The sequence below is a fragment of the Manis javanica genome, chromosome 4 (genome assembly GCF_040802235.1).
Source record: "Manis javanica isolate MJ-LG chromosome 4, MJ_LKY, whole genome shotgun sequence".
In the NCBI taxonomy this organism is placed as follows: Eukaryota; Metazoa; Chordata; class Mammalia; order Pholidota; family Manidae; genus Manis; species Manis javanica.
The window spans coordinates 97,908,516-98,045,270 of NC_133159.1; the positions used below are offsets into that span (position 1 = coordinate 97,908,516).

At 42.4% G+C, this 136,755-nt stretch overlaps 3 protein-coding genes across 13 annotated transcripts; 2 read left to right on the top strand and 1 right to left on the bottom strand.

Moving 5' to 3' along the window:
• The first annotated feature begins 22,698 nt into the window (after positions 1-22,698).
• Positions 22,699-110,627, top strand: LOC108392185 (transmembrane domain-containing protein TMIGD3-like). The gene is given in 3 exon segments (XM_037005382.2): positions 22,699-22,757; positions 23,755-23,880; positions 110,321-110,627. Coding segments are annotated over 3 exon segments (492 nt in total).
• On the top strand, positions 72,331-97,044 carry ADORA3 (adenosine A3 receptor). 11 transcript variants are annotated; one of them, XM_037005410.2, is made up of 5 exons: positions 72,331-72,569; positions 73,314-73,429; positions 94,181-94,285; positions 94,566-94,658; positions 95,927-96,951. In XM_037005410.2, the coding sequence occupies exon 5, from the start codon at positions 96,012-96,014 to the stop codon at positions 96,531-96,533; it is 522 nt and encodes a 173-aa protein (XP_036861305.2). In that variant the 5' UTR covers positions 72,331-72,569; positions 73,314-73,429; positions 94,181-94,285; positions 94,566-94,658; positions 95,927-96,011; the 3' UTR covers positions 96,534-96,951. The 11 variants fall into 11 exon arrangements, 9 of the variants coding, with proteins under 9 accessions (XP_036861305.2, XP_073090523.1, XP_073090522.1 ...); XM_073234422.1 differs by lacking the exon at positions 94,566-94,658 and having other exon boundaries at positions 73,291-73,429; XM_073234421.1 differs by lacking the exon at positions 94,566-94,658.
• A 7,486-nt stretch (positions 110,628-118,113) lies between the features above and the next one.
• On the bottom strand, positions 118,114-122,666 carry C4H1orf162 (chromosome 4 C1orf162 homolog). The gene is made up of 6 exons (XM_017652270.3): positions 122,521-122,666; positions 120,544-120,591; positions 119,691-119,751; positions 119,128-119,222; positions 118,802-118,851; positions 118,114-118,539 (listed from the first exon to the last, which is right to left on the bottom strand). The coding sequence occupies exons 2-6, from the start codon at positions 120,578-120,580 to the stop codon at positions 118,378-118,380; spliced, it is 405 nt and encodes a 134-aa protein (XP_017507759.1). The 5' UTR covers positions 120,581-120,591; positions 122,521-122,666; the 3' UTR covers positions 118,114-118,377.
• Between the last annotated feature and the right edge of the window lie 14,089 nt (positions 122,667-136,755).

The window sequence follows — 136,755 nt, forward strand, 5'->3', positions numbered from 1 at the left end:
TTTAGCATTATTCTAAAGTGAAACTTACACATGATTACAAATGATTAGCAAATAAAAACATGTGCTACTTTTCTTTATCTGGGGAATATTAACTGATCTCACTGAAGAATGACTCTAGAGCTTAATGTTTAACACAGAGTTTTGGTAGGGGGTTTCCTAGCACGTAGTTCCATTGCTCTGACTGTAATTATCCTGCCTTGCTTTTTCCAGAGGCCCTCACCCTACTCTGTCTAAGCTTGTGGTCCCTGTCTCAGAATTAGTCTTCCACATGGACGCTGGAGTGTCGGTTTGATAGAAGCATAAGGTGGGGTTAGGAGGGTGGGGGAAGGAATGTGAACCAGATGCCAAGTTCTAGGTGAAGATTGGGAGGCTGATGATTCCAGCCAGCTCTGGTGATGCAAAACTGCAAGGTAGTTTGCCATCAAATAGTAAGAAACAATCTGAAAGAAGGCAGTGAGGTGTCTTTTCAGCATTCCCAATTTGCTACTTGTTTGTTCATTCACCCTTTCATTCCAGTCCTTCAGAAACCTGAATGTTTACTGAGCATGCACTATGTGCCAGATCCCCATCAGTGGAGGTGAACAAGACAGCTCAGTTAATCAATTCTGAAATATACACATCCCCTCACTCCACCCCCAATTTTTAAAATCTCTTTGAAATCAGTTGGAATACTTCTTACACAGAACAAAAAATTACACTATCATTTGGCACTGAAATGAAAAGTTACTGCATTACAGAGGCAGGGATACAGTGGAACATGAATCTGATATTAGTGAAACTTATATTTGTTAATGGAGAAATTACCACAACTCCAAATGTCATTGCAAACAACAAGAACCAAGTGTTTTATTGGACTCACAAAAGAAAAAAATACTCACAAACAAATAAAATTGTGTTATGGTCTGTTACTGGTAAACACACAAAAGAATGACCTAAGATAAGTCAAGAATACAATTGAAAACAGGGAGAATTGTCCCACATTTCAAAGCCATGAGAGTGCTGTGACTAATTCCTGGGTCACAGAGTTATGGTTAAGGTGTTGTGTCATAGTTCAGTTGGCAGGATTTTTTTTTCTTAAATAGAAAATAATGATGTACCTTACAATTAAATGTCTTCAAATGGGTGGTATATGATAATCCATGTCCTAGAACTAGCTTAACGTTTTGAGAGAAACACAGAATGAGAGACCTTTAAGAACCAACTCCTTCCTTTCCAAATGAGGAAACTGAGTCCTAAGAGGAAGGTGGCTGGCCCAGGATTGCACCCCACAGCTTGTCAGAGACAGAGGAAATTGACTAACTGCAGAGGATATTGTCATGTCTTCTGGCAAAAGGAGCAAGAAAAGATAAAAATTACATAATGACTTTAATGGCCCAGACATCCATTAAAACCATCATTGCTTTTTTTTCCTGTTTGAAGGATGATGAAGAGGTTTAGAAACTACTAATCTCTGACAGCACACTTCTGCTTTATGCCGGTCACCTGTATCTATTTAATCTCCTTAATCACCCGCCTTGCTGGCTTTCTAGTTTAGATATTTCACAGAGCACACACTCTCAGTGTCCTTTTTTTCTCGAGAAATTTTAAAGGCAGTTTTAAATATATACAGATGGCAATCTATTATTTGCTGTGATGAGGGTTTTTTATTTCTTTGATACATAAAAACTGAGTTGCGTCACTGTTAGTCCTCCTCTGGAGCTGGATTAATTATGAAAAGCAGGTGTTCAAACTTGAAAGGGAAGAGTTAACCAAGAACAGCAGTGGCGTCCATCCTGGCCAACTTATGAAGATACCACATAGTTCATGTGAAACCTTCATAAGAGTATATATCAATACCTTAATATAAAAAAAGATACCACAGAGTAACTGGAGTTCACTCTTCCTACCTTTTTCCTTCAGCCATGCCCTCACAGAAGCAACCTCTGTGTTAACTGCCCACAGCAACTAATATTTGTAAGAAAATACAGTAGAGCATGTGAAAGTAAAGGTGAAAGATGCCTAATTTTCTAGTTGTGCAGCGGAAAGCTACAGAGTCTTATGATAATTTTATGGCCAGCAGTTGGAGTTCATCCCATGAGGTCCAGTGTCTTCACTGAATAAGACTCTGATTTGTTGTTCATTTATTTGTTTTGGTTATAATAGCTGCTACCATCTCTCTACTCTTACTAAATAATGGCATTCTGGTCACCAGCCATACTGGCCAGTTTTAAGGTATTACCTATTTATAAGTGAATCGCTTTTAAAGGCATTGGAAGTATGTAAAATACGCTTTTGAGAGACCTCTTCTCCCTTCCATGAGGCTCCTTTTAAGTGTTTCCAATATAGAAGAGGTTTGTCTATATTCCTCCCTAGTATGTCTTGTACATCGTTCAGATCTTTCCTTTTTGCAAATAAAGAAATCACAAGTTTTGAAGAGCCGATGGCTGGTTCTGTTTTCAGAAAACATGATTCAATTAATTACTTAATGCTGGCTTTTCTTATTAGCTCCAGAAAATTCACCTTTTCAAGAAACTGAAAGGTTGACATGCATTTGACTTCCCACTCTGAAGCAACATCCTGACAGCCATCCATATCCACTTCAACTTCAAGGCACATGGCGCTGCAGTACTTTTCAGAGAGGAAATGAACAGAGGCTTGATCTGTTTGCAAGGCCCATACCACGTGGCTGGGAAGTCAACTACTGTGAGTTTATCTCCTGCACTGTTCAAAACGTCCAAAAAAGCATATTTTCTCTCCATCTGCTTCATTGTGTTGGCTGCTGGGGTCTCACAGGTGAGGGTAAGAAGTGATGAAAATGCATCTGAAGCATCAGACCACGCTTCCTGATCCTTTTTCTATGCGTGCTTCTCACAGTTAAATGATCAGTTGTTTATACAGCTGTGTATCTAGTTTTGCTTAGCTAGCATTATTATGTAAGCATTCTCTTATGTTACTAACACGCTGATGTATAATTATTAGTAGTTGCATAAAGCTCACTGTGAATGGGTCATGCTTTCTCTTTTTCTTTTAATCCATTCTCCTATAATTATAGATTTAAGGTGTTTTCAGGTTTTTGCTATTACAAATAATGCTGTGATAAACATCTTTATGGATTAATCTTTTTCTGTGTGAAACGAGATTCAATTCTTTCAGTCTGGCTGGGTATTTAAAAAATATACTGAAATGATAAATAGTGAATTAGTGGTCTAAAAGTAGTAAGTTATGTTTAAATGGACTGTATTTAAAACAAGAGATTTTTTTTGTAAGCACATACATTTACCTATCGCCATCAAGGATGCATTTCCTTGCCTCAGAAAATGAGTGGGCATGTGTCCAGCAGCCTGGAATGTATCCTGCCCTTTTGCACTTTTTCAGAGCAGGGAAAGAAATTGGAATGGGTGAGAACTGGCAAGTGTAGAGCACCAGTGGTGATCCATGCCTGGCGACCTCTGCTCTGTGACTAGGAAATACAGGAATCTCTGCAAAAATCTTCGGGAAAATTAATAAAGTGATATATTCCATGAAGATAGAGTGGACTCCAGACCTCTGTGCACCCTTCATCCTCTTCATTCACTACAGGGCTGTATGGTTGTAGGAGACAGGAACCCAGAACAGCCATGATTAGGGCCAGGAGGCCCAGCCCTGGCCTGGGTGGGAGTAATTCCCTAGCTTGGCACCTGGCAGCTTCAAAGGACAATTCGATCTGAAAGCCCTTAGGTTACACTTCTAACACAGCTGTTAGGACACACACCCTGTAAACAGGAAATGCCTTAGGAAGTACAACTGAGTACTTCTTATTTTTATTTTTTAAGAAACTATTAAATAGCCTGAGCAGAGGATGACATTTATCTGGCATTACAGTTAACAAGCTAGAGCTGCTGTCTGACAAGTCCTGGTTTAATATTCTGGGCAATTGTGTGCCCACTGCTGTTTAACAGGTGCTCAAATATTCCCAAATTAATCTATAACTTATTTTGCCTTGTAATGAGGGTCTCAGTCAAGAGAGTTGTAAGTTACATAGTTCGTTTTTGATGTCATGGAAAAGGAAGAGATTTACTAAACCCTAAACCAATATTTAAACACCTCTGTGCTTGGACAATATGGAAAATTTAGCACTGGGCAAAAGGAAAACAATGTAAAACAGAGCACGGGGAGGCTATAGTTGGTTGCATAGCATCAGGAAAGGCTAAAATTAAGAGCTACTGACTTCTAGAAAAGACTTAGCTATGTGGCAGACACACTACTCATCTACCCCTTGTGTCAGGTCCCCTCCCACCCCTGCCCTGTGGCCAGCCAGGTACTGTGAGTTTCAGTCACACAGACTCACCAACTGGGTTGTTTCACATCACAGGGCCCTTACGTGGGCTCCACAATGGCCCCTGTTCCACTCCTTTCCCCTCTCTGGTGAATTCCTGCTCATCCTTCAAGGCTAAGATATCATTTGATGTGATTATGCGAGGAAAGCCAGCATCATACAGTAGAGAGCACTTGGACTTTAGAGTAAAACACACTGGGTTTAAGTCTTAGTATCATTTTTTACTACATGAGTGATCCTGGACAAGTTGACTTGACCTTTATGAGTCTGTTTCCACCTCAGTTAATGGAGCATATGCCTTGCTCACAGTTTAGTGAACATTAAGTCACATGACTATATAAAGTGTTTGGCATATGGTAGATATTCAATAAATGTTAATCTCCTTTGGTCATGCCATCTTCCAAGCCTTCCTTTATTCTCTAGGCAGCATCATTGTACTCCCAACTCAGCATGAGCCTGTGTCTTGCCCTTAAGTCTGTATTATCTACAAAGTATTCAAATTCTTTATGCCATGCTTAAATGATAGGGTTTCCACCTAGAATTTTTAATTAATTAATTAAACAAATATTTAATGACAGATGGTAGCTAATCCTATCACTTGTGTTTCTGACATTTTTTTCTTCCTTTAGAATAGTGTTTCTCAACTTTGACACTATTGCTTTTTGGGCCAGATAATTCTCTCGTTGTGGGGGTCTATCCTGTGAATTATAGGGTGTTGAACAGCATCCCTGGCCTCCGTCAATAGCAACTAGTAACAACTCCCCCAACAAGATGTGACAGACCCAAATGTCCAGACATTGACTGTCCTTGGTTGAGAAAAACTGCTTTAGGACTTTGCTGCCTTGGTTATTACCCTTCTCTAGGCTCAATATTCAGCCTCTATTGGCACCTTTGTCTCATAAAAATATGCTAGTTCCTCCAGTCTCTCAAAACAAAACAAATGAATCAAACACAAAAATTTCTCCCTTCACAGGCAAGATTTCCAAAAGGAGAGCCTGCATTCATGGTCCCAGCATCTGTCCTGGTACCTGCTGCAGTCAGGCTCCCCTCCCTGCCCTTTGTGAAATGCCCTGGTAAAGTTCCTACTGATAAGTGGCGAGACCCTGTGTCCTCTTTGTACAGCTCATCTTGCTTGGTTTCTGTGACATTTGACACTTGGTAAGTTCCGGGATGTCTTTCTTTCCTGGTTCTTCTTTGACCCTCTTTCACAAGCCCTGGTGAGGTCTCCGTCACTCCGCCTCAAATTCTGTCATTCCCCGGGGCTCTGTTTTCAGTCCTCTCTCTTCTCTTTCCCTGGCGCATGTTCACCTCCTCACAAGGCTTTAATTCTAATTAAGCATCAACTCCAAAATATTTAGTGCCAGCTCAGATTTCTCTCCTGAGTACTAAACCTGTATATTTACTTGTATGTCTCACAAACATCTCAAAGAGAACTTATCATCCTTAAATCTTCTTCCCAAAGTTGCTTTCTTCTCACCTTCCTCTGCCCCACCTTATCTGCCCAGTGGAGCACAGTGTGAGCATGAGGCCCTTGTGAGGCAGAAGTTAGGCACTTTAGTAAAATCTTCACCTTAGGTTACCCAGTCATGCAGGCTGAGTCAGTCTTGCCCTGCCTGAATCCTCTTCATAGCCCCCTGGCTGTAGCCCGCATGGAGCAGTGAACCTCAGTATTCACTAATCCTATAGTGAGATAACCTCCACAAAACACCTCGCATCTAGTCGGTACTCAGTACACGTTAGCTCCCTTTCTCTGATATTCTCTCTTGGAAGACACATTCTAGAACACTGAGTTGTGTATGTGTAGTGAAACTATAAGTGATTTTTTTTGTTGTTTTCTAAATCTCTTTGCTTTGGAAAAAACTTGTTTTTCAGCTGAAGAGAAAGTTTTGCTAAAACACTCTAACACACTCATCTAATCATTACACTTCCCTCCATTGGCTGTTTATTGCCCTCCTGGTCAAGTCCAAACCTCTAAGCATGGGTCATAAGATCCTCTGTTGTTTGGCCTTGACCACGTTGGGTCACCTTATGCTCTACTACCTCCCCACCACATTACATATTCTGGCAACTCCAGACCTCTTCCAGATCCCTGACAGAGTTAGGCTGTTGCCTGTGTCTGTGTAAGATTCTCTATCTGCTTGGTGACCGACCCCTGCCCTCCGCCCCTTCCTTCCCATCCCATGCCTACACACAAGTACACACTCAGACACACGGTCTGGAACACCTGACCAAGTTTCATTTCTCAAAACTCAATTCAAATATATCCTCTCTAAACTCCCCCTCCCTTTTTTTTGAAGCATGTGTCCTTCTCAGGTTTATTTTATCTGTGTGCCAGTGTCACTTTTTGCCTGTTAGATGGAATTTCTTAATTTCCCACTCAGAACTTTCATTTCTTAATTTTTAATAGTGGTTCAGTGCCTTTTTGCCATGATAGTTGTTCAAATTCATGTATGTAGAGCTCCACTCAGCTGACCTCTCCAGTTCTGACGTGGCCGGTTGGATGCTCCAATGCCCTCCCTTATTGCTGTTCATGAGGAGACTTGACTTCTGACCCTCCTGTCCACAGGGTGCAGCAGGTCCAGGTGCACAGGTTTGTCCTTGAGAGTGCAAGCCAGTGTCATTCTCATTCTTGATCAATGCAGGGTGATGATAACAAGTGTAACGGATCCATGAATAGTTGTGGTTGTGGTGGTTTGTACCATGAGCATAACTCCTTATGTTGCTGGGTCACTTAGTCCTGGATCACTTGGCCTCGCTGTGACGTTTGCAGGAGCTCAGCCATAAGCAAGGCCAAGACTTTGGCGCTGATCAGGCGCTTGTAAAGGAGAGAGAGCCATTGGTCTAAATCACTGGTTTATTAACAGCCAGATGGAAGGGTGAGGAGCTTCTGTGTCCTCTCTGAGGGAGCAGCTCTCTCCAGAACTCATGTTCACCAACCCAGGAGCTCCTAAAGCCTTTTCTTATCTCTTAGTCTCCAAATTAAAAGTAAAGATGCTCTGTTTTGTCCCTCTTTGCCCATTTGGATATTTGTTAGGACACGTAGGATTTTCAATTATACTTTTTTGTTGACTCAATTGTCTCCCTCTGAGAAACTGTGTGTTTCTTAAGGTGAAGGGCTGTGTCTTTTATTTGGCATATATAGGAGATGCTTATTTAAATTTTATCTAACTGACAAGCACTGTAGTGGACTTTAGGACCAGAGAAGGGCAGGGAAGTAAGTCAAAGCCTTTACTGCCTTTATGGGATTTGCAATTGTATCATGGAAGTGATGCGATTAAGTAGGGTAAAGAAAAGAGAAATTATAATAAAAGCTAAACATTTTGTAGGCTTTACCTCTCATTTAATCCATGACTTAGTTGGAAATAAGTACTATTATTTTGTAAACATGAGAAATTGAGACTTAAATGAGGTTAAGTGACTTGACTTAGTAGCTATTAAGCTTCCAAAATCTAAGCTTATTATCTAAACATAATAATGCATCTGATCCAGTTTGAATGAAGCCCTCAAAGATCTATTCAGGAAGAAATTACCATCAGGGTTATCTTGACCACTTACCTTAGAAGAAACCTGGATCCCTTAAAAAGAATATGCAGATGTCTGTTGATAAATCCAAATTTTCAGGAGCTGAAATTTTTGCTACTCTTCAACCCATCTTCATACTTCCAACTCTAGAAAAACACTAAAAGCATAAGCTTCCCCAAGTGGCTGGACCCACATCTGCTTGCCCTATGGAAACTCCTGGGTCTCAGAGACAAGGAAAATCTGATCTGCATGTGGTCAGGTGCCTGGAAGGGACTATTTCTGGGGGCAGGGTGAGCAACAGGCCCTGGTGATGCCCATCTGCGGGCTCTGTTAACAACATTTGTCTTAAGTTACCTAGTAACCCAAGGCCGAGACTGTTCTTTCTCCAGTATAGGCCCTCTTCCCAAAGCCCTGGCTGCAGGCTCACATGGAGGCCTACTTCCTGGCAGCTTTGTTAATGACTTTAGGGTCTGACTGAGATCAGGTGGCCGCTAAGCTGGCACCAATACCCATTACAACTCTCCAAAGATAAGGAAACCAAACATTAGCTAGTTGGTAGCAAACAGTACCATAAATACACCCACGCCTTCCTTCCCTCACCCCTTCAAAGAAGCAGCAAAATGCCACTCCTGTCCTTATTTGGATAGGGAAATAAAAGACTGAAACCAACTTCACTTGGATTACTTAAGGCTGCTTTAGCCCAGAGAGGTTCTCCCACAAAGAGTATTTTCATTTCCCTGCTGAGTCAAGTGCTGTCCTTCCTTCCTCCCGGATTCGAGTAACTTCACCTGTCTGAGCACCTTAACTCTATGGCCCTGAAATATACGGACACTTAAAATGGCACTGTGAACTCTAACCGCTGCAGGTAGACATGGGATGCATTTTCGCAAATATTTTTTAGCTACTTGATATATTTTGTTTTGTGTCCTGTGTATCCAAATAGTTTACAGCTCCCTTTAGGACGAAGCAGCCCAGTTCTTCACTGTTGCTTGGTGTGGTCCTGGGGCCCTGGGAGTGGGAGAATCACCTCAGAGCTTAGAAAAGTGGATTTATAGGCTCTGCCCAGACCCACTGAATCAGAAGCTGCACTTAACAAGATCCTTAGGTGATTCATATGCATCTTCTAGTTGGAGAAGCTCTGGGCTAATACTCTGTGATTCCAGCATGGTGGCACGTGTGCAGGACAGGCTCAGTTTTCTCTGTCCCCCAAGTTCCTCCAGTGTGCACAATAACTCTCCTTATCCTTTCTGTATGTTTTTGTACATATTATGTATATTTTTGGTGCCCTGCATAGATATTTCTATTAGTTGTAAATAGTAATATGAACAAGAAATAGTGTTGCGCTAGGTGATTTGTGTTAATTCTTTTAATTGTTATTGTATTAGTTGATCAGGCCACCATAACAAAATATCACAGACCAAGTGGCTTAAATAATGGAAACTTATTTTCCCACAGTTCCGGAGTCAAAGATCAAGGAGTCAGCAAGTTTGCTTCCTCTGAGGCCTCTCTCCTTGGCTTGCAGGTGGCCATCTTCCTTCTGGGTCCTCACATGGCCTTTCTTCTGTGTGTGCATGTGTTTGATGTCTTTGGGTGTTTTTAGGTTTCCTCTCTTACAGATCAGATTAGATTGGGGCCCATCCTAATGGCTTCATTTTAACCTAATTATCTCTTTAAAGACTTTATCTCCAAACATGGTGACATTCTGAGGTCCCAGTACTTCAACATAGACATTTTGGTGGGACACAATTCGGCCCAGAACAACTACAGAGTGGCTAATTATTTACCCCCATTTTACAGATGATGAAACAGAGACTTCAAAATGTTCATTAACTTTATTAATGTCAAACAGCTTAGTAATGATAGAGCCAGAGCTGGCATTTTTTGTTTACTCATGAGTTTGTTTACTCATTTGTTTAGCAATTATTTACTGGATATCTATTATGTGGAATGCACTGTAATATGTTATAGGAATACAGAAACATGGTTCCTGCTCTCATAAACTTTATAATTTTGTGGATTATTTTTTATTCTGGAATGTATATTACTTACCTTTTCTATTGCTATTGAGGTTCATTTTTGTGTAGCCTCACACCATTATTTATTGCCAAACCCAAGAGAATAGTATAGCAACCTTCCAAACAAAACCAGGCTCTGAATCTAGCATGTAAACACCTATCTGGGACAGTATTTGGTTCAGGTCAGCCCTGGCCATTTCCTAGAGTGACCAACTCATCTCAGTTTGTCTGCACCTCTTCAGTCCCATGAAAACTGTCATAGTTACCTGCTATTTCCTGACTTGCCCCTTTCTGGGACAGAGGGTGAGGAAGGAATAGACATCACATAAATAGAGCCTGATTTCAGAATCAAGATGGAGTAATGGGGCAGGAAAATTTCAGCTTCACTCAGGCCTCTCTCTACTGCTGAACAAGAAATAATCTGGGTCTGTCTATTGCCTCCACATATGGGAATTGAATCAGGGATAAATGGAACATCTCAACTATCAGTTATTCTTGATGAAAGTGTGAATACTATGAACAAACAAGATAATCTCTTGGGGATCCTCAGTTGAGGATTCAGGTATCCCTGGTTCCTATACCCAACCATCCTTCCTTAGATAATCTCAGTTTCAGTTAACAACATCTGAGCAATTCTAACAGCAGAGAGCTGTAGTGGCCCAGGAAGTCCTCTCTGAGTTGACTTTCTTGGGGTGAACAGAGACTGCTGTACTCTAATGCTAGGGACCTTGGGATGTAGTGAAAGGACCTTCTGAAAAGCAGCCAAATCCTCTGGCACAATTGGTCACCACAGCAGAACCCTACTGACCCACCCTGATACTTCCCTGGTGCTGATACATCTTCTAATGTTCACTGTCTGTTTGCGACTCATTTGGATGCAGCTTCTGGCAAGCTCTGCATATGGAAATGGCAGTCTTCTCAGCTGCAGAGGAGTCAAGGGCACTGTACCACCAGCCTCTGCTTTTTGTCATTGTGTTAAAACTCTAGGCTTCAATGAAGGGGTCAGGGACTAAGAAATAGTCAGAAAGCCTCATAATTTGTTAAGTCTATGGAAACTTCTAAATAAGAAATTTAGCTTTTTTTTTTTGAGAGGGCATCTCTCATATTTATTGATCAAATGGTTGTTAATAACAATGAAATTCTGTATAGGGGAGTCAATGCTCAATGCACAATCATTAATCCACCCCAAGCCTAATTCTCGTCAGTCTCCAATCTTCTGAAGCATAACGACAAGTTCTTACATGGTGAACAAATTCTTACATAGTGAATAAGTTCTTACATGGTGAACAGTACAAGGGCATTCATCACAGAAACTTTTGGTTTTGATCACGCCGTTATGAACTATAAACAATCAGGTCAAATATGAATATTCGTTTGATTTTTATACTTGATTTATATGTGGATCCCACATTTCTCCCTTTATTATTATTATTATTTTTATTTTTAATAAAATGCTGAAGTGGTAGGTAGATGCAAGATAAAGGTAGAAAACATAGTTTAGTGTTGTAAGAGAGCAAATGTAGATGATCAGGTGTGTGCCTGTAGACTATGTGTTAATCCAAGCTAGACAAGGGCATTAAAACATCCACAGATGCAGAAGATTTCTCTCAAAACAGGGGGGTGAGGTTCTAAACTTTACCACTGTTGATCCCCAATTTCTCACCTGATGGCCCCCCTGTGACTGTGCCTGTCTTAGGTTGTTCCTCCCTTGAGGAATCTTACCCGTCTCTGGCTAACCAGTCATCTTCCGGGGCCATACAGGGAGATGTAAAGTTGGTAAGTGAGAGAGAAGCCATATTGTTTGAAAAGGTTAGCTTTTTGCTTCTTTGCAGATTTATGCCCTGTGGCTTCTATGCCCAGCATTTGTCTTGAGGTATCTTTACCACTTGGAGGAATTATGATACTCGGTAAATTCGATATGAGGCACGAATTCTATTTAAGGGTTTTAATTAGAAAGGAAGAAGAAAAGCTATAGAGGTAGCAGACAGAAGAAAACATGGGAGGATTGATTATTTCTTTGACATATCTTCTTGTAGAGTAACTTAAGCATGTATAGGTTTTAAACTACTAATAAAATTGTGCACACACATTAACATAATAGGAATACAGTTACATAACCAAAGCAGATCTATAATTACCAGCCATCTCCAGTGAAGCCATGAAAACCATTTAGGCACCCTAGGCATTTGTGAAAATTTGTCTATGATATGATGGATATTGTCCAACTGTACTTGAACAGTCTGAGAGAAATCAGACAAATTAAAACAACCCATTCCTGGGAACTGTTCACATCCCATATGTTCTTTTAACAGTAGATAGGCTGTAGTTGTAAGATTTTGGAGCACTACAACTTGCACTTCTCCTAATTCTTGGTTGAGTTCCAACAGTATAGCTCCAGTCAAATTTGTTGTTTTACTGAAAGGACAGGCCAGCTTAGATATCTCCTTCATTCCAATGGCAAGTTCAGAAACCAGTGGGATGGATGCAGCTACAACTGCAGCATTGCCTGTATCTTTGTTGAGGTTTTTTGATGATCATCTTCTGGTATGACTCTTCCAGAGAGTGCTGATGTTGGAAGTTCTTCTTCATATCGTATCTTAGTTCATTTTCTGGGTAGCCAAATTAGGCTTTGATCCTCTGTATAAACACAAACAGACCCTTTGCTCACACTTAGATATGCCCTTTATACCATTGTGTAGAACTCATTGGAGGTCACTACACAGGAACTGCTTTTTTTTTTTTAAGAGAAAGGAATATTATCAGAAAAGTGTACCTCCATAGCCGATCATCTGACATCCTTTAAGTGATCAAAATTAAGGATATTTAAAGCATGCATTAATCGTTGATTTACAGTTAGTTTTATCCTATAAGGAGTAATCCCCCTTTTCTTTCTTTCTTTTTTTTTATCTTTAATCTACACTTACATGAAGAATATTATGTTTACTAGGCTCTCCCCTATACCAGGTCCCCCCTATAAACCACTTTACAGTCACTGTCCATCAGCATAGCAAAATGTTGTAGAATCACTACTTGTCTTCTCTGTGTTGTACAGCCCTCCCCTTTCTCCCTCCCTCCCCATGCATGCTAATCTTAATACCCCCTTTCTTCTTCCCCCCCTTATCCCTCCCTACCCATCCATCCTCCCCAGTCCCTTTCCCTTTGGTACCTGTTAGTCCATTTTTGGGTTCTGTAATTCCGCTGCTGTTTTGTTCCTTCAGTTTTTCCTTTGTTCTTATACTCCACAGATGAGTGAAATCATTTGGTATTTCTCTTTCTCTGCTTGGCTTATTTCACTGAGCATAATACTCTCCAGCTCCATCCATGTTGCTGCAAATGGTAGGATTTGCCCTCTTCTTATGGCTGAGTAGTATTCCATTGTGTATATGTACCACATCTTCTTTATCCATTCATCTACTGATGGACATTTAGGTTGCTTCCAATTCTTGGCTATTGTAAATAGTGCTGCGATAAACATAGGGGTGCATCTGTATTTCTCAAACTTGATTGCTGTGTTCTTAGGGTAAATTCCTAGGAGTGGAATTCCTGGGTCAAATGGAAGGTCTGTTTTGAGCATTTTGATGAACCTCCATACTGCTTTCCACAATGGTTGAACTAATTTACATTCCCACCAGCAGTGTAGGAGGGTTCCCCTTTCTCCACAGCCTCGCCAACATTTCTTGTTGTTTGTCTTTTGGATGCAGCCATCCTTACTGGTGTGAGGTGATATCTCATTGTAGTTTTAATTTGCGTTTCTCTGATAATTAGCGATGTGGAGCATCTTTTCATGTGTCTGTTGGTCATCTGTATTTCTTTTTTTGAGAACTGTCTGTTCAGTTCCTCTGCCCATTTTTTAATTGGATTATTTGTTTTTTGTTTGTTTAGGCGTGTGAGCTCTTCATATATTTTGGACATCAAGCCTTTATAGGATCTGTTATTTACAAATATATTCTCCCATACTGTAGGGTTCCTTTTTGTTCTATTGATGGTGTCTTTTGCTGTACAGAAGCTTTTCAGCTTAATATAGTCCCACTTGTTCATTTTTGCTGTTGTTTTCCTTGCCCGGGGAGATATGTTGAAGAAGAGGTCACTCATGTTTATGTCTAAAAGGTTTTTGCCTATGTTTTTTTTTAAGAGTTTTAAGGTTTCATGACTTACATTCAGGTCTTTGATCCATTTTGAATTTACTTTTGTATATGGGGTTAGACAATGTTCCAGTTTCATTCTCCTACATGTAGCTGTCCAGTTTTGCCAGCACCATCTGTTGAAGAGACTGTCATTTTGCCATTGTATGTCCATGGCTCCTTTATCAAATATTAATTGACCATATATGTTTGGGTTAATGTCTGGAGTCTCTAATCTGTTCCACTGGTCTGTGGCTCTGTTCTTGTGCCAGTACCAAATTGTCTTGATTACTATGGCTTCGAAGTAGAGCTTGAAGTTGGGGAGTGAGATCCCCCCTACTGTATTCTTCTTTCTCAGGATTTCTTTGTCTATTTGGGGTCTTTGGTGTTTCCATATGAATTTTTGAATTACTTGTTCCAGTTCATTGAAGAATGTTGCTGGTAATTTGAGAGGGATTGCATCAAATCTGTATATTGCTTTGGCAGGATGGTCATTTTGATGATATTAATTCTTCCTAGCCATGAGTATGGGATGAGTTTCCATTTGTTAGTGTCCCCTTTCATTTCTCTTAAGAGTGACTTGTAGTTTTCAGGGTATAGGTCTTTCACTTCTTTGGTTAGGTTTATTCCTAGGTATTTTATTCTTTTTGATACAATTGTGAATGGAATTGTTTTCCTGATTTCTCTTTCTACTGGTTCACTGTTAGTGTATAGGAAAGCTACAGATTTCTGTGTGTTAATTTTGTATCCTGCAGCTTTGCTGTATTCCAATATCAGTTCTAGTACTTTTGGAGTGGAGTCTTTAGGGTTTTTTATGTACAATATCATATCATCTGCAGATAGTGACAGTTTAACTTCTTCTTTACCAATCTGGATTCCTTGTATTTCTTTGTTTTGTCTGATTGCCATGGCTAGGACCTCTAGTACTATGTTAAATAACAGTGGGGAGAGTGGGCATCCCTGTCTAGTTCCCGATCTCAGAGGAAAAGCTTTCAGTTTCTCGCTGTTCAGTATAATGTTGGCTGTGGGTTTATCAGATATGGCCTTTATTATGTTGAGGTACTTGCCCTCTATTCCTATTTTGCTGAGAGTTTTTATCATGAATGGATGTTGAATTTTGTCAAATGCTTTTTCAGCATCTATGTCTTTCTTTTTGTTGATGTGGTGGATGATGTTGATGGATTTTCGAATGTTGTACCATCCTTGCATCCCTGGGATGAATCCGACTTGGTCATGGTGTATGATCCTTTTGATATGCTGTTGAATTCTGTTTGCTAATATTTTATTGAGTATTTTTGCATCTACATTCATCAGGGATATTGGTCTGTAATTTTCTTTTTTAGGGGGTTCTTTGCCTGGTTTTGGTATTAGGGTGATGTTGGCTTCATAGAATGAGTTTGGGAGTATTCCCTCCTCTTCTATTTTTTGGAAAACTTTAAGGAGAATGGGTATTATGTCTTCTCTGTGTGTCTGATAAAATTCCAAGGTAAATTCGTCTGGCCCCGGGGTTTTCTTCTTGGGTAGTTTTTTGATTACGGTTTCAATTTCTTTGCTCGTAATTGGTTTGTTTAACTTTTGTGTTTCTTCCTTGGTCAGTCTTGGGAGGTTGTATTTTTCTAGGAAGTTGTCCATTTCTTCTAGGTTTTCCAGCTTGTTGGCATATAGGTTTTCATAGTAGTCTTTAATAATTATTTGTATTTCTGTGGAGTCTGTCGTGATTTTTCCATTCTCATTTCTGATTCTGTTGATTTGTGTTGATTCTCTTTTTCTCTTAATAAGTTTGGCTAGAGGCTTATCTATTTTATTTTCTCAAAGAACCAGCTCTTGGTTTCATTGATTTTTGCTATTGTTTTATTCTTCTCAATTTTGTTTATTTCTTCTCTGATCTTTATTATGTCCCTCTTTCTGCTGAGGGCCTCCTTTAGGCCTCATTTGTTCTTCTTTTTCCAGTTTCAATAATTGTGATGTTAGACTATTTATTTGGGATTGTTCTTCCTTCTTCAAGTGTGCCTGGATTGTTGTATACTTTCCTTTTAAGACTGCTTTTGCTGCGTCCCACAGAAGTTGGGGCTTTGTGTTGTTGTTGTCATTTGTTTCTATATATTCCTTGATCTCTATTTTGATTTGTTCATTGATCCATTAATTATTTAGAAGCATGTTGTTAAGCCTCCATGTGTTTGTGAGCCTTTTTGTTTTCTTTGTAGAATTTATTTCTAGTTTTATACCTTTGTTGTCTGAAAAATTGTTTGGTAGAATTTCAATATTTTGGATTTTGCTGAGGCTCTTTTTGTGGGCTAGTATATGGTCTATTCTGGAGAATGTTCCACGTGCACTTGAGAAGAATGTATATCCTGTTGCTTTTGGATGTAGAGTCCTATAGATGTCTATTAGGTCCATCTGTTCTAGTGTGTTGTTCAGTGCCTGTGTGTCCTTACTTATTTTCTGCCCGGTGGATCTATCCTTTGGGGTGAGTGGTGTGTTGAAGTCTCCTACAATGAATGCATTGCAGTCTATTTCCCTCTTTAGTTCTGTTAGTATTTGTTTCACATATGCTGGTGCTCCTGTGTTGGGTGCATATATATTTAGAATGGTTATATCCTCTTGTTGGACGGAGCCCTTTATCATTATGTAGTGTCCTTCTTTATCTCTTGTTACTTTCTTTGTTTTGAAGTCTATTTTGTCTGATATTAGTACTGCATCCCCTGCTTTCTTCTCGCTGTTGTTTGCCTGAAATATGTTTTTCCATCCCTTGACTTTTAGTCTGTGCATGTCTTTGGGTTTGAGGTGAGTTTCTTGTAAGCAGCGTATAGATGCGTCTAGCTTTTTTATCCATTCTATTACTCTGTGTCTTTTGATTGGTGCATTAAGTCCATTTACGTTTAGGGTGACTTTTGAGAGATATGTACTTATTGCCATTGCAGGCTTTAAATTCATGGTTACCAAAGGTTCAAGGTTAGCTTCTTTACTACCTTACTGTCTAGCTTAACTTGCTTATTGAGCTATTATAAACACAGTCTGATGATTATTTCTTTCCCTTCTTACTCCTCCTCCTCCATTCTTCATATGTTGGGTGTTTTGTTCTGTGCTCTTCTTAAGAGTGCTGCCATCTAGAGCAGTCCCTGTAAGATGCCCTGTAGAGGTGGTTTCTGGGAGGTAATTTCCCTCAACTTTTGCTTGTCTGGGAATTGTTTAATCTCTCCTTCATATTTAAATGATAATCGTGCTGGATACAGTATCCTTGGTTCAAGGCCCCTCTGTTTCATTGCATTAAATATATCATGCCATTCTCTTCTGGCCTATAGGGTTTCTGTCGAGAAATCTGATGATAGCCTGATGGGTTTTCCTTTATAGGTGACCTTTTTCTCTCTAGCTGCCTTTAAAACTCTTTCCTTGTCTTTGATCCCTGCCTTTTCAATTATTATGTGTCTTGGTGTTGTCCTCCTTGGATCCTTACTGTTGGGGGTTCTGTGTATTTCCGTGGTCTGTTCAATTATTTCCTCCCCCAGTTTGGGGAAGTTTTCAGCAATTATTTCTTCAAAGACACTTTCTATCCCTTTTCCTCTCTCTTCTTCTTCTGGTACCCCTATAATACAGATATTATTTCTTTTGGATTGGTCACATAGTTCTCTTAGTGTTGTTTCGTTCCTGGCGATCCTTTTATCTGTCTCTATGTCAGCTTCTATACGTTCCTGTTCTCTGGTTTCTAGTCCTTCAATGGCCTCTTGCATCTTATCCATTCTGCTTATAAATCCTTCCAGGGATTGTTTGACTTCTGTGATCTCCTTCCTGACATCTGTGATCTCCCTCCGGACTTTATCCCATTGCTCTTGCATTTTTCTCTGCATCTCCATCAGCATGTTCATGATTTTTATTTTGAATTCTTTTTCAGGAAGACTGGTTAGGTCTGTCTCCTTCTCAGGTGTTGACTCTGTAATCTTTGTCTGCCTGTAGTTTTGCCTTTTCATGGTGATAGATATAGTTTGCAGAGCTGATACGAGTGACGGCTGGAAGAGCTTTCCTTCTTGTTGGTTTGTGGCTTTCCTCTCCCCCTTTGTGAGGTGCTGGGTTCTCACAGGTGTGGATGTGGTCTGGATGTCGTCCTGTGTCCTCTGGTCTCTATTTTAGGAAGAGTTGTCTTTGTTATATTTTCATAGATATATGTAGTTTTGGGAGGAGATTTCTGCTGCTCTACTCATGCCGCCATCTTGGCTCTGCCCCCCCAAGAAATTTAGCTTTTTAACAACAAAAATGGTCCCGTGTGTGCTATTTTATCTATTCTCACATGAAATTCAAGGTCCTCATCTTGAATGGAATTTGGGCCATGAAATCTCCTAGCATAATGACCTGTCACAAAAACAAGTGTCTCCCCTAATCTTTCTGATTGCAAAAGAAGGGATTCCTTAGCCATAGTTAGTCCCTATGTATGCTTCTTGTGTTCCAAGTTAGTCAAAGAACTAACTGGTACATATTTAACTGAGAACCTACTACATACAACTGTGGTATGACAAAAAAAATTCAGTTTTTGTTTTAGGTTCTTGGCATAGAGCTCCTAAATCTCTTGAAATTTGCTTGGTGATAGGAGCATCTTTTATTTTTCAAAAAGAGCCCCCTTTTCAGCCACATATGGGTTTTGCTAGTGAAGCAAGTCAGGGTGGACCCCTAGCTTCAGGATGGAAGTTGGTGATCAGAAACACCAAACTTTCAGCCCCATTTTCTGACCTCCAGGGAGGGGATGAGGGTGGAAATGTATTATAAAAACTCTTGAACAATGGGACCCAGAGAGTTTCCAGGTGGGTGAACACATGGATGTGCTGAGAGGGTGATGCACCTGGAGAGGACATAGAATGCCTTACACTTCCTACCCCCAGGCCCTATCCCTTGCCTGTGCATCTCTTCCACGTGGCCATTCCTGAGTTACATCTGTTATAATAAGCTGGTAAAAGTAAGCCAAGTGCTTCTTGAATTTTATGAGTCTTTCTATTTAATTATACAACTTGAGGGGTGTTGTGGGGACCCTCAAATTTGTCATTAGCTAAGCAGAAGTGTGGGTGGCCTGGGCACCCTATTTATGGCTGATGTCTGAATTGGAGGCAGACTTGTGGGACTATACCCTTAACCTGGGGGTTCTGACACTAGCTCAGAGTTAGTGTCAGAACTGAACTGAATTGCTGAATATCCAGTTGGCATCAGAGAATTGTAACATTGGTGTAGAAAACTCCCACATTTTGGTGTCAGAAGTGGTATCAGAAAACATCAGTTAGCAACAAACAAACTAAGCACCAAGGAGGAAACACAAAAGTAACAGTAATTCATTCAGAGTTTACAATCAGGGATTCAGATGCACAGGAAAAAATTCACAATTCAAAGTCATTTTGGTAAGTGTCCAACAAGTGAACTACCTCATTAGGCCTTGATTTGACCTTGAAGTGCCTTTTGATTTCAATATAGTTTCAATGTATATATAATCTATGGTGCACAGACTGTAGGGCTCTAAGTGAAGAACAAGAGGCTCCTACCTCAGTGTGGCTTCAGAGGCCCTTGGCTTCAGAGCCTGCTCTGGGAGGGGGTGCCACATTGACTAGCTGGAATGCTGGCATGGCAGTGAGATCTGGGTTCTGGCCATTGTTGGTCACAGAGCATTTGAGCTCTCTTGCCAAAATGAAGTTCAGGTGCAAATGTTTTCATGTCCTCTTGTAAATTAAGCAGCTTCCCTGTACCATACACTCACAACACAGCACTAAGCAGTTTCCTCCCTGACATTTTATGCTATCTTTTTTCTTTCTTTGTGGAAGGAATACCACAGAGCCTCCTCCTCTAACTGGGCAAGACTTTTTAATATTTCTTGTTAATTAGAACCTTCCAGGGAGATCTCTGAATCCCCACTTTCCACAAATGCATTTGTGTCTTCAAAAGTGCTAAACAGCAGTGGACTCTGAGGCTTCTGAGAAGGTAGTTCAGTCACCTGTGCACCCAAAGGTGATACGAAGACTGCTGGGAAGGCCTCCTGGCCAGAAGTTCCTGCCCATCTTAGAGAATGATTCCTTCCTGGGGGACCTGGAGACATTTAAGTCTTCAGAGGCCCTTGAAAGTGAACTCCAGAAAGATAACAGCTTAGAATCTTAGAAACACTAAAGCAGAAGGGAACTTAGGGATGATTTAGCCCATTCCCCTCATTTTACAGTTCAGGAAGAGGACTTAACTTGCCTGGGGCCTTGAACCTAGGACAGTGGCCAACCTGGGCTATTTCTAAGTATTACCAGGACTCGTTCAGCAATACTAGGTTCCCTCCTTAATTCATGAGCAGGACTCTTGTATTAGTTGTGAACATGTCCCTTAGGGGATGACTCAGAGTAGTCTAGAGGAGCTAAGGTGTCAGGAAGAAGGAGTAGGGCCCAAGAGGATGAGGGAGCACCAACCATCGTTCTTGCATTTCCCCTGGAAATACAGATGGAGGCATAGCAAACCCCACAGCTCCTGGCTCTTCTGCCCAGGGTCCAGGCTAGGAAACGATTGCATTTCTCTAGGTCTTTGTCCTGTCTGCTCAGGCTGCCATAACTAAGTACCACAGACTGGGCAACTTAACCAACGGAAACTAATTTTCTCCTAGTTCTGGAGGCTATATGGCCAAGAACAAGTGCTGGGAAGTTTGGTTTCTGCTGAGGCCTCTCTTCCTGGCTTGCCAGGCATGGAGGGAGGGAGAGAGGGACAGAGATCTATCTCTACCTCTGTTGTTTCTTCTTCTCCTTACAAGGACGTCCGTCCTATAGGATGAGAGCCCCACCCTTATGACCTCATTTAACCTTAATTACTTTCTTAAAGAACCTGTCTCTAAATACAGTCACAGTGGTGAGGAAAGGGGGAGGTTAGGGATTCAACATAGGAATTTTGAGAGGTCATTTTTCAGTCCAGGGCAGAGTTGAGTTTTTACCCTGGGGAGGATCTCAAGTCATTAGTAAGTCATTCATCTTGGCAGTGATGAGACTTTCAGGAAGTGGATTGCTATTCAAGGCAATCTTCTACTTTCAGTTATAACAAATTTTGCAGCTTTCTGTGACACAAAATACTACCCACAAGCCCCAGGGAGGCACCCAAACCAGCCTTCCCTCAGGCAAGTCAGCTGCCCCTCTTCTTGCATCCTAGTGCCCTGCAGATAGAGCCCTTATCCTCGCATTCCTGACATAGTTCTAGATGACCTGTTTACCTATCACCTCACTAAATGGTGGTTTTCTTGAGGGTAGGGCTGAGTTTCAACTCACTTCATATAGTTTTAACTCATTTCAGCTCATGTTTGTATCATTTGCACCCTGCTCAGTGCTCATAACCTATTAGATATTTGATGAATGAACCAAATGACCTCCTAAAGCTGCTGGTACTTAAGCAGCTGCACCAAGAAGCAAAGGAAATTAAGCATAGGGACCCTTATTTACATGAGGACCTACCTAGCAATTTCGAAGTCACTTTTTAATATTCTTTTTCCTAAAGAGACCACTCCAACTCCTAAAAACACTATATAAATTTTGGGCCCCATAAAACCTGTGTATGCCCCTGGGCTGCTGAAGTAGGGTGTGGCTCTCTGCTATATTTAATATTACTTCCTTTCCCTGTTTGCCACTGGAGGGGAGGGAGCACCTCGTATACACTTCTCTTTCCCTGAGACTATTTTGAGAGGTATAATCTTGTCACTCAGCCATCTTTTGATCAAGCAAAATGAAAATACTGGAGCTGTGTGCCTGGCAGCCTGGAGTACAATGACTTCCATAAATCATATTAATTAAAGACAAAATAAGATGCCCCAAGTGTGATCCCAGTAGACTTTTCTTCCCACCAAGTATTACTCATAATCTTAACTGAGAGGGGAAGCACCGTCGGGTGGGTAAGCCTCCCACCCTGTGTCCTCTTGGGAGCTCAGTCATTTGCCTGGATGTTCTTTGGAGTGAAGTAGCCATTTGCTCCTTGTAGCTGCTCAACTGAAATTCTAGCCAATCTTGACCTCTCTTGTGTCTCACATTAGCCCACTTCTCTCATCACCTCCACTGTCTGTGCCTTGGTCACCCACCTGATTATTTCAACCAGCACTGACTGGTCTTCCTCCTTCTGTTCTTGACCCTTTCAATTCATCCTTCACACAATAGCTGAAGTGACCTTTCCAACAGTTCCAAGCTGATCGTGCAGCTCTCGGGCTTGAATCCCTCAGTAGCTCCCCATTATACTCAAGATAAAGCTCAGATTCTGTGGTATATAAAGTCCTCAGGATCTGCTGCTGTTTACCTTTCCTGTCTCCCCACTCCTCACAGCATTTCAGGCCTCATCATATTAAGTTACCTGTAATCCCTCAAAGGTGCCAAGTTACGTGTACCATATGGGCTTTGGCACGCGTAGGTTCCTCTGCCCGAGGCATCTCCTTCTACTTGGCCCTGATTCAGCTTTTCCACTTTCAGTTTAGATTAGTGCTACCCAACAGAAATACTAGATGAGCCACATGTTTATTTAATTATAAATTTCCTGGTAGACACATCTTCAGTGGTGAGAAGTACATAAGCCCTATGGCACAACAGTATCTTATGTGATGCAATGGCAAACGTGGAAGGCAGTCTTACCAAAACAATAAAGTTATTTTTAATGAAAAGTATTTCATACTTTAAAATTCATTTAAATAAGTTAAATTAAAATTCAGTTTCTCAGTCATTCTAATGACGTTTCAAGTGCTATGGAACCCACGTGGCTGGTGGCCACCCTATTGGACAGCATGGTTTCGGACTGCACTTTCTCTGGCATCCCCAGTCTGCACGGGGTGCCCTCCCATACGTGACCACAGTATTTTGTGTTTATCCCGATCATATGACTTACTGCACTGTGGTATTTGCCTGCTTACTTGTCTCTATTTTTCATCAGGCTCTAAGCTTCTTGACAATTAGGGCTTTGTCTTATTCACCTTTGTATTTCAGCATCCAGCCATCCTGGCCCAGCTTATTTGTTTGAATAAGGTTGCATGCCTGAACAGCGACAATCTCCTCGGGCCGTCAGAGAACTACAGAACCTGGTCCCTGCCTTGCTCTTGGACCTTACTTCTACTACCACCTTCCGCTTGTTCACACTGGCTCCTTGAAGGCCCTATGTTCACATTAACCTCAGGCTCCTCAGTACTATGTTCTCTGTGCCTGGAAGGCTTTTCCCCTGGAGAGCCAATGAACTTTTGCTAATTCCCTCATTGTATTCAGCATCTCATTAAAGTGCTTTTCCTGGCCAACCTTTTGAAAATGGGCCCCATTCTGTCAGTCATTTTCTAACCCCTTAACTTTTTCATTACAATGTCCATTACCATCTGGCATGCTATTTACTTAAGTAATCTGACTCTCCCTACTAGAATGCAAGTTTCACGAGAGTAGGCACGAGAGTGTTTTTCAAAGCTATTTTTCCAGAGCTAGAACAATCCTTGGCACCTAAAAGGAGCTCAGTAAATATTTATTAACTGCAAGATTAGACTATCTGTCACGAAGGAACTTAGGGAAAGAGAAAAGATAGCAAGGCATTCAGAAGCAAAGGTCCAGAAATCTCAATATTTCTCCCACTTGAAATTTCAAAACATCATTAGAAAGTTATACCCAATGACCAGCTTTCCTTGGTGTAGGGTGCAAAAGTTGCTGCAAGAGACAAAGGATAATCATGAAATTTAGGAGGTTGAGGCTCCATGAGTATGTCCAGTTCTTTGTCCCCAGAACCAGGGAACCCCTGATTTTATAAAGGCAGAAGGGTTGAATGGATGGAATGTGGCTGTTAGAAGTTTCCATGGCAGTTGGTAAAGGAGACCACCAGTTAGACTGATAAAAGGCACTCCATCAGGGTACATGGAACACAAAGGGGCCAGGTAGGAAAGCTCCTGGGAAAAGCAGTCAGACTGGACTCTGGGCTGCTTGAGTCATGAGTGGCAGTGAGGCATAGCAGAAAATGTGAGAGCTGGAGGCGACGATCTAGGTCTGAGTTGGCACACTGACAACTTTGCAACATGACTCCTGGCTGTGGGGCAAACTAGGCTTTGTCCTCACTTGTGAAATAGAGATAATCTGTATTTCACAGGGTTGTTGTGAAGATGATGTGACATGTTTATGTGAAAGTGCTCTGCAAACTGTAAGGTATTTGAGAGATATTCAGATATACTTACTAGCACTGTAGGCTTTTCCCCATGAGTTCTCTTGTCTGCCCCTCTACACATTCAAGCTTTGAATTTATTGATTATATACAACTCAGAGCTCTTGTAAGCTTTTATTTTGTTATAGAGCTCAAGCCCTTTCTTTTTGAATGTTTCTCAAGGTTCAGAAAAAGGAGTCTTGGTCAGGTCTCAGAGAAACACCATAATTTGTGACCTAAGGAGCTGCATTTTGGTATTTTAACAACAGTGTTTTCTAATGATTTCATGTGTGAATTTTTTATCTCCCAGATAGACTGTAAGCAGCTTACTGCTAAGAGCACAGACTTTGGAGTCATTCAGTACTGGATTTAAATCTTGGCATTTCTACTTGCTGCTGTGTAGGACTTTGAGTAGGTTACTTAATCTCTTTAAGAATTAGTCTTCTCATCCACGATATTGACATCATTGTAATATCATTGTTAAAGTGTTGTGAGAATTAAAATAGATAATACATGTTCATAATACCAGTTCATAACCCAGTACCTAGTACATAGTAAAAATCTGATCAGTTGTATCTTCTGGGCCATAGCTGCTAGTATAGTTACTGGCTGAGAACACTGCTGTTTTTCCCAGGATAGTGTAGTGTCTTGGAGGCAAGGAAGAATGAAGCCAGCAGACAAGAGTATGGAGCAACAGGCAAAGCTCTTTTAATGAGGGAGAAGAGAAAGATCCTGCTACTCAGGAGGGGCTCCAAGGGTGGATGCCATCAGGGCTTTTGGGGTGGGGCGGGGGCTGTTGTTTATATTGCCTCTTAGGAAGTCCCGCCCTCCCCAGGCCAAATAGAGAACTGAACTGGTGCCATCACAACCCGCTCCTGACTGGCTAAAAGTACAATGCCTCATTTACATAGGGCATGAACAATCAGAGCTGAGGTCTAACTGTTCTTTTGAATCGCTTAGTTGGATTGGAGTTTTTTTTTTTTGGAATTTACAAGGGCCTTGAAACTTCCAAGGACCCTGAAGCTTCTTGAAATCTACAAAGGCCCTGAAGCTCCTTGAAACCTACAAGGGCATTGAAATTTATAGGGGCTCTGAACTCTGCCTGCCTCCCTCTATTGTCTGCCTCAGTATTACACTAGGCACTAGTATTGGGTTGTCCCAAAATACTTAATTGAGAACGGGAAGTAAAGCAAAGAAGGAAAACACAAATTCAAGGCCAGTTTTTATTTTAATCTGCCAGCCTGTCAATAGGAACTGAAAGGGTTGTGCCATCCCAACCCAGGCAGAGACTTAAACAGTTATATAAACACCACTGATTTTCCCGCGTTCACAATGAATCTCACTTGAATATGGCACTGGGTTTGGGTAGGGAAAGGGAATATTGGTAATATTAGTCCTGAAATGTTGGTGGGATATAGGTATGAGGCAGCATATATATATTTTGGTATCATTAATCTACAATTACATGAAGAACATTATGTTTACCCCCCACATACCCCATTACAGTCACTGTCCATCAGTGTAGTAAGATGCTGTAGAATCACTACTTGTCTTCTCTGTGTTGCACATCCCTCCCTGTGCCCCCCTCCCACATTATACATGCTAATCATAATGCCCCCTTTCCTCCCCCCATCCCTCCCTTCCCACCCATCCTCCCCAGTCCCTTTCCCTTTGGTAATTGTCAGTCCATTCTTGGGTTCTGTGAATCTGCTGCTGTTTTGCTCCTTCAGTTTTTTTCTTTGTTCTTATACTCCACAGATGAGTGAAATCACTTGATACTTGTCTTTCTCTGCCTGGCTTATTTCACTGAGCATAATACCCTCTAGCTCCATCCATGTTGCTGCAAATGGTAGGATTTGTTTTCTTCTTATGGCTGAATAATATTCCATTGTGTATATGTACCACATCTTCTTTATCCATTCATCTACTGATGGACACTTAGGTTGCTTCCATTTCTTGGCTATTGTAAATAGTGGACGCAGGGTATTTTTGAGGATATTTTTCCATTTCAAATCATCTCCCCATTTTCAGACCATGTGTCTTGATTTTTATTCAGAAAATTTGATGGGCACATATGGACATGTGTTATTGTACATCACTAAACATGATTAGATTTATGTTTATTTATTCAGTAGTTTAATTTGTCCATACAGTCAACAGTCTTTAAACTAATGAGTTTTGTGCTAAGGTTTAGGCATCAAAGTTAAGGCACTGTTCTTGACCTCATGTTCTTGGTGCAGGAGACAGACTCAAAACCAACTATGTTGAAATGCTGAGTGTGCTATTTTAATGGTTATGTATGGATGACGTGGGGTATAATTTCCTCTTATTCTGTAAGATTTTTTAAATAAGGTATACATTTTTAGGTAGAATTATTTTTCATCTCAGTCTTTTGAAGATATTATACTTCTCTATTCTGGCTTCCATTATGGTTTTGAGAAATCAGTTGTCAGTCTAAGTAGCATTCCTCTGTAAGTGATATGTTTTCACTTTGGCTATCCTAACATTTTCTTTTTGTGAACCTATGGTTTTACTCTTAAGTGTTTATATGTATATATGTTTGTTTTCTAGGATTTACTTGTGATTCCTTCAGTTGAACATTGCTATCTTTTATCAGCTGTGGATTATCAACCATTACAATTTTTTTCAAATTTTCAAGAATTTGTCTCATAGTATACATAACAAGATTTATCATTTAACCATTTCCAAGTGTTCAATTCAGCAGCATTAAGTACATTCACCTTGTTGTGCAACCATCACCACCATCATCTCCAGAACACTTTTTATTTTCTAAGACTGAAATTCTGTCCACATTAAACACTAACTCCTTTCCACAGGCCCAGGAAATCACCATTTTATTTTCTGTCTCTATGTTTTTAACTACTCTAGGTACCTCAAGTAAGTGGAATCATATAATATTTGTCATTGTATAACTGTGTTATTTCACTTAGCATGATTTCTCAAGGTTCATTCATATCATAACATGTGTCAGAATTTCCTTACTTTTTAAGGCTGAATAATATATTATTCCATATATGTATATATATTAAGTTTTGTTTATCCATTCATCCATTGATAAACATTTGGTTGTATTTCCATCTTTGGGTACTGTGAATAATGCTGCTATGAACATCGGTATATAAATATCTGTTTGAATGCCTGTTTTCAATTCTTTTGGTATATACCCAGAAGTGGAATTGCTGGATCATATGGTAATTCTATTTTTAATTTTTTGAAGAACCACTATATTGCTTTCCAGGGAAGCTGCATCATATTACATTCCTACCAATAATGCACAAAGGCGCCAATTTCTCCACATTCTCAGTATTTGATTTTCTGCTTTGTTTGGTTTTGTTTCAGTTTTTTTTTTTTTGGTATCATTAATGTACAATTACATGAGCAACAGTATGGTTACCAGATTCCCACCATTATCAAGTTCCCACCATATACCCCATTACAGTCCCTGTCCATCAACATAGTAAGATGCTATAGAATCACTACTTGTCTTCTCTGTGTTATACTGCCTTCCCCATGCTCCCTCCTACATTATGTGTGCTAATCATAATGCCCTCTTTTCCCCCTTATCCCTCCCTTCCCACTGGTCCTCCCCAGTCCCTTTCCCTTTGGTAACTGTTAGTGCATTCTTGGGTTCTGTGAGTCTGCTGCTGTTTTGCTCCTTCAGTTTTTTTCTTTGTTCTTATACTCCACAGATGAGTGAAATCATTTGATACTTGTCTTTCTCCACCTGGCTTATTTCACTGAGCATAATACCCTCCAGCTCCATCCATGTTGTTGCAAATGGTAGGATTTGTTTTCTTCTTATGGCTAAATAATATTCCATTGTGTATACATACCATATCTTTATCCATTCATCTACTGATGAACACTTAGGTTGCTTCCATTTCTTGGCTATTGTAAATAGTGTTGTGATAAACATAGGGGTGCAGATGTCTTTTTCAAACTGGGCTCCTGCATTCTTAGGGTAAATTCCCAGGAGTGGAATTCCTGGGTCAAATGGTATTTCTATTTTTAGTCTTTTGAGGACCTTGTACTGGTTTCCACAATGGTTGAAGCAATTTACATTCCCACCAGCAGTGTAGGAGGGTTCCCCTTTCTCCACAACCTTGCCAGCATTTGTTGTTGTTTGTCTTTTGGATGGTGGCCATCCTAACTGGTGTGAGGTGGTATCTCATTGTGGTTTTAATTTGCATTTCTCTGCTGGTTAATGATGTGAAGCATATTTTCATGTGTCTGTTGGACATCTGAATTTCTTCTTTGGAGAAGTATCTGTTCAGATCCTCTGCCCATTTTTTAATTGGATTATTTGTTTTTTGTTTGTTGAGGTGCATGAACTCTTTATGTATTTTGGATGTCAGCCCCTTATTGGATATGTCATTTATGAATATATTCTCCCATACTGTAGGATGTCTTTTTGTTCTACTGATGGTGTCCTTTGCTGTACAGAAGCTTTTTAGCTTGATATAGTCCCACTTGTTCATTTTTGCTTTGTTTCCCTTGCCCAGGGAGAAATGTTCATGAAGAAGTTGCTCATGTTTATGTCCAAGAGATTTTTGCCTGTGTTTTTTTCTAAGAGTTTCATGGTTTCATGATTATATTCAGGTCTTTGATCCATTTTTAGTTTACTTTTGTTTATGGCGTTAGACAATAATCCAGTTTCATTCTCTTACATGTAGAAAGGAAAGGAGCGACACACAGCAGCAATTCACTGGAGAATTCCGCTTTATTAGGGAAAGGTGCTGGGTTATATAGGAAGGGGCATGAGCTGATTGAGGTGACACTTCTACAGGGCTGGTGGCTATTGGCTAGGTGCTGGGATTAGGGGGGGTGAGGAGTGAGTTCACTATCTTATGGGTGGGGGCCCTTCATTCCCCCCTTTCTCCTCTATGGGGTTGTGGACATTGCTTTTTCTCTGACTGCTTCCTGCTGAATGGGGGCGGAGAAGGGAGTGAGGGCTTGAGGACTGGGAGGAAAGGGTTGATAGGACTCCCCACAGTAAGGACGAGTAGGTGTGGACTTCTTCAGGTTGGAAATCAATGAAGGTTCCCTGTAACTATAGGTTGAGGACTTGTTGATTCTAATGGTGCCAAGAGGATACGGGTGCCAGAAGCCATGCGTCTGTGGCCATTGTTTCTAGGAACAGTTTCCAGCAGAGAGAGGGGTCCATCTCAGCGTGTGGTGAGGAGGTTACGTGAGGTGAGGAGGTTACGTGAGGGTGAGGGATCTTCTGTGGCCAGAAGCTGATAGTTCCTGAGTAAAAGCTGGTTGAAAGTTTGATTAGAGATTTTTCTGACTTGGGATTTAATGAACTTTATTATACAGGGTAAGAAGAGACAGGCGAGAAGAATGATTATTATGGGGCCTGCAATGGGCCAGAGCCAGGTGAGGAAGGGGTTTGTTAGTATTGAAGAGAATGGGTTGGAATTGGAAGCAGAGTGGAGGCTGGAGGCAAGGTCAGTGAGTTTGGTGATGTCAGTTTCTACAATGCCGGATTCGTTGATGTAATAACAGCACTCTTCCCAGAGGAAGACGCAGGTGCCACCCTTCTCAGCTGTAAGCAGATCTAGGGCCCACCGGTTTTGAAGGGTGACTTTAGCTAGCGAAGTGACCTGTCTTTGGAGAGAGGCCAGGGAATCGGCAGTGGATGTCAGGGCTCCCTCAAGTTTGGCGTTGAGATCTTTAATTGCCCACAGAGAGTGACCCAAGGCTCCTCCCAAAAACCCTGCCCCAATGACTGAGGTGGTCAAAGAGATAATGACCATGATGGGAAGGAAAGCAGCCCTTTTTGTGCACGAGGGCAAGGGAGGTTGGAGCTCAAGAAATTCTGCCAAGTTGTAAAGTGTAAGCTGTGGGATTAGGGTGACGAGAATGCAGGGTGTGCTGGAGTTGGGAGGCAGTGAAGTGCACTGGAGGGGGGTGGAGTTGGGCCTACACAGTGGTGGATGGTGAGATTATCTACGTATTTTGGTTCCCATAGGGGTATGTCTGCCAGGGGGCGGAGGGGTTGTCCTTCTGCATGGAAGGAGTAGTTGGAAATATTAAGGGGCACGGTGGCCAGCAGTGGGCACTGTAGTGATGCGCACAAGAAACAATTGGCGGTGTTGAGGGTGTGGTTGAGAAAGATGGTGGTGTCTTGAATGAGCTGTAACCAATAGTAGGAGGAATAAGAAGATGAAGAGGCACCGTCAAGAGTTTGGATAATGACTTTTTTGGAATGTCTGATATTTGATGCAACTTGAGAGATCTGGGAGTGAGAGGGAACATACTCTTGAGAGATATGAAGGGTACCGTGGGGGGTCGAGGATCCCCCATAGTAAACTGAGGCTGTGACCCCAGTGGCCCATCGAGAGTCCCAGGGATCTGGGATTGATAAGGAGAATGAGCTGTTGGGATATTTTATGAAACAGTTGGAGGAGTAATACTGTGGGTACCAGGAGTTACTCATGTAGTGAATGACGCAAGACCAGTAGGGACATCCCCCGTAGGTGTCTGGCCATCGCCTGCAATAGGCTTGTTTTTGGTCATAGAAGAAGCAGAGGTAGGGAGAATAAAGGTATCTGCTAGTGAACACTTCGGGGAGGGAGGAAAGTGGAGGTATAAAGTCTCAGAGCAGCCTTTCAGAGGGCAGCCTGATGTGGCAATGAGGGCAGTAACTTTTGTTTGATACTGTGTGTAAGTCTGTCTGACTTTGAATCGCTATACAAAGGAGGCTGGGGTGGCGGGGAAGACAATAGGAATGAGGGGAAAAAAGCGAGAGAGCAGTAAAGGAGGAAAAAGTCATGATTCGGGTATGGATGGCAAAGGGGGTGAACGGGATTTTGGAGGAAAGAGGACAGTAAGGTCAGGAGTCTGGAGGGAGAGAGAGTCTGTAAACTTTTGTAGGTTAAGAGATCTTTTAGGTGATGTGGGGACAGAATGGTAAGGGGCACCCTGAATGTCAGTTTGTGAGCTTCTTTCTGCAAGAGCTGTCCAGCGGCTAATGCCCGTAGGCAGGGGGCCCATCCCCGAACTGTGGGGTCTAATTGCTTGGAGAGATAAGCTACTGGGGCAAAGGATGGGCCATAATATTGGCCTAGGACTCCTAGAGCTTGACTGGACCTCTCATGAATGTATAATGAGAAGGGTTTTGACAAATGAGGGAGATGGAAAGCTGGAGCTTCTACAAGGGCTTGATGGAGCCTAATGAAGGAGTGTTGGGGTGAGGATGATAATGGTTCTTCAGGGGGGCCCTTGCTGAGGTCATATAGGGGTCTTGCCAACAGGGAGAAGTTAGGGATCCATGCTCTAAAATACCCAGCCAGGCCTAGAAAGGAAAGGATTTCTGTCTTGGTTTTGGGAATGGGCAGGTCAGAGAGGAGCCATTTTCTGTCTAAGGTAATGCACTTTCTTTGTTGAGACAGGAGGAATCCAAGGTAAGTGACAGAAGGGGAAGAGTTTTGAGCTTTGACGGGGGATACCTGGTAACCTCTGGAAGCTAGAAGGTTAAGTAGGGAGGCAGTGTCAAGTTGAGACTGTTCCCACGAGGGACTGCAGAGTAGAAGATCGCCCACGTATTGTAATAAGGTGGACTCGGAGTGATCATGATTAAACTGTTTGAGGTCCTGAGCTAGGACCTGTCCAAAAATATGGGGACTATCTCAGAAGCCTTGTGGCAAAACTGTCCAAGTGAGTTGTTCAGAATGTCTTGTGTATGGGTCCGTCCAGGTGAAGGCGAAAAAATCTTGGGAGGAGGGGTCCAGAGGGATAGAAAAAATGCGTCATTGAGACCTAGGACTGAGAAGTGGGATGCCGAGGCAGGGATCTGCGATAAAAGGGTGTATGGATTTGGAACTAAGGGATGGATAGGGAGAATGGCCTTGTTGATGAGGCGAAGGTCTTGGACAAGTTGGAAAGATCCGTTGGTTTTTTTTTACAGCTAATATGGGGGTATTAAATGGGGAGTGAGTGGGTTTGAGGTAATTTTTGTTTAAGAGATCTTGAATGATGGATTGGAGGCCTATGAGGGCTGAAGTGGTTAGGGGGTATTGGGCCTGACGGATATACTGAGAGGGGTGATGTAATTTGATAGAAGCAGGAAGACATAGAGCCATGGAGGGGCTTGTAATGTATCAAACTTTGGGATTTACAGGGTGTATGAGGGCGGAACCGGAGCTTTCATTGGGTAGTGGGGGGTCGTCGGCTATGAGGGCCATCAGAAAGGGAGTATTGGGGTCTGTGAGAGTGGATATAGTTATGGATATGTGGAGGAGAGAAAGGATGTCTCGTCCTAGTAAAGGGATGGGACACTGGGGCATAACCAGGAAAGAGTGGAAGAAAGGTATGGGATTGTCTTGGATTGTGCATAAAAGGGGGGGGGTTTAATGGGAACTTCTGTTTACTTCCTACCCCGACTGTAGGAGTAATGGCAGGCGTGGTAGGGCCCCGGTATTCTCGCAAGACTGAGAAGGTGGCTCCTGTATCTAGGAGGAAGGAGATGGGGTGACCGTCTACTGTTAAAATTACCCTGGGCTCCTATTTGGTGATGGAAATGGTCAGGCGAGAAGCCCCCGGGCCCCATCAATCTTCTTCTGCCAGCCCCACTATGGCGGGCTTAGGATGGGGGTTGTTCGTCCAGCCTCCCCTTCAGGTGGCTGGGCAATCAGACCCCCAGTGGCCCTTTTTGTGGCATCTGGGGCATGGGGTGGTAGGAGATCTGGGGAGGGGCACACCCTTGACCAATGTCATTCTTGTCTGCACTTGAAACAAGCTCCTGTGGGGGGCTTGTTTGTAGATCGGCGCCAAGGTTGTGGTTTTATCAGCTGGGCCAACATTTGGAAATTGGCCTGATCAGCCTTTTGTTTACGGCATTCTTTCTCCTCCTCCCGGTTATGGAAGACTTTAAAGGCCACTGTTAGGATCTTAGTCTGTGGGGTAGCAGGGCCCTGTTCTAACTTTTTGAGTTTAGCTTTAATGTTGGGGTAGCTTTGAGCTAGGAAGTATGTCATAAGGACATGTCTTCCGTCAGGCGTTTCTGGGTCCAGGCTGGTATACTGTAATAGGGCTTGAGTGAGTCTGTCTAAGAACTCGGAGGGACTTTCCTCCCTCCTTTGAATTATGTCTTGGAGCTTTTGAAAATTGACTACTTTACGAGCTGCCTTTTTCAGACCTGCTATTAGGCAGGAGGTGAAAATATGTCGAGAGCAGAGATGCACGACGGTGTTATAATCGCAGTGTGGGCCTTGTTCGGGGACAGCGGTGGGGCCAGGGGGGTAGGTGGGGTCAGTCCTGTGGGTTTCGGTAGCGTGCGTTTGGGCGAAGTCCTAAACTCGTCTACGCTCTTCAGGAAGGAGGGTATTGGCCAGGAGCATGAAAATGTCATGATGTGTGAGGCTGTATGACTGGAGGGTCAATTGAAACTCCCTGATGTATGTCGTGGGATCAGTGGAAAAGGAACGTAGGCATTTCTCAAGTTGGGCTAAATCTCCTAAGGAGAAAGGGACGTGAACATGCACGATGCATTCAGATCCTGCTACCTCCCCAGGGGGGCGATAATTTTGGGAAGCCCTTGGGATCAAGTCTGAGGGGGACTGAAGGGTTCTGGCTCAGTCTGTGGGGGAGAAACAGTTGATGAGGGCAAAGATGGAGGAGCCCCCGGGGACGTAATTAAAGGGGGGCTGAAAGGCTCCTCAGGCTCAATCCATGGGGGAGGGGCAGGTGAGGGGACTGAAGGTGGAGTGGGTGAGATGGGGGAGGAGATGGTGGGGGAGTAAAGGAGAAGGGCTGTTGTAGGAGAAGAAGGGGAAGGGAGTGAACGGGAGGCTTCTGCAGGGGTGGTGGTGGTGGAGGAAGGGGGAGGGGCTGTTGTAGGAGAGGAGGGGGATGGGGTAGGCGGGAGGCTTCTGTGTGAGAGACAGCTTGTAGGCTAGAATAACTTGGGGGGAGGCGGTGGGGAGGAGGAGGCGGAGCAGCGAGGGAGGTGGGAGGAGGAGGGGGAAGGGAGTGAATGGGAGGCTTCTGCGGGGGAGATGACTTGCAGGCTAGGAGAACTTGGGGTAAGGTGGGGGGAGGCGGGGGAGGAGGGGAAGGAGGAGGCGGAAAGCTTCGATATAGGGAATCTCCTATTTTTTCAGGCGCTGGCAGTAGTTAAAGAGATCGCGAGTGGTGTTAGGATCAAGAGTTCCCCCTGCGGGCCATTGGTTGTTGTTGTCTAGGGGGTATGTCGGCCAATCTTGGGAGCAGTATTTACGGAGAAGTTTTGGTTTTATATCAGGCGTCAGGGAGAGGGTAGCCAGATGCTTAAGCAGGCATTCAAGAGGTGAACTTTCAGGGAGGGATGAGGAGGCTCCCATGGCTAAAGGACAGAGACGGAGACAAACAGGGGAAGACGAACGGAGATCCTCGGACTGGGAGCAGACCGCAAGGAGACAAAGGGCGTCCCCGATGATCCTTGGTGGTCTGCGGAAACTCGTATATGAGTCAGAATTTCTTAGGAAGTGTGGGTCGTCACCCAGACTTCTCTAAGAAGGCAGAGTGCCGGAGTCACGAGGTACCTAGTACTAGGAATTTTCGGCGGACGGAACAGATTTCGGCAGATGGAATGGAAGGAGGAGGGGGGAAAAAGGGAGCGTTCTCATCTGCAAAGGAGTCACCTCGTTTATGGCTGTTGGAGGTGGGCCTGAGGGTCTGCCGCAGCTGTGAAGGCCTGAGGCGGGGAGAGTTCCCTCCTCGTCCCTGAGTGTCAGGGCCTTGCTGGACGATCACGGTCAATGGCACTGCGATAGCTCGGGGAAGAGCGGCCCACTCCGGGGGAAAACTTACCCAAAGGCCAAAGAGGAGTGGTGAGTGTGAGGAGCCAGCATCAGAAAAAGAGGACTAGGGCAAGCTGCTGCTGGTGTCGGGGGAAGACGGGGCCCAGCTGGGGTGTCCTGTCTCCCAGGTTTTGGCACCAATGAAAGGAAAGGAGCAACACACAGCAGCAATTCACCGGAGAATTCCGCTTTATTAGGGAAAGGTACTGGGTTAAATAGGAAGGGGCATGAGCTCATTGAGGTGTCACTTCTACGGGGCTGGTGGCTATTGGCTAGGTGCTGGGATTAGGGGGGGTGAGGGGTGAGTTCGCCATCTTATGGGTGGGGGCCCTTCACATGTAACTGTCCAGTTTTGCCAGCACCAGCTGTTGAAGAGGCTGTCATTTTCCCATTGTATATCCATGGCTCCTTCATTGTGTATTAATTGACCATATATGCTTGGGTTAATATCTGGAATCTCTATTCTATTCCACTGGTCTGTGGGTCTGTTCTTGTGCCAGTACCAAATTGTCTTTATTACTGTGGCTTTGTAGTAGTGCTTGAAGTTGGGAGGTGAGATTCCCCCCTGCTTTATTTTTCCTTCTCAGCACTCAGTTTTCTTTTTTGATAACAGCCATCCTAATGGATATGAGGTGGTATCTCATTGAAGTTTTGATTTGTAGTTCCCTAATGAATAGTAATATTGAACATCTCATATGCTTATTGGCCATTTGTATATCTTCTCTGGAGAAATGTCTATTCAAGTCCTTTGCCCATTGTTAATCACATGTTATTTTTATGTTGTTGAGTTGTAAGAGTTTCTTATCTATTCTAGATGTTAATTCCTTGTTAAATATGTAATTTGAAGTATTTTCTCCTATTCCATGGGTTGCCTTTTTACTCTGCTGAAAAGATCCTTTGAGATATAAAGGTTTAAAATTTTGATATAGTCCAAATTATTATTTTTTTCTTTTGTTACCTAAGCTTTTGGTGTCATATACAAGAAATCATTGCCAAATCAAATGCCATGAAGGTTTAAAAGGTTTATACTTTTAGCTCTTTTATTTAGGTTTTTGATCTATTTTGAGTTAATTTTTGTATATGATATAGGTAAGGGTCCAGCTTATATTTTTGCATTTGAATATCCAGTTTTCCTAATACCATTTGTTGAAAAGACCATTACTTCTTTAAATACTGCCTCTCCCTTTACTTTCTAGTCTCTCTTTTGGAAAGTTGAATAGACCCCAATTTAGCTTTCTCACTTCATTCTCCATGTTTCTTAATCTCTCCTTCTTAGTTTCCATTATCTTTGTAATATAAATTCTATATTACTTCTTCAGCTTTGTTTTTTAATTTACTAATTCTTCTTCTGAGTCAGCTTACTATTTAGCCTCTCCACTGAGTTTTAAATTCATTACATTTGTTTTATTTCTAGAAGGCCTACTTAGTTCTGTTCCAAATATGTCTGGTATTTTTCTATAGTCTCTTAATCTTTAGTTACTCTTAATACTTTCAACTAATTCTCTTTTAAAACATGTTACACATACTTATTTAATATTCTGTAACCATTAATACCTATATTTAAAGCCTTGGCGATGATATTTCTCCCTTATGTATTGTTTATGCTGTTTCTCAGAGAATTGTGTGTCCTTATGTATTTTGCAATATTTGATTGTGAATTATTTGGAATTTTTGTGGGAATTCTTAGAGGACAGACTGGAGAGAATTTAGGTTTTCTTTTGCCAGAAGCTTGGGTACTACCACTCTGGGACCACTTTAACTTTTTGATTTGAGTTTTTTTGGAGCATGAAATGTGAGGGCCGGGCCCCTGGCCAGGGCTCGGTCCCGGGGCTGATCCACCGCAGCTCCCTTGCCCAGTGGTAGTTCTAAGACCTGGTATTTTAGCCTCATCACCAGCTGGAGAAAATGGCGCCCATTTCCTGCTCACCACCCTTTCCCCTCTTCCCTGTTGGGGATTGGCCCAGCAGACTTCCGTACCCGTGCACAGCTTGTGCTGCCCGCTTAGAGTGGCGCGTGACACCTGTCCACTTAAAGGTCATGCATGATACTGTCCCGGATTGGTTGGGTGACTGAATATAAGGGAGCCCGCCGGGAGGGAGAGGAGCTGCCCGACAACTGCTGTAACCGCCGCGAGAGATTAGACAATAAAGCCTAGAGAAGAATCAAGACCTTGGGTGTGTTGCTTTGGTCCCTGAAGGGTCGTGACAAGTGGTGCCGAACCCCGGGAATCACTAAACCTCGTCGTGACCTGATCTGCTGACCCTGGCGCCTGCCAATGAAGTAGAGCTTGTAACTCTTCAGGAATGTCGCTGGACGCCATTCGGTCAGCTGGCCAGACTGGGAGAGGGAACTGAGGAGGGTGAGTGGATCGGCAAGCAAACCGAAAGTATACGTGGCAGGGCAGACAGCAGGCAGTTGCCGTGGGTGTTTATGTGTAGTGTGTGTGTCCTGTTACTGTTTGTGACATTGTTTATTATAATATATGGAATGAGGAGGCGCCAGTGAAGTTTCGCAGAGCGGCAACGAAATCAAAAGGTTCGCAGAGTGGCGACTAAATCAAAAGGTTCGTGGAATTAGTGACGTAGTCCATCTAAATCATAACTAGGATACTTGCCCCTTTAGAGAGAGGATGGGGACGGAGGCCTCTAGGCTTAGGGTCAAGGAACCTCTGAAAGTGCTCCTTAGAGCTAATGGAACCCCTTTGAAAACGAAGACTGCCAGGGCATTCCTGAACACTATAGAGAATCATGCCCCATGGTTCTTATTAGATGAAGGAAAAATCACCAGCCCTTTATGGGACAGGCTGGGGGATGACCTACGCCGGGCAGACAAGAGGGAGCCCCTTCCACCAGGGACAATCCCTATTTGGGGTCCAGTAAAAAATTGCCTGAAGGGACAGAAGCCAAGCTGCCGAGAGGCCATCCAAGAGGGGGAGGAAATATTAGAGGAAGTACGAGAAGAGCGTGCCTCTGCAAAGGCATCGGAAGGGGAATCTGAACAGGGACTGCCATCTGATGAGGATGAAGACGGGGAACTTTCGGGGGACGAGCTAGAGAACAGGTTTAATAGCAGAGCATCACGCCCGTCATATCCCTCCCATGAACCGTTGAGACTCCAGCCAAGGGAGGAGGGGGAGGCTCACCACACCCCCCTAAAGGCAGATAATGCCAAAGCAGGGCTAGTAACTCCCTCAGCCCCCATCGAACCCTCACGATTAAAACCAGGACCATTCACTTCATGGCCCGAGTTGCCACCTTATCAGCACTGTCACTGTAAAGATGGCTGGGTGAGGTGGGTATGCAGAGAAGGGCAGGCAGCATTCCCTGTAATAGAAGACCCAAACACTCAGCAAAGATATCATCAACCCGTAGACTTCAAAATAATCAAAAGCCTGAAGGAGGCCGCCACCACCTATGGGCCTCAGGCCGCCTTTACAGTGTCTCTGGTATAATCAGTGGCCTCCTTGAACCTAACCCCAGATGACTGGGCCAATGTCGCCAGGGCATCTCTCTCCGGAGGCCAGTATCTGACTTTTAAAACTGTGTGGCAGGAGTTTTCCCAGGATACTGCATGGCGTAATATTGCAGCAGGGAACCATCAATGGAACCTAAACATGTTAATGGGCTCTGGACCCTACTTAGGGCAGCACAATCAGGTCAACTACCCTCCTGCGGTTTACTTACAGATTTCCACAGCCGCGGTCAGAGCTTGGAAGACCTTACAAGGCACAGGGGATCTACAGGGGCAGCTTTCTAAGGTGTTGCAGGGGCCTAATGAGCCCTATGCAGAGGGGCCAACCTCTCGCGAGGTTGATGCAAACTGCCGGTAGGATCTTTGGAGATGCAGAAACAGCCATGCCCTTAGTCAAACAGTTAGCGTATGAGCAAGCAAACAAATGGTGTAAGGAAGCCATTCGGCCATGGAAAAATAAAGACTTAAACACCTATATTAAGGTATGTAGAGACATAAACGATAGTGTAGTTGAAGGGCAAGATGGCTGCTGCAATAACTCAAGGCTGCGCAATGTGCACGGCGGAGCCACCCCTCTAGAGGCATGCTTCTATTGTAAGCAGCCAGGTCACTTGAAGAGGGACTGCCCCAAGCTAGGGGGACCAGGAGGTAATGCCGCACCCATCAGGCAACCTCGACTGTGCCCTAGGTGCAGAAAAGGGAACCATTGGGCAAATGAGTGTAGATCAGTGGCCGATGTAGAAAGATGCCCACTGCCTCCACAGCAGCCAAAAAACGGGAGGCGGGGCCCCACACCTCAGGGCCCGCAAATGTATGGGGTGATTCAGCAAATCCCCCGAACACATTATCACCTGACCGATCAGAGCACTCACAAGGAGGCGGAGAACCAAGGAGAGCCACAACAGGGAGTGCCGGACTGGACTTCCGTGCCACCACCCGCCTCGTACTGACCCCAGAAATGGGAGTTCAAGTAGTGGAGTCCGATTACAGGGGGCCCTTAAAGAGGGGGGTGGTGGGACTCCTTTTAGGCCACAGTTCCACCACTAGAGCAGGCTTGATAGTCCATCCTGGAGTGATAGATCCAGATTTTGAGGGAATAGTAAAGGTGATGGTCTCCTCCCCGCGAGGCATTACCGCCATAAATCCAGGAGACCGCATTGCTCAAATTCTCATGCTTCCCAGTAACCATGACAATTTTGACAGTAAGAAGGTCATAAGGGGGACCTCCGGCTTTGGGTCATCTGGGGCTCCACTAGCTTGTGTCACGCTAGAATTAGGGGACCGGCCTATGTATGTAATCCAAATTAGAGGCAGGGAGTTTGTGGGGCTGTTAGATACTGGGGCAGATCGCAGCATCATCAGGGAAGAAGAGTGGCCTAAAGACTGGCCTCTAAATCTAGCTGCACAAACACTGAGAGGTCTGGGGATAGCCCAGGCACTAATGTACAGTGCAGCCATGCTGCCATGGAAGGACTTAGAGGGGCATCACGGTGTTATTCAACCATACATCCTAAAAATGCCTATGTTCCTATGGGGAAGAGATGTGTTAACACAAATGAATTTTAAACTAACTACAGAGACTTTTTACAGTGAGCAGTCTAATGCCATAATGAAAAAACAGGGGTATGCGGGCACTAGAGGACTAGGGAAGGATCTCCAAGGGAAAGAACAACTAATCCTTTTAGCAGGGAGACCGCCCAAAGGGCCCGGAGGACCAGGATTGGGTTTTTCTTCGGGCCACTGAGGGAAAACAGCCTATAGAAATAACATGGCAGTCAAAAAGGCCCATGTGGGTACCTCAGTGGCCCCTCACCAAAGAAAAGAAGGAAGCAGCCCACACTTTAGTACAAGAACAGATAGCAGCTGATCACCTCCAGCCCTCTACCTCGCCATGGAACACACCTTTTTTTGTAATTAGGAAAAAGTCTGGCAAGTGGAGATTACTCCATGATCTCAGGGCAGTGAACAGACAGATGGAGCTTATGGGACCTGTACAATTAGGCCTTCCTCTCCCTGTGGCCCTGCCCAGAGGATGGAATTCAATAGTGATAGATATCAAAGACTGTTTCTTCTCCATCCCGCTTCACCCCAGAGACTGTCAAAGGTTTGCCTTTACCGTGCCAGCAGTGAATCATAGTTGTCCCGATGAGCCATATGAGTGGATAGTATTGCCACAGGGCATGGCTAATAGCCCCACCATGTGTCAGATGTATGTAAAGAAGGCCTTACAAACCGTCAGGAAACAGTTTCCCCTGATAATCATCTATCACTATATGGATGACATTTTGCTGTGCAGTGAAGAGAAGAGACAACTGGAGTTGGCTCTCTGTTTCCTGCAGGAACATTTTGAGGAGTGGAACTTTAAAATAGCCCCTGAAAAGACCCAAACATCCAAAGTAAAGGAATATTTAGGAATGAGATTGGGAAACACAATGGCCAGGCCATTAAAGGTAACCATAAGGACGGATCACCTGAAAACTCTAAATGATTTTCAAAAACTACTGGGAGACATTAATTGGGTTCGTCCATATTTGAAACTCACCAATGAAGAGCTAAGTCCGTTATACGACCTCCTGAGGGGAGAACCTGATCTGGCCTCCCCTTGATCACTCACTGAAGAGGCGAGAAAAGCTATAACATTGGTTCAGTCACGCTTGCAGTTAGCGCAAGTCGAGCGGATTGATTACTCCAAACCAATTGCCTTCATAGTGCTCCCTAGCAATCATAGCCCCACAGGCGTACTATGGCAAGAGGGCCCTATACTATGGGTCTACTTGGCACATTCGCCCGGGAAGATCCTGGATTGGTATCCCCAGAGTGTGGCCGAGCTGATCTTGAAAGGTGTCAGGGTATCCACAGAGATGTTCAGTGCCCCTCCAAATACCATCATTACCCCATATACTGCAAAACAAATTGAATGTCTTACCACCTGCTGTGATGCATGGGCTATCGCCTGCACCATATCTAGTGCCACTTTCGATAATCATTATCCAAAATCCCCCTGGCTCCAGTTTTGCCTAGCTAACCCGATCATTTTCCCTAAAACTACCAGGAGGGAACCCATTCCTAGGGCTAAGGTAATCTTTACCGACGGCTCTAAGGATGGCACCGCCGCAATAGTTACCAATGAACAATCATGGACCCTCACATTCCCGGCGACATCCGCCCAGCAGGTAGAGCTGCTGGCAGTGGTGCAGGCCTTTAAATTATTTCCCCATGAGCCATTTAACCTCCTGTCAGACAGTCGATATGTAGTTAACTCAGTTACCATTATAGAAAATGCAGGGCACGTTAGAAAGACATCGCCGGTCACCGGAACACTTAGAAGCTTGCAGCACTTTATCTGGGATCAGGTCCATCCTTTCTTTATTGGGCATATCAGGGCTCATACTCCACTCCCAGGCCCGCTTGCCGAAGGAAATAGGAGAGCGGACAAACTAACCCGCAGCCCGTACATCCTAGCGTTAGCCAACCCAGTAGAACAGGCCACTAATTACCACAAGCTCTTTCATGTTAATTCCACCACCTTACAGATGAAATATCCTATTACAAGGGAGCAAGCGAGAGCCATAGTCCTCGGCTGTAAATGGTGTGTTGCTCTCCTACCCCTACCATCTCAAGGCATAAACCCAAAAGGACTACTACCAAACCACCTGTGGCAAATGGACGTCACACACATCCCCGAATTTGGGAACATGAAGTATGTTCATGTGTCCGTTGACACATGCTCAGGAGTAATCTTTGCCTCCTGCCACATGGGCGAAAAAGTCCGAGATGTTATTTCCCACTGCCTACAGGCATTCTCTGCCTGGGGCATGCCTAAACACCTGAAGACTGACAATGGACCAACATATACATCCCGACCGTTTCTGACATTTACTCAGACTCTAAACATTGCTCATACAACGGGTATTCCATACAACCCTCAAGGACAGGGTGTAGTAGAGCGCACACACAGAACACTCAAGGCCACTCTAATAAAACAAAAAGGGGGAATAGGGGCAGACTACAAATCCCCTAAAGATAAACTTAATATCATCCTATTTATATTAAATTTTTTGACATTGGACATAAACGGCCAGAGTGCGGCTGAAAGACACAGTCAGTCTGCCGACCCTGACAGGAAACCCAAAGTACTGTGGAAAGACGTGCTGGAAGGTAACTGGAAAGGCCCGGACCCAGTACTTATCTGGACCCGAGGCTCTGTTTGTGTTTTCCCGTAGGGCCAACACCAACCTATCTGGGTACCAGAGCGATACGTGAGGCGAGTGGAAAACTCGAGGACGGAAGAACAGAATGCTGATGCTGATAGCGCTCACGATCCTAGGGTGGACCCTGCCGCCAGTGAGACCTGAGCAGAGACAGCTATGGGGAGTAGTAAAGGCATGGCCACTGCCACTGCCCCCTGAGTAACCTATCAGCAGAGACTTTGAACACCCTGTCGCAAGCTACCGCTTCTGCGCTGACGCAGCAAAACCTTATTAATACACACTTGAAGAACGGTATAGTCTTGGTGAACCAGCGCATGGACCTTCTCCAGGAACAACTGGATTTGCTCGGTCAGACATGGCATTTGGGCTGTGTCAGTTCCTACACTGGACTGTGTGTTTCTAGCATTCCGTTCAACAACTTCTCTCGGGCTGCAAACCTATCCCGACAGCTGGGACACTTGCTGAACACAAACTGGTCTAGCGAACTCGAGGAGCTTACCGCGCAGCTAAGATTAGAAATCATGAATGTTAGCTCTAACACTGTTAATGTTATCTCCATGTCTCAATCAGCTATGACAGTGTTTGATGCTGTAAAGGCTTGGTCCGGGGTGGTAGTTATGGGTGTGATTGTGATCGCTGGACTGCTGCTCCTTGGCAGGGCAATTTGCTCTGTGCGGCGGCAGCAATTACAGGATAGACAAGTGCTGTTGCAAGCGATGGCTGCCCTGGAAGAAGGCGTCTCCCCAAATATATGGCTTCAGATGTTGGATCAGTAGCCAGAGACGGGTAAGATCTGGAGCTGCGCATATCAACCTAAGACAGGGCACAGACCAGAGCTGTCTGCCGCCTGAGGACGGGTAAGAATGCTGCAGACTCTGGGCGACCTAAGACAGGCATGATCCAAAGGCCACGCATTATATCAAACAAAGAAGGGGGAGATGTGAGGGCCGGGCCCCTGGCCAGGGCTCGGTCCCGGGGCTGATCCACCGCAGCTCGCTTGCCCAGTGGTAGTTCTAAGACCTGGTATTTTAGCCTCGTCACCAGCTGGAGAAGATGGCGCCCATTTCCTGCTCACCACCCTTTCCCCTCTTCCCTGTTGGGGATTGGCCCAGCAGACTTCCGTACCCGTGCACAGCTCATGCTGCCCGCTTAGAGTGGCGCGTGACACCTGTCCGCTTAAAGGTCATGCATGATACTGTCCCGGATTGGTTGGGTGACTGAATATAAGGGAGCCCGCCGGGAGGGAGAGGAGCTGCCCGACAACTGCTGTAACCGCCGCGAGAGATTAGACAATAAAGCCTAGAGAAGAATCAAGACCTTGGGCGTGTTGCTTCGGTCCCTGAAGGGTCGCGACATGAAAGAAATTTGAATTCAGGCCTCAAAGTTATTTGAAGCCTCATATGTGGTTAAAAATTAGCAAAGGAGACTTTTGGTCCCTGTATCAAATACCATGGCTGATATGTTGTTTTTCATTATATTCTTTTGAGGGTATGGATCTGTCTCTTTTAATTGTTCAGTCAGGGTATAATCCTGGATAGATGTTTGGGTCTCTATCTTACTGTTGAATTTATGTGGATTTGATACTTCTTATGCTGCCTCTGGGTGGTCATTAAAACAAATACTCTAGCACAGCCCCCAGCTTCAGTATTCACCCTCCTCTTTAGGTTCGAGATATGGCTTCATCTTTGACCCTTGAATATTTCTTTTATTTTCTTGCCAAGCAGGAGATATTTGTTCATTTTTACTTGGTGATTTTGAGAGGGATATAGCCAATGTGAAACCCTCTTGATACTACACACCTCCCATGGGCTCTCATACCTCTAAATTCTGTAATGTTCCTGACTTGATCTTTCATGTAAGTTTTATGTCTATTATTTTAATTCTCACAAGTATGTGAGACAAGCATTTTCATTATCATTGGTTCCATTTTAAGGACAAAGAAACTGAGGCATAGAAAAGTTAAAATACCTAAGGTCACACAGCCAACAAATAGTGGGTGTTTGAATCTGGAAACTGGCTCCAGAGCACATGCACTTAACTATTCTGATCAATCATATTAAGTTTCTGCTTTGTGCCAAGCACTCTTCTTTCCTGCTTACAATCGGAATGAAGAGGCAATCCGTACCCATGTGGGTCTATTCGAAAATAATATGATATATACACAAATTCTATATTATGTGTACAGATGTTTATAGAAAGAGTGGATCAATGGGGAAGTTTCCTGCTCATTTTGGACTAGAAATAGGTTTGGAGAAATGGATTTGAATTGACTAAACAGGAGAAAGGGGAACGGGGAAGAAATTCCAAAGGTGGGAGATGTGAGACCAATATCAGAAGCAGAAATGAGCATGATAATATATGTTTGAATATCCTGCCAAGAAACAGAAGATGGTATTCAGGAAAAATAAGCAACTAAGTTGGATAGGTATGGAGGAACCTGAATGCCAGATAAAGAAATTTAGATGTAATGGGTAGAAATTAGGTTTAAGGAAGATACTGGATGGAAGATATCAAAAATTGTGAAGGGTGTGAGATTTTACCTTACCTGCAAGCAAAAGGCTTGCCTGTTGTTGCATGGATGCTGGGAGAGTACATAGACTCCCAAGTCAGAGACAAAGGACTTTATTATTCAGGGCTCAGCAGGCAGCATGAGTTTCAGTTTCATATCCACTCTCCCTGCTCCTTGAGTCCCACAGAGGTGATGCCTAGTGAGTGCTATATTCACTGTGGCTTTGTGGCACAGCTGAAGAACCTCAAGCCTAAGGAATTCAGATCTTTTAGAGTGGGCTGCAAGAACACTGCCTGACTTTTGCATGGAGGGAGATAGTAACTTCATTACCCTAAACTGACAAACCTGTTCTCTGCTCTAGAGGGAGACAGTCCGAAAAAAAGACCATCTGTGCCTCTGCTTGCAAGATGGGAAGCAATGTGCGAAACCCATGAAAAACTGTTTCCTCAGGGAAGTATAACAATCTGAGTATGAAGAGTTTGGAACATTTCATGTGAGATCCAGGAGAGCAGGAATTTTATCTATTGCTATGGACTGAATGTTTGTGTACCCTTCAAATCATATGTTGAATAATCCCCAAGGTGATGGTATTTGGAGGTGGGACCTTTGGGAGGTAATTAGGTTGCAAGGGTAGAGCCCTTATGAATGAAATTAGTGCCCTTATAAGAAGAGGGACAGACAGATGGTCTCTTCCTGCTGCATGAGGACACAGCAAGAAGGAGGCCATCTGCCTACCAGGAAAAGGGCCTTCAACAGACACCACATTTGCTGGCACCTTGATCTCTATTTCACAAACTCCAGAACAGTGAGAAATAAATGTCTGTTGCTTAAGCCACCTAGTCAATGATGATTTGTTTTAGCAAACCAAGCTAAGACACCTGTTGTCAGTCATGGTCACTGTAACAGTCCTACAGATATGTGCATAATAGCCCTTCAATAAATATGCATGTAGTATCATGTAGCTGAATGCATGTAGTATCAAGCAATTTTTTAATATTTCCTAAATGCCAGGCCCAGTACTTATAACTTGACAAGTATACCTCATTTAATCCTCTTAACAATTGGTCTTTTTATTATCCCATTTTGCAGATGGTAAACCTGAGGCATAGAAAGTTTTAATTAATGCTCCAGATCATACATTTAGGAAGTGGTGAGATGGGATTCATACTCCAACATATAATTTTGTGCTTTTAACAAGAATGATAAAACTGCTTTTCAATGTTAGCCTGGTAGTGATAAAAACAGGAAAAGGGGGCTTTTGAGGGAATAATTGGATGGACTGTGTGATTTTCTGGATGTAGGAGATTTTTAAAAAGGTATGAATACTGATCTTAGTGAAAATGGCAGGATGAGGTACTACCTCCCTAAGTCTATCCTCCATATAAAGTAACTAAAAATCTGGTAAAAACAGTCAGAATCAATTTTTTCAGGAACCTGGAAACTAAATTTATGTTTGCAGCAATTCAGGCAGTACATATTCCAGAAAAACAGCTGAATCGTGAAAAGAATAGCAAGATTTGCAGTGTTAACTTGCCCTGGACTAATCTCTAGCTCCCCAGTTCACTGGTAGCCTTGAAGATAACAGCATCATTTCAGTACCAGAAGGAGTAGAATGAGTGTCATTTGGAAATATTTGTCTTTGGTTGATCTGTTTGATCATTCCTTAGAAGACCAGCTCAAAAGGCATATTTTATCTCATTTAACTTGGAATTTGCCTGGCCCTAAAGCCACTACCCATGATCATTTGTTGAAAATTTATAGACAAATGTTATAGCCTTTGCCGCTAAGGCAATGGATAACGCTGGGGCAAACAATAGATTAACCAAATACAATGGGAAGAAAAGCTGGGGAATGAGATGCCTTTAGAAATAAACATTTTGAAAAGCTGACATATTTCTAGGACTCTAGAAGGCCCAGGGCTGCTCTCAGGTTCAAGGAAGACCAGAAAATGTCCTAAGCTCTGATTTCTAATTGACCTGCACAAGCAGGAAGCAAGAACCAAGGCAGACTTTTAAATCTGGCTGAGTGTTGAAGGATGTATCCCGAAACCACCGAATCCCTCTGCAAGGACTGGAAGATTCTTTTTAGTTCCAGGTGTTTAAGGAAATCTCTGTCATTTACTAGCTGACCACTAAGTTAGAGAAGAGACTTACATTTCAGGGGCCATACATAACAAAGAATACAGTCTTTACAAAATTAGTTCCGGGAAGCCACTCAACAAACAATAGCTATAGCAAGCAGCAAAACAAAGCCTATGGAAGGAGTAGAATCTGATGTCAGAGTTTCCAAGTTATAATATTCAAAATGTCCAGTTTTCAATAAAAAAATTATGAGGCATGCATAGAAATAAGAAAGTATGTCCATTCACAGAAAACAAAACAATCAACAGGAAATATTCCTGCGGAAGCCCAGATATTAGACTTCCTAAACAAAGATTTTTAATGAGCTGTATTAACATGCTCAAAGACCTAAAGGAAACCTTACCTAAAGAACTAGAGAAAAGCATAAAAAGATGCCTCATCAAATAGAGAATACCAATAAGGAGATAGAAATAATAAAAAATAAACAAAATGTAAATTCTGGACTTGAAATGTACAATAACTTAAATGAAATTTCTTTAGATGTGCTCAATAGCAGGTCTGAAGAAGCAGAAGAAGAATCAGCTACTTGATGATAGGTCAGTTGAGATTATCTAATCTGAGGAACAGAAAGAAAAGAGAATGAAAAAAATGACAGAGCCTAAGAGACTTCTGTGATACTATTAAGCAAACTAACGTGTATGTATAATGAGAGTTCCAGAAATAAAGGGGAGAGAGAGAAAGGGGCAGAAAGAATGCTTGAGGAAATAATGTCCCCAAATATCTCAAATTTTATGAAAAATATTAATCGACACCTCCAAGAAGTTCAATGAACTCCAAGAAGGAGAAACTTAAAGAGAACCATACCAAAGACACAACATAAACTGTTGAAATCTCAAGACAAAGAGAGACTCTTGAAAGCAATGAGAAGCATTCATCATATACAGCTAACTTCTCATCAGAAGCTATAGAGGTCAGAGGCAGTGAGAAGACATTTAAGTGCTAAATGAAAAAAAACCTGTCAATCAAAAATTCTATAGTCAGCAAAAAAATCCCTCAGAAATGAAGGAGATATTAAGATATTCCCAGATAAACACAAACTGGGTTTGTTATTAGCAAACCTGCCCTACAAGAAATACTAAAGGGAGTCATTTAGGCTGAAATGAGAAGACACTAGACTATAAATCAAATCCACAAAAAGAAATAATGAACACTGGTAATGATAACTACACAGATAAAAGATAGCATTAATGTGCCTTTGTTTATAACTCTTTTTCCCTATCTGATTTAAAAGACAACCAAAGCAATAACTTAAATCTGTGTTGATGGGAAAACAACATATGTAATTTGTTACAATAATAGCATTAAAGAAGGGAGAAACTGGTCTATATAAGAGCAAAATTTCATATACTATTAAAATTAAGTGGTATTAATGTGAACTGGGTTGTTATAAATTGTTAATTGTAATTCCCAGGGAAATTTCCAAGGAAATTGAAATGCCCTGGAAATTCACTAATAAAATTATTCAAAATATGTGGTAACAGAAATGATTGGGAATTGAAATGATAACCTAGAAAGTGTGTCTATTTAATACAAAAGAAAATAATATTGGAGGAATTGAACAACAAAAAAGAAATAGGACATATAAACAATGAATAACAAATGGCAGAAGTGTTTCCCCATCAGTAATTATATCAAATGTAATTAATTAATTGATGGATTAAACTCTTAATTGAAAGATAGAGATTGGCAGAATGGATTTTTAAAAAGTTTCCAGCTATGTGCTCTTTATAAGGGACTAACTTTAGATTTAAAAACACAAATAAGTTAAGAAGCTATAGAGGTCAAAAGGCATAAAGATATTCAATGCAAGCAGTAATGAAAAGTGAGCTGGAGTAGCTACCCTAATGTCAGACAAATACATCAGACTTTAAGACAAAAACAGTCACAAGATGTACATTTTATTCCATGTACCTCAATATAAAAAGATTGTCATGAGAAACAAAGAAAGGCATTTTATAATGATAAAGGGGTCAGCCCATCAATAAGATGTAACAGTTATAAACATATACATCTAACAACAGAACCGAATAAAATTGACAGAATGGAAGGGAAAAATTGAAGGGAGAAAAACAGTTCTATAGTGTGTGTGTATATATATATATATACACACACACATAGTTGAATAAAGTAAATACATACAGTTGGAAACTTTAATACCCCAATTTCAATAATGCACAAAATGAATAGACTGAAGACCATCAAGTATGTAAAAGACTTCACACACTGTAAACCAATTAGACCTAATAGACATTATAAAACATTTCATCTAATGACAACAGAATAAACATTCTTAAGTGCACATGGAACATTCTCTAGGTTAGACAATTAGCTAGGCCACAAAACAAATTCTAATAAATTTAAAAAGATTGAAATCATGCAAAATATGTTCCCTTAGTACAATAAAATTAAGATTGGAAATCAGTAACAGAAGTAAGTCTGGAAGTTAAAACAATATACTCTTAAGCAACCAGTGGGTGAAAAAGAAATCACAAGGGAAATTGAAAATATTTTGAGAAGAATGAAAATGAAAACACATCATTGTAAAACTTAAAGGATACGGAGACTTTTGGAGGAATGCTAAGAGGGAAATCTGTAGTTGTGAACACTTTAATTAATTAAGAAAAAAGAAAGAACTCATCAATAACATAACGTTTCATCTTAAGAAGTAGAAAGCAGCAAGAAAACAAACTAAGCCCAAATAAAGAAGAAGGATGAAATAATAATCTGAGTGGAAATAGACAAAATAGAGTAGAAGAACAATAGAAAAAAATGACTGAACCCAAAAGTTGGTTCTTTTAAAAGGTCGACAAAGTTGGGAAACCTTTATCTAGATTGACCTTTATCTAGATTTATCTAGATTGACCAGAAAAAATAGGGAGAAGGCTCAAATTACTAAAATTAGAAATGAAAGCAGGCACCTTACTATTGACCTTAAAGAAATGGAAAGAATTATAAGAGAATATTATGAACAATTGTGTGTCAAAAAATTAGATAACCTAGATGAAATGGACAAATTTCTAGAGACACTCAAATTGTCAAAACTGGCTCAAAGGAAATGGAAAATATGAACAACCCTATAAAATGTAAAGAGATTGAGTCAGTAATCAAAAACTTCTAACAAAGAAAAACCCAGGACCAGACGGCTTCTCCAGAGAATTCTTCGAAGTGCTTGAAGAATTAATACCAGTCCTACACAAAAAATCCCAAAACATAAAGAGCAGTGAACACTTCTTACTTATTCTATTAGGACAGAATTACCCTGATATCAAAGCCAGACAAAGACATCAGAAGAAAAGAAAACTATGAATCAAAATCTCTTAGATGTAAAAATACTCAATAAAATACTAGTAAGCTGAACCTGACAGCATATAAAAAGCACTGTATGTCGTGACTGTATGGGATTTATCTCAGATATGAAAGATTGGTTCAGTATACAAAATTAATCAATGTAATATGCCTTATTAACAGAATAAAGGGAAAAAAAACACCTGATCATTTTTTTAATAAACCCAAAAAGCCTTGACAAAATCCAACACTCAATGATAAAAACATTCAACTAACCCAAAAATAGAAGGGAAATTCCTCAATCTGATAAAGAATGTTTATGAGAAATCCACAGTTAGCATCATACTTACTGGTGAAAGACTGAAATCTTTCCCCATAAAATCAGGAACAAGACAAAAATGACCACTCTCACTAATTCTACTCAACGTTCTATTGGAAGGCCTAGCCAGGGCAATTAGGCAAAAAAAGAAATAAAAGGCATCCAGTTTGGAAATTAAGAAGTAAAACTATCTTTATGCATGGATGATATGATCTGTGTGCAATTTAAATATAGAAAACTCTCTCTCTCTCTCTCTCTCTCTCTCTCTCTCTCTCTCTCTCTCTCTCTCTCACACACACACACACACACACACACACACACACACACACACACACTATTAGAGCTAATAAAAGAGTTCAACAGAATTAAAGGATACAAGATCAATATATAAAATCAATTGTATTTCTATATACTAACAATGAACAATCTGAAAATGAAATTAAGGAAATAATTATTTTTATAATGCCATCAAAAAGAATAAAATACTTAGGAATAAATTACTGTTAAGATGGCATTATCCCACTTCAAACCCATTACTATGGCTATTATCAAAACAGAAAACCAAAAATAAAAATACAGAAAATAACAAGTATTGGTGAGGATGGGGAGGAAACTGGGTCCCTTGTGCACTGCTGGTGGGAATGTACAATGGTGCAGCAGCTATGGAAAACAGTGTGGTGGTTCCTAAAAAAGAATTACCATATTATCCAGCAATTTCACTTCTGGGTATATATCCAAAAGAATCTAATTTAGGGACCCCAATAGATATTTGTATACCCATGTTCAAAACAGCATTATTCACAGTATTCCAAATGTAGAAGCAACCCAAATGTCCATCGATAGATGAATGGTTAACAAAATGTATATACACGCAATGGAATATTTTTTCAGCCTTAAAAAGGAAGGACATTCTGACACATCCTATAACATGTATGAACTTTGAGGACATTGTGCTGAGTGAAATAAGCCAGTCACAAAAGGATAATACTCTATGATTCCACTTTCATGAATTACCTAAAGTAGTTAAGTTCATGGACGTAAAGTAGAATGGTAGTTGCTGGGGGCTGAGGAGAGAGAGGAATGCGGAGTTATTGTTTAATGGGTATGAAGTTTCAGTTTTAGAAGATGGAAAGTGTTCTGGAGATAGATAGTGGTGATGGTTATACATCAATGTGAATAACTGAATGTGGTATATCCTATAACAGAAAGCTATTCAGCTATAAAAAGAAATGAGGAACAGACACATGCTACAACATGGATGGATCTTGAAAACATTATGCTAAGTGAAAAAATTCAGACACAAAAAGTCACATATTCTATTATTCCATTTATAGGAATGTCCAGAATAGTCAAGTCCATAGAGAGAATGTAGATTAGTACTTGCCAGGGGATGTGGGGAGGAAGGAATTGAGAAGTACAGGGTTTCTGTTTAGGAAGATGGAAATATTCTGGGATTAGATAGTGATGACAGCTATATAACATTGTGAATATACTGAAAATTACCGAAATGTGCACTTTAAAATCAGTAAGTGGAGAATTTTATGTTATGTGGATTTGACTTCAATTTTTAAAAAGGAATGAATAAAAAACAAGTGAATCTTCATATTTCAAGTCTGGGTCATAAAGAGAATAATTTCATTGACAGAAATGAGTGACATAGAAGGGGAGCCTTTCTATTTGATGTTTGGTGACAAACGGCAAATTTGACCTTAAACATGTTGACTTTAAATTGAAGGCTCTCTACATTTGGCTGGAAATTTTGACCTCTGATAGATGTCTAGTAAGAGTTCAGGGTTAGAAATAAGATTCAGGAAACTTCGGCACAGAATATAGAGAGACTGGGAGAATGAAGCACTCCCTTAGGAAAGGACCCCTTTGCACATCATAGACTATTCTCTCTGAGAAGGCCCAATGCCTTGAAATAAGCAAAACCCCACCACTTTCAAAAATGGCCCTGTCTGGCTTAGCAAGATGAATGTTAATGTAAGAATAGGGGTAATTCTATTTTTATGTGAAGCTTTCCAATCTGCACTAGAACGTTTTCCCCATTCTTTTCAAGACAGGGACCAGTCTTTCAATGAAGAAAATCTACTTTTCATTTCTTCAAAGCCCTGAGACACCAAGAAATAATTGTATTAACATTTTGGTGGACATTTGTGAACACTCTTCATTGGGGAGTTTTAAGCAGAATAGTGATGCTATCCAATTATGTTTTTAAGACATTGTTCTGGTTTCTGTGTGGAGAATGGGTGGGAGAAGGTATTCAGGGACACCAGACAATACAGTTTTTCCCTTTTGGCAGTGAATTGCCTCAGAAATGAAATTCGTCAGTTTTTTCCAAATTCAAGTTCTTCTCTGATGTTAAGGATCTATTTACCTATCTATGTCTATCTATCTATCTATACATACATACCTGAGTTCACAGAAAATTATTTTAGTTTCATTTATTTTTTAATTAATCATTAAAAACTACATTTAATAGTTGGGTTACCAAAGAACTCATAGTTTTGTTGTGTGTATGTGTTTCTCAGAAAGAATATCCTTAGAAATGTCCTGGGTATTTTAACCCAGTGTGGAAATCTACAAATAGGTTTTTGATTTCAGTTTCCCATCAAATTCCAAATTATGATTTTCATGTTTCCTTTTATCAGGAGGAAACTGAGTTTGTGAAGGAAAAGGCATACATAGTTATACAGTTACTCACCTTGCCTTTCAGCAGAGCTGGTTGAGGTTCTCCTAGAACAAAGCCCAGGAATTTTCACAGTGAAACTGATTTTAGTAAGATGCTGTGGGAGTCAGTACTGTTGTACCTATGCAGGTCTGGTTAGCATGAGTGTTCACAGAATTTCCTTAGTAAATTAGGAATTTAAAGGATGACCTCAGAGCTTCTAGAAAACAGGAAGATTTTTATTTGTTCTTTCATTATCCATGGTTACTGAAAGAAATATATAAGAAAAATTTGAATCTAAGAACTGGAATGGATGTAGGCAATCTGTCTGATATATGGTCAGTTTGTGCATAAGAGGAATGCTCCCTTCACTCTGTAAGTCACAGACAAAAGGGCATTCATATGGCTGTGCTGCATGAACTGCTTTAAATATAATTTTTCCACCCTCAGGTGACTGTTCCAAAACTTCACTGCTCTCTTCAAGCCTTCTACACAACCCTCAACTTCTCTCGACAATTGAGCCTGTAACTTCATCAAATAAATGGAGGCCATCAGTCAGCTTCCTGCTGCCCCCGCCTCTCATCCAGCACAGTCCTTTCATCCATGTGGAAAGGAGTCACAGAGCCACTTTTACTTTTCTAACTTCTATGCATTGTCCCCAAAGTCAATGGCCATTTGGAGCAGAGAATGCTTGTAGAATGACTATGCTCCTAGTGACGCAGCTCTCATAAAAATTCACGTCTTGTTGTGTGTATGTGTTTCTTTTTGAAGGCAGATCCATTTCCCTGCTTCTTTCAGTTTTGACTTACTGAATTTCTCAACCTCAGTCAGACCCAGTTTTGTTGCAGTCACTCCCAGCTGCTTGAGACTTCACCTCTGCAGCTTCTGTGAAGCTGCTCTCTGATAGAATCTGGACCTGAGTACCACCTTTCAAATAAGCCCACACCCACCATCACAGAGAGACCTAGGTGTCATCTTACCTCGGCTACAAGCATCCTCCAAAAGACACGTCAGCAAGCCACAAGCTCACCTTTCCCCTGACCCCTCCACTCAAAGAGCCTGCCAAAGCCCTTGCCATAAAAAGCCTCTTGACCCATTAGAGACCCTGTCATTTGTTCTGCTGGCCAGGACAGAGGGGTCCCTCTCAGGTTTAGCAATAAACCTGCTTGGACTGTCAAGTTCACATCCCTTTCACTCTCTTCAGGTCTTAGATGTCTTAGGCTCTTTTATAGGTCCCTCTTCCCCTGTCCATTCACTGAATGTTGGGTTCCTTAGGCTTCTGCCTTAGTCCACTGCTTTTCTCTCTTTTTCCTGGTTATCTCATTTATTCTTGTGATCACAACCATTGCACAGATGTGTATGTGGCTAAGCAGCTCCACTTGCATATTTCACAGGCTTCTCAAACTTGGCATGTCTCAAGTTGCCTCCCCTACAAGTTTATTCCCCCTGTTTAGTTTGCCTGAAAATTGTCCACCGATTTTAGTTCTCTCATCACTACATCAGTCAGGATTCTTTTAAGGTGCTCATAGGATTTATCAGTTCCACTATTTGGACCTTGAGTTTGTAAACTCATCATTTCCAAGTTCCCCAGCACACTTAGAGGTGAGCAATCAACCCCATTATAGTTTGTATTGTCATGAAAATATCCTATGGCAGCAAATGCTGGTTCATCCAAAGTTTTTCCTTTTATGGCAGAAGTTGGCAAATAATGCCTTCTGGGCCAAATTGGCTTGCTGTCTTTTTTGTAAATAAAGTTTTATTAGAATATGGCCACACTCATTCCTATACTTACTGTCTATGGCCTTTTTTGAGCTACAACAGAGTTGAGCAGTTGCAGCTCACAAAGCCTAAAATATATACTGTCTGCCCCTTCCGGTATGGCATTTGCTGGCACAGGAGCAGGAGGCACTGATGGAGCAGGGGAAGAAAGACCTATAAAGGTGTCAACATGTGGTAATTTATGTAATTGTTTTGCCCTTACCTGTGGTATAATACTACTGTCCCCTTGAACATGGAAACAGGGCCATTAATACCTTTAAATCTAAAAAAATCAGGGCACAAATTCCAGAAAACCCAGAGCCTGTTCAGAGAGCTCAGCTTCCAGGTCCTAGACCTCTGGAATCGTGTGGAGCACCAAATTCCCTGTCAGGCATGGTTTGATCACAGATCAAAACCACTAGAGATTTGACCTTGCACAATCGTGAGATGTGGTTAAACGGTCTCTGTGAGGCTGTGGTCTTTGTGCCTGATGCTGAAGCATGAAGTTCACAAGGCAGGCAGTCAGGAGGGAGATGGATGTTAAGCAGAGAACAGGAGGAGGAATAGCTGGAATCTGTCCACTTTTCATCCCCTCCAACTTCTACACGAGGAGAAGCTGGCACACTTGGTCATAGAACTTAAGAGTCACCTGGTCCAGGAGCCAGAAAAGCTGAAGATCCAGGAAGAGGTGGAGCGACTGCAGGACTGGCAGCTGCTCCCCTCCAGGGAGATGAGCCTGCAGATAAGCGACAGCATGTGAGCTCCATCAGTGCCTCCTGTGCCTGCACTCACCTTTCATGGGTCATAACCTTATGGTTGTTGCTTCCCTTACACTTTCCAAAGCTCACACAAAATGTCTCATGTGGTCCATCTTAACTGGAAATATACGGGAAAGAGAGTTCTGTGAAACAGTCATTTTAATCAAGTTAACAAATGACAAACCACCACAATCGCATTCCCAATTATTAAATTTCTAATTTAATTATTCTAGAGTTTAATTAAATTATGTAAAATGTCTAATTAAATTATATTTTCTGTTTCTCTATATTGCTTGTCTCAGTAATGGTGTACCTTCACTAATTTTCTAAATCTAGTTACCTGGATTCATTCCTTTCCATCCTCATCATTGGTCACTCACCAAATCTTGCTCATTTTGTCACTGGGTAACGTAGCCCGGGGAGGTCTCCCTGAACACTAGGTGAGACTTCAACCCGGGAAAGGATTCTTGACTCTGATCAAGGAAAAATGCAAAGTACACACTTAAGGAGGGAGTACAGGCCTGCTCAGAGGTGAGCAGCACATGGCTGGGTTTGGGTTGGGTGGTCTTATAGTTAGAGTTTAAGCAGACGGTGGGATATTCTTTGGGGTAGGTGAGGTTTTCTTGGAATAGGAAGGGCATTTCTGGGAAATAAGGTGATACCCTCTTTTTGTCCTTAGATGGTCTGCTTCAGAACTGTCATGGCTCCAAGGGGTGTGATTTTTAGCTAATAGGCGGATGATGTACTTTAAAGTGAAGTCAGGGTCGACTTCTCCATGTTGGAACCAGTCGGTTTTGGTAGGTTATCTATACCCTCCCTCCCCACATCCTGCAAGAACAGTTTACACAGAATGTTTAGAATATAAACAAGCATCTAATCGAATATAAACACCAGCTGAAGTACCCAACCATTCCCTGCTCCTGTCTGGCCATCTACCCACTACAACAGTTTTAGGTCCTAAATATATTTCTAATATATCTATCTGTTCTTTAGGGGTGAACTAGCACTTCTCTAGTTCAGGCTTTCCTTCTGTTTTGCCTTCTTGCTGTCACTGCCTAACCAGCCTCCTATCTTTCATCTTGTCCTGCTTAAATCCACCCTCCTTTCTACAGCTGGACTAAACTACCTCAAACGCAAATTGAATTACATCGTGTTTACTCAGTTACTACTCCAGAGTGTAATCACCGGCGGTGGAGATTGGGAATGGGGAGGTGAGGGAGTGGTCTGTGGGGTACAGATGCTGTGTAAGGTGTGGGTAACTCTTGCTTTTCTGTGTTCCTAGTGGTCTTTTATTGGTGATAAATTTAAATAACATAACTATACTCTTTTAATCATTTCTAAGTGCACAGTTCAGTCACATTAAGTACAGATACATGGTGGTGAAACTGTTACTATCATCCATCTCCAGAATTATTTTTATCTTCCCAAACTGACTGTACCTGTTAAATACTAACTCCCTGCCCGCCCTCCCCCCAGCCCCTGGCAGCCACCATTCCACTTTCTCTCTGTGAATTTGCCTATTGACTACTCCAGGTACTTTGTGTAAGTGGAATTGTACAGTATTTGTCCTTTTGTCACTGGCTTATTTCACTTAGCATAATATCCTCAAGGCTCATCCATGTTGTAGCATATATCAGAGTTTCCTTCCTTTTAAAAGCTGAATAATATTTCATTATATGTACTGACAAGGCAAAAAATTCTGAAATGTCCTAAATTAAGTGACATAAGGGCCAGAGAATGAGGGAGAGACAAGGAAAGGTCATAAGTCAATAGCCACAGGCCATAGCTAACCAGAAACTCCATGTTCCTAGATGAAGTCATGTCAACAATCATCTAGAAGGCCCCCAGGACCACCATGTCCCCCTTGAGCGTGACCAGTGTCTGACCATCCTTGACACCAATCCACAAGTCTTCTCTGTGGACTAACCATCCGTTCCCAGACTTTCTCTGTTTCACATTAGCCTGCCTGCCATATCTGTAGCCAATGTGAATTTTATATTTAAAACTTTCTTTCCTGAACACCCCTCACAAATACACCCTGTTTCTTGGATCTGGCAGACAAGTTGTTTCTGTTAACTGGCCTTGCTGCTGGGGAAGCAGAAATGTCCTGCCCCAGGACTCAGTCCTTATCTGGCTAGCATCTGTAAAGGTGCAATAAACCCTTTTATTTCAGAGATCTCCTGGTCTCTAGAGTTTTTGGTTTATCAATATACACCACATTGTGCTTATTCATTTTTCTGTAAATGGACATTTGGCATCTTCTGACTATTGTGAGTAATGCTGCTCTGCATATGGGTGTATCTGTTTCTCTGTTTTCAAGTATTTTGGTTATATCCACAAGTGGAATTGATAGATCACATGGTGATTCTGTTTTGACCTTTTTGAGGAACTACCATACAGTTTTCCAGGTTCCCACTGGCACTGGTTCTGGTTTCTCCCCATCCTCACCAACACTCGTTATTTTCTGGTTTCTTCAAGTGCCTGTTTTGTTTTGTTTTGTTTTAGTAAGAGCCATCTTAATGGATGTGGAGTGGTATCTCATTGTGGTTTTTGATTTGTAATTAGTGACACTTGAGCATCTTTTCTTGTGCTTATTGGCCATTTGTATATCTTCTTTGGAAAAATATCTGTTCAACTCCGTTTACCCAGTTTAATTTTGCTCAACTCAGTTTAATTTGGTTGTTTCTTTTTTTGTTGTTGAGATGTATAATTTCTTTGTTTATATATAAAAATGTCATATATTGGCCTCAGATATATGATTTACAAATATTTTCTCCAGTTCTGTGGGGTGCCTTTTTACTCTGAGATATATGATTTACAAATATTTTCTCCAGTTCTGTGGGGTGCCTTTTTACTCTGTTGATAGTGTCCTTTGATACAAAAAAGTTTTTCATTGTGATGTAGTCCAACTTAGCAATTTTTTCTTTTGTTGCTTTTGCTTTTGTGTCATATTCAAGAAATCATCACTGAATCCAATGTCTTGAAGCTTTCCCTTATGTTTAGCTCTTTGATCCATTTTGACTTAATTTTTATATACAGTGTAAGGTGAAGGTCCAACTTTATTCTTTTGTATGTGAATATCCAGTTCTCCCAGCACTGTTTGTTGAAAAGACTGTCCTTTCTTCATTGAACGGTCTTCAAATCCATGTTGAAAACCGTATATGTAAAAGTTTATTCCTGGGCTCCCTATCCTAACCCATTGATCTACATGACTGCCTTTATGCCAGTACCACACTGTTTTGATTACTTTGTCTTTGTAAAAAGTTTTGCAACCAGGAAGTATGAAACCTCCAACACTTTTCTTTTTTTTTTCAAGATTGTTTTGGTTATTTGGGGTTGTAGTTCCCAGTTGTTGTTTTTTTTAAATAAAATGAACACTAATTTCATTGATAATAAAACATTAAAAGTCAAATTTACTAAAATACTATCCACCCAAACAACTCCCAACATAAACAAAGCAAAACTCATTAATGGCTCCCCATTGTGTACTGAATGAAGTCCAAACTCTTTAATAAGTCATTCAAGGTTTTCCATGTTCAGTCTTCCATAGATTTACTCTCCCTTGTCTCACTTCTGTCCCCACCTCCCACCTTATATTTCTTTCAAAACTTTTTAACCAATGCCTAACTGCTTGTACTTCTTATCACAGCCCATTCTCTTTATACCGCTCATTGGGGTATAGACCATATGAAATCTTACAGAGGAATATAAGTATCAGATGACTTTCATATCACGAAGTGGGAAAATTCTGTTGGCAGGTCACTAGGCAGAGCATCTAGTTGAAAAAACATATAAAGTTCAGGTCATTCCAAAGGCCACTAGGCAAAGATCCAATTCAGCTCTGGTGTAGCAGTCCTTTCCTGGAGGAACGCCAGAGGTTCTGGGAATCTTTTTATTCTTCAGTGTGTTTAAGTGGAAACATGTTTTATGCAACCTGAATTGTTTAATTCTTAAGAATGTTTCTCCAAATGCATTCCAATAACTGGAGATGTTGCAATTATTTTAGTAGACAATATGGTTCTAAACCCCAAGGAGACCCAGCGGGCATGGTTCCGGGATATCAAAGATGAACAAATGTATTTAGGGCAAAATGTGAAGTAGGTCTTACCTGCTGTGCAGGTCCAGCTGCTGGGAGCAGGCCAATTCAGCAGCCCCTACCAAAGGGAGATGACCTCATCAGGGGCTTCCTCCTCAGGCTCTGCTCAGAGCCATTAGTCACACACTGACAATGCACGTCTAAACAAGGAACTTGATAATGGAAAGACCTTATAATTTCTGTAGTCATGTGAAGGGTGTGGGTGATGAACTTCCAATTCAAATCCTCCTTTCTGAATTTGGTAAATTCGAGAGCAAGGAGTCTCTCTGGTACAACTTGGTTTTCTGCACAGTATCTTGTCCATAATATGTACTTGATAGATGTTTGATACAAGATCTAATTCCAGAAGCACAAGTTGTGTTTTTCAGTGAAATTGCTGTAGTTTTCTGCATATCATAGGAAGTGTATTTTAAGGGCTGTTATTCATAATATCATCCTGATATGCTCAATTTTTGCTGATGCAAACATTCTTTTAAAAATTGCAAAAATGCCGTATGAACTGACAAATAGCAAACATGTTGTCTTTAATAGTAAATGCTTAGGTATTTAAGGAAGCATTTAAAGAAAATAGTAAGAGGTCCCCTTCTGGTAGTAAGGGCACAGGGAGAAAAAATCACCTTGAATAAATTAATAGTAACTAAAATGATCACCATTATTTTAAAATGATCACCTCTGTCATCATGGCTACCATGTGTCTTATGTTGCTAATTATATTGTTTCAACTTTCCTTAAAGTGTATTAATTTCAGATTAGATATGTCTTCCTTAAGCTTGGTAAAGTACAGTTGTTTCCCTAGGAAACTTTTTATTTCTTAGTACTTTTTATTTCTTAGCATTTGAGTGAGTTCAGACTACCGTCTTTCTAATTCTTAAAAATCCTGGGTCAGCAGCAGCAGGTCCTCCTTAGAGGAGAACTCGGGTATCCCAGCACAGCTGGTCCCAGGGGCACCTTCAAAGTGCTGCTTGGGCTTTGTGAGCCTCTTTGGCTTTGGTTACCCAAAAAGGGAAGTTTCCCTTTAGACAACAATGCACTTATGAACATATTTTTTTGTGTCATAATTGCTGTTTATATCCCTGCTGGCATCCCCTGATGATGAGCATTCATGTCAGATTACTTTCAGGGGCTCAGCATGTCTTCACTAGGCACCTGAGGAAGACTCAGCCTGTTTTAGGAGCAATTCATTCACTCCAGAACAAGACATTTTTTGAGCAACTACGCTCTGCTGAATATTGGGATACAAAATAAAAAGAATGGTTTCTGTGTTCAGAAAGCTCAGAGTCCAGGTGAGGGAGAGCTGAGAAGCAAATAACCATCAGCCATCTGAGCAGCATTGTACTAGAGATGAGTGCCCATGGAGGTCTAAGAGGGAGCTCTTACTCTGGCGTTGGGGAAGAGGAACTTTGCAGAGCAGATGGTACCTGAGCCCAGGCCTTGAAGGATCAGTGAAATTTTGCCAGTTAAAGAAGAGTTAGGTGAGACTTGTGGGGACACAAGTTTGGGTAGATACGGTGGTTGCAGGAAAACTTACAAACAGGCATGAATTTGGACCTGAATTGGTAGGTAACAGGAAGCAATCAACTGTAGGCTAAAGGGTAGGATGGCATGACCAGGGAGTTGTTCAAGGAAAATTCATCAGACATGACCTTGGAAACAGGCTGGCTTGGAGGCAGCCAGGCAGTTCTTGCAAATACCTGTCAATTACAAGATGATGAAGCCTGGGATTGGGGTGATGACAGAGGAGTGGAGAGGAAAGGAAGGTGTCCCAGTGGCAAGGGACAGTGCATGGCACCTAGTAGGAGATGACTAAACATCTGTTGAGAGAATGATGGAATATTTAAATGCATAACTAACAGCATTTGATGTATCGCAAAGGAGTGACCGTGAAACATGACTGTGACTAAGGATTTGAACCAAGCTGCCAAAAAGAATGGTTTATTATTTCATTGACATGGATGAGGAGTGTGAGAGATGAAGTGGATTCAAAGAAAAAGAAATTTAACTAGTTACTACAAACTCCTGCACGGTAGAGTTTTTCTTTCTTCTCCAGAGCACTGGCCTTTGTAGATGGCAATTTATGAGTAAGGGCTCTTAGGAAGTTAATAATGCAAGTAAGTAGGGGAAGTGAGGGCATGGCATTCAGTCCCTGGTGCCCTATGATGGCTTGTCCTGGGGGCACCTCTCAAAGTGCTGTTCAGATCATTTGCCTCTCCAGCCTCAGTTTTCTCATCTGAATAATGGAGTAGTTGATTGGTAGCTAGCTAACATCCTTCCAGCATTAATAATCAGTAGCTTTGTTCTTCTTGCTGATATTGGTGTTTTCTTGTCCTAAAAAATAACTTAAATAGTTAACCCCAACCCTTCAGGCGCATTGCTTCCTCTGAAATGAGCAGAGGAAAAACTAATGCATGAGGTACAGAGAGAGTATCAAGGACTTGTGAGCTGAAGGACTATTTCTCACTGTTTGAAGGATCCCATTGCCAAAAATGGAAGTGGTGTTTGGAGTGTTGTTTTTGCCATGTCCCCTGGACTTAAATGGAACTAAATTCTCTTGCAAGGATGGAGAAGAGAGGAGGGGGTGCCTTGGCTGGGAGCTGGCTGCTAATCTATGCACTGGAAGTCCAAGTTCAAATACGCTTTCAGGAAAGCTTCAGCTGATTTTTTCTGCATACACAATGAAGTTGTTGTGTGTCCAGAAACCAGGAGAAAAGCAGCTGGATTTTTTAAGCTCAGTGGCCAGCATCGTTTTTACTCCTTTTTGATTCTCCTCTTTTGAAGACACATCCCTCAGGACACATTAGTCTGGAGAATAAAATAGTAGTCAGTCATTGTTGTAAATTCTAGAAACTAGAAGCACATCCTGAACAGGAATGATCAGCCCTCATCAGCACATGACCTCTCTGAATCACTCAGCAATATGTGAATAATGACTTACAGTAAAACAAAGCACGTTAAGCACTTTTTCCTTACCTTAACATTTGCTCTGCCTGTGATGACCATTTTAGGAGGGTAAGTTCCTGGACTGCTGGCTCCTTTTTCTGTGTTAGTTTAATTGTGTAAACTACCCTCCACAAGAATGTGTTGAATAAATGCCCATCTGATTTCAAAAGTTCAGACGGATTTCTGTGCCTACTGTAGAGGATCTAATCAGATGGTCCCTGAAATGGCTCTGATCCATTTCTAAATGATAAAAATTTCTAAAATAATAAATTATTTTTTTCTGCCAAACCTCTGTGTGATAGCTTTTCTGGATTTCTTTTTAAACAGATGAGTCTTAAAGAGTTGGAACCAAAAGAAACAGGTTTAGAGATGGGGCAGATGGATACATTTAGCACATTTTGGGTGCAATGATAGTAAGAGTCCACCATTTATTCAGTGTTTACTCTGTGCCAGGCACTGGTAGAGGTACTTTATGAATTTAATTAATTTAATCCTCAGCATGACTCTTTAAAATAAATATTATCTTTATCACCTTAAAGATCAGGAAACTGTGGCACAGAGAGGTTAATAATGAAGCTGATGCATAGCTGAGCCAGGCTCCCAGTGGGAGCCAGATACTATACTGATTTCCTGTGAGCAGGGCACTTCCCTAACTTTTATGCCTCTTGGTTTGTGGACGGCTATGTTGTGCTTTAGTTCTGGATATAGATCTGGATAATTCATTGTCTTTATACTCTGGTTCCCAACATAAGATGAGCAAACAGTAACTGAAGAGTAAATAAGGGTGGAAAGTGAGGGAAGAAATAAGTCATAGCATCGAGTCCATACACATGTGCACAAGCACACATACATCACATGTGCACACACACAAACACACACACTCACAAGCTGGCCATTTATTTATTTTATACTCACATCACTCATGTACTCTCAGAGGCTCCTTTCCTGCCAGGTTATACATAGTCCTCCCCTGAGGGCTCAGCCCTTTCCAAAGCTCCAGGTCATGGGAAGGGGCAGGAAGGAGATGACTTCCTTTCCAAGGGCCTGCCGGAAAACCATGTTTGGAAAGGGACATTTATAAGAATTGATCAATAAGAATAGCAACTGTAAAGGCCAAACCTCCTGGGTGAGATAGGCAATCACCAGCTCTCAGAACATAGAAGAAAATCAGTCTCGTTCTTTAAGAGCTCAGCACTGACAAAATCAAATGCCAGTGCTAATGTGTCACACCTCACAGGTGCCCACAACCCAGGACCCCAACACTGTCATCCTGGGACATGCTCTGTGATGTGCTGTCACGTCCTCTACAATTTCTTGTACTTTGGATTTAAAAACCACTCCAACTCTTACAACCATGAGAATGCTGTGCTTAATTATGAATGAAGTTGATTTAATATTTGAAGTACCCATGGCACATTTATTAAGTGAAATTAGCTTGCAGAACAATATGCATGGTATGATCCCATTTGTGTAACAAAGATAAAAATTCAGGTATAATAACAATAATAAAAATGCACAATTGTAATATCTGTATAGTGTTTGTTATACACCAGGCATTACTCAAATTACTTTACATTTATTAACTTATTAATCTGCAAAACAATCCTATGAAATAGACACTAATATTATCTCAATTTTATGGGAAGAAATCAAAGTACTGAGAAGTTAAATAACTGGTCAAAGTCACTCAACTAAGTGGTAAAGTCAGAATTCAAGCTCAGGTGTCCCGGCTCCAGGCTAGTATTAACCAGTATGCTGTACTAAAATGCCATGTAAGCTTAGAACAGTTCTAGACAAACGCAGTGTTAACAATGGTTAGCTGAGCAGTGTGGAAATAACGGGTAAGATGAAGGACAGGAGAGGAAATTTCATTTATATAACATACTTTGCTTTTTGACATTGTTCTTTCTCTTATTTGTCCATGGCTTGAAAAATCCTTTGCCGGCTGCAGGTAATTATTGAATCGAAGGTAGTCAAGGGAAGAAATTAATAGATTCTGTTTCTAGGAGGACAGAATGAAAATTGGGTTGGTTTTATATGTAGAAAGGGCAGAGAGTAGGATACCACTTAAAGAGGAGAGGGTTTGCAAATCACAGAGACACAAAGTGTGATGGTGGTGGCCAGGGGCTGAGGAGGCAGAGAGGGGGAGTTAGTATTTAATGGGTGGAGAACTTCAGTTTCACAAGATGAAAAGAGTTACGGGGATGGATGGTAGTGATGGTTGCACAACAATGTGGATGTGTTTAATATTTGTGCACACAAAATGGTTAAGATGGTAAATTTTGTGTTAAGTGTATTTAATTTGATTTCAAAAATTGAAAAGAAAAAAGAGAGAAGAGGGAGACGGGACTGAGGAGCCAGTAGAGGCAACAAAAAAGGGAGAAGAGTTGAAATCGGTGTCTCCAAGAGTGATGAGTTGGATATCTAAGACTTCCAGCCTTAATGGTCAGCACCTAAAGTCAAGTCTCAGTGGAAGGAAAAACTTTTATTCTCCATGTACAGAAATGAAATATTTTGCACACTTTGTAAGTTAACCAGTAATTGTCCTTTTGGGGGATGGCCAGAGGGTCACCAGGAGAATTCCAATCATAACATGCTTGTATCCATTCTGAGACCAGTATTCTGGTTTGGAGGAAAGGTTACTGTTTTATAGCAGTAGTGTGCTCCATGTCTCTGGAAAAAAAAGCAAATACAGTTTGGTCCTCTGCTCTACAGAGCAGTATGAATAAACAAGGCTCACCACAACCACACAAACATGAGAGCTCAGGGACCAGCTATTTGCAGCTGGGACATCTTGCTGGCTTGGTGACAGGCCTCTGTGAACTGGCCTTATTCCAGTGGTAACCAGCAACTCCTTTGCCAGGTCTGCTATCAGCTCATCCACCTTTACCCTTGAACTAAAACCAAGGTCTCTGGAGGAAGGACCATGCTCTAGCCTTTCATATCAGGGCCTTCCTAGTACACACAGTGGCCAGGCAGTGTTCAGCTCAGTAGGATCTCATGTGTGGGGTGCCGTCATAGGAAAGACTGAGTCTCTGGAAAATGTAACCTATAAAGGACTGTCAGGACCAAGAACAGCCTGCTTGCTCGAGATATTGCTGACAATTTAGAGTTTTGGAGTACAACTGAGATTTTCTTAGGTTTTCCTAGGCTTGGAAGGACTTCATTTAGAGCATGGCATGTTTTCATTTTGACACCTTCATATCTCCTTCCTCTGGTCACTGTTTCATCTCCACATAGCTGCGATGATAGTAATTATAGCTCTATTTACTGAACAAATCTTATGTGCCAGGAATCACATTTGAACTCTTCCCACAACAAAATGCTGAAATAGGAAACATCATCACAATTTTATAAAATGGATGAAACTGATAATCAAAGAAGTTAAGAGTCTTATCCAGGCCATTCATTTGTGGTAGAGGTAGGATTTGAACTCAGGTCTGTTCAACTGCAAAGCTGATCAATTTATACAATAAATTTGTGCATTGTACATTATGCTAGATTGCCCTTTCAAGGGGAAAGAAGAATATATTTTATATGTTCAAGAAGGCAAAGATTAAGCATGTTAAATAGAGATATGGAAAACATAAAAGAGGCCAAAAAGGAATTTTAGAGGTAAACAGATACCTCACCAAAGAAAATATGAAGATTTTCAAAAAAGTATATCAAAAGATGATCTACCTCATGTCATCCCGGAATTTCAAATTAAAACAACAATAAGCTACCGCTACAAACCTAATGGAATGGTCAAAGTTCAAAATACTGACAGCACCAAAGGCTGGCAAGGATGTAGAGCAGCAGGAACTCTCATTTATTGCTGGTAGGAGTGCAAAATGATACAGCTATTTTGGAAGACAGCTTGGCAGTTTCTTATAAAACTGAATATACTCTCACCATATGATCCAGCTATTGTGCTTGTTGGTATTTGCCCAAATGAGCTGAAAAACTTATGTCTACACAAAACCCTTTACATGGATTTTTAGAAGTTTTATTCTTAATTGCCAAAACTTGGCAGCAACCAAGATGTCCTTCAGTAGATGAATGGATAAATAAACTTGTACATCCAGACAATGGAATATTATTCAGCACTAAAAAGAAATGAGCTATCAAGTGATGAAAAGACATGGAGCAACCTAAATGCATATTACTAAGTGAAAGAAGACAATCTGAAAGTCTTCATCCTGTATGATTCCAACCATATGATATTCCAGGAAAGGCAACACTATAGAAATAGCCAAAGGGTCAGTGGTTGACAAGGGTGGAGAGAGAGATTAATAGGAGGAACATAAAGGATTTTTAGGGCAGTGAAACCATTTTATATGATATTATAATAGTAGATACATATCAGTTTACATTTGTCTAAATGCATTGAATGTATACAACACCGAGAGTGAAACCTAATACAAAGTACGGACTGTGGGTGATAATGATGTGTCAATATGGGTTCTGTGATTGTAGCGGATGTACTGCTCTGGTGTGTGCAGTTGATAGCGGTGGAAGCTATGCATATGTGGGACAAAACGTATATAGAAACTCTGTACTTCTTTCTCAGTTTTTCTATTTTTCTATAAAATAAAATCTATTTAAAAAATTCTACCAAATTCTCAATGCAAAAGAAAGCATAGAAAGAGGAAAAAAGGAGCAAGAATAGATGGGACAAATAGAAAACAAAGACAGTAGATTTAAAACCAACTCTCTCAATAATTACATTAAATGTTTAGGTTGTCAGATTATATGTATTATATATAAAAGAACTCACTATATGTTGCCTCCAAAGAAATCCACTTTAAACAAAGACACGAAGAGGATAAAAGTAACAGGATAGAAAATAATACACCACAGTAATACTAATCAAAAGAAAGCTAGAGAGGCTCTATTAATATTAAACAAAGTCGATTTCAGGGCAAGGAATATTACTAGTGATAAAGAGGGTTGTTTCATAGTGATAAGAGGGTCAATTTATCAAGAAGACACAGTAATCCAAAACATTTATGCATATAATAATAGAGCTTCAAAATACATGAAACAAAAAAATGAAAGAACTGCAAGAGGAAACAAATAAATCCACAATTATAGTTGGAACTTTAACACCCCTGACTCGACAATTATTAGAACAAGTAGACAGAAGTCAGCAAGTATACAGACACACTGAATAACAACCATCAATTAGCTGGGTCTAATTGGCATTTATAGAACTATCCATGAACAACAGCAGATGCATATTCTTTTCAAGTAGTAGAACATAAAATAAGTCCCAATAAACTCAAAAGGATTTAAATAATACAAACTATTCTTTGACCACATAGAGCTAAACTAGAAATAAATAATAGAAATATATTAGGAAAATCCCTAGATATTTAGAAACTAACACACTTCTAAATAATCTGTAAGTCACAGAAGAAATCAAAAAGTAAGTTAGAAAGTATTTTGAAAAAAATACAAATAAAAATATATCAAAATCTGTGGATGAAGCTAAAGCAGTGTTTACAGGGGAATTTATACTACTGAACATCTCTGTTAGAAAAGAATAGGTCTCAAATCAATGGCCTCATCTTCTATCTTAAGAAACTAGGAAAAGAATAGTAAATTTAACCCAAAGCAAGCAGAAGAAAAAGAAGATAATAAAGATAATAGCAGAAATCAGTGAAGTAGAAAATAGAAAATAGAGAAATGCAGTGAGACAAAAGCTGGCTCCTATTAATAAAGCTGACAAACCTCTAGTTTGACTGATCAAGACAAGAAAGGTAAAATTACCAAAGGAAGGGTATCACTACAGCTTCCCCATCACACTAAAAGAATAATAAATGAATATTATTTATAAGTTTGTTGATAAAATTCAACAATTTAGATGAAATAGAAAAATTTTTTTTTGTAAGACATAAACTACCAAAGCTAAATAAATTGAATTTCTAGGTTAAAAAAAGAAAATCTTCCCATGAAGAAAACTCCAGGGTCAAAAGGCTTCACAATGAATTTTTTCTTTTTGTTATAAACACTGGGTTTATTCACTTCTTAAAACATTGAGGACATTCTTTCAAGTATGTACCTATAAATTCACCTTACCTTTTTCAGTAGCTTGGTCATATTCCATTGCCACTGTACCATATTATTGCCTCATTTCCCTGTTGATAGATCTCAAAGGCACTTCAACTACATGGAAATAAATACCTTAGTCAAGTCTCTTTCATAGAGATAACTTATTTCTTCAGGTAAATTCACCAGAATGAGACTCAAAGGGGATGTGAGTTTATAGTTTCAGAATTCACAATGAATTTTATCAAACATTTGGGATGAAATATCAGTTCCACCAAAAACTCTCCTAGCAAATTGAGGACAATAGTTCTCAACTCAGGCTATGACACCAGTGTTGATTTGATATGGAAATCATACAGACACTACAAGAAAAGAAAACTATAGACCAATATCCTTCATGAAATAAATGCAAAAAAACCTTAAAAATTTTAGTAAATTTAATCTAACAATTTGTGAAAAGGATAACACATATGTCCAAACTGGATTTATTCCAGAAATGGAAGGTTGATTTACTATTCAAAACCCGATCTATAATTCATATATTAACAGACTAAAAAAATAAACTGTATCATTACAATGTAATAGATGTATAAAAAACATGACAAAATCCAACATCCCTGATAGAAGTTCTTAGTAAACTAGGAATAGAAAAGAACTTCCTCAATCTGATCTAAGCATCTGTAAAAAACCTAAAGTAAATATCATATTGAAGGACTAAAAGCTTTCCCGTAAGATGAGAAACAAAGCAAGGAAGGGATTGCTATCTCTACTCAACATTGTACTGGAGGCTGAGGCCAGTGGAATATAGCAAGAAAAAGAAATAAGAGACATTCTGATCAGAAAAGGAAAAGTAAAATTGTCTTTATTTGAAGATGACATGATTGCCTAAATAGAGAATTGTACATAAGTTCAAAGTATAAAATTAATTGTGTTCTTTATTCTGATAATGAACTATCAGAAACTGGAATTTAAAAACCATACTGTTTGCAATAGCAGTAGCCACAAACAAATTTAACAAAAGTAGCCATAAATTTAACAAAAGATGCATAAAATCTGAACACTGAAAACTATAAAACATTGCTGAAAGATGTTTTAAAAAGCCTAATGTAATGGAGAGAGATACTGTGTTCATAGATTGTAAGATTCTGTCTTGTTGAGATGGCAGTTATCTCCCAAACTGAGCTATCACTTTAACACAATTCCAATTAAATTCTCTGATGAAATTTTTGAATAAGTTGAAAGGCTGATTTTAGAATGTGTATGAAAATATAAAAGACATAGAATAGTCAAAACAACTTTAAAAAAGGAAAACAAAGTTGTAGTATTAACACTATTTGATTTCAATACTGACTATGAAACCACAGCAATCAAGATGGTGGTATTGGTGTGAAGATAGGCAAATAGATGATAGAACAGATTACAGAATACAGAAATAGACCTAAACATATATGGCCAATTGATTTTCAAAAAAGATGCCAAGGCAACTAAATGGGGAAAGGAAAATCTTTTCAACAAATGGTGATGGAACAATTGCAGCCATATGTAATAAAATGAACTTCAACCCTTATCTAGCACCAGACACAAAAATTAACTTGAAATGGATCATGACTTGAAAATAAGGCTAAAATAATATTTTTAGGAGAAAGTCTTAGTGGTTGGGCTTGGCAAATATCTCTTAAATATGACACAAAGACCACAAGTATACAAGCATAAATAAATAATTATCAAAATTAAACTTTTGTCCCTCAAAAGGCACTGTTAAGGAGGTGAAAAGGTTGACAGACTGGGAGAAAATATTTGCAGAACATATATCTGACAAAGGACTTAAAGCTAAACTATATACAGAACACTAACAACTCCATAAGAAGATGAATAAGCCAATTAAAAGATGGACAAAAGATTCAACAGCCACTTCACCAAAGAGACATATAAATGTCAAATAAGATTATGAAGAGATGCTCATCCTCAATGGTTATTAGGAAAATGCAAATTAAAACAATGAGATACCACTATATAACCACTGAAATGGCTAAAATTAAAGCAACTGAACATTCCAAGCATTGACAAGGATCCATGCAGAGAAAGTGGAGCTCTCATTCATTACTGTTGAGAATGTAAAAGGGTGCAGTCATTTTACAATATGGTTTGCCAGCTTCTGAAGAAGCTACTTATACATGTACCATATGATTTAGTCATTCCATAACCAGGTATTTATCCAGGAAAACATTATGTCCACATAAAGACATCTATGAGAATATTTATGGCACTTTTATTTGTAATAGTCCTAAACTGAAAACAGCCTAGATGCCCATCAACAGGTGAATGCACCAGCAAATTTGAGAGATCTATACAATGGAACCCAGTCAGCAACAACAATGAATGAATGAGCTATTGACACACATGGCAGCATGGATGAATCTCAAAATTATCATCCTGACTGAAAGAAGCCAGATAAAAAACAGTACATACTTACTGCATGACACCATTTATATAATTTTCCAGAGCGCACAAACTAATCCATAATGTTTCTTTTGTGAGAGTAGATCAGTAGTTATTGGGTGGGAGTGGGGAGAGGAGGAAGGAGGAAATACAAAGAGGCATGAGGAAGCTGGGGAGCAATGGATATGTTCTCTTGATTGTGGTGGTGTTTGGAAGGGGCGTACATATGTAAAAAATGTATAAAATAGTGCAATTTAAGAATGTGATATTTATTGCATATTAATCATACTTGCAATAAGGGTGTAAAACCAAAGAAACCCATTTTAGATTGCTACCTTCTATACATTCAAATATATAACTGAAACAAAATTACTCTATGTGTAATGTGATCTGATATATCCATGCTATTCCATTTCATTTAATTATAAATATACTCTGATGATGATCTACTAAGTTGATTTCCTGATTCACCAATAAGTTGATGCCTGTTGTTTGAAAATCACTGCCTTAAGATATGTTTGAAAAATGATGGCTTGAGTCCAAAACAGTGACATGCTCAGTTACATTGACAAACCCATTTGATTCAGTTTCTGTGTCTTTACCACTGACTTTCATCTCTCCTTTTGTTAATTGGTTGAGGAAATATAGGGCCTTAGAGCAGAAGTCCTAGTCTTTCAAATTCTTCCACTGAAGAATGAGATTTACTCTTACCCGCTTCTACTCACTTGTGTGGAAGATTGTTGATTTTATGATCTCATAATGAACATCCTTCTGTGATGAGCCGAGTCAGGAGGAACACTAGGGAGGGGGCCTTTGGGGGACATTGGCCAGCTACTGACCACACAGTTACTTTGGTTGCCAAGACACTGGAATCTCACTACCATGGGTAGCAGAAGCTATTAGCTGGCACTTCCCTCATTAAGGAAAGCAAGCAGGCTCTGGCAGTGACCATACTCTTTGTGATGACCTCCTTAGTTTCCTGAAGAATTTACTTTTAGTTGTTGCATTTGCCCACCCATGAGGAAGGCCGTGCAGGAAGTGGTTCCTGTTTCCTCATGTACAGTAAGTACATCAGCAGTGGTGAGTGACTGTGTCTGTGCACAACGGGTCCAGCAAAGAGGGGAAAAGGCTAGAGGAGGGAAGCAGAGAGTAAAAAGTGCTGAAGCAAGTCTAGGTTTGGGGTAGTTTCAATTCTGCTATAAATTAGTGTTCCAGTATGCAACTTTATATTTATGTGCTTGGCAAGTCTCTCTTCAATTACACATCTTTCTGTATTGCAGGAAGTGGTGTAATTTGCATTTTATGGCCATAAAGATTTTAATAAATGAACTTAGAACCAAAAGGAGATGAAACTCAGGCAGGAGTTTGAATTGTGATTCTGGCCTCAGCATTTTCTAGATGGTGGCTGAAGATAAGCAGCTGGAAGAGCTGCCATTATTTCCCAAGACTTCATCTTTCCCATGGCTCAAGAACCAGTGGAGTGTGTGCCCAGACCAAGCTTCATGGCACATTTAAGGGGCACAGGATTGTAAAGGGGAGCTTAAATTCCTAGGCTTGGCAGAATGGCCTAGATCTCAGTTGCTTCAGCTCCAGAGATCTAAGATCTAGATAAGTAGCAGCCAGAGATTATAAGTTTAGAATTGGAACAGTCCTGGGGACTGGAAATCTGTATCTTGATACTATTGATTTTGGGAAAATAGATTCCAGTAGCAAGTTCACACCTTCCTCTTTTAGAGCTGGAAGAGAGCATGATATAGCGACAAATACTTGGTCTTGTTCTCAGATTCTGTCTCTGTTGCCTACCAGCCTCGTGACCTTGGAAAAACTGCTTCACCTCTCTGAACTTCAGGCTTCTCCTTTAGAGCAACAGTCCTCGACTTGGAGTGATTTTGCCACCCTCTCCCTGCCCCCAGGGAACATTGGTAATGTCTGGAGACATTTTTAATAGTCATGACTTGGGGGTGGAGGGCATTTAGTGGGCAGAGACCATGGATGCAGATCAACATCTCACAATACACAGACAACCCCTCACAGAAAAGAATTATCTGGTCCAAAATGTCATCAATAGAGCTGAGGTTTAGAGATAATGCATACAAAGTGTCCAGCATAAAATAGGTAGGTGCTGAACCAATGGTAGTTATCATTACCAAATGATCAGTTCAGTGTGGTTTTCAATGATATTGAAAACCATATTCTGGGGAAGTAAGGACCATAAAAGTCTGTCTTAGGTTCAGGAAAAGTCCCCAACAGTAGGACCTGCAGTGCACTGAACAGTTAGCACACGTGACCACCTTCCAGGGGCCAAACCCTGGCTCTGCTGTTACTACCTGTGTACTCTTGGGCAAGTCACTTAACCTCAGTCTACTTATCTCTAAAATGGGACCAACAATGATACCTACCCCACAGAGATGTGTTGAGATGCCCAAAGCAGGGGTCTGCATAGCATAGCAACTGCTCACCTAATATTTTCTGTTATCACAAAGGGAGTAGGTGCATAGCCAGCGCTGAGAGGGGCACTTATTTTAGTAAGAAGTTTTGTACACTTGGATATGAAGTAAAAGAGGGAACACAAACCAAATCGAAATGGATAATTCACACAGCAATAGAAAGTTTCATCAGCCCACTAAGAACCCACTGTGAGTTGTGGGCAAGGTGCCAGGTATTTATAAATGTTCTGTTATTGGATCCCCTTGATAACTCTATGAAATGGCTTTTATTAAACTATTTCAGTCTTATTTTACAGATATGGAAACAGGCTCCAAACAAGTACAGGGGCTTGCCTAAACTCACACAGCCTGCCAAGGGGTAGAGCAGCAGTTTTGAATCCAGGGATGACTCCAGACTGTGCTTGTCAGGCTGAGATTGAGGAAAGCTCAACTCAGGGCAAGTTCCAGGATGTAAAACGTTCAACCAGTTAGAGTTCTCCACATTTAAGCAAGAGAAGAAGAACTTAAAGCCAAGCCTCTGTGTGGCTGGGACAAATGGCCTGGGATACGTGGGGATGAGGAAGGGGAAGCGGGACACAAATGACAGAGAAGTCTTTGTTTTACCCAGTGTCAGCTGCTAAGTCCAGGAAAGCCACCTTGCATTGCCACAGCACCATAAGCCACTCACAGAGAACATCTCTTGGTTATTGTGACTGCCTGGCAGCCTGAGAGGTGGATATGGACTGTGAAGTTACTCAGTGTTGGTACTTCCTGCCATGAGGAGATATTTTCTAGATGATTCCTGAGATGCCCCCTCCTCTCACTAAATGTTCCATGAAGTTAGTGCTGTGGTGGTGGTGGTGGGGTGTTTGTGCAGTGGGATGAGACCACAATAGCTTGGGACTGAGGAGCCAGCCAAACCAGGAAAATGTTCCTGGAAAAAGCTGTGTCCTCCTAAACAAGCAGCTCTGTTCAGATAAGGGTTGAAATGTTGCCTAAAAAAAGCCAAGAGGCTTGAATATATCCCAAGGCTAACAGTGTTAAGGGGTCACACACTGGTACTCCTGCCTAGGGCTGTGAAATAGGTGTTTTTTCATGAATCTCTGGCTTTCCCAGGGGGCCCTTCCCCATCTGGTACTGGAAGACATCATGTGCTGCACCCAGAAAACCACCTGGGCGGACTACCTGCCTCACTGCATGGATGGTGGGTTTTGAGGCCTTCTCTGCAACTCGGGGCCTCACTCACCCACCAGAGGCTCAAGACGAGCACAGCAGAGGCCACAAGGTGTCCAAATTATCCTACACCCTGTGTGTTCTGGGGGAGCCTGTTTTCTTCCCCAGGCAGAAACACTCTCCAGTTCACTAACCTGCTTGTACACATTCAGGAGAGGAAACAGATGCTGGCTGGGCGGAAGTCTCTGAGAAGACAGTGTTTCAGTGGTGTCTTGCTAAGGCTGATAAGGAACCAGGGTGTGCTCCCACCTGGGCTTCTGCCAATACACATTTAGACCTCTGACGTTGCCCTGAGCCACTGCCATCAGAACTTGGCCCCCTTACAAGCTCCTCCTCAGGACTGACACGGAGACGAGGGTTATTTTTAAGCTGATCTTTGTGACTTCCTCTTGGCCTTCATCTTGCTCTCCTCTCTCAGAGGCCATAGAGCAGCTTCCTGCTCAGGCCAACTGGAGCTCGGGTGATGTATGCTGGGCCTGGGAGGTGAGGGCTGGCTGTGCACCTACAGGGACATGGCTGAGGCCAGTGTCAAGGGCACTGTCCTGGCAGGCAGAATTCCAACCCATCTGATCTTATGACAAGATCGTCAGAGGACTCCTAATTTCAGACTCAGGAACTGAGCAGAGTAGGGGGAAACACCCAGATCAGTCACCCAGCAGGAGTCACATGCAAGCTGCAGTTCTGGGATCCCAGGGGCCATGTAAAATGGGTATGAACATCACTGGGCAGATCCTGATGGGGGTGGGGGCAGCCCGTTTCTGGGCCAGTCTGTGCTGATTAGACTGGCTCACATTTGAGGTCTGTGGGGAAACACCCCTCCAATGTCCCTTGGCTCACAGTTTTGGAGGAGCATGTCCGGGTGAGTGTACCACTGACATCCTCAAATTGTGTCTCAGATGAATCACACCAGTCCCCTACCCCGCCTCTCTCAGCAGAGGAGCTGAGCTGACAGCACTGTGACTTCTAGGGGAAGCCCAGGAGTCAGTTCCTGTGCAAAGGCTTAGGAGCACCCTGCCTCTGCTCCTCTGGCTTCTGCCAGTGGCCAGACCCACAGCCGGGGCCTCTCAAATACAGATGCAGGGTCCGACGCTGCTCTTGTGAGCTGAGACCTCAAAGGGAAGTTAGTTCCTTGCAGGAACGTCTTTTTTTGTCATCTGCCTGGAGGGGACTGGCAGCATTCCCCAGGTCCTGTCCTCTCCTCATGTCTTAGTTTGGCCCAACAGACTGGCCTGAGAACGCTTCTGCTGGTGATTCCTTCAGCCCATATGCAGGGCTGAGGATTGGCATGTGACAGTTTAGGAAACTGGTGCTTCCTTTCCAAGGCACAGGGCTAACTGAGGCTCCATTGTTACCAGGTGGAAGTCCTGGTTCTGCAACCCCTGAGAAATCAAGCAGGAAGAGCCAGTCTGTGTCCCATGGGCCAGGAACTAGCCCATGCAATGCTCAGAAAGGCCTTTCCAGGTTAGAGTCTGGGGTAGGAACTAGGCCTTCACTCTAGAGATTACCTCTTTGGATGGATAGTGGACCATGAGGCCTTCTTTTGGTTGAGTTTGGGATTCTAGACTCTCAACATGTGTCACACATTTGTAGAGACTGCCAAACCCTCAAGTTTGCAGTGGGACTGAATAAACTGCTCCTGGCAGGTCAGAACATGGTTGGGCTGTGGCTGCTGGGACCAGGCTCCCTCTATCATTTGCAAGCAGTGCAACCTTGGGCAAGTTACTTAAACTTTCTAAATGTCAGCTCCTTACCTGCAAAAAGCAGAAGTGAAGAGAATAATAGGCTCTGTGATAGGGCTGTGCTGAAGATCAAGGGAGAGGCCATGACAGAGTGCTTAGCATTGTGCCAGGCCCAGAAAAGGCCCACAGGGGGCCAGTTTGTTATCACTGTGTCTCTGTGGGGCATGGTCCTGAGCATGGCTCCTGGCATACGGTAGACGATTGATACCTGTTCTTTCTTCCCTTCCTTCTTCATCAACCTGACTTGAAGGAGCAGTGTTGCAGCACACGGTGTGTGTGTGTGTGTGTGTGTGTGTGTGTGTGTGTGTGTGTGTGTGTGCGCGCGCGCAGTGTTGCAGCACGGTGTGTGTGTGTGTGTGTGTGTGTATCCATGTTGCATGCACTCCCAGTAGGGTGCTGGTGGTGATGCCAGGCAGCTGTGTTGGGGGAGGTCTCCCTGCATACCAGGCAAAACCTCAACCTGTTTGGGAGAGAGCTCTTGACTCTAATCCAGAAAGAATTTGCAATCAAACTCAACAAGTGCCAGCAAGGAAGGAATTCATTAAAGCAAGAGTAAAAGTGAATGACAGCAGAAGTGTGGCAGTAGAGAGCAAGAAAGAACAGAGGGAGAAAAGGGAAGTTCATTAAACTACTACTTGGCATAGGGCAAGCCCCTTGTCAACTCCTAAAGGTCACTAGGCATCCAATATCTGAAGATGCTGGAATTATATTGCTACCTCCCAAGAATTTGGGAGAGCCATGGAGCAGTGGATGGAGTGAGTTTATGTTCTGAGAACTTCCACTTTCCTACTGGTTGGAAATAAATCAGGGAGAGAGAAAAAGGATTGTGTTAAGACTAGAAAGCTAAATTAAATAGCAAAGTGACAAAGACACTCTCCATTGGAGGTGGAAGTTGGTGAGTTCCTTATCATGAAATACAATTCAGAGACAAGTGCAATAGGCTTATGCAGCAAGAAAGTTTATTTGATAAGACAGTACACACTCAGATGGGAATGCAGGCACCTTCAGAGAGGAGACATGATTAAGGTTTAGGGTTTGGGGTTTTACAGGGCCTTTTGGGTAGGGATTGGCATAAAGCATGATGTATACAGGTGATTAATAACTCCTTTGAGGGGGGAAAAATGATGGAAGAGTAGGAAGGCAAGGCAGAAACCTTCTCCTACACACACCAAGGAAGCAACTACAGCAAATGCAACTAACCCTGAAAACAACCTGAAGACTAGAACAGACCACCTACATCCAGTGAAGAACAGAAATCCACACAGAGAAGGGTAATGTGGCAGAGCCACGATCAGTCAGGACCCCATCCCTTCCCCCATCCCAGTCCACAAAAGGAGGAAGAGGACTAGAACAGGGAGGAGATAAACATTTAGGATCTCTGTGCACCTGGCCCTGGAAATCTTCTTTGGGAACATAAGTCCACATTGCACTGGGCCTTGGTGATTAATAGAGCTGGACACCAAGGAGAGTTGGAGCCCTCTGGGAGGATGAGACTCCTCTGCTTGTAGAGGACAGGCACATGCCACCAGTCCTGCTGAGACCCAAAACAAAGGCAGCAGTTTGAAAGAATTACTAGCAGTGGGGAGGGTGCCAGAGGGGCACGGGTTGGGAGGAGTTCTCTTTTCAGAAGAAAGAGCAGGTGGATGACACTTCCCCAGCCCTCCCTCAGCCCAACAGTTTGGACATTTATGGGAACCCCAAACACTCCATCCCTCTTGTTGATGGCTCAGCCTGCAGATGCCTCCTTGCATACACACTTGCCTTGCCTACTCAGCCCAACAGCATCAGACTTTGCTGCCTGGCAGGCACAAGGAGGCTTTCATAGCTTTCTTGGCCATATCTCAGACCAATTGGGGAGGTGCCTGCTCCAAGTGCTCCTTCCTCCTCGTGGCAGTGTGCACCTGCCCCAGAGCCTCCTGATTGCCCCACCCCATTAGCCCAGCAGCACTGCCATCATTGTAGGGTAGGCAGAGGGCAGCCCTGCCCACAATGATCCTAGCAGAAGCACTGCTACTTGGCTTACAAAGGGTGAGCTGTGGTGAACTGCCACCCTTGGCAAACTGCCATCCACAGTGGACTGAGATAGACCACTGCCAGTATAAAGAAAGGCAGCCCTACCTATAACGCCACCAGTAACTTGGGCTTCACCACAAAGGAGAACCAGGTAGAAAGTAGAGTCTTGAGCTTCTGGGCACCACAGAATCTCTTCTTCATAAAGCCTTTACTCTCCAGACCAGGAGGCATAGCAGATCTAATACAAAGGAAGAAACACAGAAACCCTGACAAAATGAGGAGGCAGAGGAATATGTTCCAAACAAAGCCACAGGATAAGATACCAGGAAAAATGTTAAATGAAATGGAAATCATCTATATTCTTGATAAAGATTTCAAAGTAACAGTCATAAATACGCTCACTGATCTGTGGGAAAGTATTGATGAATCTTATCCTAACCCTAACCCAACTTCAGCAAAGAAATAAAAAAGTTGAAAAAGAGCCACTCAGACCTTAAGAATACAGTAACTGAAATGAAATATACAATGGAGGGAATGAATAATGGATTGCTGCAAGTAAAGGAGATAATGAGATGGAAATTAGAGAACAGGAAAATGAAGCTGAGGAACAGAGAGAAGAAAAGAATCTCTAAAAATCAGAGGATGCTAAAAGACAACTCCAAATGAACCAATATTTGTATATTAAGGGTACCAGAAGGAGAAGAGAGAGACAAGGGGATAGAAAATCTCTTTAAGGAAATAATTGTTGAAAACTTCCCCAATATGAAGAAGGAAATAGACACCCAAATCACGGAAGCTCAGAGAACCCCTAACAAAAGGAAGCCCAGAAAGACAACATAAAAACATAATAATTAAAATGACAAAGATTAAAGATAAGGTGAGGGTATTGAAAGCAGCCAGAGAAAAAAATTACCTATAGGGAAACTCCATCAGGCTATCATCAGACCTCTCAGCAGAAACTTTACAGGCCAGAAGGGAGTGGCATGAAATATTTAAGGTATTGAAACAGAAGGACCTTCAACCAATAATCCTCTACCGAGCAAGATTATCATTGAAATTTGGCATTTTTCAATTAACTAGAGCAAATAACCCTAAAATTCATATGGAACAACAAAAGACCCTGAATAGTCAAAGCAATCTTGAGAAAGAAGAACAAAGCTGGGGGATTATGCTCCCAGACTTCAAGCTATACTACAAAGCTACAGTATTCCAAACAGTATGGTACTGGCACAAGAATAGATCCATAGACAATGGAACAGAATAGAGAGTCCAGATATAAACCCATGCATATATGGCCAATTAATACATGATGAAGGAACCATGAATATACAATGGGGAAAAGACAATGTCTTCAACAACCAGTGTTGGGAAAACTGGACAGTTACATGCAAGAGAATGAAAATGGATTACTCTTTAACCCCATAAACAAAGTAAACTCTAAATGGATTAAAGGCCTGAGTGTAAAACATGAAACCATAAAACTCTTAGAAGAAACCACAGGTAAAAATCTCTTCAACATAAGCATGATCAATTTTTTCCTGTATATACCTCCTCAGGCAAGGGAAACAAAATTAAAAATGAACAAGTGGGGATGCATCAAACTAAAAAGCTTCTGTACAGCAAAGGACACCATCAGCAGAACAAAAAGGCATCTTACAGTATGGGATAACATATTTATAAACTATTTATCTGATAAGCGCTTAATATCCAAAATATATAAAGAATTCATATGTCTGAAAACCAAAAAAACTCCAAATAACCCAATTAATAAATGGGCAGAGGGCCTAAACAGACATTTATCCAAAGAAGAAATACAGATGGCACATGAAATGATGCTCCGCATCGGTAATCATCAGGGAAATGCAAATCAAAACCACAATGAGTATCACCTCACACCATCTTGAATGTCCATATCCAAAAGACAAGAAATAACAAGTGTTGGCAAGAATGTGGAAAAAAGGGAACCCTCCTACACTGTTGGTAAGAATGTCAATTGGTGCAGCCACTGTGGAAAGAAGTATGGAAATTCCTCAAGAAATTAAAAATAGAAATACCATTTGACCCAGTAATTCCACCTTTAGGGATTTACTCAAAGAAAACAAAATGCCTGATTCAAAAAGATATATGCACCCCTTTCCTTATTGCTGCATTATTTACAATAACCAAGACATGGAATCAACCAAACTGCCCATCAATAGATGAATGGATAAAGAAGAGATAGTGCATATACATAATGGAATACTATTCAGCCATAAAAAAGAAAGAAATCCTGTCATTTGCAACAACATGAGATTTGCAAAAACATGCCATTTGCAATACCAGAGAGTATTATGGTATGTGAAATAAGCCAGGCGGAGAAAGACAAATAGCACAGGATTTCACTTATATGTGGAATCTGAAAACAAAACAAAACAAAACAAATGAACAAAATAGCAGTAGACTCAGACACTGAGAAGTGACTGGTGGTTACCATAGGGGAGGGGTTGGGGTGCAGAGGGTGAGGGGGATAGAGGGGCACAAAAATTCTCAATCATAACATAGGTTGGTCACAGGGATGGTAGTACAGCGTGGCGAATACAGCCAATGATTCTGTAACATCTTCCTATGTTGACAGATAGTAACTGCACTTATTGGGGTGAGGATTTAATAATATGGGTATCTGTTGAACCACTGTGTTGTAAACTTGAAAGCAATATAAGATTCTACATCAATGATACTTCAGTAAAAAAAAAAAAATACCTGTAGAATACTTAAGGAATTAAAGAAAAATTTAAAGGGAAAAACTTAAGTCCCTCAATGTAAAAAAAAAAGCCTTTGAAGTTTTGCCTTAAGAATAGGATTTTTTTAGGTGACTGTGTTGATCTGAATTTGGGCATTCTTTACCCATGTAGGTTCATTTATAATCTGGAGGTCTGTCTCTCATCCTGTTTACAGTTGCTTAATTGATTAAGGGGCTGGAAGAGGAGGAAGAACAGCATAAAAAATATTAAGTTAAAGAATAAGCTGAGTCTTTTTCATAGGCTAAATAGATTTTACAGTGGCATGAGCCTTGTCCTATTACCTTGCTCTACCTCAGTGGTGCCAGATACCAGTTTAGACTTTGCTTCTAACTTACTGTATCTATTCTCTCTTTGGGCCTTTGCCAACATCTGTGAAATGGTGTGGCAGTTGGATCTATTACTTTCTAAGAATCATTTCATCTTTAACATATAATTTAACACTTAAAATGGTATTTGTAAAAGGGTATGCATATACTCCCTTTGTTAGCTAAAAACACAGCAGAGTTAATCTTGGGCAAGTAAAAGGGCGAGGAGTTGTGAGACTGCAGCTGTCTCGGCCTTATTCCCATCGGCCTGTTCGCGGTGCGTTGATGAGGCCGTGTTCTGTCTCCTTGCCACTGAGGTTCTTGCATGTTCCTCCCACCCTCTCCACTACAACCCCCCCAGCCAATGGCTGCCCTGGGCTCCCTGCAGATGTTTCCAGTTTTCAGATTGCATGGAGTTCACGTTGATCATTTGTTCCATTTGCTCAGGAACAACAGCCAGCATTATTGGCAGGAAATGGAGAGGGTGCCAACTCCAGAATAACACAAAAAGCCCTAGTCATGGGCACTGGGCCGGGGTGGGAGTGGGGGAGGGAAGAAGCACAGCTGGATGGTCTTGCTGTGACCTAGAGTTCTTTTGCCCCAGCTGAAGTCTTGGTCACTGAAGCAAGGTCTAGCCTCCTCTGGGAATGGCCAAGGCAGGCCCATTGACCCCTAGGAGAGACGAGGACCAGCACGAAGACGGACTGAGATGCTATCTTGGAGGGATAGGAGCCTGGCTTCTCAGCCCAGCCCTGTGGCTAGACCTTGACCTAGAACAAATTCTATTTTTTTGTTCTTTTAAAATCAGGAAATATACCAGGGCTAATGAAAGATTAGATGTGTTTGGTGTTTAGGGTTGAGAGCAAGTACAAATAAATGTAATGCAAATTAAATTATGGGCTTCATGTGCCTGCGGATGTTTGCTAAGCAGCTGTTTTGTCAGGAGTTGGCTGTAAAATTCAGCAACCTTCACACCCTGCACAGGAGGGGACCACTTCTTAGTAGTGAATAGTGCCTAGTGATCTGCCAGGCCCTCCAGAATGAATGACACACAAGACATGGAAACTGTGATTACTGCTCAGGATAATCTGGCTCTGGATGGCTGTGCTGGAAGTGCTTCATCTGCAACAAGCTGGGGGGCTCAGCGGCTCCTAGGGGCTAGTGACTGGGTAGGCTGTGAGTCTGGAGCTGAGCCCCATCATGCCTGAGGCTGCCTTTGCCGAGCCTCACAGAGAAGTCATGGGTGGCACCGCCAGGGAGCCCACCCAGTGGGCCTGCTTATGCTTCCCTGGGTGGTGGCTGTTATCCCCAGAGCGACAAACCACTCAGGACGGAGTAAGCAAGATGCTTCTTGGCAAATGTGGAGAAGGGAGAGGAAATGGCTCCTGGAAATCTCCTTTGGGCCTTTCCCATTTCTGCAGCAAGGAGCACTGTCAGGGATTTGGAGCAGGCACAGAATCCCCAGAGGAGACACTGAGCCAATGAGCCGTGAAGAAACAGGACCTGGGTGTGCCTCCTTATGGATTCCCAAACATGGATTCCTAACCATTTCAGGGAAGAAACTGGCTGCTTCTCCAGATTTGACCTTGAACTGGCCCTCTGGGCATCAGTTTCCCCGGCACTCCACCCTAGGACACCGCAGGCACTGGTGTCCTACAAACCCCATAGTGAACACAGTGATCTGACTCAGTGAGTCCCGTTACATTGCATGCAGACGGCCAGAGGTGGCTCTCGGTCCTGCAGACAGAGCAGTGACAAAACATGTAAGTAAATGAATAACTAGCTCTGACGAGTTCTGAAAGGGCTGACACAGGAAGTAGAGTGAGAGGATGGAGGTGCATCTGCGAGTGTGCATGAGTGTGCGTGTATAAGAGGGCACCACTTTAGACGTACCACAGATGTTGATGCCGGGGTTCTTGTTTGTAGAGTCAAAGAATAAACTTAGCAAACACTCAAGGTAGGAGAGCCAGGGAGAAGCTTTTATTTAGAGATAAAGTGAGAGGACAAAGCCCCTGGCTCACACCAGGAGGGGACAAGAGAGCCCCCAAATGTGTGTTGTTTAGGGGTTTTATAGGCAGTTGAGGATTTTCGGGAATGTAATAGAGGGCTTAGGGGTGTGGACTTGTTAAGTGGTCTTAGAATGTTCATCCTTGATAAGACGGTAAGTCGCTTTTCTTATCAGCCCTCCAGGTAATTCTGCAAAATTAACATTTTAAAAGGCAACCTAAAATGGAACCTTTCTTGCTTTTACTATGTTGTTTATGGCTGGGCTTGCTTGCCATTATTAATTGCCCAGGTTGCAAATCACCTGATCAGGCCTGAAGGAGGAAAAACAGCATATAGGCCTGGGCCTTTTAGCATGCTAAAGTGAATCTTACACATGATTACAAATGATTAGCATAATAAAAACATAAACTATGCTGAGATACTTCCCTTTATCTGGGCAATATTAACTGATCTCACTGAAGTATAATTCTAGAGTTTAATGTTTAGCATGGAGTTTTGGTAGGGGGTTTCCTTGCAGATAGTTACATTGCTCTGACTGTGGTTATCCTGCCTTGCTTTTTCCAGAGGCCTTCATCCTCTGCCTAAGCCCATGATTCCTGTCTCAGTGTGAGTGATGAGACAGGCTATTGCCTGTAAAAATGCTGAGATGACAAATGCTAATATAACTACTGGACATTCCTTCTGAGATTCCCTTTGTCTAGACTCAAATTAGCCACATGCTGTTTTCTACCTATACTGACCTGAAATTGAAGTTAGATGTGAAAAACTATTTTTGTTGAGGAAGAGTTCTTACTATATTCCTCCTGACTCCTCACTGGATATAGTGAGGGTGGTCAGCATTCTTGCCAGGGGAGAGGGCAGACCTGAGAGGAATACATGAGAATGAGAATTCATTGCAGAGGCCAGGAGGAGGTGAATCTAGGTCCCCTAGGGGCCAAGTACTATTTTAGGCTTTTGTAACTTTTGGGAGAAGGGGAATGGGAATAGCTGTAAAGATGAATAAGGCATAATTTCTTGTGCAGTGTACTTAAAGGGTTTGCTAGCTAGTGGGAGTTTACTAACTAGCGGGAAAAGCAGTCTTGTAAATAACTACACAATAATATAGTAAGTACTCAAATAGAGGAATATGTAAGCTGATGTGGGAGTACAGAGGAAGAAGCTATTAACTCAGCCTGGTACTAACTTCAATCCTTTGTGGAAGTATGTGGGATGTACATAAATAAAAATAAATTCTCCCTGGGGGAACCATAATATTATGCCCTGTATAGCACCATTCCCAAGGGAACATTTACTAGCTATTGCTGGATATTGATGCTTCAAGTGTGGCATTGAGAGCTTTCCTTTAAGGGCTCACTTAACCCCAGAGGGCATTTTCAGTCTCATAATTTTTCTCTTTTGCCCAAACTGATAATCTGAAATACAACTGTGGGCCACTTGTGGAGGAAAAAATCCTTACCCCCAAAGTCATGGAGGACCTAACAAGAATCTTTGTATAACAGTCTGGAATAACCAACCTGCAGCTATGCCTCCAAAAGAAATGTGAATGTTCCTTCTAATATTAGTTCTATATACTTACTATTTATACCTTGCCTCTTTCCCCAAAGGATGGGAAGCCACTCGTAGTAAAAGAGTGCAGGGCATAGTAGAGTCACTAACACACCAGGAGTCAGGGGATGACTTGGGGCCTTTGGATGCCCTGCACAACCTAAAAAAAGCATGATTACTGGGACAGAACACCAGTTCCTAGGCTCTAGGCTGCCCAGGCAACATTGAATTATACAAAGCTCTCTCACTAAGCAGTTTAACAGACTAGTTTAGTAAGAAAAGCAACGTCTTTTCTAGCACTAGATTCCCCAGAGAAATTTGCCCTAAGAAACATTCTATAAGAAACATAGCAACAGTCTCTTCTGTCATGATGAAATGACTGACACATGCTTGATATGACAGCTTTCTATATTTGCCTTTAATAGAGAGCAGGGAGAATAAGGTTATTTGGGAAGGCATTTCAGTAGGAAAGTAAAGTATGGTTTCACGATGTTTTCTGATCAGGAACTAGATGCAGGAGCAGCACACAGAGAATGTAGAGAGAAGGCTGGACGGTCCACGAGTCCCGAATAATGATCTTCTTAGCTGAGTCTGGCAAGAGGTGGAAAGCAGACAATTGCCATGATAACACACGGCCCCCAGTAGTTGGCCCAGCCTATGAAACGAGCTTTACCCGTTGGGATACTGAGGATGTTCTGTCCGAGATGGCCATTTGGGTTTTGGCATAATTGATATTGTTCTCATATGGTTCCCTGGGAAGAGATCGGGCTTTGAAGCCAAGCTAGACTTGGGTTTGGGCCCCAGCTCTGCCATTTACTGGCTGTGTTGACCAGAGTGAGTCACTCAATAATCACCAAGCCCTAGTTTCCTCATATGTGAAATGGATCTAATAATGCTTACTTGCAAGGTTGTTGTAGAATTGAAAATGCTGTGTGTAAAACACCTGGCAAAGTCCCTGACATCCTCTCAATGGCAGCACTCCTGATAACAAAGATGAAAGGCCTTGCGCAGGAGAGAAAGACACCTGTCATCAAAACAGGGAGGTTGCTTACCTCTCGCCACGGTGGGACAGTTTGCCCCAAAATGTTCAGCAGTGCCATCACGTTAGGCAGAAGGTAAAAGGAAAGAGGCAAGGAGGTGGCCCTGCTGTAAACATCCAGGATCAGCCTTCAGGTGTTGAGATAAAGGGCATGGAGGAGGACATCTGGATCTACAATCAGGGCCTGAGGCCTGACCCCTGGGGTCTGGGGAGACACACCAGGTATGGGTGGTTAGCAGCCTGGGGCTGTGGTGAAGAGAAGCAGGCTTGTCTTCATGGGATCCTAAAGACAGGACGCTCTCCAGCAAAGGCCAGTTGACCAGAGATGGGAGAGGATGGGTCAGAGACTGGCGGTGCCGGGGAGACACTGGTGACACAGGCATGGTAGGGAGCTAAACATCGTAGTGGGGCATCACCCCGGCCAGCCCTCTGCTCCTCCGTCCTCCCCTAAGGCGAGGAGGCTCCCCTCCGCACACCGCCTCTTCCCAACTGTACAACCTTCAGCAGATTTCTGCCTCAGTTTCTTCTGCTGAGACAATACCTGCCTTGAGGGGTTGATGTGCTCAAATTTAGTGAGGTGGGGGTGTGAGGAGCTTTTAGCACTATAAAGAAAAACACGAACATTGTTTTATTGGAACATTGACAGGTTCTAAAGGAGATGCTGCTTCTCCTCAACCTTGTTGAGTCAAGATATTTGAACCTGGTACTGCCCACGAATATTCTTTTTCTTTTTTTTTAATTTTTATTAAGGTATGATTGATATACACTCTTATGAAGGTTTCACGTGAAAAAACAATGTGGTTACTACATTTACCCATATTGTCAAGTCCCCCCCCATACCCCAATGCAGTCACTGGCCATCAGTGCAGCAAGATGCCACAGATCCACTATGTGCCTTCTCTGTGATACACTGTTCTCCCCGTGATCCCCCACACCATGTGTACTCTACATAGTACCCCTCAATCCCCTTCTCTCTCCCTTCCCACCCGCCCTCCCACACCCCTCCCCTTTGGTAACCACTAGCTCATTCTTGGAGTCTCTGAGTCTGCTGCTATTTTGTTCCTTCAGTCCTGCTTCATTGTTATACTCCACAAATGAGGGAAATCATTTGGCATTTGTCTGTCTCCGCCTGGCTTATTTCACTGAGCATAATGTCCTCCAGCTCCATCCATGTTGTTGCAAATGGTAGGATTTGTTTCTTTCTTATGGCCGAATAGTATTCCATTGTGTATATGTACCACCTCTTCTTTATCCATTCATCTACAGATGGACACTTACGTTGCTTCCATATCTTGGCTATTGTGAAAAGTGCTGCGATAAACATAAGGGTGCATGTCTTTTTGAATCTGAGAACTTATATTCTTTGGGTAAATTCCAAGGAGTGGGATTCCCTGGTCAAATGGTATTTCTAGTTTTAGTTTTTTGAGGAACCTCCATATTGCTTTCCACATGGTTGAACTAGCTTACATTCCCACCAGCAGTGTAGGAGGGTTCCCCTTTCTCTGCATCCTCACCAGCATTTGTTGTTCTTAGTCTTTTCGATGCTGGCCATCCTTACTGGTGTGAGGTGATATCTCATTATGGTTTTAATTTGCATTTCCCTGATGATTAGTGATGTGGAGCATCTTTTCATGTGTCTGTTGGCCATCTGAATTTCTTCTTTGGAGAACTGTCTGTTCATATCCTCTGCCCATTTGTTAATCGGGTTATTTGCTTTTTGGGTGTTGAGTCATGTGAGTTCTTTATATATTTTGGATGTTAACCCCTTGCGGGATATGTCATTGACAAATATATTCTCCCATACCGTAGGATGCCTTTTTGTTCTGTTGATGGTGTCCCTTGCCGTACAGAAACTTTTTAGTTTGATGTAGTCCCATGAGTTCATTTTTGCGTTTGTTTCCCTTGCTTGAGGAGATACTGCCCATGAATATTCTATGAGACTAGGATGCATTTAGGCAGTTGGCAATCTACCCTTGCCTTCCTTACCCTTAACTCTCGTTTCTCTCCTCTGGGTGATCTGAGGTCGCTGGCAAAGCAGTTCTTGAAGCGGGTGCCATTAAGTTCTGAACATTGCTTTTTCTACCTCAGCTTGTGTCCTGAGCTGCAGTGAGTATGTGCTGCCACCTGGTGGTCACTGCTGAGCAGTCCAGCAGCAGACAGTTGAAGCAGACGCTGGGCAGCTGGTGCCCTCTGAGACTCAAGAAGTTCCAGCATCTCCTAACTTTTAGAGTTAGCTCGACCCTTCTCTGGATTCCCCACTAGGTACTGGAGGTCTCACATACTCTGCGTGAGTGGGGTCTGGTGGGTGGCGTGTGAGTGCCTCAAGCAGTTCCCATTTGCTGGGCAGTATTTCCTTTTGCTCATAGTGAAGGAAACTTGATGTCTTCTTTCCGCGTAGCACTTGCTCTGAGTGTCCTGAACTCACGCTACAGACTTAGGGAGTCCCTGGCTCCCTGGGCACAGCTGGAGTGTTCAAGCCACCTGGGCCCTAGTAAAAAGCCCTCTAGAGACAGATCAGCCCCTGGAGGAAACCTTCTGAATGGCCCAGACTCCTCCCTCCAGGTTGACAGAGAGGCAGAAAAAGAGGAATGCGGGGAGAGGGGGAGTAAAAGCAGACCATCTTCCTGGAGTGACTCTGAGATCTTTCTTTCTAAACCTCTGCTAGTGGCTAGCAAGCATAAAGCTCTGTAAAAATATAAGACTTTGGGGAAGTGGCAATGGGGCCAAGAGGAAGTGACAAACTTCTGTGCAACTATGCAGGCTGCATCGAGTCAGTGGGAGCCAGCCGCAGGCAGAAGCCGCCACCTGCTGCCTCACCGACATCCTGTCTTAGCAGCTACCTACACCAGTTCTAAAGCTCTGCAGGTGCTATCCCTCTGTCCCTGCGCACACTGCACGTTGCTGTTTTTGCAAGCTGGTTGCTGGAGTTTCCTAGGCTTTTCTGAGGAACTGCGAAGAAGCAGATGAACCATGTCTCTGGTCAGCCTCTCACAATGTTAAGCAGAATACTAAAGACAAGGTTGCAGCTTGAGATTGAGCCGTGTTCAGCAGCATCAGCCCAAGGAGGCTCCAGGCCAGGGTTTGGGATAGGTTAGTTCTTTCCCCAGGACTCATTGTTTTCCTGTGACTCAAAGTGATGGTTCTTCCCAGATCCTTGCTTCCTCCATGGAGTTCAGATTCTTTTAGTAGAACTGAAACAGACATGGCCTTTCTTTTAATGGGGAAATTCCTTGAGCCATATCTCAACTATAATTTATTTTCTTATTAAAAACTTTTTTTGGTACCCTAGTCCAACAAAAGGCTTTCTTTCTGGCCCAGAACTCCCCTTGGGACCCTAGCTCCACCAGGGCACCTGGTTCCTCCATGTCCTCCTAACTCAGAGAAGGTGCTAGACTTATATTGTACCCGTGTTCTCTTCCCACAGTCTTGGTTGTCACTCTTTTCTAGCTTGAAGTTAGAACCTCCTATTGATAATATGGCAACATCAGATCCAGGGATGCCTTAGACTTGTGAAAGCTTCATGTGGCTGTTCACTTGCTCATTTATTTAGCAAACACTGTGGTGTGGAACCTGGGCTCTGAAGCCAGGAGCCTGGGTTAGAATGCCAGCTCTGCCACGTCCTAGCTGTACAATCCTGAGCAAGTTACTTGATCCTTCTGAGCCTTGGTTTGCTCTGTAGTAATGGTAGCATCTATTTCACCAGAGAGCATTAAATGAGACCGTGTAAGTAAAAATGCTCAACACGGTAGCTGATATAACAGAAAGTCTCTTAGCAGGTCCTAGTTGATTGATTGGTATTATATACCCAGTTCCAAGTTTATGCCCCCTGGTTTACTTATTCATTTATCAAAAATATACCTAGTACCTACTATCTGCCAGTCATTGTGACTGGAGCTGGAAATGCAGAAATAAAAAGTGGAGGTCCCTGTCTTTCAGGAGCTTACAGAGTATCAGGGGAGGGGTGGTATATAAACACAGGGTGGAGGGGGCTGTATGGGAAGTTTTCCTCAAGATCCCCTTTGGGAACAGTCTTGAAGGAAAAGCACTTGTGTTCTAGGCAGAAACAGTAGAGAAGGGCCTTCCAAACTGGGAGAGAGCATGTGCACCAGGGAGAGGAATTGAAAGAGCAGGGGTGCTCTGCATGTTTTGGAGGGGGGGAACAGCCTCCAGGAGGCTGCTGAGCTGGGAGACCCCTTTGCGGAAGGTCTCACTTCTGTGTTATTTCAAGGAGTCTGGACTCGATCCTGAGGGCAACAGGGAGGCTGTGGGGGAGCTCACATCTGGGGATGGGTTAGCAGGCTGAAGTGGTCAAGTTCCTTGACCAAGAGTGGCTGTGCTGTGGTAGGGTAATGGGCTAATGAAGTGGCTGTCTGCACAGGCCTCTCGGGCCTCTTTCCACACTGCGTTTTGGTGTTCAGTCTGGAGTGAGAAGGACACTCAGGGCCTAATCCTAGGTCAACATGCTCAGTAACTGGGAAAGCCATTTCCGTCACCACTCAAAATGCAACCCCCACCCTGAGCAGTGATAGACTGTCTACTCAGAAAATGTGAAGGAAGGGCTTCCCTTATTTAGGGAGAGTAGATTCTCAAGGTATGAACAGAGAATTCTGGAAACAGAATTCCCAGGTGGGAAGAGGTGGCTTGATCCATGGCCCCAAGCATGTCCCTGCCTCTCCTTTTCCCTGTGGATTTTTCTCTCACAGGCTGTCTTGTCCTCACCACACTGCTCTTATCATGGTGCCTGGACACAAACCCCTCTCCCCGGCTTCTCCAACCCAGCTGAGATGGTCCGCTTCCAAAAGGACTGACTTGGTCCTAAAGGAGAAGGAAAGCATAAAGGTCTAAGAACACACCGGTCAGGTTTCCAGCTCCAGCTGTCACATCCATTCCTAAGGATGAGGCTCACTTCCAGTGGGCTGGACCCTTCATGCACGCACTTTCTCTGGCCTTCTTGCCTTTTCCCTTCCCCACCTTTGGCCCATAATCCCGTAAGGGCAGCTGTTTCTAAGTGTGGGAGCTGTCCATTGTCTGTCTGACCAGCTGCCAAGTATAGAGCAAACGTCTGTGCTCCTCTCTGCCGAGGACCCATACCCTCTATCCTCAGCCACCCCAGGTTGAGCTGTGACAGCCCCAGGACTGCCAGACCTTCCAGGAAATGGCTCCGTAGATGTGCAAGCCCCACAACCAGGCAACATGGCTCATCCCTACACTGCAGGGTCTTTTTCTCTCATGAGGTAATTTGGTGCTACTGGGTGGCCGGAAGTCAGTGGCGAGAGGACAGATTCAATGGTTGGTTTAGAGTGAGGACAATGTGTTTTGATAGCATGCAGCCTCCTAGAAATCGCTCTCTGTGACTTTATCTCTCGGAAGCGGAGATAAAGAAAAACAGTTTCAGTAGAAACATTTATAAGAGGCCTCATTGGAGGCTGGTGAAGCTTCTTAAATTCCCATAGTGCGGGGCCATGGACATAGCTAACACTGGAAACTGCTAGCATGATGGAAATGCAGTCAGAGAGGGCTGCCCCTTAATGTCTGGGGAGTTTGCTCAAGGAAAAATGGCAAGTCGAGCAGGGATGTGCAAGGGATTCAGACAGACTGGGGCCAGCTTGGGATGTCATGAAGGATCAGTGGGTGATGTAGAAGCAGACCAACTACAGAAGAACCTGACAGGTGCGTGCCAGGCTTCTTGCCAGTGTCCCCATAAAGAGTGTATTAGTAAACATCAGAACAATACTATCATTATCACTGAATTTTATTTTTGGCTGTACATAGATTGTTGTTTAAGGTAAATAGCTTAAACACTTCAGTCCACTGCTTACGTCCAACTATTCTTTCTTGCTGTCTTTCTAAATAATCCCCTTGGAGGGCATTGAGAAGCACCTGAACTCGGTGGACCTCAAATAACAATTGCTTTTGAGTGTCTGGTTCCTAGAAGTTGCAGACCATGTGAGGAACTTCAGGGAAAAGGGTCTGATTGCCAGACAGTTACCTGTCCCTGGGGGTGGGGGTGGGAGGGTCTGCTACCTGACTACATGCAGGTTGCCCTTCCCCTCCTTTTGCATGGCTGGTCATCCTGTTGTCCTGTTGTTCCTCAGATGGGTTGGACACAGGCTGGCTGCTGCCCTGAGAGCAAGTGAGACTTTGGTGGGTGTGTGGGCTGAGAAGGGGAGCTGGGGGGTCAGCAGCTGTGACGCTTATGGGAAGTGCTAAGTATTCTGCTCTTCTAAGCAGGGGATCTTAGCTTGTCCCTTTGGTAAAGGCCCTTTGGTGCTAAAGCTGGGTTCCAGTTATGCCCAGCTGCCCAATTTTCCATGCTTGCCGTTATGCACTGTTTTAGTCTGTCCAAGCTGCTATAATGGAATACCAAACACTAGGCGACTTATAAACAACACTGATTTCTCAGTCCTGGAGGCTAGGAAATCCAAGATCAATACACTGGCCAAGTCCCTGCCTGGTGAGAGCGAGCTTCTGGCAGAAGGGACAAGGGAGCTCTGTGGGGTCTCTCTTACAAGACTACTCCCATTTATGAGGGCTCTACCCTCAGAACCTGATAACCTGCTAAAGACCCCACCTCCAAATATCATCACTTTGAGGATCAGACCTCAACATACGAATTTGGAGGGCACACAAACATTCAGTCTACAGCATTCACCAGAAAAGAATAATCCTAGCCAAGGTTAGGGGCTGCCAGTAGCCTATTCCTAGCTCTTCCACATCTTTCACTTGCCTCCTTATTATGGGATCTTCCTGCTAAGCTCGCAGGAAGCCAAGGTGTTACATGGTCGGTGTTTTCAGCTCCTTTCCCGCACAGCACTGCAGGCCCATCAGGCCTATGTGAATGGATGCTGAGCCTTCTCAGTGCCCCTCACACTCCCTCCTCTGCTCTTTCTAAACTCTTGCTGAGCGTTCCTGGTTCTGCACTTCCTCTTGGGCCATCTCACTTCCTGAAACACCCCTGAAAAGGGTTGCTTATCTCGATGGAGTCTGAGTAGCCCTCCAGGGGCAGGGGAGAGCAGAGGCTTTGAGCTCTCTGCGTGGGGAACTAGGAGCGGCAGGACTTTCAGATTCAGCCCACAGAGAGCTATCCTCCACGCTTCCCGGAACCCAGGGACGTCGGCCCGAAAGGCACTGGAAGAGCCTTCCGACAGGCTCTTGCTAAGGAGAGGGGGTCTCCAAGAGGGCACCCCCCAGAGAAGAGAGGAATGGGCCTCCTGTGAGTTGGAAGCTGTTACTGCCGCACCAGGACCCTCTGGCAAGATGTCCGGCAAGAGCTAGGCTTACTGGCCCACACCGATCTTGTCGGCACACTTGCCACCTAGAAGGCACCTGTGGGAAAGTGAGATGACTGCCAACAGCACTGCCCTGTCATTGGCCAGCATTGCCTACATCACCGTGGAGGTGCTCATCGGGCTCTGCGCCATAGTGGGCAACGTGCTGGTCATCTGGGTGGTCAAGCTGAACCCCAGCCTGCAGACCACCACCTTCTATTTCATCGTCTCGCTGGCCCTGGCTGACATCGCCGTGGGGGTGCTGGTCATGCCTTTGGCCGTTGTCGTCAGCCTTGGTATCACAATCCACTTTTATAGCTGCCTTTTCATGACCTGCCTGCTGCTGATCTTCACCCACGCCTCCATCATGTCCTTGCTAGCCATCGCTGTGGACCGATACCTGCGGGTGAAGCTCACGGTCAGGTAACCTGCTTGCGGTGGGTAGCGGGGAGTGGTACAGGTGGCTGGGAAATGGGGCTACAAAGTTCAGATCCCAGAGTGAAAACAAATCCAGATTGGCTTCTGAACTTGCAAGAAGGCTCTGCATTTCTTTTGTGTGTGACGGGTTTAACAATGATGAGCTGACTCAGAGGACTGCTCCGGTCCCTCCCCACTGACTAGGGGAGGGCACGCGCCATCCCCCAGGGGAGCTGGCCGTGATGAGAGCGTGACGGGTCATCAATTAATCGGAAATGATCTTCAGTTTTTAGAAATGACAAGAAACCTACAAGATAAGATAAGGAGCAGGCAGAAAAGAATAAGAGGAGATAAACAGATGGTTCTGCCCTTCGCAAATGTAGGTTATTTTCAAGTTATTTTAACTTCACTTCCTCTCCCACGTTGAGAAAGAGTCCACAAAAGTTCTCCATCACACATGGTAGTAACAGCCTTTTGGGGGACCATGTGAACAGAACGGATTGCCAGGTGGGGAAATCTGATTCCCCAGGTGTCCTGCATAGCGATCATCTCATGTTTCTCCTCTTTCCTCTTGATAAGTGAGCATGAGGGAGCCACAGAAGAGCTTTGATAACATGTAAGTCCGGGTTCAAGTCCCAGATGATGGATCTGATCTTGGGCAAGTTAGTTAACTTTCTCTGCTTCAATTCCTCATCTTACCATGGTGGTTAAGATACTCTGAACTCAGACTTACCTCATTTCCATTTTAGTTTGTAGACATTCTATTTTAGTCTGTACATGTTACTGCTTCATTTTTTTCACCCATGAATTGGGGATAATAATTGCATCTTTCTCATATGATTAAATGAGTCAACACATGTAAAGCTCTTAGAAAAATGCCTGGCATACAATCTCTCCTCAAAGAGTGGTAGCCATAACTACTACTCTCTTCACCGTTGCCATCAATGTTATGGAGATTCTCATAAAAATCTCTCCCATTCATTGCGATATTTAATTGAGATAATATCTCTGGAGTAACTTAATAAAATCAGTTTCCTCCCTGTGGTCTCTGTAGGGGAAGGGATGGTTAGAGGAGAAAATGGCAACTTTGGTTAGATGAGGCTTTTAAGGTCCTGGCAGCACTTTAACACAACCTTCCCCACTCCATGAACTCATTTAATGCAAACACCACGTGTGGGCGCCTGTGCAGATAGAGAAGTGGGGGTTGGCACAGGTGGAGGGGAAGGGTGGAGAAGGTGGTATAATTTATGGGCATTAGCGTACCAGCCACATGAATCAGTGCAGAGCATAGCAGGCAAACACACCCGGAGGAGGTCACTACCTGGAGAGAAGTACTTGGAGGTCACTACCCAGAGACTTAGATAAATCTGACCTCCTTGGAACTGAAGAATTCTTGGTCAGGAAATGGAGCTGCGAGAGGGGTGTGCAAGCACCTGACCCCAGGCAGCACATTCCCAATCTATTCTAGATTGTGTATCTTTAGAGAAGTCTCCAGAGACTTCTGCTGGATTTTTCTCTAATTACTGTCTGCTCATCTTATCTTCGTGTGGAAACTGCCATTGCATACCAACGCCCTCCAGCTCCATTTCCCTCTCCCTTTTAGCAATTCTTGCCATGAACTTAACCCACCCTCTTCCATTCACACAGATACAGGAGCGTCACCACTCAAAGAAGAATATGGTTGGCCCTGGGCCTTTGCTGGCTGGTGTCATTCTTGGTGGGACTGACCCCCATGTTTGGCTGGAACATGAAACTGACCTCAGAGTCCCACAGAAATGTCACCTTCCTTTCATGCCAATTCCGTTCTGTCATGAGGATGGACTACATGGTCTACTTCAGCTTCTTCACTTGGATTTTTATCCCCCTGCTTGTCATGTGTGGCATTTATCTTGACATCTTCTATGTTATTCGGAACAAACTCAATCAGAATTTCTCAAGCTCCAAAGAGACAGGTGCATTTTATGGACGGGAATTCAAAACAGCGAAGTCTCTGTTTCTGGTTCTCTTCCTGTTTGCTTTGTCCTGGCTGCCTTTATCCATCACCAACTGTATTTTCTACTTTAATGGTGAGGTCCCACAAGTGATACTGTATTTGGGCATCCTGCTGTCCCATGCTAACTCCATGATGAACCCTATCGTCTATGCTTATAAAATAAAGAAGTTCAAGGAAACCTATCTTTTGATCCTCAAAGCTTGTATGTTCTGCCAGCCTTCTGATTCTTTGGACCCAAGCATTGAAAAGACTTCTGAGTAGTTATTATCCATGGAAGATGACTCTTCATCCCACTGGCCTTCAGTTTCAGCATCAATAAACACTTGAGGGCCTATCCACCCAGGCCAAGGGCTTTCACATCAAGAGATTCCTTCCACTGATGTAGGGAGCATTTGGCTGCCTGCCTCCAACTGTACCTCCTCTACTATCCTTTTCCCCCAATTTGACTTCTTTTTCTTGTATTTCTTCTCAAATTCAATTTTCTGGAAGCCTGTTGAGGACAATGCTCTATTGTTATAACTACCTGTGTTCCTCCTTCCCAAACAGGAGAAGTCATGCAGTCTGAGGGATGCCTCATTGACTTACTGACAAAAGGCCTCCATTGGGCTGGACGTGCATGTGATGGATTCCACTCCCTTGTGGAACTAAGGAAAGAGCCCAGCTCTTCAGCCCTGCTTGGGAGTTGGTGGAAACAAAAGGAAGGAACTGAGTTTAATGGGAACTTAAACTGCTGAATTCACCTGTAAATGTATTTGAGTAAATAAAATATGACAGCTAATTGTTGTTTAGCTCTTTGCTGAGGGCCAGGTTCACTCGGGGCTTGAGGATCCAGCTGGCTGCTCTTGGCACTCAGCCTGCTTGCTACCTGGAGCATGTTTACTGTGCAAATTCTGGGCCCCTCATCCCATGTCCCAGAACACCCGGCTCGTTTTTCCTGGGCTGATCAGAGCATTTGTCAATTTCCTGAAACAATCATCGGCTGTTAGAGAAGGGATGATTCTCTCTCTAGAGCTGAGTCCTAATCAGCTCCTGTGGTTTTCATTTTAATTGGAGTAGTTGGGGTGAGGCAAAAAAGAGACACTGTATAGCTATTATTTGGTGAGCACTTTTCTATGCACTAGGCACTTTGCATACTTTACCTCTTTTGGTCCTAACCATCTCTGAGGTAGGTACCACAGCATTATCATCATCTCCGTTTTGCAGAAGAAAAAAAATGAGGCGCAGAGAGGCTAAGTAACCTGTCTACAGTCAAACAATTGACAGGTAGTGGAGCCAGGATTTAAACCCAGCCCTGCCTTATGGGAGAACCCAAACTTCTCACCACATAGCCTCAGACATGAAGAGAGAATTGTTACTGCTCCAAAGTCCAAACTCTCAAGTTGACTTAACGTACAATTAGCAGATATGTGAGTGCCAACTACTATATGTATACCTGAGGACTGCTGGGATATTTTTGTTTTGTTTTTTGTCTTAGTTTCAATTTTTGATGTCTCATTCATCAGGCCACTAGGCAGGGATAGAGGTCTAGTCACATTATTCAAGCACTGAGTGTGGCTCTGGGGATTCAAGGTGCATTTCTGGCTTGGTCTGTCCAAATGTGTAGCTGTGCACTCTCATGCCCAGGATGATAAATATATGAACTTAACAAGAGCAGCAAGATAAGGATTTCAACTAAACCATGTCAAAGAGGGTAAGTGTACTGAAAATATTTTTTCTTAATTCTTAGCCAGCCCTAAAAGTTTATCCTGACCCCAGTCTTAAGCCAGAGCCTAATAACCATATTTATCATGTGAACATTTCATTTCAGCAAAGGTCCTTGTTTCTTCTGCTGTCATCCCAGGAAGAATCAACACTATCTGGGAAGTTTAAAAACTTGCATGTACTTTCCTACTAATGCCAACCTGAGCTGGTCACCCTGCCCACTCACACTCACATCATAAAGGCAGATGACTGCCGTACAACTCCACCATGACTGCAGGCGCTCAGCTTGGTCCTGACAATCTTCCCTTCAACATTTTAGGAGCTCTTTTATCTTTAAAAATCTAAGCCCCTGATTAATTTTGGGGTTTAGTTACAATGCCCCTCCAAAACTAGGCCCTGGGTTTACTCTGGGGTTTCTGGTGATCCTGGTGCATTGTTCGGCCCATGAACCTCCTTCACCCAGCTGGGGACTTGAGGGATGTGCTGGTTAGTTGTCGGTCCTGTGGTAATCCACTCAGATTGCTTGATTTACAAATGATCTCTAAGATAGTTGCTATAGCAACACTTACTGGAAACTTGATTTAAAGTTCCTTCAAAACAAAACCGGGAAACTTGATTTAAACTTCCTTTTTGGAAACCTTATTTAAATTTCCCTCAAGACAAAACAGCAGTGTGTCCCTCATCATGTCATTAAACACGCTGTAGCTCCTGAGTTCCAGAAAAACTTTTTTTTCTTTTCTCTCTTTTTCCTCCTCTTTGCCCTTCTCTTCCTTTTTCTATCTGGCCACTGCTTAGAAAATCCACTGAGACTTCACAGGGAGTTGTATATATGTATCTTTTTTGTCAAATGGGAATCTCCTGAGCCAGGGTGTTCCACAAGCCAAGAAGAAGCCCTTAATGTGAACATATCTTTTGGAGTGGCCTCAAAAAAATGAGCCAAGAATTACTGACAAGGAGTTTGAGTAGAAGTGGTAAGTTCCCCCTGGTTTCTGGTTTAGAGATGAATGCCACGAGAGTCTCCCCAAGTTTATCTCCTGGCTGACTCCCTTCAGCTAAACAGTAAAGGGTAGCTTTTATTCTAAAGAAATAATGTAAAAAGACCACCCAGCCAAGACTGAGGTTTCTTCCTCCTCCACATGAATTATCTGAAACAAAGGTAGATGTTGAACAGCTGGTGTTTTTTTTTTTACCCAATTTTTATCAAGTCAGCTCTGGAAATAAGTAAAGACCACATGAGGAGAGCAAGGGCTATTTATTCTGCACTTAAAATAGCAAGGGAATCAACCACTGTCACTTGCATTTTGGCAGAGACTCAAAAGCAGGCAGAGGAGTGGGAAAGCCTTATAACAGAAAAAGAGAGGCTTCCTGATTGTGCCCTGCTTGGAGGCTGCTGGACTGGGGAAGTTGTCGGCAGGTCACTACACGTGGACATCCTGTGTTGCTGGTTACAGGAGCATATTTGGCTTTCTCTAGCTGGTCCCAAGCTGCAATCAGGACAAAAATTAGGGAAACTGTCAATTAGTAATCAAGTTCTGGCCATTTGGGGCCAGTTGATACAGGGAGCATTGTTTGGTGCTCTGGACTTGCTAGAGATGATGATCTGCCTTGCTATGAGTCTGACTCTAACAGCCTGGCTTCCTGGGCTGGTTGGGGGCCAGAATTCTACTTTTATATATGGTCTGGCCACTATCCATTTGCATATTCAGTTTCTTGCAACCAGATGCACATTTCATAGCATCTCTGCCCTGAGATGCTATGATGGGTATGATGAGAATAAAACAGCCAAGTTGTATCTTGCCCCAACAGCTCAGATAACATAGTGAATGTAAAGTCTCTCTGTAAAATCTAAAATGTGGAGGATTAAATATGGTGGCATGAGAGGTGAGACAGAGATCTCCTCCTAAAACCACATATAATACGAAAATATAATTAATATAACTAATCCTAAACGAGTAACAGGAAAGAAGGCTGCGCCAGACTGCATAAACCTGGAGGAAAGAACAGGTAAAGTACCAAAGCCATGACCTGGCAGGACCCAAGCCCTTCCCCCACCCCAGCTCTCCAGCAGGAGGAAGAGAAACAGGGTGGGGAGAAGGTGGAGATCTGGCACTGCTGAACACCTAGCCCTGGAGATCTGTTCTGGGATCACAAACCTATATTTCATGGTGCTCTGGTGATTAGCGGAGTTGGAAAGCTAAAACAGGCAGAATACCTGTAGAGACTGAAATTCCAGCTGCTTATGGAAAATGAATTCATATTTGGCTGATCTGGGCAGGCAATCTGAGAGACTTCCTAAAAGTGAGGGGGCTGCTAAAGGGGAAAGGATTGCAGAGAGCTTACTGCTCAGGAGAAAGGACAGGTAGACAAAATAGCCCAAGTGCACTCTGCCCAGCAGGTTGGGAACTTTCATGATCTTCAGGTGCTCCATCCCCCTGGCTGGCTACACAGCTTAAAGGCCCCCCACTGTGATATGCAGCCTGCTGGGCCTTCCTCCCAGCCAGCCTGCACCTGGCTTCCAAACCGCCAAACCCTGCCCTGGTGTCAGGCCAGCCAGAGGGATGCCCCACCTACAGTAGCTACAAACGCAAAGCATAGAGGCTTACACCTGTGTGTTCGTCCCACTGCTTCTGGCAGTGGAGACAGGCATAGCAGCCAGGAAGGAGAAAACAGCTCTTTCCTCCCCACAGGCACCAGCACCACTACCATGTAACCCCCAGACATAGCTCCAGGGGTTGAGCAGCTCCAGAGAGTAGAGCTTCTGGGCACTAGAGGGCACCACAAACAAACAGGAAACGTCAAAGGAACCTGGTTCAAAGCAGAATTATAAATACACAAGAGAGTCAAATGAAATCAACCTCATGAATCTTCCTGAAAGAGATTTCAAAATAAAAATAATAAACATGCTCCTAGAAGTACAGAAAAATATTCAAGAACTGAGGAATGAATTTAGAATGGAGATCCAATCATTGAGGATCACAATGGAGGGTATTAAAAGCAGATTGAATTCCGTGGAGGAGACAATAAATGAAATAGAAATTACAGAAGAGGAATACAAAGAAGCTGAGGCACAGAGAGAAAAAAAGGATCTCTAAGAATGAAAGAATATTGAGAGAACAGTGTGACCAATTGAAATGGAACAATATTTGTAGTATAGGGGTACCGGAAGAAGAAGAAGAGACAGAACAAGGGATAAAAACTGTCTTTGAGGAGATAATTGCTGAAAACTTCTCCAGTCTGGGGAAGGAGATAATCTCTCAGGCTATGGAGGTGCACAGATCTCCCAACACAAGGGTCCCAATGAAGACAACACCAAAGATCAAGGATAAGGACAGACTATTAAAAGCAGCCAGAGAGAGAAATAGGATCACATACAAAGGAAAACCCATCAGGCTACCATCAGATTTCTTAGCAGAATCTTTACAGGCCAGAAGGAAGTGGTAAGATATATTTAATGCAATGAAGCACAGTACCTCAAACCAAGAATACTCTATCCAACAAGATTATCATTTAATTCTGAAGGAGAGAGTAAGCAATTTCCAGATAAGCAAAAGCTGAGAGAATTTACCTCCCACAAACCACCTCTGCAGTGTATTTTGGAGGAACTGCTATAGAAGGAAGTGTTCCTAAGGTTAAATAGCTGTCACCAGCGGTAATAAAAAGGGATAGACAAAGAGTACAGAATATGATACCTAATATATAAAGGATGGAGGAGGAAGAAAAGGAGGGGGAAAAAAAGAATCCTTAGATTGTGTTTGTAATGGCATACTAAGTGAGTTAAGTTAGGCTCTTAGATAGTAAGGAGTTACCCTTGAACCTTTGGTAACCATGAATCTAAAGCCTGCACTGGCAATAAGTACATACCTATCGATAATCACCCTAAATGCAAATGGTCTGAATGCACCAATCAAAAGACATAGAATCAATGAATGGATAAAAAAACAAGACTCAGTTATATGCTGCCTACAAGAGACTCACTTCAAATTCAAAGACTTACACAGATTAAAAGTGAAGGGATGGAAAAAGATATTTCATGCAAATAATAGGGAGAAAAAAGCAGGTGTTGCAGTACTTATATCAGACAAAATAGACTACAAAACAAAGAATGTCACAAGAGACAAAGAAGGACATTACATAATAATAAAGGGGTCAATCCAACAAGAGGATGTCCATTATAAACATCTATGCACCCAATACAGAAGAACCTACAGATGTGAAACAAATACTAAAATAATTAAAAGGGGAAATAGAATGCAATGCACTCATTCTAGGAGACTACAACACTCCACTGACTCCAATGGACAGATCAACCAGACAGAAAATAAGTAAGGAGACAGAGGCATTGAACAACACATTAGAATAGACAGACCTAACAGACTTCTACAGAATTCACCACCCAAAAGCAGCAGGAGACACATTCTTCTCAAGTGCACATGGAACATTTTCAAGAATAGATCATATACTAGGTCACAAAAAGATCGTCAGTAAATACAAAAAGATTGAAATTGTACCAACCAGCTTCTCAGACCACAAAGGTATGAAACTAGAAATAAATTATGCAAAGAAAATGAAAAAGCACACAAACCCATGGAGGCTTCACAACATACTCCTAAATAACCAATGGATCCGTGACAAAATAAAAACAGAGATCAAGCAATATATGGAGACAAATGACAATAATAATTCAACACTGCAAAAATCTGTGGGACGCAGTGAAGGCCATGCTAAGAGGAAAGTATATTGCAATACAGGCCTACCTCAGGAAAGAAGAACAATCCCATATGAGTAGTCTAAACTCACAATTAATGAAACTAGAAAATGAAGAACAAATGAGGCCCAAAGTCAGTAGAAGGAGGGACACAATAAGATTAGAGCATAAATAAATAAAATTTAGAAGAATAAAACAATAGAAAGAATCAATGAAAGCAAGAGCTGGTTCTTCGAGAAAATAAATGAAATAGATAAACCTCTAGCCAGACTTATCAAGAAAAAACGGGCATCTACACACATACAGAATCAAAAATGAGAAAGGAAAAATCACTACAGACACCACAGAAATACAAAGAATTATTAGAGAATACTATGAAAAATTATATGCTAACAAACTGGATAACCTAGAAGAAATGGACAACTTTCTAGAAAAATACAACCTTCCAAGGCTGATAGAGAAAGAAACAGAAAATCTGAATAGACCAATTACCAGCAATGAAGTTGATTTGGTAATCAAAAAACTATCTAAGAACAAAACACCTGGACCAGACAGCTTCACCACTGAATTTTATCAAACATTTAGTGAAGACCTAATACCCATTCTCCTTAAAGTTTTCCAAAAAGTAGAAGAGGAGGAAATACTTCCAAACTCATTCTAGGAGGCCAGCATCACTCTAACACCAAAAGCAGGCAAAGACACCACAAAAAAAAGAAAATTACAGACCAATATCCCTGATGAACATAGATGCAAAAATACTCAACAAAATATTAGCAAACTGAATTGAAAAATACATCAAAAAGATCATCCATCATGATTAAGTAGGATTTATTCCAGGGATGCAAGGATGGTACAAGGATGGTACAACATTCGAAAAATCCATCAACATCATCCAACACGTCAACAAAAAGAAGGGCAAAATCCACATGATTATCTCCATAGATGCTGAGAAAGCTTTCAACAAAATTCAACATCCATTCAAGGTAAAAACTCTCAACAAAATAGGTATAAGTTCAAGTACCGCAACAAACCCACAGCCAACATCATATATGACAAACCCACAGCCAGCATTATACTTAACAGTGAGAAGCTGAAAGGTTTTTCTTTAACATTGGGAACAAGACAAGGATGCCCACTCTCCCCACTTTCATTCAACATAGTACTGGAGTTCCTCGCCATGGCAATCAGACAATATGAAGAAATAAAAGGCATCTAGATTGGTAAGGAAGAAGTTAAACTGTCTCTGTTTGAAGATAACATGATATTGTACATAAGAAACCCTAAAGAATCCACTCCAAAACTATTAGATCTAATATCTGAATTCAGCAAAGTTGCAGGATACAAAATACACAGCAATCTGTTCATTCCTATACACTAACAATGAACTAGCAGGAAGAGAAATCAGGAAAACAATTCCCTTCACAATTTTTATCAGAAAGAATAAAATACCTAGGAATAAACCTAACCAAGGAAGTGAAAGACCTATACTCTGAACACTACAAGATGCTCATGAGAGAAATTAAAGAACATACCAATAAATGGAAACACATCCCATGCTCATGGATAGGAAGAATTAACATTGTCAAAATGGCTCTCCTGCCTAAAGCAATCTACAGATTCAGTGCAAACCCTATCAAAATACCAACAGCATTCTTCAACAAACTAGAGCAAATTGTTCTAAAATTCATATGGAACCACAAAAGACCCTGAAAAGTCAAAACAATTCTGGAAAGGAAGAATAAAGCTGGGGCGATTACCCTCCCTGACTTCAAGCTCTACTACAAAGCCACAGTAATCAAGACAATTTGGTACTGGCACAAGAACAGACCCATACACCAATGGAAAGGACTACAGAGCCCAGATATAAACCCAAGCATATATGGTCAATTAATATATGATACAGGTGCCATGGACATACAATGGGGAAAGGATAGCCTCTTCAACAGCTGGTGCTGGCAAAACTGGACAGCTACATGCCAGAGAATGAAACTGGATTATTGTCTATCCCTACACACAAAAGTAAACTTAAAATGGATCAAAGACCTGAATGTAAGTCATGAAACCATAAATCTCTGAAAAGACAACATAGGCAAAAATCTCCTGACTATAAAAATGAGTAATTTTTTTTCTGAATGCATCTCTTTGAGCAATGGAAACAAAAGCAAAAATGAACACATGGGACTACATCAAACTAAAAAGCTTCTGTACAGCAAAGGACACCATCAACAGAACAAAAAGGCATCCTACAGTATGGGAGAATATTTTTGTAAATGACATATCTGACAAGGGGTTAACATCCAAAGATATAATATATCTTTATTATATAAATATATAAAGAACTTTATATATTTAATATATAAAGTTTAATATATAAAGAACTTTAATGCCTGAACTTTAATATATAAATATATAAAGAACTTTAATATATAAAGAACTCACATGCCTGAACACCAAAAAAGAAAATAACCTAATTAAAAAATGGGCAGGGGATATGAACAGACAATTCTCCAAGGAAGAAATTCAGATGGCCAACAGGCACATGAAAAGATGCTCCACATCACTAATCATCAGGGAAATGCAAATAAAAACCACAATGAGATATCACCTTACACCAGTTAGAATGTCCAGTATCAAAAAGACTAAGAACAGCAAATGCTGGCGAGGATGTGGAGAAAGGGGAACCCTCCTACACTGCTGGTGGGAATGTAAGCTAGTTCAACCATTGTGGAAAGCAATATGGAGGTTCCTCAAAAAGCCAAAAATAGAAATACCATTTGACCAGGGAATTCCTGGCCTAGGAATTTACCCAAAGAATATATTTTCTCATATTCAAAACACATATGCACCCCTATGTTTATTGCAGCACTATTTAAAATAGCCAAGATATGGAAGCAGCCTAAGTGCCCATCAGTAGATGAATGGATAAAGAAGAGGTGGTACATATACACAATGGAATACTATTCAGCCATAAGAAAGAGACAAATCCTACCATTTGCAACAACATGGATGGAGCTGGAGGATATTATGCTCAGTGAAATAAGCCAGGCGGAGAAAGACAAGTACAAGATGATTTCCTTCATTTGTGGAGTATAACAACAGCAAAACTGAAGGAACAAAACAGCAGCAGACTCACAGACTCCAAGAAGGGGGAGGGATGGGGGAGGGCTGGTGCGGAGGGAGAGAGAAGAGGTTTGAGGGGGTATTATGATTGGCACACACATGGTGTGCAGGGGATCATGAGGGAGACAGTGTAGCACAGAGAAGGCAAACAGTGACTCTGTGGCATCTTGCTATATTGTTGGGCAGTGACTGCGATGGGGTATGGGGGGACACAATAACATGGGTGAATGTAGTAACCACATTGTTTTTTCATGTGAACCCTTCATAAGAGTGTATATCAATAATACCTTAATTTAAAAAATCTGAAATGTGCTAGAACTTTGCAGTGTTATTACTACTGAGGAAGAACAGCATGATAGAAAGAACTTTTTTATTTTTCGTGTTTAGCCTCATATCATAGTAGCTCTACCAGCTCCGTGATCTTGGGCAAGTTACTTAAACTAAGCTTCAAGTTTCCTCATTTGTAAAATGGCACTATCAATGTCTGTGTCAAAGTTTTTTTGTTTTTGGGTTTTTTTACTTATTTTTATGGAAATTTTCAAACAAACAGAAGTGGAGAGACTAGCACAACAAACCCTCATATATTTATTAATCCTGCTATAATAATGATCAGCTTATAGCCAATCTTGTGTCATTTATCCCCTCACCCTGATTATCATGAAAATTTGGACATCAAATTATTTGTAAACATTTCAGTTTATATTTCAAAAAGATATTTTTAAATGATCAATTCATTTATCTTACTACCCATTTGCCTTCTTATTTACACATTGAAAGAGTGAAAATCTGTTCTACAATAACACCAAGTAATACTCAGAATGCTAATAAACACATTTGTTTATTCTCTGTAACTCTGGGCCTTTCATTGGCTTTAATAATGTTACTTTTTCAAGTCGTAGGCATTTTATTGATATTTGTCTGTGTACATTTCTTTGATTCATGGTGCTATCTCTGAGCAATCCTGTTTGCTTTGCATGCAGCTTTCTCAGAGACAAGGACAGCTTTAAAAGAATATAACTACAATATCTGTATTAATTATTGATTGCTAGGTGATGAACTACCCCAATACTTAGAGGTTTAAAACAATAATCCTTTATTACCTCTTGTGGTTTCCATGGTCAGGAATTCAGTAGCCTTTTGTCTGGGAGGTGCATGTGTGGGGTCTGTCATGAGGCTGCTGGATCTGCAGTCATCTGAAGGCTTGAGTGTGGCTGGAGGATTCACTCCCAAGGTGAGTCGCACATATTTGGCAAGTTGATGCTGGCAGGTTGGTTCCTTTCTGTGTGGATCTCTTCATGGGTGTGCTTGAGGTTCCTTATGACATGGCGTCTCCTTGCCCAAGAAGGAGCAATGCAAAGGACTAAGGTGGAAGTTGCATATCTTTTGTGACCTAGCCTTGCAAGTCATACACCATCACTTCTACCATATTTTATTAATCTCACAGGCCAGCCCTGTTGTGGACTACACAATGACTTGTAGGTCAGAAACCATCTTAGAGGCTGACAATAGCCCAACAATACCATTATCACATCTGAAAAAAATTTAACAATTTCTTTAATACCTTCAACTATCTAGTCACTGTCTAGTTTGCTTCAATCAGGATCCAAATAAGTTCCATATATTGTAATTTGTCATGAAGTCTCCCAAGCCCCTTTTAATCTATAGATTCCTCCTTCCTGCCTTCGTTTTTTTTCCCACTTGCTGTTTATTTGTTGAACACTCAGATGTTTGATGAGGAGTAAATGAAGTGATATAGATAAAACACCAGGCGATATAGATAAACAACAGCCTTGCTGTTGGCCCATGTGCTGACTACATGTGAATTAGCAGAAGGCTCCCCTTCCTTAAGAGAGGATGTCATTGAGCAACCAGTACTCTCATCCACATCTGGCCCTTGACCGGAAGTGCTAGCCTTGGGATGTTATAAGTAGCATTCAACTTAAATTCTCTTGAGAGGTGGTTCCATAATTTAAATTTTAAAAACCAGTGGTCAGGCCATAGGAGTCCCATTAGGATTCAGGGGAAGCTTCTGCTACTACCACACGGACAGATGTCCTTGATTTGTTCCAGTTCTAACCAAGAAAGCTTTCAAGAAGTCCGGAGGCTGCATCCTTGGCTGCTGACACGCACACACTTACACTTTCACCTGTTCCTGGGCTCCAGATGCCAGGTACATCAGCTATGAATAGCTTCAGGCCCCACTCCCAAGCCCACTCCCTGGGTGAGGCTTGGAGTCAAGGAAGTCCATTCTGGAATCAAGGAAATTAGGAATCTCCTTACTAGTCTTCCTCAAAACTAAATAGGAATTGGGCCTCCAAGAATGGTGGAAAGATAAGGGGAGTGGCCGTGGTGGTGCCTGGACCATTGGCAGGACAGGGCACAGTTGCATATATGAATGAGTGCCAGTGATGGTGTGTATGTATGTGCTCTTCTGAGTGTGAACAAGGCTTTGTTGTGCCTTTGTTGTATGGGGGCAGATTTATCCAGGAGAGGGATCCCCATGCTGTTTTGGGCTCTGCCAGGAAGCCCATAATTTTCTCAGTTGCCCATATTATTGTAAAAGTAAATTTATGTCCATGAATGGCATTCCTCTAATGAGGTACCCTTGTGCAGTGCCCAACTAGGACACCTACACACAACAGCACTGTTGGGATTAACTGGCTGTGCCCTTTTCCCTGGTCTCTCCAACTAGGATAAAACCACCTTAAGCCTTAAGATATCTGTTTCCCTTAAACAGATCCTCCTGAGATCCCTGGGTACATCTTGTCATTCCAGTTGAAGGTTCATTTCTTTCTGCTCACGGGACTCTTCATTCTGCTCCTCTTGACTGTCTTCTCAGGTAAGCTATGGAAGAGGAACAGGTCCAGCCTTCCAGTCTTCCCAGAGACCTTGCATTTCCTCCTCCTCCCCTACGTGGAGTTTCTGCTTATTAGTGAACCACCTAAGGAGTGGGATGGAAAAATTAAAGGAGGTGAAAATAGATCCTGTCTAATTAGTCCTTGTTCTTCACTCTTATGAGAGGATTATGGGGAGTTTGAAACCCTCAGCTGCAGTGTGAGCTCTGTGGTCTCCCTCTCAGTGTGAGTTCCCCTTTCCTTCCCCCTTCTCCCCTTAAGAATGTTTATGCAGTTACATGAAGCTGGGACTTTCCACTTTCTGCCCGTGCCAGAGCCCAAGGATGAGACTAAGAGGCATGGGTTGGCCCTGCTCTGTGGCTGTCCAGCCCAGTGACCTTTGAGAGTTGCTGTCCCTTGCCCTAGGTCAGCACCCGGGCCTATAAACTAAGCATCATACTATCTTCCTCGTGGGTTGATATGAGAACAAAATATCAAATCATATCAAATGATGTCAAGGATGTGAGCCTGCTGTGTAGGCAGGTCCCACCCACCATGAGCTACATTTGATGTGCATTTGAGATTCACCAACACACATCTGGAAGGCTGAGAGAGGGATGGGCTCTGCTGCCCCCTCCTCTTCTCTTGGTCAGACACTTCCCTAGCCACAGTCAAACTGGATGTGGTGTGCACTACTTCCTCTTTACGCAATACCCTGGGAGGGCAGAGCTCCTAGCTGGTCTTCTACAGAGGAAATAGGAAGTGTTTTACCCCTAAGGAAAAACCCCTTGTTTTCAGCTCTGTACAGCCAGCAGAAGCCTCTAAACCTTCTCGCTTTCTTTTTTGGAGGGTACTAAGGTAGAGTGGGGGTGAAGGACAGAGGCTCTACCAACAGTAAGCCTCAGTCTCTTCAAGCTTCCTGCTCAGCAATGGTGAGAGGCCTCTTAAGTTCTTACAGAGGGGAATCCATATTTTACCCACCCTGAGGCCAGGGAGAAAGACTTCACCAGGGTTGCTGTATTAGTTTGCTAGGCCTGCTGTAACAAGCACCACAGGCTGGCTTCCTGGGGCTCAAACAACAGAAGTTATTTCCTCACATTTTGGAGGCTGGAAGTTGAAGATCAAGGTGTCAGCAGGTTTGATTTCTCCTTTTTCACAGGCTTGCGAGGGCCACCTTCTCCATGTGCCCTCTCATGGTCATCCTCTGTCCTTTGTCTGTGTCATAAAATCTCCTTTTTTTATAAGGACATAAGTCAAAATGGATTAAGGCCCATTCTAACAACCTCATTTTAACTTAATTATCTCTTTATAGGCTCTGTCTCCAAATAGAGTCACATTCTGAGGTACTGGGGGTTAGCATGTCAACATATGAATTTTAGAGGGGGACACTATTCAGCCCATTAGTTGCTGACCCAAAACAGGCAGAAATCAGCCTCCAATGCTTTAATTAGTTTTCCTACAGGAGGGAAGGAGCTACAATGTACTTAAAATAACAAATGTGTGTGTGGGTGCTGGTGGGGGGTTGTTGCAGATGCCATGGTCATGGATGAAAAGGTCCAGGAAAGCTTTGTGCTGGACACAGCGTCTGTCCTCTGTAACTACAATGCCCGCTCTGAAGAGCACCCCCAATACCGGGGCCGCAACTATTCCCTGAACTACTGCAACATCATTGCCTTCACACCCAGCAGTACTGACCATGTGGCCCTGAGGGATTCAGGAAACCAGCTCGCTGTCACTGTGTCCCGCCTGCCCAAGGAGGATGCGGGCCGGTGCTGGTGTGGCATCTAGTAGAACATTGCCAGAGACGTCATGGATTTTGCAGAGCTGGCTGTGACTGACAGCAGAGGAGCCCTCAGCAGTGATTTTGGTCTGGGAAAGGTGGGCATCTGCAGGGGTCTAGCTGGGGGTCCCCCGCTGCTGTGGGTGTTCACTGATGTGGAATTACTGAAACCAGTGGAGCAGCAGCTCAGGCTCCCCCTGGGTTCTTTGGGGTAACCCGATTTCTCCTACCCTCCGAAGTAGAGTTGTTGAAGGTGCTTGAAATTAACTTGGAATTTGGGGAAGAGGAGGCTGTCTGAGCCTTGGGATGCTCCTGGGACCTCCCCTCCCCAACAGCGATCTGGCTCACAGGGCTTGGGAGAGGCGTGCACAAGCGAACAGGTGCGAGCGCTTTGCACTGTTGCTCAGGAAAGGCCTTGAGGTTGTTATTAAACCTCTGTGTTCTATGGCCAGCCTTGCAGGTCTAGAATCCTGAAGATTAGTTCCTTGAGAGGTGACCAAGGCTGCAAAAAGTGACCCAGGTGCCTGGATGAACACCCTCAAAGCTGCCCACTTACGTAATTCCACAACTGGCAGGGATAAGGCCGGTCAACTGCTCCTTTGGGTCAGGGCTAGGACATAGGTTCTCTAGACGCCCACCAAAATTCTTCCGTCAAATGCTGAAAACCTCTTTTTAGCTCAGAAAGCCTCTGTCTCTCAGGCAGAGAGCTTTGGAAAGCACTAGAGTTTGTATTTTTCCTCCTGGGGCTGGCTTCTCAGTGTTTCCATTTCTAGAAGGGATGTCTTTTCCTATCATAATCCAGAGCACAAGGCCAGTAGGAATACACATCAGAGGATTTAAGGAAAGCTGTGGGAAGCCTCTTCCTGGTGCTAGAGTCTTGCTTATACTTGAACAACTGGACATTTGTTCAGCAAGCCTCTTACTGAATACGTGACATCCATTGCCCCACAGTGTTTCCACTTTGTGTGGTTCTGCTTTTCCTTGACTGTGTAATTTTAGGCTCAGGGTGAGAGGTGCCACCTAATGTGCACCTTAGTTTAAATAAAATGCAGACCCCCCAACTCCAGAGCTTGATGGAGGAGGCAATGTGGGTGGCTGTGTTGGGATTTCTGTTGGGTTTTGGTGGCCCTCAGAAGCATGATGTGACATTTATGTCATCTATTGATTAGTTCTTAAAAGATAGACTGGCTCTCTAGTGTCTCTGGTATCCTCCCCAATAGCCTTTAGCCTGGGACTCTCTAACCATGGGCCACCTCTAGTCCACACAGGGCTTTTTACCTCTGGGTAAGCAGGAATAGAAACATCTCCTTGAGAAGGGTCAGGAACATAGGAGGACAGGCCCAGTGGCATCAGGCATAGTTTTGAGCCAAGGGAGAAGTGGCCTTTAAGTGCCTTCTTCCGCTGTTGGGCAATTACAGGTAAGGGTCTAGCTAGAAGTCAGAAAACCAGGCAAGCTTTTTCTATGACCCCCATATTTCCAGTAAGTTCCCTCCTTGGCTCTTCTGTCTTGAGCTACCCGATCTTTAGGCCTCCCCATTCCTAAATAGAGAACAGAAAATTTAGTCAGAAGGCACTGTGTGGATCTGCCCACCTTTCCTGATGGAGCAGCACCAGAGAAACCCAAATCCTCCAGTGACTTTGGTGTGGTGATTCTGCGAACCTCTCAGGTGGACACAGGGAAGAAAGAGCATCAGACAAAGTGCCATTGTTTGGCCAATAAGTTTTTTTGTTTATTGTGTTTTTAAATGTTCAGAAGCCACAGAAATACTGTGGGCAATGGAGACACTGCAGGCATAATTACAAAACATACTCCAACCTTCTTTGGCTTTGGAATTGTAGAAAAACAACATATCAAAGAATGAGAGAAACAAACAATGAAACCAGGAAACACTTGCTAATGAAACACAAGGGTCAGCAGTCAGAAGAATCTGAAATTCAGAACTAGGGCTGTGAAGTCTCATACTTTCTGTGTGATAATTGGCCATGTGGCCAGAGACCTAAGAAATCAAACTAGTGGCTCCAGCAGCATTCCTGGCCTTATGTCTTCCAAAAGTTTTGGGAACTGTGGAGGTATAGGGGGTGTAGATGAAGCAACATCTGTATCAGTTTTTCCCAAGACTACTCCCTTTGGGACACAGTTGTAGTATAGGTTTTTGCAAAAACCTCTGTTACTTCTTTAAGGCATGACTTTGGACAACTTTTTACTTCTATGAGTCTCTTTTCTTAATCAATTGAGGACCCCATTCTCAAACTCCTCAGGATTTTTTATAAATACATCCATTCATCCTTTCAGTAAACAAAGACCATGCTGGATGCTGGGGATACAAAGATGAGCAAAAGGAATAGCATCTGTCTTCATAGAGCTTCTACTGTAAAGTGGGAAGGAGACAGACTGTCACACACATGTAAAATGGTCAGCTGGATTAAGAGCTCTCCAGGAGAGCCACTTGGTGCTATGGAGCTTGAGGCCATGGAACCCAATCCTACTTCTTTTCAGTAAGGAGTTGTGCAACCTGTTTTAGCCATGGCCTGCTTCTTCATGCTCACATTATTGAAATGTGGCAGCCTGCATCAAGGTCCCTTCTGGCTTTGACATTCTGGGTTCTGAAGTCCAGTTATGTTCATATCACTGAAGCTTGGTGAGAGGTGAATTGCAGACCCCATGCCCCAATCTTTCCTATTGACTGGCCAGTGAGCTTTGAAGTAATGACATCTGTTTTCCTGAAAACAGACGTTGGTGTTTAGTCCCCATGAGAGAGTTTTCAACTTTTGCTGCAGAAACACTCAGCAGAGGTAGGCAATGGGTCTCAACTCAGTTTTCTTTTGTATTTCCTCCAAAGTAGACAACTCTTTGAAGCCCCTCACATGTGTCCTGACTCCAAAGGAAATGGCTTAAACCGAACAGATGTGACTAAAGATTGCTTTTATTTAGTTTATAAATAAAGCGATGCTGCCATAGAATCACCATGACACCTTGGGGACTGATTTTGATCTCTCAGGTGTTCTGAAGGACCCTTTAACCTTGCCAGCAATCGTGTGCAGCTAGGTAAGAATGGTGGTAGCCGGAGGAGCTACACGCCTGAGCAAGGCTGCAGGCCGATAACATCACAAGATCTGAGTTCTCATGCGTTTAGCTACCCAGAAGTGAAGAAGAGAGGCAGAATCTTGGTTATGGGGCCAGGAGATCATTTGCATTGTATTTGTTAGCCAATAAATTCCTGACCAGTGTTGAATGAGCTCCAAGGTATGACTAACTTCTCCCGGATTATTACTGGAAAAGTATTTTTGGAAAAGTTTCTTTTAAAGCATACTACTTAAATTTATTTCTGAATAGGTATTACATGCTGCCCTATCCAGAGAAAGAGAAATAGGCTAAGTCAGCTGGCTCTCAGGTTCTCTGAGTGAAAAGACTGTCCTGTTTGGGGAACTACGACCAGACCAAATGGATGCTGCTTTTGATCAATTAGAAACCAAGTGAAATAGTCATTCAAATCTGGAAACGCAAATCAAGATGGAGGCATTAGCAGCTATGGATACAGATAAGATTATATTATCATCAATTTCAGAATTACCAAAACTCTAGCTCCCACCCACATGTCTGCACCCTCTCTCTCCTTATAGTGTCTGTCCTGCTACTTCAGAGAGTTCCCAGGGTCTCCCTATCACAATTTCTTCTGCCTTCATATAAACTCACTTTCCTGGTCTCATAATAGGGTGCTGGCTAGTCTCAGTGCACAGGAGACTCAAGTGGCCTGCTGGTCTGAGCGGGGCTGGGACAGGGGAGACTGGCTCTTGACGTGATTCTGCACATACCCTGCACATTTAGGTCCAGGGTTTCACAAAGTCATGAACACAGTTCCTTCAGCTTCCACCCTAACCTCTCTCTCCCTAGGAAAGGAACTCATTTACTTAACAGCCTGCTGAGAAGCGCCAGCTTGTGGGTACCAACCCATTCCTGTCATCCTCTGTGTTTCCATACAGCCTGTTCCCCTCCCTCCCAGAGTCTCAGATCAAACAGCCAAAAGTGCTGTCTTTTCCCTCAGCCACAGAACAACCCCAATCCCTCCATGTGGCCGTGTACTGAACTTACATTAAGGAGCCACTAGCCCACAGGTTCTGCAAATAGCAATCCCATCTGGGCTTGGTTAGGTCACCCTACTCCACAAGGCAAGCTAGGAGACACTGACCTTCCACAACAGAGGAAGACATCTGTAGATGTCTTGGAATATTTATATTTACCTATCTGGAAAACTATTTCCTCTGATAACCCTTCAGGTTTGTTCTTCAGGGTTTTCTTTGTCCCCTTACCTAGAAAAAGACCTTTTGAATCTTTGGTCAGTTATTTAATTACTTATTTTACCCTCTAGCAAGGCTAGTTGCACACAAGTTTTCATGTTAGTGAGGCAAAAAACAGGACTTTTTAAACAGGGCTCCATGTTTAACATGGGGACCTTCAAGAAAATAGAGAGAAGAGCAATTCATCTGGTATTTCACATTCAAGCAGATGGCCAGTACTCCCTCTCTTGTAGCTGCTTATAAGTCACTGGTTTTGAACTGGAAAGTTGATGTGGTTCTGACTTCAGGGTTGGTAAAATTGATGTCAGCCCAGAGTTTGGGAACTGCTGAGAGGCAGTCTTCCCTGCTAATGCTCCCCAGAAGCTGGGGGAGAACATCGCTGGCGCTCTGCTGCCCTCATGGGGCTGGATGCTTTGCTGGGCTTCCACATTTTCCCAAGACTGTTTTCCTACAGTGGCTTTCTCCTCGACCTGCTTGTTCCCACGCAGGACCCACCCCTGTATCAAGCCCTTCCACTCTCTTCTCAAAATTCAGTTGTGGGGAGAAGCTGCTCTGTCTCAGAATGGAAATGCCCTCTAGATCACCTGCCTTCACTTTTCCACTTTCTCTGCCACTGTGTGGGGCAGCTTGGTATGGAAGCAAGCTGCAAGGAATTTAAAGTCAAGATGACTTGCTTTAAACTTTGTTTTACCACTTACTAGCTGGGAGATATTGGGTAAATTATTTAATCTCTTTGAACTGTAATTTCCTTGCCTTGAATTTTAAGAATATTATTTAATGTATTTTTTTTAGGAGATTTGTGGTGGGTCTTCCCTTCCCCCTTTGCCCTCCCGCCCCCCACTTCCTTCCTGTGGACTGAGCTCCACTGAGGGACGGCTCCTCAGTGACTCCCATCAGAGGTGGAGTGATGTGTCTGCTGTACAAGTCTGGGGGAAGGAACTAGGCACACCTACTCTGTCCTTCCTCTTCCTTTTTTAATCTTTTGGGTGTAGCTTCCAAAGAGCACCTGACCTGCAACTCCTGGGGACAGTTGAGCTACTGGCTTGGTTGTGGGGAGGGGAGAGGACCTGCCTTGGCTCGGCCCTGACCGCCTCAGGGTTCTGAAGCCCGCCTCTCTGCAGCTACTGTGTATGCTGCCTTCTCCAGCATTGACTGTGTTCGTAATAAAGGTGGTACTCTGTCCTCTTTTTGCTGAATCCTCTTTCTTATTTCTCTGTTGGTTCAGAATTCCAGTGGGGAATGGGAGCACTAGGTAGGGCCCCCTGAAGATACTCAACAAGGTAAATTAAGAACTTTAAAAGTTACAAATGTCTTTTAATGGGAAGCATACCTCCTCCCATCCCTGCCTGTCAGTCCCTTGGGTGTCAAGTTCCCCTCCCCAGGTGCAATCACTAAGACCAGTTAATGCTGTATTCTTCCAGAGACTTACTGAATATACACCAATACAGGATCATGTATACATGGGTGGGTACACCCCACATTTTGTAGTTTAATGTTTCTACTATAATATATATTTATAATATAATAATATATAATAAGGCATATTCAGAATTCTATTAAGCACTTTGCACTTTTCCTTTAACATATCTTGGAGACCTTTTTTTCCCTTAGAACACAAAGAGCTACTTCCTTCCTTTTAATGCCTATATTGTACTCCATTAGCCAGTTCCTTTTCAATTGACATTGAGGCTTTTCTCAATCTCAATCTGCTTCAGAAAGTTGAGCATAACGGATGAACATGCAAACAATCCCACTGTTACTAGCAGTGTGGACTTGGGAAACTTATTTAAACTCTCTCTGTGCCTCCATTTCTGTATCTAAAATGAGAATAACAGTGACCATAACCTTCTGGTGTTCCCTGAGGAATCCATGAACACATTCCTAGCATTTAGAATAGTGCTTAGGTTATAATAAGCCCCACTGAGTTTCAGCCAATTTGATGAATGCTATAATCAAAATCATATATGTGACTTTCCACATATTTAAGTAGGATAAATCCCGAGAAATAGGATGTAAAATGTTGTTAGCTATTGCCACATTGCCTTCCACAATAGTTCCATCAACTTGTTCTCCCACCAGAAATGTGGGTCTTGGTTTCCCACAATCTTGTTAAACTGAGCTAGCTTTTTGAATTTTGCTGATGTTATTGATGGAAAATATTTTCTAATTATTATTCCTCTTATTATGAGTAAAGTTGAGTATCTCTTCTTATGTTTAAGACCCATTTATATTTCCTTTTCTGTAACTAGCCCTTCCTTATCCTTTGTCCTTTTTTTCCTGATGAATTGTTGACATTCTTTCCTATTGAGTTAAAGGAGCTCTTAGTATATTAAGAAAATTAATCCATTGTCTATGAGATGCTGTGCAAATATTTTCCAAGCTTTCATTTGTCTTTTGACTGGCTTTTCTAAGTTGAGTTAATCTTTTCTGGTTATTAGTTTTGTGTCATATATTCAAAGGCATATTTCACTCTATTATTTTTTTAAATTCTCTTATATTTTCTTCTAGGGCTTGTATTATTTATTTTGCAGTTATATTTTTAATACAGCTGGAGTTGATTTTGATATAAGGAGTGACATAATGGATCTGATCTTATTTTCATCTACATCTAACTTGTCTCAACACCATTTATGAATAAAACCAGTTTTCCCAGATGATTTGGTATGTCATCCTAATCATACTCTAAGTTTCCTCATCCATTTTGGTCTATTTCTGGTCTATTTATTCTAACCCATTGATTTCCTTATTCATGAACCATTAACATGTTGTTTTAATTTGTCATGCTTAATAAAAGAGTATTTAGTTAGCTGGTAGGGCTAGCTTTCCCATGTTACTTTTATTTATTTGCTTATTATGAATTTTCCTGGATTTGCTTTTTTGTTTTATTGTTTACATAAGAACTTTAAAGTAATCTTACTGAGTAAAAAATAATCTTATTGGTATTTTTACTGGAATCATGTATGGAGGTCATCCATTGGGATTTAGAGGGGGGGATTTACATCTAGGTTAATCTTAGTTCCCAGATAATATTGCTGTGCATCTCTCTTGTGCTATAGCAAGGAGATGGACTGCCACATGCGAACAGGGCTTTTCACAACAGGGACCTTGAATTTGTGTAGAACTCTGGGATTTACAGAGGCTTTATGTATATGTATCTCACTCTCACTCTAAGAGGTGAGTGTTATTAGTTCTGTCTTCAAGATAAAGGAATTAAAGCTTTAAAAGTGTAAATAACTTGCCCAGATGAATGCAGCTGGTAAGTGGCAGAGTTCGAGACCTGTGCCCCACAGAATCCTGAGTCTGTCCGATAGTACCGTCGCCCCTGTTGGATGTCCCTGGACGTGGATGAGCTCTGGACCTCTGGAGGTGACAGGGACAAATAAATGATGGAGAAGGAGCCAATGCTGCAGAGGGTTTGCTTTTATTTGTAATTCTTGCTAGATTGTTCATTTGGTTGACCCCTCCCAAGTTGAGCAATGATGCTGAGTGAACATTCTTTGTGCACTGGGCTCTGTGCTGCACACTTGGAACAGGTTTTCAAAACTGCCAGCCAGCATTGCCAGATCACAGCCAAACAACCCCAAGTGTCGTTTCACCAGGTTGTGGTCCAAGATTTGTCAAAAGGTTAAGTGATATATAAAGATGGAGCTGAGCTGTGAAGAACTGGATTCAAGCCTCATTGAAAAGGGAGGGTGAGCTGGTCACTTTAACTTGATCATAGACAACATGGTCTGAGTCCTCAGAATGGTTCACAGTACAGTGATTATGATTCTCTTCTGAAAGTTCAAAAGCCATGCTGGCATAGGTGAGTGTCTCCTCTGGAGATGAAAGCTGCGGAGGAAGGAGGAGGAGGAAGGAGTGAGCTCAACTTGGAGGGAAATGTCTCTTTAGCGGCCAGTGCCTCCTTAGAAGCAGCTTCAAAAACTTTGGTCAGAAAAGACCCAAACTGATCAGAAGAACCCTTCCAAGAATCTCTTTCCCACTGTCCAGAAAGCAACACCACCACCACTACTGTAGTCAATAAGGCATAGCACATAGGAAAATTCCAATGGCAGCTTGCCTCCAGTGTCCTGGCAAAGCACGGCTGTCTTACCTTAGCTGGAGGCTCTGAGTCAGGAGCCAGGGCTGAGGGCCTGGAGTGACCTGCCACAAGAGCCAGGAAGAAGAGGGACAAGTCTCACCATAGGGGCCAGGAGGAATCAGGAGCCTCTCCCTTCAATCTTGGGCAGAGGGGTTGGGTGGAAGGGTGTGTTGGAGGTGGAGGGCTGGAAGGGAAGGGACAGAAGGGACAGAAGGAAGGGATTCAAGTGCCAGGCCAGCAGGGAAGGAGGGCCATGCAGGATTTACTCCCTCTCAAAGCTAACTCTGGTTTCAATGGCAGAGAAAGAAGAGCTGTCCCGTCTCTTGGAGACCACTTACATTTTCTGCAGCTCTTGAAGATGAAGAAGACAAGGGCCATCAGCAGCAGGGTCAGTAGAACCCCAGAAAAAAAGGCTAAGACCAAGTACTGTTTGCTGTTTTGGCAAAGAAAGGGAGCAGATGGCCTGCTGAGCATTATAAAGGCCTTTCCTACAGACCGGAGTGTAACCTCACCCTCCTGGGGGTCAACCCCTCAAGGAGCTTTCCTCTTGGCTAGTTACCTTTCACACTCACCCGGTGGCTCCCAACTTTCTGCTTTCAGGTTCCAGATCTGTTTGTGGTCTCAGTGAAAACTGTGGGCCCTCTTCCCCCTCAAAAAGTGTTCATAGACCCTCACAATAGCAAATCTTAATCTACCAGCTGAGGGGATTCATGGATCTCTTGTGGCTTGGTGGGGCCCAGGTTAAAAACCACACTCCAAAGATAAAAAGCTGATTTAGCTCTTCCACTGTTTCTGGTCCCTTCTCCCCAGACTTCCCTCCCCAAGTCCATAAGGCAGAGTTGCCCAACACAAAACCAAATGCCAAGTGGTAGAAAATGAAATGGGGAAAATGCTCACTTACTTGGAGTGCTCAGAGAGGCAGGGTGCAGAGGTAACAACTGGGGTTGTCATGGAGTGTTTATCTATGAGAGAACACGAGAGGATTAGTGTGGACCACATCTCATGAATTCTTCCAGCTTAAGTGTCCCCAGGTAGCCTATCTTGTCCAAGAGGCCACTGGAGATTAGTGATGGGGTCTATGACCCTTCAAAAGAAGAGAACATTGTCTCTTAGAATCTGAATGCTTTAACATGGAAGTCAGAATTGGAACTTGAAAATCAGTTAGCTACACAAATGAAAGAAGAGCCTAGTGCTTCTGCGGGTCCACAAGTCCCTTTCATAAAAACATCTCATGTTCCCCCTTCAAAGATTTTAATAGGACCACTTGGGAGCTATGCTCCTTTGGACTTAGGCAGAGAATCTCAAGGCCAGGGAGTAGAGAAGCAAAGGTGAAACTCAGAACTAGTGTATCCCAAAGTCCTTGGGAATTTGACCTTGGAAACTGTTGCCTCTTTTCGTTTGTTCATTTGTTTGCAGGGCAGCTATTAATAGTGAGTAGCCAAAGGCAGTCACAGTAAGTTTTCCCAATACCTGTACTATAGATGGGGTGGCAGTAAGAGAAGTGAAGTGGGTTTCATAAACTATCTTTCTGGCTAATATGAGCACAGATACACCCTTTATTCAATTTTGGAGGATTAGATAGTTGGCTCCAGGTTCCCTTTGCATTTTTCTGGGCTTGAAATTCTGCATCATGGTAAAAGCTGATTCTTGCAATTTATAAATGTCCCATTACAGCCCTTCCACACAGTGCCCAGTTATTCCAGTCCATTTTCACTCAGCAGTGAGGCAGGTAACGGTTTCTGTCCTGGACTTACCATTGTTGGGTTCAGGTTTGGAAGTACCTTTTCCCATGTTGTCTGCCCCTGAGAATAAAAAATGTACCTCTTAGAAAGCTTGGAAATGAGAAGTAGCAGAGGGGCCAACTCAGAGATTGTGATCTTGATATAAGAATGGTAACACTGAGAGGCAAGTTGTGGGTGGGTGTTTTAATGAGGTCAGTGGCCATAGACTTTACATGGTGTGATTACTGCAGCTCAGCAGACAACCCTCAGTTTTGCAGGTCCAGACATTTGGCCTCATCAGGGCACCAAGGATTGATGGATTGTTTTGGAACTGACTCACACTAACTAACTCACAGGAGACTGATGTATATACTAGAACAACATAAGGAACATGTTGATATAACTAGTGAATTCTATCAGAACATGAGAAAGCCAATTAAAATCCATAATTCTGTATGGTAAAAGACATATGGAAGAAGATGAATGGACGATTTTAATACTGAATGTCATTTAGGTCTGATGCTTTCGCCTCACTCTTCCCAGGCAGTGCTGGGTAAACTTTGACAAATTTTTCTTGGAGGTCCTTCCTCTAGGCTGCATCACACACTTACGTTCACATATTATCTTTTCAAGTATGTCAATGTCCTTATCTAGGCTATGGTTCTATTTTTTCTGTACTTTTCCTCTTTCAGTTGTACTAATAAACTCCCACTGCTCACTGTTACTATTTTAGTGTATTCTCTTTTAGTTGTATTTCCGTGCAATTTCCAAAAGCTAGTTGAGATACTTCTTTGTATGTTTTTTAATGAAAATTTTTAAAAATCATAACCATTCTCCCATGCTACTAAAACTTTCAATGAGCATTTTTAGTGATGGTAGGTTTTTCTGTTAGAGCTATGTGCTACAGCTTGCTTAACTAGTTTCCTGCTTGTTGATAAAAATTGTTTCCACCTTTATTTAAATAAAATAAAATTACAGAACAATTTTTCTGAGGCCACAATTCTACTTTGTATTTAGGCAACCCCATGAGGAGTACTTTTGGTTACTTATCAGCTATATCAGCTATGTTTTAAGGTCATTTATTTAGGCCACAAATGCCATCAATTGTTTGCACTTAATTGTTCAGCTCTTAAGAGTAAACCAAATCCTAAATCCTTGGGTGTGAGTAAGGGTTGGGAGAAGGGTCCCTCATTGCCACATACCAATTCCAGTGGCAATAGCAACATTATCAAGTGCCTTACAATCGACCAAACTATTTTAGAGCATGAATCTTGTATGAAAAGAAAAGTGAAACTGGGAACTTTGATGAGAATTCTGAGCCACGAGGTTAGGAAGTCCACCATCCACAGCAGAATCATCATGGTAACAATTTTTCTAGCACTTTTGCTCCTTTTCTAATTTAAAATCCAACAGTATTCCCTGTAGAACACCACAAAATATTTATGTAGTATTTTTAAAGTATTGAAATATGTATTTGCACTAAACAGAGCATGAACTTTGCCTATGAATGATATTGGACTTTACCACTGGGAAGGTGGAAGAAGGGGGGATTGTAGCTTTCTGTAAAATCTTGACCTTTACAAGAGTGCCTCTGAATTTACAACTATCCCACAGAGAAGTTACTATAATCACCTCAAACAAAAGTTGGGGCACCCCACCCAGAAAGACAGAACCATCACACAATGCCACAGGAAAATAGCTACATACCCATCCAGGCCAAGAAAAGCAGGAAACACATTTCCCTCTGAAAACAACACTCCCAACATTTGACAGAGAATGTTAAAATAGCAAGAGTGCTATATATACTTTTCCACATTTTTCTGGCACTGGAGAATCTTGCTGATTGCCATAAAATCCACTAGCTAAATGTAGCCATTCAAATACCACCCTTCTCACATCAAACAAAGTTCAAGAAACAAAAGAGACAGAGCCCACTAAAGATTAGATGGCAGTGTCTTTTGGTGGATGACTATTTCATCCAGATTAAAAGCGTGAGATAAATGCACTTACCTTTCAAGAAAAAGTCCTGTCATAAGATGCCATTGTCTCCTACTGAACTTTTCACTTGCTTCTGTTTCTACTCCTATTTTTCAGAAGTGACGAAATAATGATTACTGCCACCACCACCATCAAGCATTGTGTCGCAAAGATCTAGCCTTGAGGGCAGACTTCCTCTTTGAGGCCGACACTATTTTTTTTTTAATCCCATAAATGGCTTCTCTGAATGCTAGAACATAGAGGGATAAGACAAATTTATTTCTAATTAAGTATTTATTGAGTATTTAACCACCATGCCAGGTATTGTGGGGGTCACAGCAGTATGACATTATCACTATCATCAAGCATTTTATGATCTCATTTATTCTAACAAGGGAGACGAGGTTGATAAAAACAGAGCAGTGTTAAGAGTCAAGTGCCAATTGTGCCAACTTTAAATGTGTAAGAGTTTGGAGATCCTTTCAAAGGGAAGATGAATCATTTCTTTATAAACACATATTAATAAATACACTCATTAAATAAACATGATGGGCACACTGTGGGCTCAGGCAGGTAAGGTCCTCACAGAGCCTACTGCCTCAGGGAGAAATGCTAAACACGAAAATGGCAGATTAATCATGGATTGTGTTACAGGGCCATATAGGCAAGAAGCAGAGTGGCCCGCTAATGAGTAAATGATGGGAGAATGTGTTTAGATAAAACCAGGGATAACCAGGGAGACCTGATCAAGGAGCAGACATTTATATTGAGAACTAGGGGATGGGAAAGAGCTGGCCCCGCAGATGGTGTCAAGCAAAGAGCATAGCGACTCCCAAGGCTGGAGGAAGGGGAGAGATAGAAGAGCTGGTGGAAGCTGACGAGGCTGCGTGCAGCAGACCTGCAGCTGGAGGCTTCAAACACAGATGTGATTTAGAGGGAGGGAGAAGAAAGGGACTCCATAAGGACTGGCCCAGGCCTAGGACTGGTTGCTAGGATTCAAGTGATATGTTTCTGGGATATCAGCATTGTTTAAGAGTAGGGCCTTTGTGAGGGGTGGGAAGAAAAAATAGTGGAGGTCTTTAAATCTAAGCAAAATATATATTCTAAGTATTAATAAGGAACTGTCAAAGGTTTTTGAATTGGGGTATAATACAATAAACATTGCCTTTAAGTAAAAAGTGAACTGTGGGTAGAGAAAGAGACAAGAAAATAAGTGAGGGAATAAGTACAGCAAGAGTTTATGTATTTAACAATGGGAATGGGGAGGAACCCACAGGTGTAATAAGATGGGAGGTTATAAGATCTGGGGCCTGGATACAGGGAATGAAATAACAGGATGAGTCAATAATTATTTCAAGTTTTAAACCTCATTGAGAGAATTCATTTTGCCATTCACTCCAAAATCATTTATTGGACATTTACTATGTGCCAGGTACTATTCTGAGAACCATAATGTTTAACAAAAAAAAAAAAAACAGCCTTTTCATGCCTCTGAGGAACTCTCAGACTAGGAAAGGAGTCTGTTACCACACAGAGAAATGGTAAATCGCAGCCCTGACACATACTATGAAGGAGCAGGATCCCCTGCTGTGTATGCCTATGACACAGGGAACCAGGGAAGGCTTCCTGGAGGAAAATAAACCAAAATCTGAAGGGTGAGATGGAGTTCCATAGGCTGAGACAGGTGGGAATGATCAGAGGGACTAGAACATTCAAATTCAAAAGCGCTGCTCCAGAAAGGAAGTTAGGGTTTTTTTTTAAAAAGGCTAGTATGACAATAGCTCAAAGAGCAAGGAAGCATGTGAGGTGACACTGCATTGGGGGGCTGTGAGCAGGGCAGAAATGAAGTTGAAGAGGCACAGAGGGGCCAGTCCTCTCAGAGCTTTGTCTTTATCATAAGAGAAATGGGTTTACCTATACTAAGGGCATTTAAAAAAGAGTGACATGATCAGACTTGCATTCTGAAACAATTAGGAAAACCAGGGGGTCTTGAGAGAACGTATTGAAAGTTAGTGGAATTGATATGAAGAGACTTAGTTAAGAGATTATCACAGTGATCCAGTTGGGGGATAACAGTAACTTGGACTCGGGCAATACCAGTAGAGAGATGGAGAGAGAAATGCTTTGAGAGGTATTAAGGAGAGAAGCAGAAACAAGGGAGGATAAAGTCAAAGACTATGATCAAAGATATCACCGAAGGGCAGAAGGAAGAAGAGGAGCCAGAAAAGGGAAGAGTAGTAGTTCAAGATGTAGAGGATTAATTAAGTGGCCATTTACTGAGCACCTACTGTGACCCAAACACATTGTTAGCTCTGAGGTAAATATGCCTAAGGAAATATTGCAGATGCTATGTATTTGTACAGGATGGACAGGGACCCTCAAGAGAAAGGGCTCAGGTTACACAATGAGGGAGAATCTATTAATCAGATGCAAGAAAAGCATCACAGAGGAAATGATGTTTAAGCTGCATCTTGAAAGATAAATCACATTTTCTAAGCAGACAGAGGAAGTGTATTCCAGACTGAGGGACCACATGAGCAAAGGCATGATTTGTCATGTTTGTTACATTTAAGGAAATGCAGGGATTTCATCACCCATGAGGGGAAATGAGAGTGGAGATGGGGACTTGGTGAGAAATGCTTGAGAAGAAGGGCCCAGTGATGGCAGACCCTAAACAAACTACCTTAGAGGCAAAGGAGAGCCTGTGAAGAGTAGCGTGGTGTAGTATAGGCAAGAGTGTAGGAAAAAGGGTGAGGGGCTAGATAGTCCCTAGTACAGCCGAGTTCCTGATGGGAAACGGGTGATCTGATTAGAGGCAATGGCCATGGGGAAGAAGAGGCAGGGCAGATAAGTGATAAATCTAGCCATTTGTTAGTTGTGAGAGGAAGTTAAGGAAGAGAAAGCAGCTCAGGATAACTCCCAGGTTTCTGCTCTGTACCTTTGATTAATAGTGAGGATATAGAAGGGGGTGTAGGATTGGGCATGAGTAGCAAGTTTACATTTGGACGCACTGAGTTCAGCATGCTGCTAAACATACAGTGAGAGATACTGAGAGGGGAACTGCTTGCACAGATCTGGGGCTCATGAGTTCTACATTTGTGTGGGAGACAGCACTAGTTCTCACCCGTGACCAGTTCTCTTCTCTTGGCACAGAGCCTCACTTGTGGCTGGGGTGTGCTATGTAGCAAGTTCTGGCCAATGGACTATGAATGAAAGGGATGTATGTCTCTCTCAGTTGAAGCATTTAATTACTGAAGGGAGACCTTTGACCCCTTCCCCTGCTGTCTGATCATGGAGAGATGCTGTGATGAGAAGGTGAGGTTGAAAGCTCTAGAGCTGTGTGGAAACCAAGGGCAGGCCACCCTGAGATGTGACTGTAAGGCTGGAGATACCGGAGGGAGAAGGGTGAAGACAATGCAGGTGGAGCAAAGACAGCACCAAGTAGCTCTGTGCCATATGGGGAAGGAACAAACAGCTCTTCCTAGATTCCAGTCCCATGACGTGCCGACAAACACCAGATGCAGACCTCCTCCATCCGGAAGGAGGAGACCTCTGGCTGTTCATCACCTGACCCCGAGCCAATAAAAATTCCCCACATACCCCTAGCATGGCCCCCTTCCCCCTCCCTTCCCTGTTCTCTTAAAAACTCCCCGCCTCCCCTCCTGGGTGCGACTTCCCCGGCCTGTGATAGCCAGACCAGGAAACCTCGCCCAGGAATTGTGCTCAAATAAACTGCCTGGCCCTTTGTTGCCTCTCTTTACCTGCTTATTTTGGCTAGAATTTATCTTACATTTGGTGCCAAAAAAACCCGGGAAGGAGTGTGAGCACGGGGCCCTGACCGGCCACTGGTGGCCCTGCCCCCTCCTTCCCTGACCCGGGACCTCAGCCTGCTCTCTGCTGCATGGACTATTTTCTGGTGAGTCCCTCAGTTTCCCCCGGTCTGTTTCCCTTCCTAACCCATTTTCACCTAGTCCGTTCGAAATCATAGCTACGTCCAGATTGGGGCATCTGGCCCCTTGGGCATCTGGCCCACCCTCTGCGGGCATCCAGCCCGCCCCTGGCCCTGTGGTGTGGGAGACGCTCCTCACCCAGGCTCCCAGGCAGTCTCCCTGATTTGGTGCACTTGGGACGCTGGGTGCTCCTCTCAGCGGGATTAGTTGGGGAGTGGTGCAGACATGGGGAACCAGCCCTCGAAAGCAGAGGCTCAGGCCCCGCTGCGGTGTCTCATTTCTAATTTGGCTACTCTGTATTTATCCCAGGAAGTTTGCAAATGGAAGCTGGTCTTCCTTTGCTCTGAGGCCAGGCCTCAGTATCCCTTGGACAATCAATCTCTCTGGCCCCCTGACAGAACTTTCGATTTTGGCCTCCACACCGACTTGACTAATTATTGCCACAGGAGCGGAAAGTAGGGTGAAATCCCATATGTGCAGGCTTTTTGGACTGTGCACTCCTGCTCAGACCCTTGTTAAGTGTTCAACAACTCAGGTTCTCCTGGCCCAATCTCCACTTAAAGACTGTCAGCCTCTTACTCTGCCCAGTCCTTCTTCCTTTTCAGATCCGCTGGAGGACCTTGGTCTCCCACCTCTCTCAGCTCACTACCCCCACCCTTCTCCGCCACCATCTGTAAGTTCTTTGTCCTTCCCCATGTTGCTGTCATCTTAAAGTCCTACATTCTCAACCATGCCGCCTTCCTGCTCCTCTCCTCTTCCAGTGGCTGCACCACCCCCTCCCCCTCTCCTTCCGCTTTCACCGCCTTCTTCCTCCACTGGAACACACTCCTCCTGCCCTCCGGTTCTGGAAGCCATGGACAAGAAGCTAAAAAGAAAGAAAGCAATTAAATATCAGTAACTCAAGTCTTTATATCAGTTTGTCTGTCTGTGTATATGTTTTTATATGAAAAGTGTTGCTAACTGTAGTCATTATGTCTGAATTTGTATGTTTATGTGTCTAATTGTGTAAATGAAAAATATTTTCCTACCTCCAGATTGTATTAATAAAAATTGATTTAAAAAGAAGCACTTGTGAAAATTGGGCATTTTAAAACTTCCAGAAAATATGATAAAAAATATTAAGCATTAATGCTAATTTAAGTTTAACTGAAATGGACATGTCCTTATAGTTATCAGCTGCCAAAGTTTACTTAAAGTCATTTAAATTGATGTTATATGTTAAACATTTCAAGAAGATGCTTAAAAAAAAGCTTGACTTTGTCTAATGTTTAGTAAAAGTTTTATAAGTAATCTAGCATGGTTGCTAAAAATAAGTAAACAAGTGTAGCAAATAAACATCTTAATAATAAATTAATGTATAACAGTGTATATATATATATATATATGCAAACAGCCTGAGAATTTTTGTAGTAACCAAAATTCTTAGTTTGCTAAGTTATATAGACATATTTTGTGCCTAATGAGAAATTGTGCTGTAAAGCACATTTCCAAAAATGATAATATACGTTCATAGATATATCAATCTGAAAAATGCTAGTGTAACAGTTTACAGTGGCCAATTTCTCAGTGTTCACTGAAGGTTAAAGTAATAGTTTTAAGTTCTAATGAAAACTACTTAATTTAATAAGGAAAATATTTCTGTATGCTAAAGATGTGTGTTTCAATAAGAGAAAGTATAAAGAATAGAAATTCGTTTTGTTGAGGGTAAAAAAAGGTAATTGTTCTGAAATACAGCTATTTATTTAAAGAGAGAAAACACTGAATGTAAAGAGAAAGTTATAGAAAGCTTGTGGAAAAATTGATATAGTCATGTTATATGAAATTAAAGCAAGTGAGTCTTAATATCAAGTACAAAGCAAAATTAGAATTTTGTTTTCAGTTAAAAAAACAAAGTTTTCTTAAACTGCTAGTCTGCTCTTAATGTTGAAAGATTGCAAAAACCTTTCTAATTGTTTTATCAAAATAGTTTCTCATGCTTAAAATCTCAATGAATTGTCTGAGTATTTAAGAAAATGAGATTCTAATATCAAAAAACTAAATGTTAAACTTTGCTAACAACTGTGTAAACTTCTGTATCTGCTTTTAAAGTATTTTATTGTCATTCTAGTTAAATAGATAAGTATCGCTCCATGGCAACTATAATCTTATTTAAGCAAATGCCAAAGAAACTTTCTTTTGACAACTTTCCAAAATCAAATTCAAAAAGGTGCTTTTACCTCTACTTAACTCTGATATTTTCCAGAGGGCCCCTAGAACATGTCAGAAAAATTTTTTCTCCTCATTGGGAAAAATATGTAGCTGATTTAGCTCTCATCAGATCTTTAACCATTGTTATTTGTAAGTCTTTTGTCATTTATAGTCACTGTTTTATTACTCCTAAACTAGTAAAGAACTAGATTTCACCAGAACAAGTATTAGTTACATAAGATGTAAGTTAAAAAGGCAGAAGAAAAACCCCAAACTCCACTCCGTGACCTGGTAACCATGGCCTTTAAAGTCTTTAATACCCATGATGAAGAACATGAAAAGAAGACAATGTCCCAAACCCGAGCCTTTGTGGCAACCCTGCGGCCAGCAGGACAGGAGTCTCATCACACCAAAGACCGGTCCAGAACTCATGAGCCTCTGAGACCCTGCTTCTGGTGTAGCCAAGAAGACCACTGGGCAAAGAGATGCCCCAACCCAACCAACAAGCCAACTAAACCCTGCCCAGTTTATGGTAAGAAAAGTCATTGAAAAGTAGAGTGCCCAGTTGGGGAAAGTCATCCTCCCACGACAGAGTCTCATGAGAGGCAAGCCCCTGAAGAACTCCCCTCTGGACCTGCTGAGCCTACTCAAAGACTGAAGATGTCTAGACTCGAACACCCCTATCACTATTGCCGAGCCCAGGGCCATGCTGTGGGTAGCAAGTAAGTCCATCTCCTTTTTAGTAGACATGGAGGCTGCCTACTCTGTTTTACCTTCCTTTCATGGGCATTTATATCCTTCCCAGGTCTCGGTCGTGGGTGTCACAGGAACCCCCTCTAAGCCTCTAAAGACAGGTCCGGTAGCCTACATGTTTGAAAGCCATCTTCTTACCCACTCATTTCTAGTCATCCCGTCCTGTCCCTTCCCTTTGTTAGGGAGAGATATCCTCTCCAAACTTAGTACCTCTATCTTCCTGCTTCTTAGTCATCCCCAACCGAGCTCACTCATCATCTTAACCAATATAAATTATAGCCTTAAACCCCCCCACCCCCGCCCATGATGCCCCTTGTCAGCCGGAAGTAGCCAGATCGAGTTGTCACCCATTATGACCAAAAGGCTGGAATGTAAGGCTGGAGATACCAGAGGGAGAAGGGCGAGGACAATGCAGGCAGAGCAGAGACAGCACCAAGTAGCTCTGTGCTGTATGGGGAAGGAACAAACAGCTCTTCCTAGATTCCAGTCCCATGACGTGCCAACAAACCCCAGATGCAGACCTCCTCCATCCAGAAGGAGGAGACCTCTGGCTGTCCATGACCCAACCCTGAGCCAATAAAAATTCCCCACATACCCCTAGCGTGGCCCACTTCCCCCTCCCTTCCCTGTTCTCTTAAAAACTCCCTGCCTCCCCTCCTGGGCGTGATTTCCCCAGCCGGTGATAGCCAGACCAGGAAACCTCACCTGGGAATTGCACTCAAATAAACTACCTGGCCCTTTGTTGCCTCTCTTCACCTGCTTATTTTGGCTAAAATTTATCTTACAGTGACATTGTGACACACAGATGATTTTGAGCTGAAAAACCACCAAAGCCCAAAAGACTCGCGAGGATACTTCAACCTCCTTCCCATGCCCACAAATGCATACAAATAATTTATATGAAGGAACTACTCCAGGAGGAGAGCTCGTGCTGTAGGTATGTTATAATGCAGGCTGGGGGCAGTGGACAGGGAGGGATGTGGCTAAGTTCTTAAAATTTTTCTCTAGGCCATGTGGCCCATCATGTATTTTGTTTAACAAACATTTACTCTTTTCATATTCTCATTAATTGCTTCCCTTTTCCCTTGAGGTCTCAGAGCCCTGATCTCTTCCTCTTGATTCAGGACGACAGATAACTCATTCTCCATGACTGTTTTGGGAACCCCTGCCTATGGCTTCCCCATATCTACATAATTACTTTATTTTTTCTCCTGTTAATCTGTCTCATGTCAATTTGATTCTTAGACTAGCTAGAAAAACCTCAAAGGGAAGATGGAATTTCTTCCTCCCCTCCATCACTGAGTCATCATATGGAGGGACAGTTTCTCCAGGGGGTCCCCTGGATCTGCAGTGAATTCTGTATGAGTAAGAAATAAACTTTTCTATCTTACACTACTGAGATTTGAGGAGAGCTTCTTATTTCACTTGACCTAACCTATCCTGCCTAATGTAATTTGAGACACAGATTAGGAAGTCATCAGCATATATATGATAGTAGAAACCATGGGAATGGATAGATCATCCAGGTGGTTTGTAGAATGAGAATAACAGTTCCTAGCATAGGGTTCTGAGGAACACCAATGTTTAAGGAGAGGCAGAAAAAGAGGAGTCAGCTAAGGAAATCAAGAGGAAACAGAGCAGTAATAGCAAACATGCTGTTAGAAGGCAGGGAGGAAAGGAAGGAAGCAAAAGCTGTGGCTAATGGTGCCAGCTGCTGCTGAAAGAGGACAAGTAAGATGAGGACTGGAAATGGCTGAAAGGATTTGGAGATGAAGAGGTCAGAATATCTTGCTAAAGCCACTTGGGGGATAGTAGTGGTGGGAAATAGGACTTCAGTGGGTTGAAGAGTGAAGGTAAATCCATGCACATACAAAAGATTAAATCTTTAATGAGATCCTCTTGCTAAAGAACACCAACAAATGCTGAATGGAACACTTTAAAAGCTGAAATTAAAAAGGCATGGCAGAACTAGATGTTGGAAGTCCTCCAAGGTCAGGAAGAGAATTGAGTGAGACCTAGAGCTTGCGTTTGCTCTGGGAATAGCCAACAGTTTTTGGTGACCTGGAGGTAGAGTGCAAAGGCCATGTGTAAGAGGTCACAAAACCAGTCTAAAGCCTGCACAAAGATGAGAATTTGGATCAGACCCCCTGCAAAGGGACCCATAGTGGGTGGATGTTAGAAATGGGATAAAACTAAATGTGATTTATTCCCAGAGGAATTAACCTTTAAATAAAAAGGTATTAACAAGAAGCCTACATGTCAGAACATGTACCAGGGGAGTCACTCTGACTGGGAGGGAGAAGGGGGGAGATTAAAAAAGAGCAGGCTGTGTGTCACTTAAAAAAAAAAAGGCAGAAAAGTTTTAAACCTGCCAATAAAATGAAGACAAATATTTTTAAAAAGTCTAATATAGAAAGAACTTGCTTAGGCGACCTCTGGGAAAGAATGTAAGCCCTGTAGTCCTCAGCCAGTGAGAAACCAGGGGAGGGATTGCGTGTGAGGGAATAAATTGCTTGTTGAAATGACCCCTAAGTGTGCCTGCTCACCAGACACCTGCTCTTACAAGACCGTCAGTAAAGCCTCTCTCTGCTGTTCTCTTGGATGAACTCTGGACCACAAGTGTGTTTCTCACAGCAGACTAGGAAAAAAGCCAGGCTACTGAAGGAAATGGTAGGGAATCTTTGATGTATGTTTTCTATTGCAGCATAACAAGTTATCACAAATACAAGGCTTAACACAGTATGTATTTATTACCTCAGGGTCTCTGTGGGGAGAGGTTTGGGTGCAGCTGAACAAGGTTCTTTGCTTCAAGCCCTCACCAGGCTGCCGTTCTGGTGTAGGCCGGGACCTCGGTTTCCTCAGAGGCTTGACTGGGGGAATCTGTCCACATCCAAATCCCCTCTGTTTGTTGAATGAATTCCCTTCCTTTGGGCTGTATGACTGAGGGCCCCAGCTTCTCACTGGCTGTCAGCTGCAGTCTGTCCTCAAGTCCTAGAAGCCACTTGCAGTTCCTGCCATGTGGTCCTGTCCATAGACAGCTCACAACATTCCCCTTTGCTTCTTCAATGCCAGCAGGTGTCTCGACCTGCTAAGATGGAGTCTTATTGAGACAGGGACCGTGGGTATAGTCAGAGTAGGGTGAGGGCCTCTAGAAAAAGACTCCTACCAAAACTCCCTATTAAACAATTAAACAGAGTCACATTAATTCTCTAAAGTAAAATATCACACTAAGAATATAAGCATTCTTCAGTGAAGATTAGGTAAAACTAAAAAGCCAGGAGTAACCTGGCCTAGAACGTTTGAACATCCCCCCAGATAAGAAAATACATCAGCATAGCCCATGTCTTGCTTGTGTCAATTAAATGAAGCTATTGTAAAATTTACTTCAGCCTGCTAAAAGGCCCAGTTTATCTTTAACTTCACCCAGATGTTGCTTTTCCTCCTCCAGACCTAATCAAGTCAATAACTCAGCTCACCTTGAAAGCAAAACAAGCAGCCTTGACTGATAGACTCCCAAACCAAGAAACTGCTATTCTGAGAAAGGATCAAAGCAGTAAATTTCTTATGTTAACTCTACAAAAGAGTCCAAAAAACTGATAAAGAAACTTAGTGTCTCTTCAAAGATAAACATTTAGAGACCATCTGGTGGGTCTATATCCCTATATATCTTTGTCTCGCAACCGCCTACAAATCCTCTAGACAACACACCACTACCGGCTCTCTTGTGGTCTCCTGGCTCATGCCAGGAGCTCTGTCTGTCCTTTCATGTATCTCTCAATAAAACTCTCCCTAGCTCCCCTACCTTGACTGTTTGCTAAGTTCATTCTTTGACTCCGCAGACAAGAACACCAGCATCATTATCACATGGAAATGTAGTGATGGGAGTAATAGGCCTTCACCTTTGTCATATAAGATAACCTAATCAAGGGAGTGGCTATCCTTCACCTTTGCTATATTCTATTAATCAGATGAAAGTCACAGATTGCATTTGTGCTCAGGGAAGGGGATTATACTGGGAGTAACACCAGGGACAGACACTGTGGGGCATTGTAGAATTTTGCCTATTACACTTGTTTGTAACCAATCTTGGCTCTGAGTTGAAGGGGACAAACAGAAAAACAAAACAAAACAACTTCTCCTTCAGGATTCCTAACCACAAACCCAACTTTAGGAAATTTGGATCCAGACTTTTCACTCTCTGTGGTAACCTTAAAAATACCAAGTTTAAATTGGTCTTAGTTTGAACTGGTTCTAGGTTGATAAAGCCCCAGGACTCTGATAGAAAAAAACACAAATTACCTATAGAAGAATGCATCCCCACTATTTACAATAGCAAAGACATGGAAGCAACCTAAGTGTCCATCAGTAGATGAATGGATAAAGAAGGTGTGGTACATATACACAATAGGATACTATTCAGCCATAAGAAGAAAACAAATCCTACCATTCACAACAACCTGGATGGAGTTGGAGGGTATTGTGCTCATTGAAATAAGCCAGGGTGAGAAAGACAAATACCAAATGATTTCACTCATTTGTGAAGTATAACAATGAAGCAAAACTGAAGAAACAAAACAGCAGCAGACTCACAGACTCCAAGAAGCGACTAACATTACCAATAGTAAGAGAGTTGGGAGGGAGAGAAAAGGGGATTAAAGGGCATTATGATCAGCACACATAATGTAGGGGGGTGTGTGGATAAAATGAGAGTTCCTGTGGCCAGGATTCTCACCTGGCCATGGTTGACTAACTCACTGCACACCTGTGGGCAATACATGGCTGTTGACTCTATAAAAAGAGCTCCGCCCAGTGCTCTGGGCACTACACAGTGGTAGGGCCAAGGCTGCAGGAGAGCAGAGCAGAGGCTGGAGTGGTGGCAGCACCGAGGACAGAGGCCCAGAGGACGGCTGTGGGGGACGACTGTGCGGGCAGAGGAGCCCAAAGGCAGAGACCAGCTTGCTGTATGCAGACTCGCTCTGAGTGAACGGGATTCTAGTGACTGACCAGCCACTGTGAGAATAAAGTTGGGTATAACCCTTTCACCCCCAAGAACACTTTGCTGTCATTTTCTTTGGTCACACTAAATCCATAGCTAACTTGCCTGGGGCTGAAACCCATTGGCAAGACAGGGGGTCAGGGGGAAGGCGCACAGAGAAGACAAGTAGTGACTCTACAGTATCCTACTACACTGATGGACAGTGACTGTAATGGGCTACGTGGGGGGGGGGGACTTGATAATATGGGTAAATGTAGTAACCACAATGTTGCTCATGTGAAACCTCCATAAGATTGTATATCAACACCTTAATAAAAAAAAGAATGCATCCTCTACCAGGTATCAACGACTCCCACAAAGATCTAATAAATGGGAGCCAAGAACAACAAAAAAAATCACAAAAACATAAAGAATAAATAAGCCATTCTAAGAGATATAGCAGAAGTAACCGCAAAGGCCATAAACAAAGACCTGGAAAGACTGTAGGTATAGGAAGGAGCAGATCAGAAATGTAAAATAAGTATGTTTAATATTTTAAATAAATAAAGTGGGTATTTAAAATATAATGAAGGGACAAGAAAAGTGTGGTAGGAAGCCAAGGAAGCCAAGGAGACAAAGTTTCTGTTGAGGCTTCAGGAATGTAGAGGAATCACAAGGTGCTTGGGTGCTTGAGATTGAAACAATGTAACAATGTATTCCCCCCACCAGGACTCAGTGGTATGGAACACCTTGTTGATCATAGTCATGGAAGCCCATTAGTTTATAATACAGTATCTGGGTAACCTTTACAGAGATAGATTAAAATATAACTAGCATCCCGAATACACCTATGGTGATCTAATAGCTCCCACTGCAGTGATTCCTGGGTGCTGACCACCCCCTAACTTTGTAGTTAATATATAAAAAGCCTGGCCCTGCTGTACTCAGGGCTCAGTCTTTGGATAGGAATCCACTGAGTCAGTGCTGGCAATAATAAATATGGCTTCTTGCCAAAAGTCTTGGTGTCCCAATTCCTTGTTTGTAGTTCCTGCGGTTCCTGCAACAGAAGTACTAAAATAGCCAGGCAGATTTGAAAAAGAGCAAATACACTACAAAGAAATTAAAACCATAATATTTGAAATTATAAACACAGTGGTTGATATAAACATGAAGTTAAACACTAGAAGAAGGCATTGAGTCATTTCTAGTTCATAATTGCTTCCTTCACCTTTGTCTAATCTATTAACACTGGCCAATTGAGTTGCTTTCTGGTATTTTTCTTTTCCAGTTCTAGAATTTATATTTTTTAGACTTGCTGTTTCTTTTAAAAGAGTTTCTGGTTCCCTGTTAACATTGTCAAGTTTGACTTCTATCTCCTTTAATACAATAAGCATAATTAGTTTATGGTCTATTTCTGTTCTTTCATTTAGTTCTTGGTCATAGAGTCTTAACACCTAGTTAATCTGATTATTTTTCAGTGTATTGTGTAATTGGGTTTGAAAACTCATTTGTAGAACAAGACTAATATTATAGATTTAAGACTAAGATTATGTTACCTTCCTCCAAACAAAGTTTATTCATTTTATAGGCACCTGGGGGCACCAGGAATTTGGGATCACAGTAATCCAAGTTCAGGCCTTGATTTTTCACTGGGTCATTTGCTCACAGCAAGGTGCTGTCCATGTAAGGGCTGCTTGTTTCTGTCTTACCTTTATTCCTAGAGTGCAGCTGACTGGGTGTAGCGATGCTGGCAGTAGGCTATGGTGGTGGTTTATTAAGGTCTCCATCTTTGATGGGTCTTGAACTCCATCTTTTGTTCCTTTGTCCTTGAAGCTCCCCCGAACATAGCTTAGTCTCAGCCATCTCTTTCAGATTGGCAAATGCTCCCAGAGCAAAAATGGTCCTGAGTGCAATAAACTTACCTCCTTGAATTTCTACTGTTTCAGTTCTTGGCCTAATGATTCCTCATTATCAATTCACGCTTTAATGTTCTTAAGACACATGCTTTGTATTTCACCCAGATGTTAAAAATGTTTTAACTCCAACAACAAAATTTCAGGAACCTAAGTTTTAATTTTATTACTCACTCCTGCAATAAACAGAAAATTTAATTTTAAGCAAGTTACATTTTATGATACTAATAAAGAATAGAATGTTTTTAGAATAAATCTTACAAAAGAGGTACAGGACCTTAACAGAGAATATTAAAAATTTTAATGAAAATCATTATAAGACCTAATAAATGGAAAACATAATCCTTAATTTAATTGCTTCCTCCAGTGATATTTGTCTTGTTCCTCTGTCTCCTGTATTTCCTGAAAACTGGAAATTGATTATATCTAAGATATTTTTAGCTAGATTATATCATAGGTGATATTGTCTACATATTTCATCACCTCAAAA

What these genes read in the sequence shown, in the direction of transcription:
- C4H1orf162 (XM_017652270.3), bottom strand. Translation starts at nt 120,580, where the DNA reads ATGGGAAAAGGTACTTCCAAACCTGAACCCAACAATG. An exon ending in TGCCTCTCTGAGCACTCCAA is followed by an intron (nt 119,223 to 119,690) that starts GTAAGTGAGCAT and finishes TTGCCAAAACAG; the next exon opens with CAAACAGTACTTGGTCTTAG. An exon ending in ACTCAGAGCCTCCAGCTAAG is followed by an intron (nt 118,540 to 118,801) that starts GTAAGACAGCCG and finishes CTTCCTCCGCAG; the next exon opens with CTTTCATCTCCAGAGGAGAC.
- ADORA3 (XM_017652274.3), top strand. Translation starts at nt 93,936, where the DNA reads ATGACTGCCAACAGCACTGCCCTGTCATTGGCCAGCATTGCCTACATC. An exon ending in CGGGTGAAGCTCACGGTCAG is followed by an intron (nt 94,286 to 95,926) that starts GTAACCTGCTTG and finishes CCATTCACACAG; the next exon opens with ATACAGGAGCGTCACCACTC.